The 144,179-nt window shown below is 32.0% G+C and overlaps 3 protein-coding genes and 1 long non-coding RNA gene across 8 annotated transcripts in view; 3 read left to right on the forward strand and 1 right to left on the reverse strand.

Moving 5' to 3' along the window:
- The first annotated feature begins 18,792 nt into the window (after nt 1-18,792).
- On the forward strand, nt 18,793-25,213 carry LOC134719198 (uncharacterized). Its single transcript, XR_010107540.1, has 3 exons — nt 18,793-18,975; nt 22,227-22,273; nt 23,360-25,213. It is a non-coding gene; the product is annotated as an uncharacterized LOC134719198 (long non-coding RNA).
- Nucleotides 25,214-34,638: 9,425 nt separating this feature from the next.
- On the forward strand, nt 34,639-89,738 carry LOC134719205 (cadherin EGF LAG seven-pass G-type receptor 2-like). 5 transcript variants are annotated; one of them, XM_063582235.1, is made up of 36 exons: nt 34,640-38,681; nt 45,966-46,306; nt 49,029-49,203; nt 49,677-49,799; nt 53,121-53,355; nt 56,063-56,267; nt 61,631-61,746; nt 62,386-62,630; nt 62,946-63,020; nt 63,849-64,027; nt 64,525-64,689; nt 64,964-65,077; nt 65,830-65,992; nt 67,696-67,961; nt 68,249-68,453; nt 68,787-68,888; nt 69,293-69,390; nt 69,600-69,809; nt 71,058-71,229; nt 73,467-73,613; nt 74,064-74,078; nt 75,660-75,771; nt 76,268-76,613; nt 76,963-77,169; nt 78,778-78,937; nt 79,452-79,518; nt 80,378-80,444; nt 81,258-81,337; nt 81,576-81,744; nt 82,166-82,258; nt 82,898-83,153; nt 84,370-84,546; nt 84,752-84,823; nt 86,358-86,531; nt 87,455-87,617; nt 88,790-89,738. In XM_063582235.1, exons 1-35 carry the CDS (start codon nt 35,102-35,104, stop codon nt 87,613-87,615), a joined length of 9,072 nt encoding a protein of 3,023 aa, XP_063438305.1. In that variant the 5' UTR covers nt 34,640-35,101; the 3' UTR covers nt 87,616-87,617; nt 88,790-89,738. The 5 variants fall into 5 exon arrangements, with proteins under 5 accessions (XP_063438285.1, XP_063438311.1, XP_063438291.1 ...); XM_063582228.1 differs by having other exon boundaries at nt 87,455-87,611; XM_063582215.1 differs by having other exon boundaries at nt 34,639-38,681; nt 86,358-89,738.
- Nucleotides 89,739-94,426: 4,688 nt separating this feature from the next.
- Nucleotides 94,427-108,329, reverse strand: LOC134719243 (mitochondrial-processing peptidase subunit beta-like). The gene is made up of 14 exons (XM_063582251.1): nt 108,222-108,329; nt 107,249-107,392; nt 104,539-104,625; nt 103,964-104,093; nt 102,688-102,779; nt 102,008-102,114; nt 101,340-101,419; nt 100,826-100,938; nt 99,262-99,500; nt 98,728-98,793; nt 97,881-98,000; nt 96,007-96,064; nt 95,372-95,447; nt 94,427-94,625 (listed from the first exon to the last, which is right to left on the reverse strand). The coding sequence occupies exons 1-14, from the start codon at nt 108,285-108,287 to the stop codon at nt 94,561-94,563; spliced, it is 1,443 nt and encodes a 480-aa protein (XP_063438321.1). The 5' UTR covers nt 108,288-108,329; the 3' UTR covers nt 94,427-94,560.
- A 25,385-nt stretch (nt 108,330-133,714) lies between these two features.
- LOC134719254 (ras-like GTP-binding protein RHO) overlaps nt 133,715-144,179 on the forward strand; it is a 12,823-nt gene continuing 2,358 nt past the window's right edge. The window contains exons 1-4 of the mRNA XM_063582260.1: nt 133,715-133,876; nt 135,671-135,843; nt 137,556-137,939; nt 144,179. The exon at nt 144,179 is cut by the window's right edge and continues 2,358 nt beyond it. Of these exons, the coding sequence (XP_063438330.1) occupies nt 133,834-133,876; nt 135,671-135,843; nt 137,556-137,939; nt 144,179 (601 nt within the window). The 5' untranslated portion in view covers nt 133,715-133,833. The remainder of the gene's footprint in view (nt 133,877-135,670; nt 135,844-137,555; nt 137,940-144,178) is intronic.

Here is a 144,179-nt window from a genome sequence, read left to right on the forward strand (position 1 = left end):
TGTCATAAAACTAAAGAGACATCAAAATTCCGTAAAAAATTAGAAAAATGATTTATTCAAATACAGATGAATAAATTGTCATTCAAGATAGCACGTTAAATAAGCGTGTTCGCCGTTGCTAAAGACGATTATGAGAACACTCAATCATCATAGCTTTACTACCATTTTCATTCATCTTAGTTTACAACGTAGTTGCCAAAATTTAATCTGACTGAAATTATCAACTTTTAAGGAATTATAACATTACTATCAGATTACACACTACTATCTATATCGCCAGACTAACAGGCACATTCATATTAAAACGGTTGGTAATGAGGTTTTATGGCACCAAATCAGAGAACAACTGTATGAGTCAAATTCATGTTACTATATTTAAATCAATATAGATGTGAATGAATTGAGAGGCATCAATTGTTTAATCTGCTTCGATGTTGTAGATTTAAACTACATGGATGAAAAATATACTAGCATTCCCCTCGTATCTAGTAGTTAAAGTCATGTTTAAGACAGATTAGTAATATTTGTAAAATTATTTTTAGGCATTGGGTATATATTTTTTCTGAAGCATTGTTTGAGATATATTAGTAAATCATGTTTGAGACATATTAGTAATATTTGTAAAATTATTTTTAGGCATTGGGTATATATTTTTTCTGAAGCATTGTTTGAGACATATTAGTAAAGTCATGTTTGAGACATATTAGTAATATTTGTAAAATTATTTTTGGGCAACGGGTATATATATTTTTTTGAAGTATTTTTTTTGGAAGTTTTGTTTGAGACATATAAGAAAATGCATGTTTGAGAATGTTTTTGGGGCATTGTGGTATACTTTAGTGACACAACAACACAAAGCATACACAAAATGAATAGGTCGAGATTAGTAAAGTAGTGATTAACTTTAGTAGATACTATAAAAGCGCTCCTATTGACACCAAATTCCCTCTATTGCCAGAAACATACTTCGATAAATAAAGGCAACAGTAGTATACCGGTGTTCAACAGTCATAGATCGATTAAAAGACAAACACACATGGTTTACAAACTAAAACCGATGGAAACACATCATCTATTAGGGGAAAACAAAGAGACAACAAAATCACTGAAGTGCAGCAAAAACAAACGCAAGCATACATAGAAACGGACTATTTGATGATATTTGCCATATTCCTGACTTGGTACAGGACATTTTTAAGAAATTCGGAAAAAAATAGGTGGGTTGAACATACTTGAATGGCTAGTCAAACCTCACCCTTTATGACAGTGTCAACAAACATCGTTATAATGACAACACTTCGTGACGAAAATACAGCACAGACACCTAATATAATAGTCAACACAGCGTGCAAATCGCAGAATAACAACGAACATATTCCATCAACAACAAACATCACAGGATATCAAAAACAGTGACGCACTATCGTAACTAACATAACAATGATGATGATAACGACCTGATGGAAAGGCAATTTTATAATTGTTTGGACTACAAACGATAAGACATAACAGATTATCCAACCCAAACCATAACAGAAACATAAAAAAGACACGTCGCATAGCAATGCAAATTCAAATGCACTAGGTATAACATTCATATAAAAAATATGACTATTTATATTGAAAGGTTATTTTATGATTATTTGGACAACAAACGATAAGCTTTAAAAAAAATTATAACCGAAACCATTATAGAAACATAAAAAAATAAATACATAATCATGAATGTTTGATGTACAAAATATGGAGACATGTCGGATAGCAATGCAAATTTACACACGGTATAACAATCGGGAATATGCCACATTTTGTACTTAGCAGACTGACGACATTATATAGATATTAAACCAATATCTAAGACGTGGTAAAAAAAAAGTCATTAGTTTAGAGACATACACAACGTAAAGATCAACCATTTCATGATGGTGTCCATAAAATTTACGGAATGTTATGTTTAATATTCCTCCTTATAACTCTGCTGGAGCAGTGTCTGCATAGAGACCACTCCTGCATATGAAGTCAGTATAGTGTGAACATGGACAAGCCTAACGTATCAACTGACACATGTTAACACCAACGGAACAGAGGATATGTTACTGATGAAAAATGGTAAATTGATAATTGGGAAGTTGAATTCATCCCTTTTAATAAATTTTAGGTTGAAGGCACCCATCTGTGTCAATATGGAGAAAAGGGTCAAGTATGAAGCAATCCTTCTTGTATCAGTGGAATCCTTAAATTCAAGTCCACTGGAATATATGAGATGCAAATACTGGCATATATATGGGTTACAAGTATTCAGTGATAAGACATCATCAATATATCGGAATTTAGAATCAAACTTTTGCAATGTGCTTTTTCTTTTTGTCTTTTAAAAGGTTCTAAATGAATTCTGTTTAATACGAGTACAAAAAGTCGATCTGAAGGAGTGCACATTTACTACCTATATTGGAATACTGACTATCTGTTGAAATATCAATCCTCCAAACTCAACAATTATATTGTCTATAAAAAAAGTCCAGCATTTTTAAAATACCATTTTCACGGTATTTTCTGATAGAATCAGTGTGGTTCTTCACAAAATAAGAATTATGAAGACCCCAAAAACAAGACATTTCTAACTACGATTCCAAATTTTATAGAAAAAGCTCTGTTTAATAAGATATTGAAGTCAATCTTTAAATTGAGCATAGGGAATAGCAGTGTAAAGCGTATAAAAATCAAAGGTCTTAATGTTGCTGCAAAATTGCAGAGATTGTGATATGAGATTTAGCAGTCGATCATTAGAATTTCGAGAACCAAAATCTGATTGACACCACTGGTTGAATATATCTCATCACAACATTTTTGAAGGCCATCTTCTACTGCAGTCAACATATTAGAAAGATGTATAGTCGGACATCTTGACAATCCAGTTAAGCATCGTTCTTTGTGTGAAATTTTGTACAGTTTTGGTGTCCAGTATAAAGATGATAGATTTTCTTCATTTTCTTTGATGTTGTGATTATCAGTTGAAAAAGGCATATTTTTTATTTTGTAAAATTTCATCCTTTGTAAATGAAATTAAAGAATATTTAGGATTACCAGTTTTACCACGCTCTTTTCTGAGACATGTACATTGCAAGTAATGTTTTATTACATACGAAGACAATAGTATTGGAGGCTTTATCTGCTGGAACAACTACATACTTGTCATGCAAAGAGGATACAGCATCCACAACCTCCGAGATCTTGAATGGGTTAGAAACCCTTGTGTTCATAGAACATTGTAGTTTCTGAATTCGCTTCTGAAAGCATGATCGAATAGATTTGATTCATTTAGACTAAGTGTCCAGTTTCTTTTTCGTCTGGTTTCCCATGTTCCTGTATAGTCCTCAGTTGCATCCATCAGTAACCAAAAGTTCTCTTTCCAATTGATTGGCTGGGGATTTCTGTATTTTGGTCAATTGTTTAACAACTCTTTCAGCTGTGCAATGGTAACGATGCCAAGGTCACCAGTAATATCATGACCAGCTGGACTTTCATTGTATTTTGAGGGTGCACATGAACAATCCGGGGGTTATATTTGAGGTTGAAAACATCTTAGTCAGAGGGCAACTATAAACAGATATTTAGAAATAAACATGGCGGTGTAAAATCAGGCATTTGTTGTTGCATAACATTTAAGCTTAACTACAATAGTTTACTATACATTGCAAAAATATACACAGACCAAAATTTAACCCGCTATTAGAACCAAAGAAAATATATGGGGCGATGTAACATCTGAATACATATCAAAGAAGGATTTTTATATGTCACACGATTTTCAATTCTGGTTGTCTAGTAATTAGTTATTGTGATTGTTTGCTATAACGGAATAACATTTAGAAGTTAATTTCATACCATTGATTCAAATTTCAAAAATCTTCTTTAAAGGTAGATTGCAATTAATTGCAGATGTATCAGATATTGAAATTTATACATACAGATAACGTGATACAGGCACATCATTTGAAGTAATCTGAAATTTAATATTTTTAAGATTCAAACATAGGTTATTGTCCGATCTATTATTTATATCAGTTTCGTTGCATACTCGATAAACACAAATCTTGGTTTTTATGCAATTACTTATTTTTCAACATCACCAATTTAGGATTAAATTCAAAATGCTTGGTATGACGACAAGCAACTACATAAAATATCATTTAAATCTGAAGTTAACTGTAGTATGGTGTTCATGGCACGGTTTAAATCAAGTGTAGCCATAAGGGAGACGAAGTGGCGGATCCAAATGGGGTCCGTAGGTTGGAACCAACCCTCCCCCTTTTTGTCCTGGGTTGGGACATCCCCCACCCCCCAATTTCAAATTGGCTGAATCCGCCCCTGAGACGGTTTCATATAATAAGTTCTTTTTCTTTCCGAATCCCTATTTTTTTCTATTGTATAGTTGTACTTTGCGCACTTTTGAAAATAAAATATTGTTTAAACTAAGTGTTGCCTCGAATAGTCGGAAATGTTATCTAGGATTGTTTCCGCAAAATGTACAGTAAGCAACATACGAAATACGAAAATATATTTCTTTTATGTAAAGAATGTTTTATCGATTTGTTCACATGAGTAAATACTAGTGTCGATCAAAGGTAAATAGATTTATGTTCTGAATTCACTCTGTTCAAACGAACATAAAGTATTTATGTGCTAAATCTCTCTAGATTTTTGTAAAGCATACATATCTGAGCACATTCAGATATGTACCTTTATACGATAAAGGCATAATAGAAAACTAAATACATATTTAGGTACTGTTAGGCGCAATGACCATCTCAATTTTAATAACTATAGATCCAGAGATCACAATATTTCTAATATCAAACACCATTAACAGATCATGATTTGAATACGGCAACTATGCATCTATGAAAACAAATCCCGGTTTATAAACATCACACAATCAACAATACCGGTAAAAGACAGCTATCAAACATCTACAAAATATATACAAAACATTAATTCTTTACATACAACTTCAATACATTAAAAACAGATTTCGTAATGAAAATTAAAAGAGGGACGAAAGACACCAAAGGGACAGTTAAACTTCAATACAAATGAAACGTACGATAACGGTCACTGCCCAAACCTCGATAGTTAAATCTCGTGCAAACTTTCATTATATACTGACCGCCAAAACCGGTTTACAACTATTGTGAAAACACAATAGAGTAAATTACATACTTCAAAAATCATACGCGAACCGCACATAAATATATGTACTGAACGACTTAAGAAACGCAACACTCATTTTGTTGATTTTTGTTTACCAAATCTTGTTTGATTCTCTTACAATTAATTTTCATGCTTATCATACTTCTTTCTTCTTACAAAAAATTAAAATCTGACTTACCTGTGGTTATTGAACATTCCGAATTTTTGAAGCCGCACGAATTTCTTAAAGCGAAATTTTGGACCCATGAAATATTGTTTCCGGGTTTTTTTTGCTTTGTAAAACAGTTCTTTCAATCCTTTGCCTCACTTCAGTTTAAAAATGTTGCATCTCAATTCTGCCAAGACCGAGATATAAAAACCTGAATTAGCCCTTAAGGGCATACGATACAGTTACAGGGAAGGTAATGACGTTGCTAACGTGATTTGTTATTTTCGCGACGTCAAACTGTGACACATCGGGAAAAGATGCATTTTTCGACTGATTTTTATCATTCAAACTGTTTTAATTTGAAAACGAGTTCATGGACCCTTATTTTTCAAAACGGCATTTTGTTTCATTTTGCAGGGAGATTATGTGACCCAAATTTTATAAAACTGTAAATAGAGGATTTTTTTTAATTGTGATAAACATGCAGTAAAAAAATACGTTTTTTCCTCAATTCATGAACATTTGATAAATATGAGTCATTTCTGAATTAAAAAATGCTATTTTTTTTAAGATATTTCTAAAATACAGAAATTACCAATTATTTAACAAAAAACAATTTGTTTTTATCTTTTAAAACAAAAAAGTTATGTCTTTCTTTCGAAAAAGACATTACGGACACACATCTGAATTTCGAGCAAATATACAAAATTTCTACCTCATTTTACGCAAAAAGTAGCACATGAAGGTATATTTTTTATTACATATTCGATTTAATCAGGTAAAAAATAGCCTATATGCAAATTTTCATGAACTTGTAAATACAGGATCAAAACTGTATCGTATGCCCTTAAGAATACTGCACACATGAAAACATAAACGTGCTGAAACCATACTGTATGACTTCAGAAACTCGTCTTACTGTCCTTTCGACAACGATAGTCATACAAGTGAACAAGATTTTTGTGCTGGCCATCAATGAACAGATCAACGTGTAGTTACAATGTTCAAAACGTCAACAGAATTTGATTTCGCAACGTCATTTGCCAGACATGTTTACGGCCGCAACGTCAACTACTAATCAAATTGCCGAGTGCCATTGAGTACAGATTCATGCCATAAATGTTTCCAATCAACTGAATTGCCAAAGAATCGACTGAAGGAAAACCTTTAAAGCCCTCAAGTTCCAACCGCATAATGTCCAAAACCAATTAATGGGTTGAACAAAAGCAAAATTAGAAGGTGTTAAACAGAACACAAAACATGTCAGACAGAATTTGTTGACCTTTCTGACGGTGACGCATTCATTCAAAAATAACTCAAAAATAATTTAGTGTTGCGTTTCTTTAGTCTGTCGGTATATTTGTAAACTTAGCTTGATAAAAATGTTGGTCTTGCACAGGGTGAGTCTCGCTCCCCTTTAAGACTAAATACAGAAGAATCCTTTTCCGGTAATAAAAGAACAGGCTTATAATGCATACTTCAGCGCGGTATATGAAACCATTGAAATGAAATATTTAAGTCGCATTTAGTTAATTGTTTTACCAACTTATATCTATATATTTGGAAAAGTTTTTAGCGATGGCAATACACAAAGGTGTCCTTGAACTATATACTGAATCTGGACATTGTTCTATACAAATAAATGTATATACCATAACACGAGCAAAGTTTACCAAAACTAAAAATGGTGAAAGCATATATTTCTATTCGGTCCAATGCATTTTAATGAAGCATGGAAGTAATATTAAATAATATGAATGAAGTAAATTTAAAATTTATTCATATAACGGTGCGAATGACAAACGAAACAACGAACAGTACTAAAACAGTGTAATTCGTATAGTCCCAAAAGGACGATAGCCAATACGAAGACAAGGAAACGCACGTGTAAACATCAGAAAACACTGTAAACTTAAGCTTGGTAATATGAACTGGTATCAAAAAATGGTACATTTAAATTTAGAAGCATTACCTTCAAAACATAGTTAGACATATAGAGTGACAGTTCGTGTACAAATAATATCCAATGTGTGTACAACACTACTGTATTATTGACATTTAATAGAACTGTTGAAAGAGATTTCAACTTTGGCATTTATCAGAATTTCCCTCTGTTCTTTGAGTTTCATTAAAACTTTTGTGCAAACTAAAAGCATCTTTTAGTATATATAAAAGTAGGAAGGGCTGAACACAGAAACAAGATGATGTAGATTATATTCAACAAAGACAAGTGACATTGTTAAAGCTATAAATTTAACATTTTTTCTGATATTTCTGGAGTTTTAGCAGCACAATCAATATTTATTTAACAAAGGCTTGTTAATTCAAACACCTGGTTTAAACAACGTCTTGCATGAGACCAACAGGTAAGGATTCATTTTAATAAATCCAACTGAATTTTCATTTGAAATTTTATAAATAGTTAAAAATATACAAATTTTGACTTTAATTATTATGAAGTATTAATGGTTCTGATTACAGGTGTTCAAATATATATTTACATTTAATTTGATGCGAAAAGGGTTGTCGTAGACAAAGTATAGATGTATTTCAGTATATCTTTCCTTTCATTTCTCTGGAATTACAGATACAACAAGAAATATGTTACAGTAAATAGGTGAAATTAGGAATTACAGGTAATCCCCAATGCACTTAGTAAATACAAGTAATTCCTGAAACGGCCCAGTTATTACCAGTAATTACTAATTTTAAAATGTATTTTTACACCTATTTACTGACTGCTATAACAATGTTGTACTATGGTCAGATGATCAAAAGTTATGGTAATACTAACTAGAGATCAGTTAGTACTCTTAAAATATTGAATGGTTGATTTGTATTAAAAATATCTTGAATAAATATGGACTTTCAAATATTTGGTTAAATCAGAGTCACTTTTTGACCTATTTCAGCAGACATGGAAATCAGAAATGGAAAATTCTACTAAAGCATTATGTACTTTTTAAAACAAACTTTGAGTTTAAAGAATAATTAGACATTGGTGAAAGCCTGTTTGAGTTATTGTCCGAAGTGTTGAACCCCCCCCCCCCCCCCTTTGTTTTATGAATAAAGCTTTGTAAATCCAAAACTTAAACTGAAATTAAAAAAAAAGGAAAGGGTGCTTACGTCAATAGATATAAACAATTCACTTAAGTTTCATGGAAATTGGTGAAAGTGTTTTTGAGTTATTGTCCGAAGTGTGCACTTGCGAGTGAATATATGGACCCCTAGCTGGAGATGGGTTATCGATGTATTAAGCTATTGAAATTGTAAGGGTTTTGCAGAACAAATAGTCTCGTCTACTTTTGCTGATATTCGCAGGCTCAACAAAAATGAGGAAAAAATATTAAAATTTTCCTCTAGATACTATCTTTTGACTAGAACTATGAGAAGCTTCTGTCAAAATTGGGTAAAAATCCAGGATGGTTTATAAAATCTAATGTTTTAAAAACTTTAACTGCATGCAGAGTGTATGTAATGTTAACTGGGAAAACAACTAGTCCATGTATCATTTTTATAAGTGATATAGTGGAGAGAAAAAAGGTTTTTTTTTAATAAATTTACTTTTGGATATTATCTTATGATCATAAACATTTAGCTTCTGTCCAAGTTTGGTAGAAATCCAGGATATTTGGCTAAAGTTATTTTAAAGTTTATACCACAGTCAATGATTGAGATTTAAGTTTAACAAAATTATGAAAATCAATTTTGGATTGATATCATTGTCTTACATGCATATACAGAGTTTCAAGACCTATAAAACAACAATTTTCCAGTTTCAATTCACAAACACTAAAGAGTATGCATTTTTCATGTGCCTTATATTCCTACATCCTTAAGTAAGCTCCCTTAAAATCCCTACCCCTTTACTTTCTTATTTGGTATCTTGAATTATGTTTTTAATTTCAAAACAAAAACATCAAGTTAGTAAATAGCTGTAAAAATGACAAAAAATATCAGTAATTACCAGTAATCCCTGAAACAACTAGTAAATACATGTAATTACTAAATTGGCTAGTAATTACAGGTATTTACTGAAATGTTTAGTAATTACGTGTAATTCCTAATTTCACCTATTTACTGTAACATATACACTCCCGCTTTACATAGGCGACGCCCATTTGATTTTTTTTTTAAATAGGGGTGAGAGGAGGGGGGATTGAAAATATATATAAATATAATTGGGTAGTAAGTACTACTGAACTGTGCTAATGTTGATAAACTGGTCTTTTTCGTTAACACGGGATAATTCGTCAAATTTCAAAAAAAGAACGCTCGCTAAGAGAAAATCTTTAGCCAGTCCAACCAAGTTCATTCCGATCATCTCCTGAATGTCGAGATTTTGGATGGGGATCTGTTCTTCTATTGAAGGGTTGTAACGTTTTATCAAAATGAGTGTCTCATTAAAAAAAATAGACTGAGTTTTCAATCAACTAGTCCATGGTTGTATCAAAAACTTTGAAATTTGAACGACACTGCGTCATTCTCTTTAAATCCATGGTGTTTGCATGCACTTTGGTCGGGTTGCTGTCTCTTTAAAATATGACGTTTCCATTCTCATTTTTTTATGACTTTATTCTTTCAACAGACATAATTCCTGCTTTTGGCAGGTGTATAAGACGCCTAATCTAAATAGATTTCGATTGTGAGTTTTACTGCCGAAGGTAAATTGTTCTTTTTGGGCACTCCGGATCATACACAAATAAGGCTGATCGCAACGATCGTAAACGTGCTGAAAGTAGCGTTAAACACATCAAACAGCAAACGTAAAAATATTTTCGTTTTTAAAATATAGCAGAAGTCCGTAAACACTCTTAAATGATCATTTTCAAAAGAATGCAGCTTATATATGAATGATTTATTCCATTTTATATGCTACAATATTTTTAAAAAAAAAATCTTTTCTGATAATTTCTGTGCTTAGAAAAAAATGGTTCCAAATTCATTTTCAGTAAGCCGATTCCTATAAATCAATATTTCCGTTTCAAATGCCAAAATAAGGTATAAGGTAAACCAACAACACATCTATACAACGAGCAACCACAACATATAAATACTATTTAAAAGAAAATTAGACCAAATCCAACCAAAACTTTCAAACAACAAAGCATCACTTAAATGGTCTAAACCTAAAATTTGACTCCCAAATCTTGAAACATCTAGTTCAACATTCGTAATTCACGTACTTGACAACGCAATTTTTTAAATAAACACAGAAATCCAATTCACACGATTCTGGTTGTTATGAATGAAAAGTGAAGATTTAATTCTTTTTTCAAACGATATTTCTATTTTCTGATTATAACACACGATTCGTTTGTGTTGCTGCACAGTTAAATGTATGATTTCGATGTCGGCATGCGCAGATCATGTGTTTTTATATGTTTGCACGAAATCAAATGTGTTGATGGAAAATTACATAAAACCCTAGTTAGGATAAACTGAAATTGGGGTAAATGTCAGAGAGACAACATCCCGACCAAGGAGCAGAAAATAGCCCAAGGTCACCAATGGTTCAATAGCACAAAGAACAAAAATCATTCACAAGGAGGGGGCTACAGCTGGTCCCTAAACAAAGATGTGTACTATAGTTCAGTGAAAATGGACGTCACACTAAACTCCGAAACATAGACATGAACTACAATTATTCAAATATATATACAAGACTAAGAAAGGCCAAACGAGTGTTATGAAAAGCAATGGAACCATAGAAGATTTACGTATTGTTAGAAAATTTATTTTCAGATGTATGTATACACAAACCAAAGTACACATAAAATATTTGCATAAATATGTTTGATTCTCAGTATGGTATTTTAACCCCTGACATTTTGCTATTTTATGTAGTGTCATTTGATTTGGTTGTTGATGTTAACCGATCAAAACCTTATTTGTACCTTAAGGATTTCGATAGCTTTTAAAATAGCTGATATTTTAGTAGTAAATATGCTATCCGGTATTAATTTGAATTTAAACTCTATCATAGTTAACAGTTTATCAAATAATTAACTGGTTGATAGGTTGCTTAATTCCGGCTCGAATTCTTAATAAAAAAAGACAAAAATAATTTAAAAAAAAAAAAATTATTTTTCGATTGAAAAAAAGTTTCAATGGAATTGACATAAAAAGCTATAACTATTTGTTAAGGATTTTTTTTTTTGTTAAAATTTTAATGAAAACACTTTTTGTACAGAAAGGAAGTAACAATTATAGTTTGTTTTCTTTGAAAATTAGAGGGAAATAATTACAAAACAAATTCTTGATTATGTATGTTATTGAATAAATTGTTTTATTTAAGTACAACGAAAATGTATCCTAAAGGACAATCAACACCCTAACACAAGACAAATATTCGATACCAAACTACATATAACTAAAACACATTTTTAGTGTGTGAACCACGTAAGAATAATCAATGAAAATATGATGCATCCATTCTTGAACACGATGAACCGTCTTATGTTGACTCTTATTAACCTTGGTTGTATTAGGCTATACCCAGTTTATTTTTTTCTATTGTTTATTTATGCTAACTTACGTTAGATTCGCGGAAAGATTTATTATTCGCATCATGATCTGCAAATGGTGTTTAACCATTTACCAAGGACTTAAACAAAGAGATGATTAGGGATTCAAAGTAATAAAATAGACGGACGGAAAGCAGAAACGACGAAGTACTCAAAATTTGTTCAGAAAGAACAGGTATGAAACATAAATTGACTCTTATCTTTATCTTTCTTTTGTACATGACAAATTCGTAAAACAAATATTATAATGCAATTTCTGTTGAACAACAAAATAAAACGAACCGTACTTTTGACCATGGAAGTATTATATTCATTTACTTCGATGGTTTGGCCGATTCCGTTATGACATTAGCGACTTCTTATCTGTTCGTTTGATATCTATCAACATTTATCCAGGAACTTTTGAAATATAAAAAATAGTTAAAATACGAAAAATGAAATTAAAATTTGTTTAAATATGCCAACTATTACAGCAAGAAGTTTATAAAAAATGCAATTCCTGCACTGTATATTAGCTTTAATAAACATGTGTCTTTGTTATCATGTCTTGTTTGCGCACTTGTGGTACCCGTGCAATCGAGGACGAGTAGTCCTAAGAGGACATTGCTTTCTAACACAAACGAAGCAAACGGATAAGCGCGCACATGTTTTGATCATTTCTTTCAAACAGATGTTTGCAAAGATTGCGCAAACTTTGACAAACTATGCAAACGATAAAAATGCGTCTGCAGTTTGTCGTTTGTCGTTTGTTAGTACAAACGCTACATTTGTTTCTTACCTCAACCCGATTAAACTTTGGCCGCATTACTTTCTAACCAAAATATTTTAAACGTTGTGCCGCGTTTGTTGCTGTTTCTAAACGTTACATAAGTAGAGACAAATACATCGTTTAACACGTCTTTAATGACCCTGTTTGAACTTTCAATAAAGCATGCACATGTTGTTGGTAATCATACATTTTTACAAACGAAGAAACAAATAATTAGTTTAATCAGGTTGAAGTTAGAAACATATGCGGCGTTTGTACTAACAAACGACAAACGACAAACTGCAGACGCATTTTTATCTTTTGCATAGTTTCATGAGTTTGTCAAAGTTTATGCAAACTTTGCAAACGTCTGTTTGAAAGAAGTGATCAAAACATGTGCGCGCTTAGCCGTTTGTATCGTTTGCGTTAGAAAGAAATGCACCCTATGTCACGGTGGGTATGGTTGTCCTGCGAGAGAACGTACTGTGCTGGTGATTCGGTCCTGACGGGTGCTGGTGGGTCCTGATTCTGTGCTGGTGGGTTTGTTTACATTGTATCAGAACAGCAATAAAACGACTGTTTTGTTGCTTAATTTGTCTCTGATGCGTCATAAGTACCATGCAAAGTATATTACAACAATATTATATTGCAAAAGTCGTGCAAGTTCGTTAAACTGAATTGTCCTGACGCGGTGCTGGTGATAAGAAAAACGGTCCTGGTTCTGTGCTCCTATGTCCTGGTTCTGTGCCTTTATATTTTAGTTAAAAGTGGCATATATTCAAGATCATTGATGCTATACTGTAATGACTAACTAACTGTTGCCTGCATTCTTGAAATTGACATTGTTGTGAATCCGTTTACTGTTATTATGCAAGAAAAAATACCCCTATTTTAAATTAACTGTAATCTTATTCATTGGCCTGTTAATGGAACCCTTTTTGCCTCCTTTTAAGATAAAGAAAATATGTTAACGATTTTCGGGATTACGATTATTTTGCAAGATCACCAAAATACGTTGTAATTTATACAATACTTATATAAAGTAGATGATGTGGTATGTTTGTTGTCAATGGACAAATTTCCATAAGAAACCAAAGGAAGTATGTGTCAATAACCATACGTCATCGTAATACCTTCAACAATAACCCATTACATAAAAATGTAAAAGGTTTTGCCTAAAAATGGAGAGCAAAAGTATAGAACAAAGGACTTTCTGAGCGTTTGAATCATGTGTCTTTAGTAGCTTTAAACACATTTTTTTGTGAACAATTAATTGAGTGCTGACTATAAGAATGACAATAGTATTGCGGGTTTGTTTGTTTGTTTTTTGGGGGGATGGGGATAAGAAAGAGCGAGGTTACAGTGAAAGTTTTAAGCTTGGAATGTTTTCCCGTAAGATTAAAAAGTTGTATTTTAAAAGAAAAATGAATCTTATAGCTATTAAGAATCACTTGCTGTATCTGTAAGATTTTTCAACATTACTTTTTTGTCTGAACGGTTATCAGTTTTTTTTTTTCGAAAGTTCGATAGAACACTAAAAAAATCACTATTTTATGAAAGGGCAGACTAGAATATGTCAGAGAATGAAGACGAGATAACCTAGAGAACACTAACAAAACTAAGATTTCTTAGCTTTTTCATTTCAAAATTCCAAAATAAATAAAGAATTACGGGGGAGGAAGTGAACAATGTGTCCTACTTTACTATATTTAAATATTTTTATGAATAAAAATCGAATGTGCCTTAATTATAATTGAAAATGAGTCAATAAAAAAAAATTACCTAACTAAAATACACTTTTATTTTAATATTGGTAATATCACTAAGCTTTTAAGTTTTGTGTGTCAAACACACCATCTCTGTAGTAATGACTCCTTACTAAGATATTTCACTTCATCCATCTTTTTTCTGCATTTTTTTATATTGTGAATTCTTAGTATTATTATATTGAAATGTAGCCTTAATTTATAATTAAAAAAACTGAATCTAAAGCCAAATATATCAAACATTTTTGTTTCCATCTATCCGTTTTCAGGACAGTAACAATCAACGTAAACACGCCTGGAAAGTAAAATGCTTACTCGGCTGTCTGTAATCGACCATTTTTAGACACCCTCCTAAAAAGCAAACCGGGGTGGGGGTTCAGAGATGCAAATTAAGTACTTAGATCAATATTTTATCTTTTCGTGTATGGTTTATGACCCCTTCCGTGGCCTGTCAATTACGAAATGTGCAAACTGCAAAAGTATCAAAACAGCACAGACAATGAATAATAGAGACATAATTTTGTACATATATCAAGGGGAAACTTCTTGCAAAGCATTATTATTTATAGTTCATTATTGTATTTAGTAGAAAAAGAGAATTTGGTGAAAATAAAATCACTATTTTTGTAGAAAATTCACAAACCTTTGTACAGAGATTTTTGTCATGTTTAGCATGGGATCAACGCAAGGGTACATTATCCTTAAAAATCTATTTAAAAGTATTTGAAACTAACGTTTGCTTTGTTAATTGTGCATTTCAAAATTCCCCAAGGGTTACTGGGAAATAGAAATATTGTCACTTGGTCTTCTCCCGACCGGCAGTAAAACGCTTGCCGAAGTGGGGCGTCCGTTTGGCTGTGCGGGATGTATCAAGTTCGCAGTCGCGTCCGGTCAGAATGGAGACGTTAAATCCGATGTATCGTGTAAAAAGAGTGTCACGCTCTTTGCACGTTAATAACCCTTGCAGCAACTCTTTGAGGGGTCCGTAGGTGGCCTGCTGCAAGGCAAAATGTCTGTTCCTATCCAATACATCCTCATTTTCCAGTGACAGTCCAAAATTCCACGACCATTGGCCTCTTTTATGACAAGAACTACCTATTGTATTTATTGTGAACTTGTTTTCGTCCTGAATATGCATGAAATATTTGCCACTGGACGTAAAGCAACCAACAATCAATCAATCAATAGCTTCATACTACCAATTGAGTTTAAAACAAGTATATAAGTTTAAAAAAGAAATTCTTAGATTAAACACCTACATTTAACTTTAAAAGGTCATAACAGTTTAAAACAATACAAATCTACACACACACACACACACAAACTGGCTTAATTTCAAATGGTTATCAACCTGAATCGCTATAAGAACATATAAGCTCACCTGTGTCGAGGGGTCGTGTGAGGTTCATGTATTGTTTTGGTGTCCGCAATACAAAACGATCTTTTCTGAAATTACTTGACCAAATGTTACCACATGATTTTTCAAGAGTGAATCTAGGAAAAACAATATTCATCAACAAACATGACCACTGTCTGTTAAAATGTATTCGAGTTTTTAGTAACAGCCGATTCCATTGAGTATGTAGGCAAACATAATATCTTTGGTTAGCTTGCTTGTGAGCTAAACCGTACCCTCCTTTCGAAGTAGCCTGGTCCTACAGATAGAAAGATGTGTCATTTGTCGGACTAGTATACTCTTAAAGTAGGGTAGTTTACATAACCTAACAATGACTTTTATGTTCATCAAGCAATATAACCGAAGATATTCCCTTTGTCTTCACACTCATTGAAACCGGCTTTAATATTGCAAAAGTTCAAGCAATTAGGGAAAAACTTTCCGAGTAAAAAAAATCAAAATGTCTATATACCTTACACATTTCAGAACATTCAGATCAGATAACGAAACTGGGTCCAGCAACATTTATAAGCAATTTAAGATTTTGACCCTCACAGTTTCCATTCACCTTCCATTCATGATCATTAAACTGAACTGTAAAACATTTCTTGGTACCTTCTTAATTCCTTTATAAGTCTTGTGTCAATATAATTATGACAATAACTGTTGTGAGCACAAGATTCACTGCACACTTTTAAAGTTCTGCTTCATCAAACAATAAAATGTGAACTTAAGTTTTGAGACTTTTTTAATCGACGCGATTGAGTCTTTGAGATTTTTGTATATGAGAACATGGTTTATCTTTTAGTTGAAAATGCGGCTTTGAAATAGCTTTCAGTACCTGCGGAGCGCTGATAACTTGTCTATGCGGCATGGGCTTTGATCATTGTTGAAGCATCAATGTAAGGGACATTAAATATCTTAATAAAACTATTCTTATTTTAGATACTATATATTGTACTCTGATATTGGACGAAAGATGTTTCCCTTTTATGTAATTATGTTATACAAGTTACGATCATTTGAAAACACATATTAAACTGCCAAATGGATTCACAAGAGCTAAAATAGGAGTAATAGATCATATTGACAACAATTATCTGCCCAATTTTATTGATTTGTAACATTTGTTTCAAATATGACCAACTTCTTATCCAAAATCACCAGCACCGTATCAGGACCCACCAGCACAATGACAGGACCCACCAGCACAGTATCAGGACATGAGTAAATTGAAAAAATGCTAAATTTTAATAGATTGCAATGTTTTTTTACAAAATAGTTTTGTCGTGTGGATTGCGGTATAGAAAGTGGACTCTATGAGCATTTTTGTTTTATTTTTTCAGATCGAGATTTTCTGAAATTGAGCATTTTTGTGTTACGCTTACTGAAACAGTTTAGAGGGTCAACTTTTCAATGGTTTACATATGAACCCATAAGAAACAAAATTGAAAAATCTCAACTGTTTTCTTCCATTTTGTATGAGTGAAAACGTCAAAAATCATCATTTTCGTCTTTGTTTACATTTTTTCATTGATCACCAGCACCCGTCAGGACCAAATCACCAGCACAGTACGTTCTCTCGCAGGACAACCATACCCACCGTGTATGTTATTGTATATTTTTCTACGTTTGTTAAAAGTCTGATTACCAACAATATGTGCATGCATTATTGAAAGTTCAAATAGGGTTAGATAAAGACTTATTAAACGATGTATTTGTTTCTACTTTTGTAGCGTTTAAAAAAACTACAACAAACGCGACACAACGTTTACAAAATTTTGGTGAGAAAGAAATGCGGACTAAACCATGCAGAAGATGAAGCCTTATATGCGGAGTTTCTTTATATAATTTGTAAAGAAAGAAATTTCTTTCTAACACAAACGATACAACGACTAAGCGCGCACATGTTTTGATAATTTGTTTCTAACATTACGTTGGCAAAATTTACACAAACTTTGACAAACTATGCAATCGCTAAAGATGCGTTTACAGTTTGTCGTCCGTCGTTTGTTAGTACCAACGCTTCTTTGTTTCTAACTTGAACTTGATTAAACGATATTTTTTTTCTACGTTTGTAAAAAATCTGTTGACCAACAACATGTGCATGCATAATTGAAAGTTAAAACAGGGTCAGTAAAGACTTATTAAACGTTGTATTTGTTTCAACTTTCAAAGCGTTTAGAAAACAATAACAAACGCCACACAACGTTTATAAAATTTTGGTTAGAAAGAAATGCAGCCTTTGTGTTACCAAACTTTAAATCAGTGGTTTTTAAAAGATTGTCCTAAACTGGGACATACCAGCGAAATTTTCAAAAAATCTAATGATAAATGATGGAAAAAAATATATATGTTTTAAAGCATTTATCCTGCTACTGAATAGCAATTTCTAAAAGCAACTTTTCAACGTTTCCACCTTTTGAATTCAGGATGAAGTCTACTTATATTTATAATATAGTGTTTTTTTTGTTGTTTTTTTGTACTTTTTTGTATTTTTTTTTCATTTAGTACCGCCCTCCAATATTTGAATATTTAGACATAATAATCATGATTATTTAGAAAATAATCAATGAAAGAACGGAATTGTTTGATAGCATCAGCAATGCAGACATTCAATAATATGGTAGATGAATTAAACTGATATTAATTAAAAATGATTTGAATAAGAATTAATTGTAACATTTCAAACGTTTGTTCCAGACCATAAGATATTGTGTTTCATCTTTCTTTCTTTCTTTTGTTTGTTTGTTTTTTGGTTCAATGCCATGCTACTCCGAAATAAGTTATCCAATGATCATATCCAACCTGTACCTAGTAAACCAAAACATGAACTTCCTCCCACCAACTTGAAGCCTTTGTTCATTGAGGGTTGTTCACACACCGATGATATATAACACTAAAAATACAAGGGTCAAGGTTCAATAGAGTTTGATGCCATCGTTTGACAATTGTTCTGTCAATGAATCTGTCATATAACAAGCTTTGTTTTGACAATTTTGTTATAGTTTTAAATATCATAATTGCACTAACACGTGCAAAACTTGCTCAGTTCGAAAGTACAACTGTACCATATCAACAATGCATTTTCACGGAAATTCCGAAATTCAACGATAAATTGATGGCAAAGTGAAATAATTGATTATTTTGGTTTTGTATACTCATTTCATACGTACAAGGTAAGATCTCAGCGCTAATGCAATCCTTAATGGTTCATGTTTTGGGTCTATTTATACCGAGTAATTTTAGAAAATATTTGAAAATGAAAATAAAAAAACAAACAAACAGCTTATTTGCAAAACTAGTCAACATTAAATAATTTGTTATGATCAAAGGAACATTTACAATATTTCCCGCTTATATAATTGCTAAAAATGTTGACTATTTAATTTTTGTCTTATATTCTATCTATTCTATTTTAGGATTTAAAATCTTCGCATGTTTTGAATAAATGATCACTTTTGTCGCCAATTTTAGCTTAAAATTTTCCGAGGCGAAATCCTACGTCCAAAAACCTAGGCCTATTAGCTGCCACGTCTTGCAGTGTATTTTTTAATTTTATGATAAGATGGTATTGAAGTGTGCAGTGTTTGTGACATAGAGAGTAAAAAAAAATACTGAACTCTGAGGGAAATTCAAAACGGAAAGTCCCTAATAAAATGGCCAGATCAAAAGCTCAAACACATCAAACGAATGGATAACAGCTGTCATATTCCTGACTTGGTACAGGCATTTTCTTATGTAGAGTTTCTTTTTCCCCTTTTCATTTTCTCTTATTTGTAGTTTTTTCATTATAGTCACGAGTGATTATTAGATTTAAGATACATAATAACGGGTCTTAAGGTTTGAAATCATCTGACTAAAAATAATTTATTTTAATTTCAATAATAATTTTTATCAATATTACTTGTTTAATGTTTTCCTATGTGAATAAAAGGGCGGCAAATTTATTCATTTTTAAAAAGAATTTCAACATAAAGTATGTTCTTATAAATTGTTTTTATTTCTATCCGAATTTAACGATGCACCATCTATAGTTATTTTCATTAAGCTGTATACAGTGTATGTAGTAACGCTTTGAGCGTTTCCTGGTGAAGATGAATCCAGGAAAGCACTTTATACGCATGCATTTTACAGAGTATTGAATTTACGTTCATTTTTTTTAATCAGTGTTTATTTTTAAATCTTGACCCCAAATAATCAAGCGAAGACATTTTGTAACTAGTATATGGGTTGTAGAGATCACTGTTAATCCCATTAGAAGTCACCCAACATGTCATCTAGTTTGTCATCTTCGCTAGCCAAGGGTTACGATCAACTGGGGAGAGGAATGAAGTTGCTCGTACAAACCATTGGCTAGCGAAGATGTTAGTTTGTGTTTCTTCATATTATTGCAGTGTTTGTATTTATACGAGGAACACGATGGTTTTCATATGTGGAACACGTGGAACAGATTCTGCTTACATTTCGTAGGCACCTGAGATCACCATTAATTTTTAGTGAAGTTTGTGTTACTCAATTTTTATTTTTCTCTGTTGTGTTTTGTATATACTGTTGTTTTTCTTTTTTGCCATGACGTTGTCAGTTTATTCTCGACTGATCAATTTATATATTCCTTTTGTCATGGAGTTGTCAGTGTATTCTCGAATGATCAATTTATATATTCCTTTTGTCGTGGAGTTGTCAGTTTATGCTCGACTGATCAATTTGTATATTCCTTTTGTCATGACGTTGTCAGATTGGTCTAGACTTATCAGTTTGAATGTCCCTTTGGTTTCTTTCGCTTCTCTCTTTTCGTTGTACACCATCAGTACATTTAAAAAAAATGTTATACAATTTTGGATCAACAAATTGTCCTTGGTTTCTGTCAATTATATTTGTTTTTTTTCCTTTCATGATAAAAAAGGCCATTTTTTTGGTTATTTTTTCGTTCGATTTTTTTCTTATTTTGTCATGCCGGTGCCTTTTATCTGAATAAATGATATTTATTTTACTAATTTTTGAGGACTGACCAATGACCTTATTACATATACTAGTAGTTGCTTAAATATGCCTACGTTTGGCTCTGTTTGATTTGATTGTTGGATAGCTGTCTAGTTGGCCACATCCTCCTTATTTTAAAATGAAAAATTGAAAAAAATAGGGTTTAGACATGCATTTTTTTTTTTTTATATCTGTTTATTTCATGTTTTGAAAAATATATCAACTGTATGTCTTCAATTTAGCATCATATTTACGATACTCATCTCCATTAAGATAAAAACAAAATGCAGATCAGTTTATTTGGTTTCATATTTTTGGTATCTTTATTTTAAGCATTACAACACTACACACTAGTCGATGTTGACGGTATACTATATTCGAGGGATATTACATTTAATTATATCCTTATCTCAGCTATAATTATACTGAATCATGAATCTTCTATTATTGTCTTTAAAATTATAGATTTTTTTTAAATTAAAAAAACATGGTACCCTTGGCCATGAAATGGAGTAGAATGTAAACCCTGGTATTATCCAGAAATTTTATAACACTAAACATAAACTAAAAAAACACATCAACTATTCCAACATCTCCACTCTTTCAGCTTTCCAATATCTTGATGTCAATAATTCACAAAAAAACACCGTTAACACCATATCTGGATAAATATGTTGACGGTATACTATATCGGGGACGTGAAAAACGAAGTATAAAAAATGAACAAGATAGTCGTTTAATATTTCACAAGATCATATGACCATTTAAAGGAGTTGCCCATGTCTTGTACTATATGTCTCTATTATTAACCAATGTAAATCTAAACCTTTAACATGAATTAAAATTTATAATGAATATTTACTGATACCAATGAATTAACAGGTACTGTGATTACAAACCATTGATGATTTGTGAGTTTTAATGTCCCTTTTGGTATCTTTATTTATCCTCTCTTTTTGGTATTTTTCGCGTCCATTTTTTTGGTATCTTTCTTTACCCTCTGGTAACTTTAGCCTCAATTTGGTATATTTCGTGTTCCTTTTTTGTATCTTTTGTGTCCGTCTGGTATCTTTAGGCTCTCTTTGATATTTTCGTGTCCCCTTTGTTTATTTTGTGTCCCTTTGGTATATTTTGTGTCCCATTGGTATATTTAGCCTCTCTTGTATCTTTCGTGTCCCTTTGGTATATTTTGTGTCCCATTGGTATATTTAGCCTCTCTTGTATCTTTCGTGTCCCTTTGGTATCTGTATCTTCTCTGGTATCTTTCATGTCCCTTTTGTATCTGTATTTGTATTTTTATCTAGTTAAAGCCGTTGAGTTTTCAACCTTTACATTGAACGTAGTGAATAATCAAAACTATAAAGAGCGAGTCTTATTCAAATGTGAAATAATGTATTTATAAACAAACAAGCTTATCATTGATATACTTATTTTTGGTTTATTTTAGAGAATGCATCGGGATGAGATGGCACGTGTACCTCTGCATAAATACAGGTAATTAGAGATAAAATGAGCCTAATAAGCTTGTTGGCAGTGTCGCATCCTATGCTCGTGAACTTTCATGCAACCGAATCTTTCTGCCAGTGAGGATATGCAAAACAGGTTGTATATCATTGTTGAATAAAGTTAATTGAAAATATAATGAGAAAAACTTAAAAAAATAAGACGGGATTTTCCATTTTCTTTGAGATTTTTCATTTAAGGTCTTTCTAAAAAAAATGATATATATTAAAAATTAACGAGGGACCCATTCGGTATTTCATTAGACTGTATGATCATAACATAATCTAGTTTTTGTCTTTTTCCCCCCTTTTTGGATTTACCAATATCTTTGTTATACTTTTTAATCTAAATTTTGAAATAGAGGAAACAAATCGATTGAAAAAAACTGTAAGCAGTCTTGTCATAACTGATCATAACTAGTAAAGTCTTTAAATTTTGTCTTATGCAGTCCTACGATCGTGGCCTAAGTAAGCCATAGATTTACCTTAATCGTTCTTGCTTCTAACATTTCGATTTCAGGTTTTTTTATAACGTTAAAATCACAAGTTAAAGAGAGGACTAATCTATAGAATAAATATTGCAAATGTTGTTTTTGTTTGTTTTTATTGTCGATATTGTCGTGGATGTGTAGAATAGTGTCAGTCGTTACAACGTCGATTTGAACAAATACAACCAAAGGCTATCGAATACAATTATCTCAAGCATCGTAAACCAAACAGCCAATGAAGGAATGTACCTGGACACATATTTTCTTGCACTTAATTCAAAATAGAGCATGGATAAAAGCAAGTAATAAATTGTATTGTGTGTTACTATAAACCAACTTATTTTCACGACTTTCGCGAGTAGAAAAATAATGCAAAAATAAATCGTCGCGAATATGTAAAACTTGGATCTTTCCTTGTTAAACTACGTCCATTGAATTAGAAAATCGCGAAATTGAATTGCCGCGAAGTGGACTAGAAAGGACAAAAACGCAAAATAAAGAATCCGTAAAAATAAGTTGATTAACAGCAGTAATGTTAGAACGCATTATTTATTATCACGTGTTGATTGTTTATCTTTTATGAGTTTTAGGTCAAAACATAAACTGATAGTTCTGTTCACCATTGTAAATCCGGTTGCTGGGTTCCTTCTATGGTACTTAAGACTACGATTACTACGAAAATGCTCAAATAGAACTGAAGTATTGAGAGTAGAGAGACAAATGTCAACTTTAAGCTTTTTCGGAACGATTACTACATTTTTTATGATGACTCTGATGTGTCTCTTCCTGGCTATAACTGTAAGAGCAGACCACAAAAGGCGCGTACCAAATCAACAACAGCCATTATTTACTCAGAGCGTACAGATGAGTGGAAGGATGCAAGCTCATATCGACAGTTTACCTGCTGCACGTGTGACGAAAACTAAAACCGAAAGTGTTCCACTGAAATCGGAAGCTGATGGAGATATGCATAATATATTAGAAGGAAAAACATGCGGAGTTAATATTACTAGTATTTTAGACCGTTGGTGTGAATTAAGACACAACACATCTACAATTTCTGTTCCATAGACATAATTTGTTTCTAATTAGTTGTAAAAATAAAGGTATTTTGTAGTAAGAAGTATTTGTCTAGCAATTACGACAAGTGTATTTTTTTTTATTTATGATGACTTCTTTTTCCTGATGGCGTCTTTCTATTTATAAAACATAAAAGCATATTGATATACAAATATTCTATAATCATATGAAAATACTTCAACCAAAATGCGTTACAGTAGGAACTTATTCAATGTGCGCCATTATTTTCAGATAGGTGGTTAATAGCAAAATGTTGCTTAATTCCTGTGTCCATATCCGTATACACTTCGTGAACTTTAAGGTTACGGATGGCTCCATTCTAATGCTGAGACAGTTTCACTTGTGGTTCGATTTTCGAGTTACCATAACCATTTTGTGATATTTGGTGAGAGAAATCACAATTTCGTCAAATGAAATTGTTAGGAGAAATTAATTTCTTTTTATGACAGACAGCTTTTATGTACATTGTATTTTCTGATCTTTTTAATTTTAAGGTTCCACTAAAGTCAAAATATAGGACACTTCATAAACATCTAAACTTTGCCTGTATTTTTCAACCTATAATGAATAAAGTCATAAACTATGAGAACATATGTTCATTTAAACATAATTTATATATACACATTGTGTAAATTGTAAATAAACTTGAAATTGTTATGTTGTGGCCAAACCGGTTCTTGGGGTGAACACTAAATTTTCAAAAAAATCTACAGGCCTGCAAGACGACTTAATTTGCTTAAAATTGGTATGGTGTTCTTTAACCCTGCTGACTGCCATTGGCGATTGCCAAATTAAATTGATCACAAGATCACAAGATGTAACAAAATGGATCTTGATATAAACAGAAAACAATTAACTTGTGGACACGATGTTATGCCACAAACATAAGGTGTCAATATTTTTTTTTGTACACCAGATCCGGATTTCGACAATAAATGTCTCTTCAGTGATGTTAGGGATCGACACGGTATTAGGAAGGCCATATAAATTGTACCCTCAGTTTTAGATAGACTCTTGAATTTTAAGAGTCAATATAGAATGAACGGATCATATAAACCGGAGAATATGATACAAGCCCAAACGAGTGTAAATTGAAAACTTCGTTCAAACATATGATTGCGTTGGATAAAAACCGCAATTTGTATACGTGTGCATGTAAAGCAAGTTCCATTGTACAGCACAAACAACATTTTCCAAAAGACCAATGTATATTGAGTTTGTTATTAGTATAAACACATATGGACATGCACAGTTCTGTAATCTGTCGATACTTGTATCTTGGCATTGTACTAAGTTATGTTTTCCTCTATTAATCACGTTTATATTAAATTATATCCATTGGGTGTTGGATGTGAACTGAATGATATATTAGTCTTACTAGATACAGGAATTTTATAAGTTGTAATTAGCTTTGAATTAACCGTTATCAGCTACGTGTACTCAAAGATCTGTGCATTGCCTCTTTTTTTGTTATATACATTTTTATATTGTTTGTTTTTTTCCTTGTTATCGATCTGATGAGTTAAGCGTTTTTCAACTGACTTTTAGTGTTTGTTCTTCTACCATGACTATTACACCTATGTCCAATGTAAGGTTGAGAGTTTGGTGCTAGAAAACATCTTTAAACCTGCCATGTTTTGTAAATGCCTGTCCCAAGTCAGCAGCTTGTAAATTAGTTATTTTCGGTTGTTACTGTATATCCGTGTTTTTTGGTTATTGTTTTGTACATGAATTAGGCCGTTATTTTTCAGGTTTTTTTTTACCTCTGTAATTTGGGGCTTTTCTAGATTACGTTGCGGTAAGCATATTGTTTATTGTTTAAGGCCATACGGAGACCTTAATTGTTAATCTGTGTGTCATTTCTTTTCTGTTGGAGAGTTCTCTGGTTGGCAAACATACTACATATTCTTATTTTTATATTCTAGTATTGCTTCAAACTATACTGTGTGACTCCCACCCAAACCCAAACCCCAAAGATAAGGAACGCAATGATTCAACAACACAGTTATAAACTATATTAATAAGTCTATTAAGCTTAGGAGACAAATTATCATGTCATTTCTGGTATTGGAAGCTTTTAAAATACGTCCACTTAAACAAGGACATAAAAAATCTGAAATCAACGAAATTATTTATCAAACTCAAAATATAGAGAGGGGGGAGGGAAAACTTGCTTATGTACACCGCCAAACAAAACGAGAGCAACCACTAGTAATGTTAACAAAATTCGACTTATATATACAGAAACCATAACATATAATAATGAAATACAGAAATCTTATTTCAAAATACCCTGAATGCGTGAACATGTTTATTCATCCGTCCATTGTTGCTTATTAACATAAAAACTTACAAAAGATTTATTATCTTAGCATAAGCTGATATTATAAGCTCGGCTTTTCACAATACAATACGATGCTATTTTTATCTTAAGACAACTGGCGTATGGTCCAATATAACATACGAAGTAAAACAAAAGGCATATACAACTTATAGAGTCGACAACTGATGAAGCCAGACTCCCCAAAACACGATAGAAGCACCGGGTTTAACTTTTTTGCTCATGGGTATGCTCGGATGTGTCTATTTAAAGCGTAAGGTTATCTCGAATGTGTTTATTTAAAACAATGCAAGCAGAGCTTCAAATTCAGTCGTTGATCATCTTGGTAAGTATACGCAGCAGTATCCTATTCAGTCGTTGTTGGTTTTGGTATATGTATAAGCAGCAGCTTCAACTTCAGTCGCTGTTCATCTTGGTAAGTATACGCAGCAGTATCCTATTCAGTCGTTGTTGGTTTTGGTATATAAGCAGCAGCTTCAAATTCAGTCGTTGATCATCTTGGTAAGTATACGCAGCAGTTTCCTATTCAGTCGTTGTTGGTTTTGGTATATAAGCAGCAGCTTCAACTTCAGTCGCTGTTCATCTTGGTATCTAAGCAGCAGCTTCCAATTCAGTCACTGTTTATCTTGGTATCTAAGCGACAGCTTTCAATTCAATCGATGTTCATCTTGGTATCTGACCAGCAGCTTCCAATTCAGTCGCTGTTCATCTTGGTATCTAAGCGGCAGCTTTCAATTCCGTCGCTGTTCATCTTGGTATCAAAGCGGCAGCTTCCAATTCAGTCGCTGTTCATCTTGGTATCAAAGCGGCAGCTTCACGTTCTGTCGTTGTCTATCTTGGTATCTAAGCAGTAGCTTCCAATTCAGTCGTTATTCATCTTGGTATCTAAGCAGCAGCTTCCAATTCAGTCGCTGTTCATCTTGGTATCTAAGCAGCAGCTTTCAATTCAGTCGCTGTTCATCTTGGTATCTAAGCGGCAGCTTTCAATTCTGTCGCTGTTCATCTTGGTATCTAAGCAGTAGCTTCCAATTCAGTCGCTGTTGATCTTGGTGTCTAAGCGGCAGCTTTCAATTCAGTCGTTATTCATCTTGGTATCAAAGCGGCAGCTTCTCATTCAATCGATGTTCATCTTGGTATCTAAGCAGCAGCTTTCAATTCTGTCGCTGTTCTTCTTGGTATCCAAGCGGCAGCTTTCAATTCAGTCGCTGTTCATCTTGGTATCTAAGCGGCAGCTTTCAATTCTGTCGCTATTGATCTTGGTATCTAAGCAGCAGCTTCCAATTCAGTTACTGTTCATCTTGGTATCTAAGCGGCAGCTTTCAATTCTGTCGCTGTTCATCTTGGTATCTAAGCAGTAGCTTCCAATTCAGTCGCTGTTGATCTTGGTGTCTAAGCGGCAGCTTTCAATTCAGTCGTTATTCATCTTGGTATCAAAGCAGCAGCTTCTAATTCAATCGATGTTCATCTTGGTATCTAAGCAGCAGCTTTCAATTATGTCGCTGTTCATCTTGGTATCTAAGTGGCAGCTTTCAATTCAGTCGCTGTTCATCTTGGTATCAAAGCAGCAGCTTTCAATTCAGTCGCTGTTCATCTTGGTATCAAAGCGGCAGTTTCCAATTCAGTCGCTGTTTATCTCGGTATCTAAGCAGCAGCTTTCAATTCAATCGATGTTCGTCTTGGTATCGGAGCAGCAGTTTCCAATTCAGTCGCTGTTCATCTTGGTATCTAAGCAGCAGCTTTCAATATCTTGGTATCTGAACAGAACCTTTCAATTCTGTCGCTGTTCATCTTGGTATCTAAGCAGCAGCTTTCAATTCAGTCGCTGTTCATCTTGGTATCAAAGCGGCAGCTTTCAATTCTGTCGCTGTTCATCTTGGTATCTAAGCAGTAGCTTCCAATTCAGTCGCTGTTGATCTTGGTGTCTAAGCGGCAGCTTTCAATTCAGTCGTTATTCATCTTGGTATCAAAGCGGCAGCTTCTAATTCAATCGATGTTCATCTTGGTATCTAAGCAGCAGCTTTCAATTATGTCGCTGTTCATCTTGGTATCTAAGCGGCAGCTTTCAATTATGTCGCTGTTCATCTTGGTATCAAAGCGGCAGCTTCCAATTCAGTCGCTGTTTATCTTGGTATCTAAGCGGCAGCTTTCAATTCAATCGATGTTCGTCTTGGTATCGGAGCAGCAGTTTCCAATTCAGTCGCTGTTCATCTTGGTATCTAAGCAGCAGCTTTCAATTCAGTCGCTGTTCATCTTGGTATCTGAGCAGCAGCTTCCAATTCAGTCGTTGTTCATCTTGGTATCTGAACAGAACCCTTCAATTCTGTCGCTGTTCATCTTGGTATCTAAGCAGCAGCTTTCAATTCAGTCGCTGTTCATCTTGGTATCAAAGCGGCAGCTTTCAATTCTGTCGCTGTTCATCTTGGTATCTAAGCAGTAGCTTCCAATTCAGTCGCTGTTGATCTTGGTGTCTAAGCGGCAGCTTTCAATTCAGTCGTTATTCATCTTGGTATCAAAGCGGCAGCTTCTAATTCAATCGATGTTCATTTTGGTATCTAAGCAGCAGCTTTCAATTCTGTCGCTGTTCATCTTGGTATCCAAGCGGCAGCTTTCAATTCAGTCGCTGTTCATCTTGGTATCTAAGCGGCAGCTTTCAATTCTGTCGCTATTGATCTTGGTATCTAAGCACTAGCTTCCAATTCAGTTACTGTTCATCTTGGTATCTAAGCGGCAGCTTTCAATTCTGTCGCTGTTCATCTTGGTATCTAAGCAGTAGCTTCCAATTCAGTCGCTGTTGATCTTGGTGTCTAAGCGGCAGCTTTCAATTCAGTCGTTATTCATCTTGGTATCAAAGCGGCAGCTTCTAATTCAATCGATGTTCATCTTGGTATCTAAGCAGCAGCTTTCAATTATGTCGCTGTTCATCTTGGTATCTAAGCGGCAGCTTTCAATTCAGTCGCTGTTCATCTTGGTATCAAAGCGGCAGCTTCCAATTCAGTCGCTGTTCATCTTGGTATCAAAGCGGCAGCTTCCCGTTCTGTCGTTGTCTATCTTGGTATCTAAGCAGTAGCTTCCAATTCAGTCGTTATTCATCTTGGTATCTAAGCAGCAGCTTTCAATTATGTCGCTGTTCATCTGGTATCTAAGTGGCAGCTTTCAATTCAATCGATGTTCGTCTTGGTATCGGAGCAGCAGTTTCCAATTCAGTCGCTGTTCATCTTGGTATCTAAGCAGCAGCTTTCAATTTAGTCGCTGTTCATCTTGGTATCTGAGCAGCAGCTTCCAATTCAGTCGTTGTTCATCTTGGTATCTGAACAGAACCTTTCAATTCTGTCGCTGTTCATCTTGGTATCTAAGCAGCAGCTTTCAATTCAGTCGCTGTTCATCTTGGTATCAAAGTGGCAGCTTTCAATTCTGTCGCTGTTCATCTTGGTATCTAAGCAGTAGCTTCCAATTCAGTCGCTGTTGATCTTGGTGTCTAAGCGGCAGCTTTCAATTCAGTCGTTATTCATCTTGGTATCAAAGCGGCAGCTTCTAATTCAATCGATGTTCATCTTGGTATCTAAGCAGCAGCTTTCAATTCAGTCGCTGTTCATCTTGGTATCTAAGCGGCAGCTTTCAATTCTGTCGCTATTGATCTTGGTATCTAAGCAGCAGCTTCCAATTCAGTTACTGTTCATCTTGGTATCTAAGCGGCAGCTTTCAATTCTGTCGCTGTTCATCTTGGTATCTAAGCAGTAGCTTCCAACTCAGTCGCTGTTGATCTTGGTGTCTAAGCGGCAGCTTTCAATTCAGTCGTTATTCATCTTGGTATCAAAGCGGCAGCTTCTAATTCAATCGATGTTCATCTTGGTATCTAAGCAGCAGCTTTCAATTATGTCGCTGTTCATCTTGGTATCTAAGCGGCAGCTTTCAATTCAGTCGCTGTTCATCTTGGTATCAAAGCGGCAGCTTCCAATTCAGTCGCTGTTCATCTTGGTATCAAAGCGGCAGCTTCCCGTTCTGTCGTTGTCTATCTTGGTATCTAAGCAGTAGCTTCCAATTCAGTCGTTATTCATCTTGGTATCTAAGCAGCAGCTTCCAATTCAGTCGCTGTTCATCTTGGTATCTAAGCAGCAGCTTTCAATTCAGTCGCTGTTCATCTTGGTATCTAAGCGGCAGCTTTCAATTCTGTCGCTGTTCATCTTGGTATCTAAGCAGTAGCTTCCAATTCAGTCGCTGTTGATCTTGGTATCTAAGCGGCAGCTTTCAATTCAGTCGTTATACATCTTGGTATCAAAGCGGCAGCTTCTAATTCAATCGATGTTCATCTTGGTATCTAAGCAGCAGCTTTCAATTATGTCGCTGTTCATCTTGGTATCTAAGTGGCAGCTTTCAATTCAATCGCTGTTCATCTTGGTATCAAAGCGGCAGCTTCCAATTCAGTCGCTGTTCATCTTGGTATCAAAGCGGCAGCTTCCCGTTCTGTCGTTGTCTATCTTGCTATCTAAGCAGTAGCTTCCAATTCAGTCGTTATTCATCTTGGTATCTAAGCAGCAGCTTCCAATTCAGTCACTGTTCATCTTAGTATCTAAGCAGTAGCTTCCAGTTCAGTCGTTGTCTATCTTGGTATTAAAGTAAGCAGATTCCAGTTCTGTCGCTATTCATCTTGGTAAGTAAGCAGTAGCTTCCAATTCAGTCACTGTTCATCTGGGTAAGTAGGCAGTTACTTTCTTTTCAATCGTCTTTCTTCTTCCTCTTCTTCCGTACTTTTCATTTTGGGATATGAAAGTATTACAATTTGTTATCGTAGTTGTGAATATTTTAAAAGTGTACACTTGAATACATCTACATTGCCAATGGGTGTTAAAACATACTTTATTTGCATCAAACAACGACAAAAGTTTTGGCTGCTTTGTCAGCTAGTGAAAATAAAAAATACTAGATTATTTGATTTGATATCGTTTTATAGTAGAAAAATGTTGTCCATGTGGTATAAAGTTATTTTTGCAATGTTTTATGCGACTATCAATAAGATTCGTTTATTTTTTAAAGAAGGAATCCAGAGATTTTTTTATCAGCTTTCGCTCTTGTAATCTAAGATTTGCAGTAAGGTAACAAGAAGTTGCTTTGAGTCGTGGACACTGTTAATGTTCCTGTAACAAGATATAGGAAGATGTGGTATGAGTGCCAATGAGACAACTCTCCATCCAAATAACAGTTAATAAAAATAAACCATTATATATATGTCAAAGTACGGCCTTAAATACGGAGCATTGGCTCACACCGAACAACAAGCTATAAAGGGCCCCAAATTAACAACATGGATATAATGAGCATAAACAAACAAACAAACAAATAATTTATTAAAGTCTCACTGTTTTAGCATAACTGTTTTCGAATTATCAGTCTCATAATATTTCTGATAGACTTTTTTTTGTAGATTTATGATGGGACAGGTAATTCAGTATTATCAAAGTGTTCAGGCACACATTTGAAAAAAATGTTTCTTGTTCTTGATGAATTCCTCTATATTAACATATTTGGCTTCAAAGAACTGACATTTGTAAACGACTGGGATATATACGTACGGGAAAAATTTATGGTAACAAAGTATCTGCTATTAAATTTGAATAAAAAAGAGGAGATAAGTTAAGAAACAATTAAATCCTTGACCCCTGGGACTGCAAAACTAGCATTTCAAAAGTATGTCAAATGTATTGATAAATGAACAGGTTGGATTGAAATATTTCATATTTTCATGGTGCCGGTTATAGCCGACCATATAAACGATATGGCTTGTCTCATTGTTGAAGGTCTAACGGTTGTCGATATTTGCTTACATCCACTTCCTTTGAACATTGACGGATAAAGTTGTCTCATAGACAATCATACCACGTCTCCTTATTCTCATAAAGCAGGGAAAACACAACTGTCAACAGAGATAGAATTGAGAAAGAAATGGGGAATGTGTCAATGCGACGACAACCCGACCATAGTGCAGACAACAGCCGAAGGCCACCAATGGGTCTTCAATGTAACGAGAAACTCCCGCACCCGGAGGCGTCCTTCAGTTGGCCCCTAAAAATATGTGTTTACTAGTGCAGTGATAATGGACGTCATACTAAACTCCGAAATATACACAAGAAACTAAAATTAAAATCATACAAGACTAACAAAGGTTTTATATTGAAACATATTAGACTTCTAGATCTCCTATACTAGATATATACGGGAGATGTTGATACATAAAAACGGAGAGTATCTCTTTTTCGTTATTAAAGTTAAAAGTTCTATTGACCCACGTGGTAGTTTTATTTGCAATTTAATGAAGCAGGGAGACCTATGCCTATTGTGTACGATTGGAGAGATATTAAAGCGGCATTGCAGATCTAAGACGGATTGTTCCGAAGTGATAATTATGTACACGGGATGGACTCGTTCTATTTCGACTAAATTCACCCCCGTTAACGGTCACCTATATAGGGCGTTTTCTTTTTAGTGTTTTCTATTGCTCGAGTATTTCTTCTTTGTTTGTTTTTAATAAATAGTCTTTTATAGTTAGATTTCAACGCAAAGTAAAATAATTCAATTCAATTCAAAGCTTTATTTATAGTCGGCATGTCACATAACAAACAAACATAAGCTCTCTGAGCTTTTATAACCGACAAATGCATACATGTACATTTACATAACAATCATACACAATACAAATATTAAAACATAAAAGACATAGAACATACATTTCATGCACATTTAGGCTGCACTATTTAAATACTATATTTTACACATGCATAAGCAATAAAAGCAAACATAAAAACTAAAGCACAGCATTCACAAATTATAAAAAGCTAAGCAAACATTCACAAGAAGCAGCACTATTATATTTCAAGCTGAAACATAAAATAAATAAAACTAAGCACATGCATTGCAATGGCATGAGTTGCCATTCCATGAGTTTACTATACTCTTGAATTGGGTAAAAGATGTTTCATTCCTAAGTGGTTTGGCAACACATTCCATAGTTTGGCAGCAGAATATCTGAAAGATTTCAAGCCATACCTTGTTGTTCTTACGTCAGGTATTTCAGCTAAATTTTGGTATCTGAAAGAATATTTTGTTTTTTTAATATTCATAGGGTCATGGAGGTACACTGGATTTTCATGATTGACTGTTCTAAAGACCTCTATTGCCATTGTTCTTAGGCGTCTTAATTTAAGTGATGGTTTTTTTGATTTAAATAATAAATAATAAACTCATCATTGATACCTATACTTGAATTGTTGGTAAATGGGAGACAACTCTTTCGTTCCTGAAACAAAATGATCATCTAGTACTAGAAATTGCATTTCAATTATTAGCATGACGACCTTTATAAGACTAGTTTGACACTGAATGACTGTAAAATAGTATCAACTATAGAGTCTGTTAAACGCATCATTATTCGTTGATGCTAATGATGGCGTATGCTATAGCCTATAGTTTTGGTTTTGGTTATTTGGAGAATTTGGTATTGATGGCAAAGGTCCTTTCTGTTATAGACTAGGGAATAATTTAAGAATTTAATACGTTTTATAAAAACTTGTCAATTCTTAAAATCTGCGTTTTGCCCACGAGATGTGTTTGTGTATTTATCGTTGGGAATCAATCACATTTATGTTTATCTCAATATCGAGTCACTTTATTGAAATGTCATCCCAACAAAACGTGTCCTGTTAGCAATCTATATGTGGGAGGCATTTTAACTGTCGTAAAAAAGAGTCCCCGCATATATATGGCTCTAAACAACCCCGAGTCTTTCAGAAACTTATATAAATTACAGAGGCTATAAATGCCATCATGTAATAAATGCCAATTTAAAAATAAAATTGGACCCTAATCATTATTGCCTAGGGACAGTCACATTAAATTTGAATTGGTTGCTTGCTTGCACATTAATTTTTATGTATCATGAAATGTTTTCGAAGTTACTTATATTTTTTTTCTTCAATTTACAGATACCAAATTCATAACCATTTGATAAATCTCATCGGACGAAAAATAAATATCTAGGTTTTTAAAAAAGAAAAACGGAAGGAAACATCTTGTCATTGATTTTTTATTTCAAAAATTATTATTCAGTATTATTATTTTATTTATCGAGGATTTTTATACTAGTAACCTTTCTAGTCTTTGCATTGTCTTGGTTATTCATGGTACTAATTAGTAACAAAGTCGTATAATAGTACGGCCAAGTTATTTCCATCAATTTGAAGACATGAAAAAAAAAGGAACGATTCAGTTCTCGGAAAGTGTACAAAGTTATAAATTATTTTATTTTGATGCTAGTTTTAATGAGATTCGCGTTAATCCAATTATCTGTTTCTCTTTATATAACTAAGCTAATTGGATTTACGGATTATAGTAATAAATGAATATTGAACACCTTTGTTTGATCACGTGATGACACTTTTCTATTGATAAGCTATTCCTTCCTGCGCCCAGGTAGAATAAACACATAATAAAAATCGGTTTATTACTTTGTTAATGGGAATGACATTTTGAACATGTAACCATCTCCTTCTGTGTTTAAAAATAATTAATATAAAAAGAGAACGCAATCGTTTCGATTAAAATATATCTCCGGGTAGGAGGTCAATTGAACAGCCGTCAATTTCTTTGATGTGTGTCTGCCAGCCATATTTTGTAGTGATTGGAACTGATCAGTGTATTTCTGTGACGAAATGGCGGTATTTATGATCAGTGACACATTTTATTGGGACAAGAAAATGTGAGAAGGTAACATTTCGAATGTAATATTCAACATCCAGATGATAATTCTAAACCAAATATTATTTTTCATTCACGCTTTTCATCGGACTTACCTGTAAATTATTAGACACGCTAAATGTGCATAGTGAAGTAACGGTCGAGACGCACCGGTAAATAATTCAGCATGGATGGCTTTTCCAATATCTTGAAGAAATGTGCATTGTACATATTTGTGAGTTTGATTTTAAACACATCTTGTATTTATTGTGCTCTTATTAAAGTATCAGATCATTTAATACCTGGAACAAAATTATTCGATTCACAACACGGGAAAGGATGGACTTACTCTATTTACAATGAAAATTTAAAAGATTTTTCAAATGACTTTCTTGTCATAAATTCAAAAACAGGTGCAGTTTATTTGAATAAACCTGTATATTGTGAACAATATGACAATCCAATGTATTATAGTATTTTATCCAAAAAGAGTTCATATTTAGATAATTCATCTAATATAACTAGAACTCCCTTGAAGTTAATATTGGAAGGACAAAAATGCAAAGTTCCAAATCACAGAAAATTTGGAAGACGGAAAGTTAGTGATGTTCATCACATTGAAATACAGAAAAAATTTAAAAAGTGCTTTACACAGTATCAAAATATATTAACGCTGATGGACTTAACTTCATTCAATCATCAAACTTGTAAAATATTGGATGTCAGTTTTGACAATTCGTCTTATTCATTCAACACAGATATTGGTGCTATTTTAACCACTAAGGAAATTTGCTTCAAATCTAGTAACATAACATTATTTGGAAATGTTCTCGTATCTTGTCAAAACAAATTGGAAATGGTTCCAATAAGCATTCTACTTCAAAATATGCAAGATTCAGACAACTTTGATATGATGTCTTTTGAAGAAATTGATATGAAATTTAATATTCATCGACGATTTCGCAGACAAACTCAAAATCAAGAGCCTTCATTTGCCCAACAACAATACATAGCGAATGTCAAAGAGGAACAGAATCCTGGAGTAACGGTTATATCAATAACAGCTACCGACCCCGATTCAGGAGACGCAGGAACTTTAACATACACAATGAGTGCTCAGTCAGACCAGAGAAGTGATGAAATGTTTGCAATCAATCCAATTACAGGAACTGTTAATACAACCAAAAGACTTGATAGAGAATCAATTCAGACTCATTATTTTAAAGTTGTGGCAACAGATAACGGCCAGCCTCAGAGAAATGCCTACACCTTGCTCATTGTTAAAGTAATAGATGTAAATGACCATAAACCTGCTTTTGATCAAAATGTATATTACCAGGATTTACCGGAAAATGTACAACTTGGAACAACGGTAATAACAATTCGGGCTACGGACGGAGACCAAGGAGACAACGCTGTCATCACATACAGAATCATAAATCCAACAGGCAATAATGATGCGTTTATGATAGATCCTTCATCTGGAAGTGTGACAACAAAACAAACCATAGACCGGGAAAAAATAGATGCTTACCAGTTGTTGATTCAGGCTATCGATAACGCTGATGTAACATCAAGAATGTCATCAACAGCCACGCTCAATATTAAAGTGATGGACGACAATGATAACAAACCTGTCTTCAATCAGTCGTCCTATACCGTAACCATTTCTGAAGATCACAACTATAGTAATGATCCAGTGATTGCTACTGTGCTTGCTACAGATATGGACTCTGGAGTGAATAAATTGATCACATATGACATCATAGGAGATACTGGAAATACTTTTAGTGTGAACAGAAATACTGGTCAACTATCACTGCTCCGGTCCCTTGATTATGAATCAAAAAAGGAATATGTTGTAAATATACGAGCAACAGATGGAGGTTCTCCTCCAGAAATAAGTACAGTTACTGTTACCATTGATGTGAAAGATGTTAATGACAATGATCCTGAATTTTACTCTGCACCTTATCAAGAATCTGTGTTGGAAAATGTAGCTATAAATTCTTCTGTTGTTTTTGTAGCAGCACATGATGCTGATTCTGGCGAAAACGGAGAAATTGAATACAGCATTATAAACATGCCTGTTAACTTTCCTTTTCGCATAAACCCAAAAAATGGCGAGATCATAGTGAAGTCTGCATTAGATCGAGAAGCAGTTGAAAATTATAATTTTGTTGTTATGGCTAAAGATAAAGGAAATCCACGACGCTCTGCAACAACAAATGTACAGATAACCATTCGAGATGTGAACGACAACAACCCAAAGTTTGCTAAGAAATTTTACAATGCAAGCGTTCCAGAAGATGCACCGATAACACATAGGATACTGAATGTGATGGCCACTGATGCAGACGCAGGTGAAAATGCTCTCATAACATATTCTATTTACAGTGGGGATAATCTAGGGATGTTTAGAATAAGCCCATCAAATGGAGAGGGATTAATAACATTAGCTGGAAAATTGGATTTTAAGGTCCAGGGTCAGTACATATTGACCATCCGAGCAACAGATTCTCAAGGACTGTTTGACACTGCAGAGGTTGTAATAAAAGTACTTGACACTAATCAGAATCGTCCAGAATTTCAGGGAACACCTTACACATTTCAGGTCGATGAAAATACACAAGTTGGTACCTCAGTATACAAGGTCTTAGCTTTAGATAAAGACAGTGGTGAAAATGCTAGAATTTCATATCAGCTTCATGATACAATAAACTTTGCTATAGAAGCCAATACTGGGGTTATAACCACTAGGGTCACCCTAGACCGTGAAGTAATGCAGGGTACAACATTTGTTGTCACAGCTAGCGATCATGGAATACCAGCTCTCACAGCTACAACAGATATTCAAGTACATATTGGAGACGTCAATGATAATGCACCAATATTTAACAAGAGGTCTTACATTGCTGCTGTTAGTGAAGATGTCACTGTCGGGACTCTAGTGGTTGAAATTTCAGCAAGTGACAAAGATATTGATCAAAATGCTAAGATTCTTTATACCTTCGATAATGGTAATAGTGGCAATGGAGATTTTGAAATCGATGGTGGATCTGGAAAAATAAGAACAGCCAAACTCTTAGATCGTGAAGTTGTTCCAGTTTATCATTTAAAAGCATATGCAAAAGATCTTGGTGTACCATCTCAATCCACTGCTGTAAATATAACCATTAATATCCAGGATGTCAACGATAATAGTCCAGACTTTGGCCAACAAGAGAAAGAAATATATGTTCCTGAAAATACTCCCATCAAAACTATAATTGATTATTTTTCTGCGAGTGACCCTGATGAAGGAGCTAATGCTATAGTTGAATATGAAATACAAAACACATTGGATTATAAATTCTTTGAATTGGATTATAAACATGGCGAGCAAGCTAAGCTGAAAAATTTAATAAAGTTTGATTATGAATCTAACCGAAAACGCTATCAAATTGAAGTACTCGCTACATCTACACCTTTTTTTAGCCGATTGAAGATTAATATCAATGTTCAGGATGTCAATGACAACAAACCAGTACTAAAAGACTTCTCCATTATCTTCAACAATTATAACGAAAAGTTCATAACTGGAGTTATTGGTCGTATACCAGCCTATGATCCAGATGAATCCGACCGAAATAAGTTAGTGTATAATTTCACAATGGGAAATGAAGCCAACTTTCTACATCTTAACAGTACATCTGGGGAGATAACTCTGGATGATCGTTTAAATTCTGATATTCCTAGGAATGGAACCCTTAAAGTCAAAGTTTCTGGTGAGTATTTATAAGTACTGTATTTACAATCATTTCAAGAATAGGGAAACTGCATTTTATGCTGTATTTGAATATATAAAAATTACACAGTTTAAACAATTAAATCAATTTTTCAGTTGATTTTGTAAATTGCAAGTGAACAGGGTCATTAAGCTGGTTTTTTTATGTTTCACTTTAGATGTTTAGTTTATATATGAGTCTGATGATGAAGTTTGTATGATTGTGGTGCAAGAAATTCACAACAAAAAAAACCTGACTATGATTTTCAAATCAGTATAATTATTTTGTATTTGCATGGTTGTCAAAAATTACAAGTTGGCACAACATTTTAGATCTCATATGGAAGTGTCATAGCCTTTTTAGTCAGAAGCAGACCATGTAATATTATGTAGCTTTATCAAATCTATCAACCGGTTGAACAAGTTATCTATAGTCAAGTGAGCCGTTAAGATTGTAAGCAAACAAATTTATCATTAAAAATTTGATTTCACAAACCATTGAGACAAGAAGATTTACACAAGAAATATTTAACAGGTTAAAAATTCAGGCTTATATTTAAATATTGACCCCAAGAACAATTTGGCAGGAAAACTGTTGACAGCTATATATAATGTAGATGACCCATTCAAAGATAGAGTACTTTATCAAAGTGTTTTTCAATAGTAGTGGGATGTGATGACAAGAAAATGATTAAAAGATTTGTCTATCAACTTTAATGTACATGTTGAGCAAGGTAGACAAACTTGCATTGGATGAATTTGAAAAAAATAACAATAAAATGCATGTTGTTTAAAAGAACAATTACCTTACTGTATTGTACTGCTTAATTTGTGATTAAATTAGTCATTATATTAGGATACAATACAATGTATGCTATTTACTGCTCAAAATTATCTGCACATTAATTACCTACATGCACTGACATTAAATTATTGATATTGAAGGAAAAGTATATATTTGGTCAATTTTAAACTACCCACCTATACATAAAGTTTATTTACAGTAATGTTTGGAAAAATATTTTTATATCAATTAACAGATACATTAATTGTTTGAGACTTTTTTGATTTTGTTGACATAAATAATTTCAATGTGTACCTCCTATAAATTCAATATGCATGTAAAATTTTATATACTTAATGGCCTTTATAATTAGTTGATTTTAAAGATTAATATAAGAAAAGCATACAGTCATATGGCATTTACTTTGTTTACATTTTTGAATGGTGGGTTTTAATTGTATTCCAATCTTGAGAAATAATTGTTTACCTATATTGTAGTTCAAATGACCGTGACAACCCTTTTGTTATATTAATTAGGATAGTAATAAAATTAAAAGTCATGTCTTTGTCTGACCTGGAGCCACACAGATTTAGATACAAATATTAAACAATTGACAGCTCATTTTGACATGTTTTAATGTGGCTATACATCTACACTATCTAGTTAAAGCCTTCAGCAAATTTTGTAATAATTTAATTTTCTTACTTAGTATATGTCTGCTAATTGATTTTTTGTAATAAATTTAACCTTATTAAGTGAGTTATGTCAGAATGTTAATATATAGTTTTATTTGCCTGTTAGTAATAAATTGGCAGACAGACTTGGCTTTAATTAAAAAAAATTAGTATTGCATTAAATTGGAAGTCAAATTATGGCATTTTATTATTTTATTTGCAGGAACAAAACAAATAAATACGGACAATAATTTAAAGAGAAAAGTCATTTTCTGAAATGCACTTACAGCATATGCATGTACAGTACATTACGTAAAAAAAGCCGATAATATATTTTAATCAAGACATAAATTTCCCAATGCATGTACATGTGCATGCCATTTGGACATGGTAAAAATGATTTCCCCTGTGTGTGTACACTCATATTTAGGTGACCATATGATGTGTTTATATTGATTTAAAACCTAATAAGACCTAGAAACTGATACATGAATCAAGTATTAGTGGATAATACTACAATTTATATCCTTAAAATGCTCAAGAAAATTGATCGACCGCTGTTAGCCTACATAAGGATCAACAATTTTGTGAGATTCTTGTGGTGTCATGATTCATATTACAATCAAAGGAAATTGATTTTGAAGATCAACCAAATTGTAATATTAAATCCCTGTGATAATGTTAATTTTTGTAGGTTCGGTGTAGAATTTATATTTAACTCTGAACTTTTATCTAAATGATTGATAAACTATCTATGTCAATTGTTTCCTTTTGTTGATCTTCTTAGGTTAAGCAGAAATACATAATCTAAGCAAGTTTCTTGATAGTCAGTCAGACCCAATTCCATTGTCAAGCAAAACTGAATGCTACATTGTATACATGTACATAGTGCATTTAGATTTCTTTTTGAGGCAAAAAATGTCTGTCAGAAAAAAAATCATTATTCTAAACCTCAAATGTTAAAAGAAACGTTCAAAACTTCTTCCTGAATTTGAACCAAAACTGAAGTTACTTAAAGTTTCATTTGTGAAAAGTTTCAATGAGGCATATTTTTTTCTGAAATGTGATCACAATTGTAGCATAGTACTTGTTTAGACAAAGACAAGACAAGACAAAATATTTTATTTCCTCAGACACGAACGTGTACAAGAGGTCAAAACATAATAAAGTATACATATAAAAGACAGATACATGTATGTAAACATTATATCAAAGCAACTTGAATAACACTGCTACATGTATTTAATTCTAATCCCCCTCATGTCTCTTTAGGTGTATGTTCCTGGTCTCTTTCTGATATTTGTGATAATTAGGTACATATACACATAAAAATGAAGCTTACATTTTCAATTTGAAATTTGAATTAGCAGTGTCTAGCTCTTTTCAAGGAAATCAAATTGTGTCCTAACTCAAGATTCAAGATTTTAAATTAAGGTATTAAATTTTATTAAAAACTTGTTATGATTGGAAGAACCCATTGAATTGTTAAAAGTTTCAAAATTTGCTTAACTTTGTTTAATTTGAACAATAAAAATCAAATAGGTATTCATTCAGTAGAAATGTAATACTATTGAAACTTAAATTTAAAGAGATTGCTGGCATTTTATTGAAATTAGCTGATGGTGATATTGTTAGATTCTATATCAGATATTGTTTTGGTTGTATTGAAAATTCAAGTCTGCTGTACATTTTTCCAGCACATGTCATACTTATTTAGATCATAAAATAAATAGCCCATAGGCCACTACTGTCATACCTTGTATTGTGCATTCGCATATTGGGAGTCTTTTGTGATCAAAATTGTGGACAAAAGTTTAAATTGCCATTTTTGAAATTTTCACAAGTATTTCAGTGGTTTTATCATGTTTATTATGCTCTAACGAACAAAATCTTTTGTCATAATTCAAATATTTTACTAGTCTGTGTATTTAAATCTTTGTGAATGCAAAGTTATCAATGTATGATAAATAGAAATAAAATTTGTTTCTTCAGACTAAATCTATACGAATATTTACACCTGTTAATGTGAAACTCATCTGACTTGTAGTTTGTTCCTTAAAAAATCAAAAGCCTAGACGTTACGCGCGATGTTCGTACATGTAAGCGTAACATAACGTCGCGAATATTTCGTATCGTTCAAACCAAAACTTCGACTGAAATGTTGGTTTAAAGCATGAGCGACATTCTTGTAAGACTCCGCAAAATCGACAACGCGTTTTAACTACTTATCGAAAATTGATGAACTTTAGTTTTTTTTTAAATTAAGAAAAACAACATTTTGAAAAATAATAAAATTCTAACATTATAAGAGCTCTAATAAGCAAACAATTTACGTAAATTTGAGTTGAGTTCATTTTTACGTCAAAAAATGGCGGTGCGACAACCTTGTAAGCCTTTGAAAAATCGCTCATAAATTACCATATATCATTTTTCAGGATATTTGTTTTTAAATTCATAAAATTAAGCAAAAAAAACATTGATGTAGTAAATACAAATACTAACCTTTTTCCTTTTTAGATAAATGTTTTTGATTCTCAAATCTGGAATACCAATTTTGTTTCTCCCATGGGACAGATTTGCCCTTGTAGTATGGAACACTTTATTTTTTCTATGACGTCATCAAAACGTCATTAAAAATGCATAAAAAATGAAGGAACCTCTTCGTTAAATGATGGAAAAAAACGTTTTTCAAAATATTAAATAGTTTAGAAGAAAATCACAGTTTAGTGGTTACAATAAATGAAATATGTTACGCGGGACAGCCTAAAAATAGCCGTTTTTCGAAACTGAAGCTTGTCGCATGCAACATAAAACATAGTTTCAACAAATATTTTTCTTTTTTATTTAAAAAAAAAATTTTTGTTCAAAATTCGTACAATAGCAATGAATATGATATCACAAATTAAAATATTTTGGACTTGCATTATGTCAACTACACCGATTTTCCAATGAGGTACGAACATCGCGCGTAACGTCAAAACCATTTCAATTATTTCCATTTGATAGGACTATACACAAAAGACTAATATTTCATTTTTATGTATTCGATAGTAATATGAAACTTGTGCATAAAATTTAATTAAAAGTTTTGATATTGATACATTTGGATACTTGTATGTAATAAGAACAAGAAGTTGTTCAAATTTCTGTTGATACTACATGTACATGTATTGCACACTATTTTATAAAGGAATTTAAGAGATTTTTAATATATAAAAGTTTATTAATCTTAAATATCAAAGATATACATGTACAATGTATATGAACATTAAGTTTGTTTTGGCCCTTTCTTTAAAAGCAAATTGACTGAAGGATTGGTTCATTTTAAGTACTGTTATAAGGTTCACCCTTTAATATTAAGCTTAAAAGTTCATGATTTACAAAAACCATCTGGTATTATAAAGATTCTTGTAATCCTTTGAATTAATCTTAAAGAAGAAGTTTACAAACATGTACAGGATATAATACAAGATATTGGATTTTTTTCAAAGACCTATGAATATTATTTTTTTAAGGTTTAATAACACAGATAAAAATAATGGTGATTTTTATTTTATAAAAAATGTAGATGTACTTGAAATTCAGGTTGTAGATTACCTTTTTACAATGATTTGGCAATATATAGAAATGGTCTAGACTTGATTTTACAACCATTTTGGTAATATTAGTTCTTTCTTTTGAGGATATGATTTATAGAATGCTTACATATACAATGTATATGAAGAATACATTGTATATAAGGAGATGTAATAACATTGCCAATGAGACAACTATCAACCAAAGTCTGAACTTAATAAAGTGGCGAATAAAAAGCAACTACTGACACTTTACTGTGTTGAACAAAGAACAAAACCTTCAATATCGAATAGTGAATTAATGAAGCTATAAAAAGCACCAAACATTGACTCGTAGAGTTGTTATGAAACATGATGATGTACTTTTCATTTCACTACATGTGTGTATCAATAATAAAAGGTGTTAGTAAATACACAGTATTGGTTTCTCAGCTATAGCTACCTTCAATGGTTGTAGAGGTGAAATTTGGGGGACCTTCATCAACTATTTCATAACGCTTTTGAATCCATTTGAACATTGAAGAAGTGATTATGGTATAAAGAATTGGAACAATGCTTCCAGGAAATATCTGATACTCTTGATAAAATTTTCAATCTCAAGGAAATATTTAGCCCTGGTGTCTTGAGATTCCGTCCTCTTGTAATCTGGGGGTGATAGTTTTTTTTTTTTTAATGATTCTGCAATATTTAATCTAGATGATAATATTTAATGTCAGTTTGCACTTAAAAGATTTTTAATTTTATAAATAGCACTGCTACAGCTTGATCTGTAACATTTAAATATTGTATTCATCTATTTATCAGATGTAGACCTATACAAATATCTTTCATAAACCTTAAGAATGTAGAAATAAAATATGTGAAATTTTAGATTGGTACAAAGGAAAATATCAAACATCAAGTTTCAGGCATTGCTTTTCATTTTCTATAATTATTAAATGCTCATTTACAGTTCTTACACTGTCACATTTTAATAGCTAATGCATTTTTCAAATGTATTTATCCTGTAAAGGAATCAAATCCTTTCATAAATCAACAGGAAATAAATTATAAAAAAAAAGAAGAGAGTTTTAACCTGAAAATAAGCAGTCAGTTGGTCAGGAATATTAAATAATTGTGTTATTTTGACATAGAATTTAATTTTTTATCAGTGAAATATAGTTATAGTTGTCATTTTGATATTTTTCTCATTGGGTTTTAATGCAATCTTCGTCCTGAAGGGGCTACGTTTCTGCCACTGTCCAATTGGCATGCCCTTTATTTCCTTTGCCGCAGTGTAAATTTCCCACCATATATCAGAGTGGACCAACCTATTACAAAAACAATTGAATTGTACTGTGCTAAATATGCATTACCGTAAGCCACGAGACATTAAACTAGCAACAATCAACTCCTTCATTCTGGAAAGTAAATGGAGAATGTGTATTATTCATAGAACTTGCCTTACTCATTGAATTCATATTCTCCCTTTAAATTATATTTATAATTTTATAGGCTATTATTTGCCATAAGTTGTTTTTTCCTGAAATAAGCTTGTGTGACTTGTGTCCCATTCAAAGGTCAGGTCAAGTGTCAAGACATCCCACAGTGGTCATTGAAAAGGCAGATTTCTAAAAGCAGGTGTGACATATTGTCAAAAATATCTGAAAGTTTTAATCTTTTTCACCCATTGAATGTCCCTGGATTTTAATGTGTTTAGGTCTTATACATGTATCACCTGGTTGTAAGATTTAGCACTAGACAAAGTCAATAGAGCTGATAGTGTAACAACTTAAACAAGTCAACACAATAAAACATATTATGACAGGATCAAAGGGGCAAAAATTGTAAACAAGTATATGTAAATAGGTCTATCGCCTTTTATAAACATTTATAGTAGCATACAGTCTTCTCCATGATACAGTACATTGCTTCTCTAAACATGTCTTATACACATAAATAAAGTATTAGATGATTTTCCAATGGAATTATATACACTAGAATGGATATTTTCCATTTCACATGAAGAAATAACATTTGTTTTAAGATATTTAGAGTTATTTGTATATTTCCTCATCTCTCTAATTTTAATGGCAAATTAGAGTTTTTACCCCAATTGTATGGTCCACTGAACATAGAAAGTGATAATGCAAGTGGGGCATCCATGTACTAGGGACACATTCTTGTTTTATACTGTAATTGTTAACTCATTCTTAAATCACTTTTATGCATGTGCAGCAAATGTTCTTAATACAAATCCTATATATTTTTAGATGGACTCAATGAGGCAAAAGCAACCTGTTATTTGTATGTTAGATATGTTTCCATGGAGATGCTCCAGAATAGTGTAACTATAAGACTCAGCAATGTGACAATAGCAGCATTCATGTCGCCTTTGTATGATTTCTTCGTTGATGCTTTGGCTAACATTTTAAAGACAGAGGATAGATTTCTATATGTTATAAATATTGAGAATGATACAGATGTTAAAAATCAGGTGTTGAATGTTAGTGTGTCTGTTAAAAAGAACGATGGATCCTTCTACAATGCTGAATACATACAAGAACAAATCTATATCCACAGAGTAGTACTTGCTGAACTCTCTACATTAGAGGTAAGTAAAGACTTGCTCAGGCTAATATTTACACCCTCCAAAACTTTTGTACACTATTGTGTTGGGTTAAGTAGCTGTACAGAAGTGGGAACTTTTGTGTACGAAGTTCAGATTTAGAGTTTGTAGGACTTAGTAGTTGATACATACTTCTGATTTTCTCTGATATGCTGCTCATGTAGTAGATATATTGAAGATGTGGTATGAGTGCTAATGAGACAATTCTCCATCCAAGTCACAATTTGTAAAAAGAAAAAGAAAAAGAAAACCCATTATAGGTCAAAGCACCTTTTTCAATACAGTCTTGGCTCACACTGAACAGTAAGCTGTAAAGGCCCCCCCAAAAAAAAATATAGTGTAAAACCATTCAAACTGGAAAACCAACGGTCTAATCTATATAAAAAAAACAGAAACGAGAAACACTTATGAACCATATCAACAAAAGACAACTACTGATTAGTAGGTCTGATCGTTCCTGAATTCAAGTTGTTTGAGAAACAAAATACTTCTACTTCACTTATGCCACTGTAGCATTAACATGAATTTGTAAAAAATACTTTTTCAAATCTATTTCTTACATATTTCTACCTTTTTATTCAATCATTCATTGACTTGTCATTTAGTTAATCCTAACTTCTTATTGAAATTATTTATGAGCAGTTGAATTGCAATTATTTGTCAACAGTTTATTGAAAAAAGAAATGATTAGTCAGACCAATTAAAAATGAATGTCAGGTTTCAATACAAATAAATTTGTCGAAACCGTTAATTACAGCATTCTTTATATGGGAATTATATGGGAGTAAATTTTATAAACTTGGTAGGTAATGTCACTATTAAATTGCATGTTGTTTGTTGATAAAATTGTCAAGTAATTACCAGGTAGCCACTCTACCTGTAAGTGTTTAGATACCAGGACAGTTATATACCTGTCTATATAGTCATAAAATCAAAGGGCCAGCTGAGCTAAGTAACTAGAGGACTAATACATTGTTGTCTCATTTCAGAAACCTTTGAATTGATTTGATTGGGATTTAAGAAGTCTTAAAAGATATAGGAAGATGTGGTGTGAGGGCCAATGAGACAACTCTCCATTCAAATAACAATTTATAAAAGTAAACCATTTAAGGTCAATGTACGGTCTTTAACATGGAGCCTTGGCTCACACCGAACAAAAAGCTATAAAGGGCCCCAAAATTACTAGTGTAAAACCATTCAAACGGGAAAACCAACAGTCTAATCTATATATAAAACTGTTTTTGCATTAATTAAAATTTGGGTCAACATCAATGTATGAGACCTTTGATAAAAAATATCAGTGTTTGTCTGGTCTCAAGTAATAGTGTCTTAAGTTTGATAGGTAATACAAAAATTATTAAATGGAACTAATTTTAAAGAATTATGATAATTTCAAATAATTAGACTTTGTTGATATTGATTCAAATAACTTTCAGTTTAAACCAACTAAAACATGTAACAAATAAAAAAAAAAACATGATCCCATATATTTAAGGATATGCATTAGAAATAGTTTTAGACAACAACACTTTATAAGGAATAAAAAACGGATTAAACTGTCAATCAATATGATGCAATTTAGTTACTATGGTTTTTTGCCACATCACTAATTCTGCAACTTAAGGATTTTCCGAGTTATTTTCTCAAGGCAGTTTCTTACAATGGCTCGATGATGAGTTGTTGTCGTCATTTGATGTTCATTATTGTGTATCAACTGGTTTATCAAATAAAAACAAATTGTTTATCACAAAATTTAACAGTAAATGTCATATTGAAAGAATCTTCCATGCAATTAGGAAGCTGTCCTACAAATGTATGATAATTTAGGATGTCCCTCAAATGGCTTGATTCAAAAAAAGCTTCTGACAACATTGTAAAGAAATATTGTCCCTGACAAATATTGACCTAAGATCTATCTAGCTGCTTGAGTAACATATAAATAAGGCTTCAGGAGCTTTCACAAACTAGACAATCAATATTTTTTTATTTCAAAATAGTATTAAAGAATCAAGAATTAATGGTAGTTTAAAGTTTATGAACATGGAGAGGTAGATATGTAAATTGAAAAGTTTTTTTGTTGTTGAGTATTGACTCAGGTTTATGACTTATCTTTAGATAGGTATTTAAATTAAATGAAATAAATCAGATGGATTTATCAGAAATTATTTCTAGTTTATGTTTGGTAAAGCCATAAAATATCTAAACACACTACTTTTCAAAAGATGTTGTGAGAAATCAAATACATTTATACCCCAAAGTTTTTGTACTAGGTAATACATTCAAGTTCTAGTTTATGACACCTATATCCTGTTTTATACATATAATGTACATATATCTTGCAATATACCATTACAGCTTGAGTTTATTTTGAAAATTACATAGACAAAATATTCACTTTATACTTACCATACCCCTGCTTGTCTCTTTCAAAAGAGGCCATTTGATTTCAGCTTTTTTGTCAGCAAAATTCTATCTTTCTGACATTCTACACTAAAATGATCTGAGAAATATTTAACAACCCTAAGTTTGCGTTGACTCTGTATTAGATTTATGATATATATCATGTCATAAAATTCCCAATCATTACAATTCTCATTGATAGTGTTAATCTCTGAAATTTATTTCCTTAAAAATATGAGTGTTTTAATTTATTTTACATTATATGTTTTTCTTTTGTTTATATCATACAATTCTTGTTTTTCTTCAGGTTCTACCATTTGATGATAATGAGTGCTTGGTAGAGATGTGTCCCTACTTTGACAACTGTATATCTAGTCTATCCTATGGAAGTGCAGAACCTTTCATTAGTTCCGATATGATGTTGTTTAGGCCTATACGACCAGGAAATGGATATAAATGTGTTTGTCCTTTAGGGTTTGCAGGTAAGCTCAAATCAAGACTTTCAACATCTAATAGAGAATTCTGAAAGTAGATCATTTTGAACTTCCACAACACTTTGATGGCCTTGATGTAACTCGGAGTTGAATTACATCATCAATCTCCAGAGCAGTGTTCATATCCGTTCCATACATTCTCTGCAATATTGCACTTACTATGCAAGTAGTGTTACGAAGTATTGAAAGGATCTCTGCACCAGAGATTGTAACAGCATATTAGTACTGTTCTTATGCTTTGCTATATAATGGGTGCATGAAGGGATTTTTGTCAAGAATTTATACACCATACCCTTCCTTTTAATTTCATAATCTGTAAATATAATATAAAGTAAAAACTATACTTATTTTGCCTCATATACAACAGCAAATTACATGATTTTGAATTAATTGTCATCAGAATATTATTAACTGTTCACTATAAGTATGCTTGTGTTAAGTTATCTTTATTTTCATCGTAGGTAACAGCTCAGCTTTCTGTAGTTTGGAAGTAGACTTGTGTTACAGCAATCCATGTAGAAACAATGGCCAGTGTATAAGGAAAGAAGGAGGCTTCACATGCAAATGTGCTCAGAACTTTGCAGGTAAAAATAATAAAAAGATTTTTGAAAGGTCCATCTATTTATGGGGCCTACAATAGGGACATGGCAGTCACAAATAGGAAAAACTAACACATGTTTTGCTATAATTGGTATGGGGACCTTCGGCAACTGGATCCAATGTGGGTTTCATCCATAGTTTCAGAAATTTAGATGATTAGGTGTTTGTATGAAACTCCAAAAACAGGCTTATAAACCTGACAGAAATATTTTTTCAGAAAATTCTGAAAATATATAAATGGTTAAACAAATCATAATAAAATATTATCTATGGTAAATTTGCCACATTAGATCTTTAAAATATTAAACATTCTATTAACTTTGTAAGGATTTAAGATCTACCAGTTTCAATGTTGAGGTGTTGAAATGCCTGTTTATTGTAACTGTATTGGTAATATATACTTCCATGCTGTAATAAAATATCCCAAGTGCATATTAACTTGACTCTTGCATTATGGGAGCTCAGAGATAATAATTATGTAAATTAAAGTTTACAAAGCATAGAACTTCATTAGAAAAAGGTCTTTCATATGAGCACATCAATTTCGTTTTATGATCGATTTAATCATTTTATTATTTTAATTACCAATACTCCATATTGTATTTGAGCATTCATATAGACTGTCATTCATAGTAAAATTCCAGATAAATTTTAAAAGAGTCGGACTATTGGTTTTATTTTTTCTAGTATTTGTTAAAAACAGTTGATTTTGTATTAGAAAATGAGGCTTTATGTAGTGAATTGATTTTACTAAGTTGTCTGTAAAATACTTATCACCCAATCATATCTATTGTCAGGGGAGATTTATGATCTAGTCTGATACAGAGTCTTCTTGATCCTGTAAGACTCAATGTTTCACTATTGATATTCTTGGTGTAGAGTAATTCCATTACAATTGTAGATTGATTTTTGTGACATAATTATTTCCATTGCATAACATGTACTACTCAAAACATCTGTAACTTGGTTGATCATTAGGCTAGTTGGAGGAGAAGGGGGGGGGGGGGGGGGGGGGGGTTCTATTTCTATGTATGAAATGATTGGCATCTCCCTTCACACTTTTAGCTGAGGAATTATGTTTTTCTAAACAAGGAAAGCATCAAATACTAAATCATTATAAATCATGTCATCCATAATTTTTTTATGCCCCCGCTGTAGCAGAGGGGGCATTAAGTTTTACTCTGGTCTGTTTGTACTTATGTACGTCTCTCTGTCCGTACATACCAAAGCTGGTTTCCGTTCTCTAACTTAAGTTATGTTATGAAAATGCTTCCCATATTTTGTGGTAATCACTCATGCAAATATAAATACAGTAAGAATTTGAATGTCAAAAATCTGCAGCTGATCCATTTAAAGACAGTCCAAGGAAAGAAAACCTTTTGACACCATAACAATGTTGATTCATGCTGTGCTTAAGAATACCTATAACACTTATATGCAGAACAGTGTCAATATTCAATGTTATAAATCTCTAAATTTATGTCACAGATATAAGCTATCAGTATGCATATCCTGACTGAAACACTATAATCCTGTTGATTCATTTGCACATTTTTTACAAAAGAAGCGTTGAATATTTATGTTATTTGGGTGTTTGGGTTTTCAGTAATCTGTCTTGTACACAAAGGACTAGAATATTTTTTCCCTGTATAATTACTTAACACAATATCATATGATATTATAGTCCTATTCACATTGTTACTATTATCCATTGTTCAATTTTCTATGTGCCATTTATCACACTGCTATTTCAATACATCACCAAACATAACATAAAATGAAGGAAATTTGGTACATTCAAACAATGAGTAGAGAATTTAGGTAATCAGAGATGAGCCCAGGTTACTTTAAGATTGCGGTTGATAATATTTAAGCCTTTTGGTACATATCAGTAAAAAAATCCTATATTATGGCAGGTACTTTGGGACATGTAAATACAGCGATTGTGGTTACTCAGGCTCACTTATCTAAATTTCTATAAAAGAATTATGAGTAAAGTCTATAAATTGTAAGGGTTATTCAAGGTCAAACAAGGCTATTTAGGTGTGGACTAGTTTTTGTTGTGGTTGCACCCCTTTAGTAAAAAAAGATATGGAGCCCTAAAAAAAGAGAGTTTTCAGAATTTTTTTTGACTAAATGGATGGGTATCTTCAGTGTCTCTTTCAAATTTGGTTGTATTTAATAAATTTCAATTTGTAATCTCAATTATCCCTATTTGCATCATTTTTGATTAAAATACAAAGGATATTTTCTTAGCTTCCAAAATATTTTCACTGTGATATTCATGAATGGTCTCTTAAATGTATGAATGTGTTTGGCTATGGTTGGCAGATTAGAAAGTGATTGTTTCTCTCGTGTCTTTATAAATGAAAAGCAAACTGTGGGGAACTTTTTTGTTATGGTGTGAAAATATTAAATGACATTTTGTTTACAAGCACATTGTCAAATATTTGGAACAATACAACAAGTATATTTCAATAATTTCCATGTTTTGTAGGTAATGCCTCATGTCATGGGAAAATCAAATACATCTATCAAAATATACTTCTCTCCAGCAAACTAAAATATATAAATTTTATATAATGTGAAATTAAGATGGGTAATATTATTTCCATATTATTGGCACTGTTCCTTAAGTTTTATCATACAACAATAATATCTACCAAATTATAGATGGGTTGCAAAGTGTTACATATTTTAATCTATTAATAATTGATATGATGTACAAAACAATAGACAGAATATAGTGTTACTGTTATTGTCATTTAGCATATATATTGATATTTTGATGGGATACAATTCCTCATCTTTATATTTTCAAGAAAAGCTTCCTTCCGTTGCATGAATTATAACTGATTCTATGTAATTCAAGATATAAAGAATAAATTATTCAACTGTTTTTGGCTGATACCTTACGATTAAAGCATCCCCATTGCTTACTTGATAGCTAACACACAGAACAGCAGATGCAGCTTTGATTCCGATGAGGTTCCCATGCACTCTTGAAATCTGGACGAAGCATGCACTCTTATTCCAGTGGTTTAAGATCTGGAAATGTCATCAAATTCCTGGAAAACCCTTGAAAATCTTACATTATAATTATAGCAGGTTTTGAAATTCAAGTTGTTTCCGCCTCACATTTCTGGTTATTTTACGTGTAGACCCTTTCAAGCATTATGCCTATGATTTCAGTACTAAATTACTGAAAATGACTCGAGTCTATAGAGGATCAATAGTAACTTCCTAGCATTATGAAAATGTTTAAAAACTATTGACTAACTTACAGAATATTTTTTCTTTTTCAGGAAAATTTTGCGAGATCAATACCAAAGAAAAATTTGATGTAACAAATTGTCCAAATGACTTGTGTCAGAACTCTTTCCCTTGTGTACCTCTCATCAATGGTGGATTTAGATGTGATGGCTGCCAACAAATACATTACAATGAATTCTGTCAACTGACAACTCGGAGGTTCACCAAAGGATCTTATCTGACATTTCCATCTTTGAAATCCAGGAACCGATTTAACATAGAATTAAGGTAATAAGGGGAATTAAATATTTCTGCCGATTTCATCTGTAAGAAAAGATTACGCCTGGAATGGAGTATTGAATTATTGAATAGGTGGGTCTTGCCAAAGATTATGAATGATAAGACTAATTGGATTAGTCTTTTATTCTCCTGAAACCTCCTAATAAGTATTGAGTTATCAGTAAGTTCATATTGGATGGTCATTGTTCCAGGGCAATCAGTATCTCTAACTGGAATCAAATGGTCATTCTCTTCTTGATTGGAAAGCAGAAAATTGAGGATGTCAAGTAATTATTAGAATCTCTAGGGAGAAAATTTATAAGTAGAACACTTTTTGTGACTGGCTTCATTGAACAATCATTACTTCTTGTAAGATTACAGTTTTCTTAAGTGTTTTGATCACATACAAATGTGAATTCATCATTATTCGTTGGATACCAATTTTTCTTTGGTTTTAAGGGAACAGGTGAACCACGAATTCAAATGTTCAACAAATAACATATTTTCAATAGGCTTTATATGCAGAGATTGGCAAAACCCTGAAATCAAATATGCATGAAAATGCAAGTTTCCAGCAATCCACGAAAATTGATACCCACGAAAATAAATGAATCCACTCTTCCTATGTCATAATGATCATTATATAACATGAAAGGGTTTGTTATAAACACCTATAATGGTTTACTTTTATAAGTTGTTATTTGGATGGGGAGTTGTCTCATTGGCAATCATCTTCTGAAATCTACATAAATTCATTTAACTAAAACTTTCTTAATGTAAATTGTAACTTTTATCACATTGTTATTCAGTATCAACATAAGAATTTCAGATTTATGAAATGATTGCATTCTATTTCTGTAAACAGATGGTTAGTGCATGTAGAAATACATTTTGTCTTGCAGCATCGTATCATTATAACATCAATATACAGTTCTGGATGTCATATAACTGAAGAAATAAATTTGTTTTGATATAATAAAAAAAACCAACATAAATGTCTAGATTTTATTCAGGATATGTATTTTAATTATGTTATTGTCAATGATTGTGTAATCCAAAATTTTTGTTAGTCTGACATTGATTATAGTTTTAAGAAACCAGAATTTCAAAAGTCTGTTCTATAGATGAGTCATGAAATAAGGGTAAAAAACTGAAAGTTTTTCTGAACAAAGGAAAAGTTCACCTTTTTCAGTGATTCTTTATATTGTTTTGGTAAATATTTTGCCATCTAGTGACAAAGCATTGTCAGCTAAATAAATTGTTTTGATAAGAAGAGTTTAAATGGATAGATTTAAGTTGAAAGATATTTTCTAAATTGTTCACTCAGACCCTTTTGTAATATGACAATGGAATGAGAAACTGTGAAATTACAGTGAAAATTAACTTATTATTTTTCACTTTTTGATGACCCAGGAATCTAATGGAACAATCAAGGCTTCAATTAGATCATTTTCTTTTAAATCTTTTTGGCAAGAGACGTGTGAAATAGCTCTATCTTCTTTTAAGAAAGGTTAAATAGCAATTGTTCACTTGTTATATATCGTCTTTCTTAATTTAATAGTCCTATTCCTTCAACTTTTTGGTGATTTATTTTCAATTGTAGGTATATGGCATACAACATGTTAAACTAACTTTCTTGTTATTTGACCATGGATTTTACAATAATTTTACTAGTTCTAGACATGGAATTAAGACTATTTTTGCTTTGAAATGTTTATTTTGAGTAAACAAATGAGTATATCCTAAGCTTTATACCCACTCACTGGCCAGACTCAAACAAGTTTTAAACTGTTTGATCAACATTTCAAGTTAGAATAAGAATGTAAGTTATACTAAGTTTCAACAAGACTTGGACCTGTGTGTTGTAGCTTTAAATATAAAGTAAACATGAATATTTAGAGATTATTTTTGGGGGACCGATTTCAATGCACAATTTGCGAGGGGGATGAATCTGAACATCAGTCAATTAGTGTGTTCTTTACACCATGATTGTAGATGGAAACGATTACCACGTCAGATATTTTCACACATTTTATGATGTAATCTTGAATACGGGAATATTTATTTGCATGTTAACAATAAACAGGTAAAACAAAAAAAGTGGATGAAATTATTAATAACTAGGAAACCAAGGTACAATAAATATTTCAAATGACCATTGAGGATATAATTGCAATATATAAATTGCAATTTTGTGAGGAAAGAAAGTTAAATTATTGATTATTCTTGTGGGAATTTAGTATGAACTTTGTAAGCCATTATGAATTTTATTGTTTTATTGCCTATCACTGTGATTAATATGGGAAGTTTTCCCAATATGTCAATATTGTATTTAGTCTCAAATATTGTAACAGTGTTTTTTAACATCAAAATGATGTTAAATTATATCTTGAAACCTGACAGCAAAATGACATTTTATTTATTGAATATGAATCACATCATGCTTCATTTGCTGTCTTCTTTATGAAACAATAAAGTAATTAAAAAATGGAACAATGCTATTACTGGAAAAGAGGGATAATTTTGTATGATGAAAGCATGAAAACCATGGAAATATTTGTCCTTGCAATAATATTTATTGTAAAAAGATTAACAAGAATTAAATCACTATATTTGACAATTGCTTTTGTAATATTACATAAATTATTTTTGTTCCCAGTATTGCTCCATATTTTTTTTTAAAGTTTATAAATGTAATCCTCTTGTTTGTTTTCAGATTTGCTACACAAGCTAAGAATGCCTTGCTCTTTTACAATGGACGCTTCAATGAAAAGCATGACTACATTGCTCTGGAGATAATTGATGAACAAGTCCAGTTCTCTTTCTCACTTGGCAATAATACAATCATAGTTAATACTAACGTCCAAGGTGGTGTCAGTAATGGTCAATGGACATGGGTCAGTGTGGACTACTTAAACAGAGTAAGTACCAAACAGGTGGTTCATTTCAGATATGTTAAGCAAGTTCTGATGTGATAAAGTTGTCTGGACAGGCATTCACACATCTTATTATTTCACCAGTATTCTAACTTTGAAATATTACTGAATATCAATCTTCAGCAAACTTGTGACTTTGTATGCATAGGGAATTGAAGTTTTGATGTCAAATTGTATGTGTGAAGGTATTATCTATTCTGTTACTAACACGACCTAGCTATACTTCAATTTTGAATTTTTTGTCATTTCTAAAACTTTATAGCAGTATTGATTTAGTCTTCCACCAAACATATAAATATCAGTGTATATATTTTATCAACATTCATCACAGATTCTCTAAATCTGTCTTAGAAGTTTTTCCTAGTGGTATGTATTTCATATTTACTTCAGTGGTTATCATCAATAATAAAAACACTTTGTAAGAAGTAAAAGTTTTTTTATAACCACATGCTAAGATACTGATAACATCAAGTGTTGTTCATTACATGGCATTAAAATCATGACATTATTGCTAATGAAATGTACTTTGTGTTTCTTTGTAAAAATGTGAAAATATGCACCTATTATGTAATCGCTTTTGGCAATGACTCTGTACATATTATAATTGAATTTGGTATATTTTTAGTTGTATGTAAATTTCATAACAAACAGAAATTGATTGGTATGCATGTAAAGTTATTAGGTCCAACAATTTTTGTACATAATGACATTGTTAATGACGACATCACTATAGTTCCACAGGAAGTCAATATTGAAAAAATGATCAGACCAAGAGATTAAGTGTAGATTACGAAAAACTTCATTATAAACATGGTTTAGCCTGATGTCAAACGACAATGGTGATTTATAATGAATTATAGTGGAAAACAGCAAAACAGAATGGACCTTAAGTGGAAACTTATACAAAATATCCAATGAAAGTCTGCTAGCTTAATTAATTTACTTCTAATTGATGTATGATATCCAAGTTTTTTATGGAAAGATTCAATTTAATATTGATTTGTTCTTAGTGGACACATATTGATTTAGCCATTAAGTTACCAAAGGTTATGTTGAGGAATGATGGGAAAACATCAGAGTACTTTTGTATCTCAAATATAGATATGAATAATTAAATGCCTAGAGTAAAAAACAATAGTCTGTAGGGAAAACGGTCAATAAGTAAAAATAGTATCCTTGGATATAATATGAAAACAAATATTTCCAATAAAATGCAGCTTTTTATGATCTGATAATTTAACGATAGTTGGACAGATTGCATTTTGGAATAACTTCATATCATCTGTGATGGAAAATCCAGTATGATAATGCAACTGTGAGACAACGGAAAGCAGAATTATTTGGGATATACTTACCTTAATTGAACACTTCCAAGTATTGATTGAGTTTCATAGTACTCAAAACTTCAGTTTTTTGTCCAAACACTTGTCTTTAATTTGGATTATAATTATTTTGTGTTTAACCCATGTCTCTATTTTACCAATGTTGGTAAGCTATCTATATACCCAGGCGCGGATCCAGAGGGAGGGTTCCGGGGTTGGAACCCCCCTTTTTTTGGACGATCAATGCATTTGAATGGGGACATGTAGTTGGAACACCCCCTTTGTCCTGGTTAGTAACCCCTCCTTTTTTAAATGGCTGATTCTGCCCCTGATATACCTCATTTTTGTCAGAAATACCTTACAAAAATAAAAAAAATAAAATGAATTGAAAAAGAATTGAAATAAAATGAAGTGGTATGTATTTCTTTTGCCTTTTGAAAGCAACCTAATGTGAATCAGTATCTGATCAAAAATGTGTTCACTCAAAACATACGGTATATACAATGTGAGAGTAAGACTTGATACCAGGTCATTATTTATAAGTTTTACGCTATTAAGGTGGACTGAATTGTCAATTTTCCAATGACGGGGCTACTAGTTTTTGTGATTATGAATCCTTCTATAGAATTCCATTTTACTAGCCAGATGAGTCTGTAGAGTATGATTCACATTCAATTAAAATTCATTCTGTATAATTATTGGAAATTCACAAAGCAACTTTCTTCAACACACACTTTTAAACAGACCAGTGCAATTGATCCTTCTTGCTTGTTTATAATTAAGTGTCATCGAAAAATTCTCTGTATTTACTTTTTGAAATTCTATAATATAGATAGGTCACCATGAGGTTTTATGTCTATCTATATTTGTTTTATATGATAAATATTTTTAATTATTTGAAATGATTTCTTGTGAATAAGAACACATTAGCTGTGTAGAGGTCTGAGAAGATATTCAGCTATTTGAGATGAACTTAAGAATTACATACTTTTGTCTCCCAAAATTATTTAATTATCAAATAATAAGTTAAATTTTGAAAATCAATGATACAGAAAGAAATTTCTTTGCCAAAGAATAATAAATTTGCTGATAACATACTCTTCTTCAATCTCAAGAGAAATGATTTATCAGATTATTACTAAAAAGTGAATTGGCACATTGGTAAAAAAAAATATGAAAACAGCTGCATTGATTATATCATTAGATATTATGTAATTGATGTACAAGCAATGTTTTGTTGGTTTTACCTCAGTGATGATGATGCTTTATAAAAACACATTTCAATAAACAAATTGAAAAACTTAATGAAGTGTTTCAATGGATTATTTAAATGAAGTCAATTATTTTTTTCTTTATTTGGAATACTGGTATTTAATTCTTTTATGAAATTACACAAATAAAAACTAGGTAGAAATTCCTTGTGCAAAATGATTTTATAAGCTTTAATTTGTGTACAAAACTATTCAAAATAAATTTTGTTTGGTGATATGTTCATCTTTGAAGTAGGACAAGTACCTTAAGAGTTGACAACAAAAGACCTAAAAGACTTGAATTTGAATGTCTTCATTTATACACCAAATTTGTACAAGTAATTGTGTTTTACAACAAACATCTCCATTGATTATTACGACTTGGAAGGATGACCTGTTTATGTTTATTTCAAAAGGCCATTTTGATTTTACATAAGAAGGCTGTTTTAATATTTGTGCTGAATGTGAAAAGCGTCATAGATTTTGAATGAGTACCGATGTGTCACATTAAAAAGAATAATTATAATAATTGACATATACTATGGGACTTTAAATTCCGTGGTTAACTGATGGTGTTGCATTCTAAGCAACAATCAAGAGAAAAAAGGGCATGCTTTCATAACTAAATAAAATGAATTTAAATACCTTAAAAGGCTGCCAAGATTGTAAAACTGTATTTACCGTTTTACAAGTTATTTATCACGAAAACATATTTACATTTACATAGTAGTTTCAACATACATAATTAACTATTGAAGCGGTCATGTCATCTAAACACATTAGAATTAGACATATCTTTTATGGATAGGGTTACTTGCTAAACCGTTGTAATCATAGGGTTTTACCTGCAATCAATAGTCACAGGTAGAAACCAGGTAATTGACGGGTTGTAAATGTGTCTCTTTAGGGGTATAGAAAACGTCTTATTGTATTCCTAACTTATGATCACCAGAACTTAGGAGGGTACTGTTTGGGGAACCTGTCATAGTAATGCGATTAATAATAACTAATTTTAATATTTATGATATTAGATTATGAATATAAAGATTTGTGCATATATTAAGATTGAAAGGGGAATTGTTGTCCATCCTTGGTCATTAATTGGTCAGTGAAGCTTTAAGTACACCTACTAGGTTTCCACATTTCTTAAGAAAAGACCCAACATTCAATTCACATTAAATTCAAAATCTCAAAGAGTTCAATTTCTGAATTGATGGGAGACTTTTAAAATATTTATAAATTCTAAGTGGACAATTATAGTAACATGTAGGTGGTCATGGAGTCGAATCATTCTGCTGTGTTATAGGGAATGTTGAATGTCAGAAATTCACAGCTTCAGTGATATCCCAATTTCGCCAAAAGTCGCTATATTTTTTAGTGAAGTTTCTAAGAACACAGGCAGTTGACATTGGTCTATTTAAATTCCTGTAGACCCCCATTGTCTATGCTAACTTTGTACAATAGCTCACGCTTAAGAAATTCAGGTGTGGGATACATGATCTTAAATGTTAGAATACCATGATGAGGATTTAACTTCAAATTTATATATTTCATTTCATGCCTACTTAGGTTCAGAGCAGGTAGATAGAAATACGTTGTACCAGTCGCACTGTTAGAGAACCTATAATATTATATGACCTGTACTTAGAACCAATTTATTTGGCATTAAATTTCACTTTTGTATTGAGTAGGAGACATGGGTATTGTTGTCATAAACAAGGGTATTGTAATGTAGATTTCTGAATAGATGATATATGTTCATGTCATTTTCATTTGCTCTTATATTTCATCGATTTATTTTAAATTATTTTTAATTGAACAAATTAAGATATCAATCTTATCTGTTTTAAAGATTTAAGTATAGGTACAAGTTCCTAATTATTGCAATTAGCTTGTTGATTTGGGACTAATGACTGATTTTCTTAATTACAAGAATTTCTTTTTAAATAAGATTAATTTCTTTCTATCAATCTCTTTGTTAAGTTAAACCTTTTAAAGTTTTTAAAAATCGCTATAAACAAGATTACAAGCAATTATATATTTTTGAAGGTAACTGTCACCAAATCTGCTCCGAACTTTTGATACTAAAAGGAAATCATTTAAAAATGGAAAAGTTGTAGGAAAACATTTTTCTTCCTTAAATGGCTCTCTAGTTAATTATATTTTGCGCTGATTATTCTTTTTGGTACACCCAATCCAGACCTTCATAGTTAAGCAGTAAACTAATCAATGTCTGATGCAGCCAATCTTGTTTAACAGTTCAATATCTATTCATATTCTGTAGACTGGTCTTTAATTTCCTATAAGCTCTGTAGGTTTGATTATACATTGAAGTACAGAGTAGACAGTGGTCGTATATTTCCTATAAGCTCTGTAGGTTTGATTATACATTGAAGTACAGAGTAGACAGTGGTCTTATATTTCCTATAAGCTCTGTAGGTTTGATTATACATTGAAGTACAGAGTAGACAGTGGTCTTATATTTCCTATAAGCTCTGTAGGTTTGATTATACATTGAAGTACAGAGGAAGTTGTGATGTTTCTGAATTATGATCAAATAATTACTTGGTTCTGAATTATGATCGAATAATTACTTGGCTAGACAAGAAAACCTGTAATATGAAGTTTTGACATATTATTTCTAACATGCTTTTGTGATGTTAAATCATTGTTAAATCAGTGGCTTTGCAGTAAGCCAATGACATCTTATATCTAAAAAAAAAATAGATTATTGAATTAAAAAAGAATGTTGATGTTTGATATTTCTTCTTTTCAGACTGCTACATTAACAGTAGGTGAAGATTGTGATACAGCAATAACTGTCAAATTTGGACATAGATTATCATCAACATATAGATGTGCTGCAGAAGGAAAATCACTACTCCCTTCCTTGTACGTTTTACATATTGATATTAAAAAAACAACTGACTGTTATGCTGTTGGAATATTTTAGAGACAATTTCATGTTTTTGCTGGTTAATATTGACCCTTCATTGCACCAGAATGACCAGAGTTTACTTGTTTATATTATGTTTACTTTTGAAGGTTTTTTGTATAGGGAATATTTTATGCACATTTTACATGATGGCATAAATGGCAAAAATTTACACTTTTCAGTATTTTAAATCAGTGTAAAATGAATGAAAAATAATGGAAGTAAAACAGACCACAACGGAATAAACTACAGCACGAAAAAATAGAATCACTAACAGTGTACATGTAATACATACAAGCATGGTCCAGATAGTCTCGACTTAGTACAGGCTCAAATCTGGTGGGTAGATCCAGTTTTACATTCATAAATCATCCCCTTTAAATGTACTCTTTACTAAAGGAGGTGGAGAAGGTTGTCACAGCTGCTGGTTAGATACTACTGTGAAGAAAACAAACTATTTAAATAAACAGCATTGTTCTTACTTTAACAATTATTGCCATTCATAAAAGGATAGCATATACCAAGTGATTTGTTGAATTCTATTTATAAATTATAACTATATAAAATCTTTCATCTACTTTATTTTTTGATTACAGATGTGACAACCCATCTGAAAGTTGTTTTAGACTGTTTGATCTGACTGGTCCCCTGCAGATTGGTGGCTTACCCAAGTTACCAGCACAGTTCCAGATACAAACCAAAGATTTTGATGGATGTATTAAAGACTTCCACTTAGACAATGCACTACTAGATTTGAACCAATCAGTAGCTAGTGTTGGTACATCTCCTGGATGTGATGCTAAGAAACACTTTTGTATTGGAGATCCTTGCAAAAATGGAGGTTTGTATACCTGATTTGAGAAAAATGAAGTTTATAAAATATGAGGTAGAAGTACATGAGACTACAGTCTCTAATAATATCAGTAAATGGATTAATTTCGTTAAGCAACACTTTATCTACACAGGTAGATCAAGACATCATTTCATTATAAGGTCATAGGTTGAAAGAACTGATTAAATTTGGAATTGTAGGAATTTGAGAAAAAAATTACCTCTTTGCTGTGAAATTTGTTGAACTTTACTAGTAAATAAGTCAATTAATATTGTAGCAATTCGGATAAAAAAATATATTAATTTTGATTGCTTTAATTTTCAGGAACTTGTTATGAAGGATGGGGGACATATATTTGTCAATGTGGACCAAACAAAAAAGGCAAAGACTGCACTGTTGGTAGGTGGTTGATGTTTTTGTTATGTATGGGAAAATAAATCTATTAGATTATTCATCTAGAAGGGTTAGATCCACAGGTTTTAAACAAATTTCTTAGTAGAATTTGAAGAAATTATCCAAGTTATTGATTTTGTATTAGGGTCAGACAATCAATTTTATTTATATTTTGTAAAGTCTGACATTATTTATTAATACAGTCACATACCAGTCTTGTTATAATTTTAAACATTAATTTATTATTTTATATCTTTTACATGTGTTTTCAGACAGTGAGTAGAAAATTTGCAGTCATTTTAAATATAACTTATTTGGAAGATGGATTTTTATATTTTTACCTTGGTGAACCCTATTTCTGGTGTCCTGCTTATGTTAAGATTATCATTAATCAATTACAAATCCTACTGTGGTTTGGTGACTTTTATATCTTCACCCAGTTTGGTGATAGATTATGTATTCCTTTTTTTCTGCGACAAAATGATTTTTTTAAGGTCTTGTTAAGTACAATTATAAACATTTTATATGGCTATTTGGTGCATGAACTTCCTCAAACCTTGGTACATTTCGACTGCTTCCACAAATTACACTTATCTTTGAGTAATTTTTTTCAGCATTTTATCTAAAAACACAGCTGATGCCATAGTCCTGTTTTTGGATTTTTCAGTTGCAGTTTTTAAATTATATTCATGAAGTTGAGAAAATTTCATAAAGCAATTAGTATTTCCTTAATATACAAATATTTTCTACATTCAAAATATTTTTTCCATCATACATACTTGCCATTTGAAACATGTTCTGAGATTTATTTTAAGCATTTATATATATTTTCAGATATATCTGAGGGACCAAGGCGACTAGAAGGATCTGGTTACTTGTCTTACCAACCCTCTTCATTACCAAGCCCTACTATTTACTTGGACTGGCATAATGGTATATCTTTCCGTACACGTAGTACTAATGGTGTGCTGATGCATATAGTGATAACTGGTGGAATATCTGTTCTCATGCAGGTAGGTTTAATGTAGGGTTATATTTGTGTATTCAATTTCAGTTCTTTGATGATATTTACTTGGAACGGGTAAGAGATAAATTTATGTAACTTTAAAGAAGACAAAACAATTTTATTTTTCTAAGCATGAGGAATTTTGTCAGAATCTTTAAAAGTTTCAAAATTTTTATGGTGGATGGAATAGATTTAACCATGTAAAGTTAAACAACTTTTATTTTTAGGATTTTGTTGCAAATACATGGAGCAAGTCTAAATGCCAAGTCTCATACCGTTCACATTGGTATGAAATCTACATATTACAATGTCTCTGAAGATTGGTATATTGTAATGCGTTGATTTGCTTACTTTACTATACTCACACACTTGTGTAACTATGTTTTAATGTATGCATCAAAGTAGATGTAAAAGATTGCAGAGAGAGAAATAATGAAGACATGTTTTAAATTTTTGTAACTAATTTAACTATGAATTTTAAAATATTTGTATTTGTAATTTCAGTTGGAAGATGGCTACATCCACTATAATTATACAGACAGTAATGTCAATGTTGGATTTGTGTTTGATCATGTGAAGGTCAATGATGGTACCTGGCATTATTTTGAAGTTCGCTGGCTGAAAGTTTCATCAGAACTGATACAGATCTTGGACTATGGCCATTGGACAGTAAGTTTTAGAACATACTTTAATAAATGAGGAGATAGTTGTTTTTTAACATTGTAAAGGTATTGGATTTCAATAGCATTCAAGTTTGAATTATTGAGGGTACCCGTAATGTGTTGCCATCTCTTCTTACCGTTTTCATCTCTCTGTAATCAACTTCCATATTTTTAACCATTAATTTAAGTTTCTTCATGGATAGTAGTTGTTTATAATTTCTCACATTCACTATCATACCACATCACCTTATTTTAATAATAATGTATGTATTTCTTTGCAGAAAACTTTCACAATCCAGCCTACCATAGCAGGTAAACAGATCCAGCAAGTGATTGTAGGTGGCCAGAGACAGGGAACTGGACCAGTCATCAACCAGTTTACAGGCTGTGTTCAGGTAAATATTTATAGCTGTTAGTGTAATAAGATATCATCATATGGATTTGTGATATAAATTCATTAAAAATTAATTGAGAAACTGCTACAACTAGCAGAGGGGGCATTAAGTTTTACCCTAGTCTGTCTGTACATATGTCTATCCCTCCCTACGTCCCATAATTAATATTAGTTCTCTAACTTTAGTATGCCTCAACCAAATGTTATGAAACTTATACACAATGCTTATATCCACAAAACACAGATCAATTTTAAATTTGGGAGGCATAACTTTTACAGTTCTTGATTTATGTCCTTTTATAAAGTTACATACAAGCAGGGGCATCATCTGTGTCCCATGGACATTTATTTTTCTTCTTATGATCTATATTTTTACATTATTTGGTGCTGTTCATAAGATGATGATATAGAAAAACTTGAATATACACATACTGTGAATTCAGATATTCAAATTTAGTGTGTCAGTTTTGCAGAGTTGCATCCTTCTGTTGATTCATTTGTCCTGTATCAGGTTAAATATTGAAATACAGAGATATTGTATGATTGCTAGTGAGACTTAAGACAAAAGGCCGAACAGTTTTGATTTATGTTGGATAACAGTAAAGCTGTTGTCCGATCAACATGAAGCTATATACACATTTTAATTATTACAATAACTTTCAAGAATAATTGCTAAATAACCCTTCCTTGAACATTATGTGAAAGTTGTCATAGCTACTAGATAAAAAGTAAATAATATGTTTGTATTTGTAGAATGCCCTGGTAGGAAACAATGGTTATACAGGTCTGACTAAACCTGATGTACACCAAGCACGTGAAGGATGCGCTGTCGACAATCCATGTTCCAATAACCCCTGTAGTAATGGAGCCACATGTGTAAATGAGTGGGAACAGTATTCTTGTAAATGTCCACCAGGTAAGGTTCATTTATTGGTTGTAAGTTGGAAATTGAAATTTGTCTTCTTTTCACTAAAAATAAATAGTTCAGTAATACACTTAGTAAGTTGGAAATATTAATGAAATATGACATGTTATTTCTGAGTTGGCATATCATGGATTTAAATGTAAACTTTTTACATACAATTAAAAAAATTGTTAAGTTACAAATATGACTAGAGTAATACTGTAGGTATGTTTGATACTCAACCCAATCTCTGAAAAAACAAGGTTATAAAAACCCTAATTATACACAACCCAATCTCTAAAAAAACAAGGTTATATAAACCCTAACTATACACAACCTAATCTCTGAAAAACCAAGGTTATAAAAACCCTTATTATACTCAAACCAATCTCAGAAAACCCAAGGTTATAAAAACCCTAATTATACACAACCCAATCTCTGAAAAAAACAAGGTTATAAAAACCCTAATTATACACAACCCAATCTCTGAAAAACCAAGGTTATAAAAACCCTAATTATACACAACCCAATCTCTGAAAACCAAGGTTATAAAAACCCTAATTATACACAACCCATTCTCTGAAAACCCAAGGTTATAAAAACCCTAATTATACACAACCCAATCTCTGAAAAACCAAGGTTATAAAAACTGTAATTATACACAACCCAATCTCTGAAAACCAAGGTTATAAAAACCCTAATTATACACAACCCAATCTCTGAAAAACCAAGGTTATAAAAACCTAATTATACACAACCCAATCTCTGAAAAACCAAGATTATAAAAACCCTAATTATACACAACCCAATCTCTGAAAACCCAAGGTTATAAAAACCCTAATTATACACAACCCATTCTCTGAAAACCCAAGGTTATAAAAACCCTAATTATACACAACCCAATCTCTGAAAACCCAAGGTTATAAAAACCCTAATTATACACAACCCAATCTCTGAAAACCCAAGGTTATAAAAACCCTAATTATACACAACCCATTCTCTGAAAAACCAAGGTTATAAAAACCCTAATTATACACAACCCAATCTCTGAAAAACCAAGGTTATAAAAACCCTTATTATACACAACCCAATCTCTGAAAAACCAAGGTTATAAAAACCCTAATTATACACAACTGAAAACAATATGTTAACTACTAATTTAATGCTATTTTTTAACATGTGCAGCTCAGTGTTGTCCCCATGGCCTTTTAGCATCATGGTAATGTGATGCTATAATCTTAAATGTAATGCTATCTGAAGTGGGTTTTATATAGATTATGCTATGGATGTGATGCTATAATTTTTAGAAACATGATGGTATTTCTATTTCCCCTGTTTACCAGGATGCTAAATGAAATATCTGGGGAGAACACTGTGCTTTTGTCAAGTAAATATGACAGTCATCCAATTGTACAATTGTGTATAGCTATTAAACATGTATAAAACCAAATCAACTGTGTGTGTTGTAAAACATAAGAGTTTTGAGAAATGCTGTGCAAGTCAATTCATTTTAACTTTAGTCCTAGAAAAGATGATGAGGTACATTCAATTTGGTTTCATTTCTAAAAACATGGCACATTTGTTTAACTAAGACCTATAGAAATGTATGGAAAATAGAAATGTATGAAAATGGCTAATTGCAAACACCAGCCTTGCAGACAAACATATTTTTGCATTATAAGATATATAGCTGATTATTGATTTACTTATTTTAGGTACAATTGGACCAAATTGCCAGGATATCTGCCAGAACTACAATCCTTGTGAGAACTTTGCATTCTGTAGAAGTCCTTCACCAAATTTGTATGGGTACCATTGTGAATGTGGTGAAAAACTGAGTGGCCAGTATTGTGATGAAGTAATCTTACAGCCATGTCCAGACAACTGGTATGGCTTTCCAATCTGTGGACCATGTAATTGTCCCGAGGACAAAGGATTCTCTGGTCACTGTGGCACTACCAAGAGAGAGTGTCGATGCAAGGTGAGGAAACAACACTTTTGAGGAAGTTATTTTAAGTATGCTTTATTCTCATTTGTCATAAATGAATTTCATCACAACATTAGTAATGAACAGTGTAAATTTGGGCGTGATATAATGTCAATCAGTAGGTCTCAAATATTGATTCAGTCAATTTTGATGAAATATATATTATTGTTTTAATATTTTTCCGTTTTTAAGACTTGATTGAGAATAGTAGAAAAGATGAGTAAAGTATCATACATTGTGTTTTATAAAGATTTATAAACAGGCTTGTAATATTTTTTCAGTCTAACCATTATCACCCAGTTGGCAGTGATAGATGTTTGCCGTGTGACTGTTACATGAAGGGTGTCGTTAATCCCATCAATGACACATGCCATCCTGTGACAGGCCAATGTCCTTGTATGGAGTCTGTGGTTGGTCGACAGTGTAATCAGTGTGAAAGTCCTTATGCTGGTATTACTTTACAAGAAAAAGAAAAAGGCTGTAAAGGTAATAATATTACAATTTACCAAATAATTCAATTAATTTGTTGCGGAAATGTAAAACTTGGATCTTTATTACTACATCAAGTAAATTAGAAGATCTCAAAATTGATTAGCAGTGATGTGGACTAGAAAGGGTAAAACACAAAATAAAGTATCCCTAAAAAGAAACTTGTTTACAGTAATTGAGTTCTACCTAAGGAAATGTATTAGTTTTATCTTGAACACTTTCATCCAAGAATTCATAAAAAAGGAATTATCCCCTAGAAAAAAGAAATTATATTTATAATAGGCTGATGATAAGTTGACAATATTTTGTAATGTTTAATTTATCTTTCAGTGATGTTTGATGTCTGTCCCAGAAACTATATAGGAAATGTATGGTGGGACGGTACACAGTATGGTTATGTCAGAATCAGAGACTGTCCACATGGAGGCAAAGGTTAGTAACATTAATACATTGTGTGGATCTTGGAAGGAATGACATTTTAGGTTGTAACATATTGTATTTTACAGGCTAGCTCTTAGGATGTGAACTGGATTTTTGCAATTTGATAAATTTATCACATGAGAATAAAGGTTTAATATAGTAAAGACTTTAAAGAACAAAGTAGAATAAAGCACAAAATAATTCTGCAACTATTCATATATTGAAAAAACTGCATATATTTATATTGTGTGATATCAGCCAATAATTTATGAAGTTAACTTGAAATGCTAAAAATATTAAACCATTTAGTTATTTTGCCAAAACCATAGCTATATAACTATAATAAATGATAAGCAGAACTACTGTTCTGATCACACCTTGGAAATACATTATATAGTATACATATTTTTTGTTAGGTGATGCTAAAAGAAACTGCAGCCATGAGACAAGACTTTGGGACGAACCAGACTTTACTAACTGTACCAGTTCAGGCTTAACAAAATTATTGGAACAGGTTGGTTTTAAGATCATTGTTTAAATTTTCATCTGGTTTAGCTAACCAAGGAGAACATATTCATGAATATTCTTCAATTTGCTAATATATTCTTATATCTGTTATTTGTTTACACGATAAAATTATCATTAAACCTAAAGGGAATGGTTTGGTTAAAACACAAAAATTCAAACTAAACCATTCATCGATTTTATAATTATTTGTTTCAGATTAGACTAATAGAAGAAGGAAAGTTGAAACTGAATCCATTTGTAGCCAAGACCACCATGAAAACTTTAGCTGAATCATTACAAGCTGCACAAATATTGTTTGGTCAGGATCTAGATATTACTTATAGAATTATAATGACTTTATTGGACTATGAACTTAAGCAGACGGGAATGAATCTTACATCAGAACAAGATGGCAAATATGTTCAGGTATATTATAAGGATAATCTTGCATTAACGTATTCCCAACATCCTGGTCATGGCACCAAAATGTTGGAAATACGTGAAATTAAGTAAGAAAGTGTTGCATGTTCTAATATGTGTAATCGATCTTGAGAATGCCCAAGTTTACAAGTGACACTTTACAAAGTCTTCAATTACAAAATAAAAAAATAAGTGCCATTCCTGCTGTAATTACAACAATGGTAAAAGGTGGATGATGTTAGAAATTTAACAAATTGTTTAAGAAACTATGCCTACTCAATGAATCTTTTGTTGTCACAATAGATATAGGAAGATGTGGTGTGAGTGCCAATGAGACAACTCTCCATCCAAATAACAATTTAAAAATTAAACCATTATAGGTTATTACAACATTATAGGTTATTACAACATTACTTCAGGAATAATTTTTTTGTCAGTCAAGTTTTTCTTTTAAACTGTTGACGTGAGAAGGAAATACTCCAAGGATTCAAGTTCATTTGCAAAATATCTAACACAAGGTTTGCGATAAAGGTCATTTATTCAGAAACCTTAAAAACATAATACAACGGAATGTTATGAACAATTATGTAATAAACCAAAACTGAATTAATGACAATAATTTGCAAAGGTGGGGAATAATAACGCCATCCTCAATGAATAAATTACAAAATGTATAAACAAACAAATATTGTACAATAAAAGATTGAAATCATCAGCATATGAAATTCAAAATTTTTAATTTAAAAAATAATACCTATAAATATAAATCTGTTAAAGAATCAAGGGAGTAGGTGGGTGGGAAATTAAAAATCTTCACTTTTCTTGAGAAAACTAAAATGGCGTCCTCTAGCATTCAGTGCAATTGCCAGAATGCTTGCTAATCTAAACAGATGTGAAGAGATAACAAGCGCCTAACCCTCATTGGTCAATTAAATATCATTGAACAATCATATTAGTAATTAATCTTGACCCTGATCCTGAGATGACCCCACTGATCTTTGCCTGTAATCAAAAACTTAATCAACCCCATGCAAATTTACAGTTTCATATTACTCTTGATAATAATTTCCTGACAATTTTTTTTTATGTAATGTTGTTAAACAGAATTTAACTTATTTTTGTAGATTGATTATAAGATTTACCTTTTATATATAATAAAAAAAACTAGAAATAAAAACAATTCAAATATTGAAAAACAGAATTTTAAATGAATATTCTACTGTTTAAAACCTAAATCTGATTGTTTTATTTCAGAATTTACTTGATGCTTTGAGCGTTATTTTGGATCCCCAATACAGTGAGGATTGGAAAAGACTACAAACATCAGATGTTCTCCTTCAGAAATTAGAAACTTACACTGAAAAGTTACTAACTACTTTAGATGAGCTACATAAAATACCATATAGTGTTGTATCTGCACGAGTTGGTGAGTTGTTCTTACTCTAGACTCTAGGTTAACTTTAACTTTGGTAAATCAATAGATAAGTTGATATTTGAGGAAAGTTCTACCTGTCAGTAGAATACATAGGCATAGATTGTATGATTCAAATCTTACAGATTAAAAAAAATACTATTACAGTGTTTTGAATTCTGTACTTTTTATGGCCCTGCTAGTGCTATCTAAGAATCATGTATTAACCCCAAATTTACAAGTATTCAGTTAAAATTTGAACTTATTTTGTGAGTAAGAATATAAGATCATTATAATGTAGATTAGTCAACACATAATACTAATATTCTTGAGTCCCACATGGCAAAATTTCATTGTATCTCCATTTGTCTGTTGGTTTAACATGTATATGTTTTCTATCTCTTGTGATAGCCTTCTCAAACTGTAGGTCATATATGGTATTAACCTTTTCAGAGTAGTCATGCCTTCTCAAACTGTAGGTCATATCTGGAATTAACCTTTTCAGAGTAGTCATGCCTTCTCAAACTGTAGGTCATATCTGGTATGAACCTTTTCAGAGTAGTCATGCCTTTTCAAACTGCAGGTCATATCTGGTATGAACCTTTTCAGAGTAGTCATGCCTTCTCAAACTGTAGGTCATATCTGGTATAAACCTTTTCAGAGTAGTCATGCCTTCTCAAACTGTAGGTCATATCTGGTATGAACCTTTTCAGAGTAGTCATGCCTTCTCAAACTGTAGGTCATATCTGGTATGAACCTTTTCAGAGTAGTCATGCCTTCTCAAACTGTAGGTCATATCTGGTATGAACCTTTTCAGAGTAGTCATGCCTTTTCAAACTGCAGGTCATATCTGGTATGAACCTTTTCAGAGTAGTCATGCCTTCTCAAACTGTAGGTCATATCTGGTATAAACCTTTTCAGAGTAGTCATGCCTTCTCAAACTGTAGGTCATATCTGGTATGAACCTTTTCAGAGTAGTCATGCCTTCTCAAACTGTAGGTCATATCTGGTATGAACCTTTTCAGAGTAGTCATGCCTTCTCAAACTGTAGGTCATATCTGGTATGAACCTTTTCAGAGTAGTCATGCCTTCTCAAACTGTAGGTCATATCTGGTATGAACCTTTTCAGAGTCATGCCTTCTCAAACTGTAGGTCATATCTGGTATGAACCTTTTCAGAGTTGTCATGCCTTCTCAAACTGTAGGTCATATCTGGTATGAACCTTTTCAGAGTAGTCATGCCTTTTCAAACTGTAGGTCATATCTGGTATGAACCTTTTCAGAGTAGTCATGCCTTTTCAAACTGTAGGTCATATCTGGTATGAACCTTTTCAGAGTAGTCATGCCTTCTCAAACTGTAGGTCATATCTGGTATGAACCTTTTCAGAGTAGTCATGCCTTCTCAAACTGTAGGTCATATCTGGTATAAACCTTTTCAGAGTAGTCATGCCTTCTCAAAACTGTAGGTCATATCTGGTATGAACCTTTTCAGAGTAGACATGCCTTTTCAAACTGTAGGTCATATCTGGTATGAACCTTTTCAGAGTAGTCATGCCTTCTCAAACTGTAGGTCATATCTGGTATGAACCTTTTCAGAGTCATGCCTTCTCAAACTGTAGGTCATATCTGGTATGAACCTTTTCAGAGTTGTCATGCCTTCTCAAACTGTAGGTCATATCTGGTATGAACCTTTTTAGAGTAGTCATGCCTTTTCAAACTGTAGGTCATATCTGGTATGAACCTTTTCAGAGTAGTCATGCCTTTTCAAACTGTAGGTCATATCTGGTATGAACCTTTTCAGAGTAGTCATGCCTTCTCAAACTGTAGGTCATATCTGGTATGAACCTTTTCAGAGTAGTCATGCCTTTTCAAAGTGTAGGTCATATCTGGTATGAACCTTATCAGAGTAGTCATGCCTTCTCAAACTGTAGGTCATATCTGGTATGAACCTTTTCAGAGTAGTCATGCCTTCTCAAACTGCAGGTCATATCTGGTATGAACCTTTTCAGAGTAGTCATGCCTTCTCAAACTGTAGGTCATATCTGGTATGAACCTTTCCAGAGTAGTCATATTGCTGCACCCACAGAAGACTCTACCTCATTGTCTTATCTTGAGATTTTTAAAACTTGTAAAAAGTACTTATATTTGTTGCAAAATTTATTTTAATTCATTTATTTATTGACATGCATAGTTCATGATTTAAACATGTGTTATTTTTTCTTCCACAAATTCTGACTAATGTTTTTTTTCCAGTGCTAATGATGGATACTGTGAATAAAAGTAACTTCAGCTCATTAGAAATCCCTAAGTTTGATAATATTGTACAGAAGTCAACTTATGATGATGAAACACATGTAGATCTACCTAGTGCTGTCCTGTTTTCAGAACAGTCTGTTACAGGTTAGTAAACATTGAACATTTAGGATCTTACTTGCATTTTGAATGAGATCATGTGTTATATATAATATGTACAGAATATGTTTAGTTTGAATATGATGAAATATTTATGCAGCTGAGTTATATTATTTTGAAATTATGATTATTTTTAGTGTTACTTGCAGCAATTTTCACTGGGATTAAAGCTTTATGTATATCAAATGCATCAAATATTTTTTGAGTTTAGTGAATGAATTGGTTTCATTTAATTGTATCACAGCACCTATTTTTACAAGCATGAATTGATATTAAGTGGGGATTTGGAAATGTTGAATGTCAATGTTGTTGAATGATAACTAATTTTAGAGGTAGATCTAAGGTGGACATTATGGAAGACATTGAAGCCTTAGATCTACCATTTTAGTAAATACTTGATGTGGCATGTTGTATTAACTGTGAATTGTGTGTTTTTAGCTGAGGAGAATCCTGGTAAGATATGTGTACTGTGTAGTTCTAACAATGTATTAATAGATACCCTTTGCCAAATGGAATGTAGCAACATGTAGTTTACCTAGGATAATTATTTTGGCGGATAACTAAAGTTCATAAGTTTTTAAAGGCAAATAAAAAATTTAAGTATTTATTAAAATGCTAACACATGCTAGTTTGTTATTGCAAAATTCAAAAAAATAAAGACCTTATTGGGGACGACATCAAAAGATCGATGTAGGATAAAAAACTAAATCAAATAGTTTGGGGGAGGGGGGTTAAATTTCTACAAGTTTTGTATATCCCAAATTGATTTTTTACATATATCCCTATTGGTAAATCAATTTTTCCCAAATAAAGATAAGAGGGGGGTGGGGTCAGTGAAAAAACTATGTGAATTAAGTTTTTTTATCCTGCAATGAACTTTTGATGTCGTCCCTTAATACTCTGAAGGTAAGTATGCAAAAAAATCATTCCACATCTGTAATATCAAATAGCCTTACTTGTTCATGCAACTACTGATCACCCATTGAGATTATTTTTAGGAAAATTTCTGTTACGCAGTTATTAATTTGTAGTTTAGACATATATTTTACAAACATAAAATTAATAGCAATCCAGTTAGAAGTACTCCAATTGAGAACCTGAAAAAACTAAAAACATGCATTTTAAAATATTAACTCTGGACTATAAATACCAGCCCTGCATTTTATTAAGTATTTCTTTAGTTTTAAGTTTTGATCCTTTTGTTTATTAGTTAACTTGTATATACTCATGTTGCTTCATCTCCCATAACTTCCAAGACCATGGATGTAGTAATACATAACTAGATATTAAACCTTAGCTTATAGTGAAGCTAGTTGCTTCTTTTAGAAATCTGGTGATTATACATGGACGATTTAACATGGTATCATATATAAATGTGCCTAATAGCTCGTATTTAGTACCTTGGATTCTTGAAATTAAATCTAATATCAAATATGAAAATTGTACCACATTTGAGCAGCTTCAAAACATTCTTCTTCTGTAACAACTTTCTAAAGTAGTGTAACATTTTTTGCATAAAGACCTAAAAACATTCAAATTTATGAAACTCATTTTTAAAACCTTGGAAATTTCTGCTGCTATTAAAATTTTGATAAAATAATGACACAGAATTATTTTAAAAAAAAAGCACAGTCCTTGTTTGGTAGCTTTTATTATTTTAGATGAGAGAAATTAACAGCTTTATTATAACACATCAGATTCTTATTTTAACTAGAACTGTTTTAATGTGCTTGATTTTCATAAGCTTACAGATGGCTTGCTTACCTTCTTATTATTGATTTGCTTTTTGATTTATTTTTTTATAATGTATATACATTTACATATTATGAATTAGTATTTGCTGACTTTAATGGAAAGGAGATGATAATGCTATCCCAAAAGGAATGAATATGTTTTTACTTTTTTCCCTTTATAAAATTAATATTATTAAGAGCCAAACATCTTCCTGTTCACCAACAGTTTGCAGTGGTCATTAAAAAAGTTATCATTAACATATTGATATTTTGTATGAGATAATATGATTTTATTTTTCAGCTTTGTTATCTCAGATATTTGAGAACAGACATGTGCCACAGTCTCATATAGCTTTTGTAATGTATAAAACCCTGGGGAACCTATTACCCAACAGATACCAGGAGGATGTCAGGTAAACCAATTTAACTTATGCAAAGGAGTAGGTCCAGTAAGACCCCTTTTTGGCCCCAAAATATGACAGTTTTACAAAATTGTTAAAATGTAAATTTTTAGTTATTTATTGGATAGTAGAATGGTTCTGCTACATTAAAAAGTGGTCAAAATCTTTCGTCAGATGAAACTGAAATTTGAGGCCAAAATCGGTCCTTACTGGACCTACTCCTTTATTGGGTTGTCCTAATTTCAAGTTCAAACACATAAATCCACTAGTTTTTTATTTCTCTGTTCCTAGAACAATAACTCATATGAATGAAAACACTATAACAGCCAAATTTTTCTGAACCTCTTTTAAAAGGTCACCTCTCTTTGAGCAATCACTTTAAACATTTTTAATGAGTGACTGCTTAATACAGGTTTGACATTTATTTTTTTACACTAGATATAGGAAGATGTGCAAAAACATAGTTTACTTATTCACCCAGTTTATATTCATTTATTTACCCTTACAGAATTGTCAGTGATAGACCAGTCAACTTAAATGGTCCATTAGTTACAATTAAGATACGGGATCAAGGGCAGATTCATAGTGGTGGTTTAAAACAACCTATCAAACTCACTTTCAAACAAGCTGCCAATAACAATCGTACAGATCCTCAGTGTGTTTTCTGGCAGTTTAATGGAGGGGGTCAGTGGTCAAACCAGGGTTGCACTGTAGAAAGCAGATATGAACTTGATGTCAAAGAGGTAAATCCAGAAGACCCTACAGATGTCAAGGTTATCAAACAGATGTATGTAGTCTGCTCCTGTAATCACATGACCAGTTTTGGATTAATGATGGATGAAGCTGAAAAAGAGGTTTGTTTATAATGAGAAAAAAGTATATGTTAGTTTTTTGTTTAGTTTTATGAATAAGAAAATTTCTATGCTCTTTATGTCTAAAAGTGTTTAAATTTTTTTTTGAGCCAACAATTGCAAAACAAATATTTATCTAGCTTTCAATACAGTTTGAAATATGTACTTATATTAGAATATTGGTGTATACATGCTGTTTGTGTTTATTTTAGTTTGTAGCTTACAGTATGTATAAATCAAAAATCTAACAGTTGCTGATGATATAGCAATACTTCAAGGAATAAATACCAAGGAAAGTGAACATTCATATTATATGTTCTTGTGTAATTATATCTGCTTGTTTTGATTTCAGTATGTAGCAGAAGGGGCCGTGTCATTAGAAGTGGTGTGTTTTATTGGTGTTGGACTGTCCATGCTCGCTCTCTTAGTGACATTTATCATTCTTGTGTCCTTCAAACATATTCAGTGTAATTCTAACACCATCCTGATCAACCTAGTGTTTGTTATCTTTCTGGCAGAACTGGCATTTGTTGTTGGAGTGTATAGAGTAGAAACTAAGGTAACTATAATTTTTTATTTTAAAATATTTTCTAATGATTTTAGTAATATCCATTTTCTTGATTTTCTATTGTTCATGTTACATCTTTTAAGCTGAAAAATATTTGAAATGTTGTCAAGTTTTATTTTTCCTGTACTTCAATTTTCAGTTGTTGTAGTGTTTAAGATTGAATATCATAAAGTTAAAAGCAGTATTTGTTTGAGTTTCCTTGATAATTTATGGATTAGGTTTAGTAATTTAGGTGAAACAATATCTGACGAATTCCATACCTGCCAACTTTTGCAAATGCCCATGGGGGTTTTAACGCGCGACAACAATTTCAAAGTTTAAAATTCTTTGCGACGACTATTTTGTGCGCGTGTTTTGTAGTCTAGAAAAAGTGTCATATTTGCATGATTTGTAAGATGAGCTTACATCCCTTTTTTTTTAAGTTTATTTGCATGATTCTAGTTATTATATCAGCAGAAAATATGAACATGTAGCTGTAAGACCAGGAATTATTTTCATGTGTAAGGATACTAAATAGTTGTTGACTTTTCCAATTCAAAATTATACACAAAGAAGGACCTTTATCAGGTTTGGAACAACACATAGGGATCCCCCCTCAATGTTAGGACATTAAAATCCACTTTTTAAGTACAAATGAGCACACATTCATATGCATATTATTTGAAGAAACTTTTCCCAAAGAACTATACATCTTATGATTTATCTGGTATTATATGATCAACACATGTCCAAGAATTTTGATATGTTCTTGGCCTTATATCTTCTTTATTATTCAAAATAATAGGACTCTTCATTTAGAAAAGCTGTTCCAAATATAATGTCAGAATTTCCCATTTTAAAGTAAATAAATCTACATTTTTCTATTTTATTTTCTACAAGAGTGACCCCTTGACTAAGGGTAGTCCCTCATTTAAGGAATTCTTCATGTTGATGTGGGTGTGTGTGTGTGGGGGGGGGGGGGGTGTCCATGTGAAAAATAATGAATAGTACATTATACTTTAAATGATTGAATACATAAATGAAATTATGTTACAGCAAGTGTATAATGTAATGTCAATAAATTAGTGAATAAACTACTATTTATTATATTCATGATAGTATTCCATAATTGAAGTTTGTCAATCAGCCATGCTTTTATTCTTATTCTGTGTAAGAACCTCCTTGCAGTTGAAAAATCATTTGCCATGTTCACGTTTTTACATCAACAAACAGTGGAATACAACACAAGTTCAATATCTAGCATGTTAAAACAATCTTGAGAGAAAACGTTTTTGATTGGCTGATTAATTTGATCATGAGAAACACACAATTTGATTGGCTGAACACGATTTTCCTCCATTGGACACAGTTCAAAATCGGGAACAACAATATTTTTCGTGTAGATTTTCACCAAATCGTGTTTTAAAGGGTTTTTCAGGAACACGATCGTGCAATCGTGACAAAGGGTCAAAATCGTGTAGTACACGCCTAAATCGTGAGAGTTGGCAGGTATGGAATTCAAAATGCATTTTGTGTAGGAATAAATACTTATATCTTAATTCTGATATTGAAATAACGTACATGTATTATTAATCCAAACTTGTTATACAATATTTTTAGCTACATGTATGGTGTAAACTGGTAGCTATAGCTCTTCACTTCTTCCACCTATCAGCATTTTCCTGGCTGTTTGTTGAGATGCTCCACCTTTACAGAAGACTTGTAGAGATTAGAGAAATTAATTATGGTGCAATGAAATTTTACTATCTTATTGGTTATGGTGAGTGTCTAGTCTTTATAGATATTATTCATTTCTTTATATTGAATATGATATTTATAGATAATTGTTGATCATCTCAACAAGATTGATTTTCTCGCTTGAGCCTGTGTTTGTGCCAGTACGGCAAAAATGAGAAAAGCAATTGAGTTGAGATGACCAATGGTAATGTGTTCATCGCTATTTTACCTTTGATGACTTGGTAATTTTATTTACAACGGCATGTGCACCCTTAGTTTCTAGCGATTATTTTCCATATCACTCGACTCTGCTGAGAAAGAAATTTATCAGTCAGTAAGATCAAAGGAAATTTTCATAAAATAGCGATAATAAGTTTTACATTCATTGTATTTTCGTGATTATTGTTGGGATTGGATATATGAATTTTAGAAAAATTTGCAATTAAAGTTCAAATAGTTTTAATGTCATATTGAACTTTTAATTCTTTTTATTTTCAGATTTTCTAACTTGATCTCATATTTTCTAATCCATATCATTTATTAAAATAATTTTTCAGTTGTACCAGGAATTGTGGTTGGATTTTCTGTTGGGTTATACACTGATGCTTATGGTACATCTCAATTGTAAGTGTTACTAGATCCTAAGCAATATATATTTTTATAGGAAATTACAAAAAATATTCGTTCTGAATACATAAAATGGGATAATCATTTAATCTTGTATCTTTTAAGTAAGAATATATTTTCCAAAAATGTTCTTCCCAAAATTTTTTTTTTGGCTAGTTGGCAAAAAACAAAATACTGCATCTATATAATAATGAGGAATAAATTATTTAAAAATTATCAAATTAGTCCATATTCTTTTTGTGTGTATATATATTAATATAATTTGGAAAAGAATTCAAAAGATTTGAGCCTCACATTGGATATCACTTATTCCATTTCATATCTGGGATTGCATTGAAATATATGATTATTTTGTGAATATTTTTGATTACTGTGAATATATATGATTACTTTGAAAATATATGATTACATTGAATATCTATATGATTACAATGAATATCTATATGATTACTTTGAAAATATATGATTACATTGAATATCTAAATGATTACATTGAATATTTATATGATTACATTGAATATCTCTTATTACATTGAATATCTGCAATAAGTTTGTCTACTGTTTTTTTCTGAACATTTCATCACAAAGGCTAAACATGATGATCCTATATTCTTTCATCAGCACTGCCAATAGTTAGGTACAGTTTGTTGTTATTTTTTTTTAGCTGGAATAACTTTGTCAAATCTTCATTAGCCAAAAGAATCTTGTTGGTAAAGAAGTAGCACCTTTTTTATTTTTAATAAATGGACATAGTTTTTACACTGGTGTATTAATTGCAAGCAAGACAATTATTTTTACTTTAATATATTATTATATGTAGCATGACCTTTCATAGAGGTTTATTTATTATTATCAGCTGTTGGTTAGACATCACACAGCCATTTATATGGACATTTGCTGGACCTGTCATGGTTGGTGCACTGGTAAGTATATACAATACCTTGTAATAAACACAATAGACCTCTTTCGAGTTCATCCGTCACCGGAAAAAACTCGTCAATTATACACGCCTTTATCACCGTCATTTGTGCTTTTAGGGGCGTCGTCACTTCCGTTCCAATGTTGAGCGAGTGGTTGGAAAACTATAATTTTATATTGTACGAATAATTCGGCAAATTGAATTCTAAAAATTAACAATCAGCCTTGCTGTCATTAGGGAATTGTCATTAAGTACCTACAGAACAACCATTATTTCTAGTTAATCCTGCACAATGACGATCACTAAGACGCTTGATGAACGTAAATAGTGCAGGGATACAGGCGACCCCCTCTATCTGGTAAATGACGTCATAAAGGCGCGTATAATTGACGAGTTTTTTCCGGTGACAGATGAACTCGAAAGTGGTCTATTAGGTGTTCATCAGTTTATTTTAAAAAAACTTTATATTTATATTATTTGAAGGTTAAAGAGTATGGGTTTTGCACCAGACAAGAAAAACAAAATGATATTTTTTTCCTAGAAGATCTTCAGATTGCATACATTTATTGTTTTTTTTCACCAGACTATGGATAAGTGGAAACTTTATTAAGACAATTGATGCTTCAAGTTGCTACAATTTTAAGAGCAATAAAATTTTATTTCTGTAAAGCAAAAATATCATCCATTAATTTGTCAACCATAGAATAACTATCAGATTGTTATTATGTTTATTTTAAGATAAAGTTGGGATTGTTTTATTTCAAGAAGGTTTCAAATACAATGTAATAAAAATAAGTTTGGATTGATTTTTTTCCAGAGCTGTATTGTTGTTACCATCTTGGGATTCCATGCAACTACAAGAGAAAAGGTTCATGTCTCAAACATTTCATCACACAGGTAAGTGCAAATTTAACATCAAAATTACTTGTTTTATATCGTGTGAAAACAAAATTAATTACAAATTAGATTCACAAACAATTATATTCAATAAAATGTCATTTAAAAATTTCAAAATTTGGTAGTAATCTGCATTCAACAAAGCTACCATATTGAGTATGTATATTTTTCATGTAAATTAACCTCTTGACCTCCCTTGTTTAAAATCAATTGAGAATATTTGTTGGTATCTTTTCAGATGTAGAATATTATGTGGAGTATTTCTGCTATTGTTACTAGGATTAAACTGGATAATAGGACTTCTGTCTGTTAACTATGATTCTACTGCCCTATACTATGTCTATGCTGTAGTTGTAATGGCTCAGGGATTGTTCATGCTCTTAGCATATGTTATAGGTGACACAAAGGTAAATATCTGTACAAATTACAGTCAAGTATCCTAAACCTGTGCATCTTTATCTCTTTATTGCATCTAATTTAAAGTCGAACCTTCGAGGATATGCACACTTGTAGTGTTTGTACATTTATAAACGACTTCTAATTTTGTACTGCTAAACTAATCTACAGCAATTGTTACATAATCTGCATGTACTTATTTAAGAAAAAGCTTACTCTTCATGTAAATATGGAAAATGCATAAAAAAAATATTTTGCCAGATTTCAAAATTAGCCATCAAATTAACTTTCCCAACATAAACTTTATTCTAATTTCTACCCAGAGAAATGTGTAATTGATTTACAGTTAAAATGGTCATGTTTACGATATTGCTATTGTATAAGAGAATTTATATTATCTGTTTTATTTCATTTGTATATGATTGATTACAGGTGAGAGCTCAAGTAAGAAGACAGTGGCTCAAATGTCAAGGTAGAAATATCAAGTCAGAAGAAAATCTCGTTGGAAAAGGTGTTCCTGTCTCTGTAAGTTAAATGAAAATCTTTTTTCTTATTATTTTTCTATTATTATGAATAAGAAATTTGGTATGAGGTGCCAAATTACCAATGACACAATTCTCCATCCAAGTGACAATGTATAAAGGATTAACAATTATAGGTCAAAGTTTGGCCTTCAACTCAGAGCTTTTTGGCTTACACATTAGCTACTGTAAATTCAGAAATTATTGCGTGCATTTATTATTGCGATTTTGTCAGTTTCAACTTAAATGCGATTTTAATTTTTACGATTTTGGGAAAAGTCATGCTTAATTTAGTTAAAATATTACAAAATGCGAGTTTTAATTATTGCGTTTATAACTCTGTCGCATTATTCGCAATAATAAAAACCTCGCAATAATTTCTGAATTTACAGTATAAAGGATCCCAAATTGACTTGTGTAAAACAATTCAAACGTGAAAACCAACTTCTTATATAAAAAACAGGAAAATGAGGAACACTTATGAACCACACCAACAAACAACAACCACTGAACATCAGGCTTCACACTTCACCATTTTGCTTTAGAAAGTATTTTGCTTTACATATTGTTCATTTAAAATAGGTACTATCATATTTTTTTTATTTCATTAGTTTAAAATCAGAATTCTATTTTTATTTTCCAGCGGTCAGCTTTAGCCTACAGAAATGAAGCATCATATGAGGGCACTATAAATAGAACAAGTGTTGGTATAACAGCCTCCTCCACAACAAGTCGCTCAACGAGTAAGAATAGTGGAGGTTTATATAAAGGTGAAGATTACCTCTGTAGTACTACCTCCACTTCAGGACACATCCCTGGGTCATTGTATCCCAACAAAAAAACAGCATTGACACCATATGCTTATGATCCAAAGGCTTACATGCAGAAAAGATCGAAGGGTGAGACGTTGGTGATGGGTGATGTGTCAATGTTAACATTGGTGTGGTGCTGGCTTTTATTTAATTTCCTCCCACCTTTGAATGTCAGAATTAAACCAGAATTGGTTTCTCTTCTTCATATTGTTTTTTTTCTTGATTATCTCCTTTTCAGTTTTCCGTCCTTATGTTGTGTTGTACTAAATCCATCAATTTTCATTTAATTTTCTCATTATATTTCTTTTGTCTTTTTTCCGAACATTATCTTGTGTAATATATAACATGTTTAACAAACTCTAATAATTTTAACACAATATTTGTAATGATTGTATTTGTGTTAAAAATGTACATATATAAACTTAGCAGCTAGATATTATAGAAATACTTCCAAAATATCAAAATTATTCCAAAGATGTTTTGTAAATGCTATTTATTAAGGAAGTATGTTATAATATAAATTGATATTTTTGTGTTTTAAAGATAGAACATTTTGATGCCAGTATTGAGTGGCATTTTATGTGTGGTTTATTAGAAAACTTGTGACATTGATGTTAGAGAACATTAGTGTAATAAAAATTATCCAAGTATTAGTTTTACACAGTGAAAACAATTTATTAGTGAAATAAATATAAACAAAATGATACATTACAAAAGTTCAAACTCTGACTATTAAAAGCTTGATATACAGTGTAAACACCTGTTCTTTTTATCGTAGAGGGGCATTATGTTTTCTGGTCTGGGAGTCCGTTTGTCTTTCTGTCCTTCGTTTGTTCAGGTTAAAGTTTTTGATGAAGTTGAAGTCCAATCAACTTGAAACTTAGTACACATGTTCCTTGGGTATCCTTCTAATTAAAATGCCAAATTAAATTTTTTATCCCAATTTCACAGTCCACTGAATATAGAAAATGATAATGCGAGTGGGGCATCCTTGTACTATGGACACATTCTTGTTTAAAGATTATGTTTGACCTTCAGATGTACTTACCCTATTTGTGTTGATTGATTGCTGTCTCAATGGCTTATACCCAAAACAAATATTTTATTAGTATCATGATTAAAAATTGATGAAATTAACTGTAAGAAAGACTCAAGATAAATTAATTGAGTAATATTATATGTATATCCTTTTACAGGAAAAAAAGTAAAGATTTATTCTGTTTGATTCTTGTACTTTCAATTTGCTTAACCACATTTGAATATTTCACAACATAAAAATAACATGACTATAATGATTTTGTAGAACAAGAAATTGATGAAAATGGGAGAGTAAAACATCCTAATGATTCCGATTCTGACAGTGATGCATCGGAAGGAAACATTAGTTTAGAGTTAGCATCCAGTCATTCATCGGATGAAGATGACGATGATGATAACATTACCTCGTGGGAAAAACAAATGTCCAAAAATAAAACTGTTGGTAAGTATAATTACTTTTAGCCTGTTGTTACTTGTAAATAGATATTATTGTTCATGCAGTTTTTGGAGAACTTGATGTTCTATCCTAGTAGATTTTGTTTAAGTTTTGATTCTGTGATGTTTATTTGTAAAATCTTTTATCATTTCACTGCTTTCAAGCATCAAAGTTTATTTTTATTTAATGAAACTTGTGTTAAAATTTTCAGAAGATGCAAAAGAACAAATAAGGAAAAAGAAAAGAGAGAAAGAAGATGCAGATAAACAACTACCAGTAACAGGTAACTTTTATACATACTAATTTAAGATTTAAAAATACAGTTTCATAGACAAATTGTGAAAATATGAGAGGCAAAGAATATTTATATGAAAATATATCAAAAACTAAAATGAATGTATTTTTAGCTCACCTGGCCAAAAAGGCCAAGTGAGCTTTTTTCATCACTTGGCGTCTGTCGTCGTCCGTCGTCTGTCGTCGTTAACTTTTACAAAAATCTTCTCCTCTGAAACTACTGGGCCAAATTAAATCAAACTTGGCCACAATCATCATTGATGTATCTAGTTTAAAGTTTGTGTTTTTTTACCCGGCCAACCAACCAAGATGGCCGCCATGGCTAAAAATAGAACATAGGGGTAAAATTACAGTTTTTGGTTCATATTTCTAAAACCAAAGCATTTAGAGCAAATCTTCTGAAATGAAATTGTTTATCAGGTCAAGATCTATCTGCCCTGAAATTTTTCAGATGAATCAGACAACCCATTGTTGGGTTGCTGCCCCTAAATTGGTAATTTTAAGGAAATTTTACTGTTTTTGGTTATTATCTTGAATATTATTATAGATGGAGATAAACTGTAAACAGCAATAATGTTCAGCAAAGTAAGATTTACAAATAAGTCAACATGACCAAAATGGTCAGTTGACCCCTTTAGGAGTTATTGCCCTTTTTAGTCAATTTTTAACCATTTTTTGTAAATCTCCATGATCTTTTACAAAAATCTTCTCCTCTGAAACTACTGGGCCAAATTAAATCAAACTTGGCCACAATCATCATTTATGTATCTAGTTTTAAATTTGTGTTTTTTTACCCGGCTTACCAACCAAGATGGCCGCCATGGCTAAAAATAGAACATAGGGGTAAAATGCGGTTTTTGGCTTAAAACTCAAAAACCAAAGCATTTAGAGCAAATCTGACTGAGTTAAATTGTTTATCAGGTCAAGATCTATCTGCCCTGAAATATTAAGATGAATGGGACAACTAGTTGTTGATTTGCTGCCCCTGAATTGGTAATTTTAAGGAAATTTTGCTGTTTTTTTGATATTATCTTGAATATTATTATGGATAGAAATAAACTGTAAACAGCAATAATGAACAACAATTTAAGACTCAAAAATAAGTCAAAATGACCAAAATGGTCAAATGCCCCCCTAAGAAGTTATTGTCCTTTATAATCAATTTTTAACAATTTTCATAAAATTTTTACAAAGATTTTCCACTGAAACAACACGGACAAGTTCATTATAGATAGAGATAGTTGTAAGCAGCAAGAATGTTCAGTAAAGTAAGATGTACAAACACATCACAATCACCTAAACACAATTTTGTCATGAACTGTCTGCTTCCTTTGTTTAATTCACATAATTACCAAGGTGAGCGACACAGGCTCTTTAGAGCCTCTAGTTTTTCTTTTCTATTGCCAGATTAATTATGATTGCATTCATATCATACCTTTTATTCCAATTGCTGGTTACAGATTGTTTTAATGACTTTGTAAATAATAGTTATCAAGTTTATAAATATTCAATTTATTTTCCAGATAATGAACAGATGTTTAATAATAACCCACAGTTTAACCATTGGCCTGGAGATCCACATCTGGCCAATCACCAGATCAACGAGTCAGACTTCCGTCCAGCTGACCCGTATAGTATACAACACACGATGTCGAGTGTTCCACCAGATGTGACCTTACATGCTCAGGAATTCCAAGGTAGTGGAGACTACTTAGCTAGTAGCCATTATACCAGTAGTGACTTTGCTAGTACAAGCAATGATTATTCTAGTTTGTATACAGGCAGTCATGATCAACCCAGCAGCACAGTACAAAGTAGCAATGACTATGAAAGCATTAAGGACTATCAGCCTCCCAAAAAAATAGGCTCCATACGAATGGGGGTATTTTCTAGATAAAATTAAGATTAGGATAGATATTCATGAAAAGAACCCACATCAAAATGGTTTACTATAAACAAGTGAAATGGTAGAAAGTCTCAAAAATCAAATCTTTATTCAGAAGTATAGGGCATTTGATACAAATGATAATCATTAAATAATGGCATGTATTATGATAGCCATGGTAAGGGATTTCTTATCTTCTCTTGATAATCCCATGACAAAAGCATTATTTAAAACAATCATACTTCATTATCATGCAAGTTCTCTCACACAAAAAGTGCTTTGATTTATGTTTATATTTTTTTACCACTTATAAATGCATGACAGAATATATTGGCCTTAAACTTTCAAAATACATTCCTTATAGGTAGGCTGTAAATATTGCCAGTATTCCTCATACATTGCACAATAAGTGTCTTTGTTGTCTGTTGATCAGTGTATATATATTATTTATTTTGTTGAAATTCTACATGTGATATATTCTGTTGCTTTTTTCCATTGAATAGTTTAAATGTTTATGCTTTTGCATTCTTTTTTTGTTGTAAATATATTGATAAATGTTGTAATTTATATTATATGTGTATATATAAGTATCTTATGTAAAATTATTCCTGACGAAAAGGTAAAGTAAGGAGGAGGATTTATAAAATCTAAGTTAGTTCATGAAGAGTAAATTTAAAAAAGAAAAAAAAATATTTGACATAGTTTTAACACCATTGTTTGCCTTTATGAATTTAGGTCACAGGGACTATATTATACCTCCAACTAGAACGGACAGTTTATTGAATGACTCTAGCAGTATTAGTAAAGTATCGTCTGTCATGGGCAATCTGCCATCAGAACGAGTCAAAGTTCAAGTGCTAACTCACAATGGCAGTATATCATCTGACTCTGAGTAAGTGTAAGTGGAATATCAAATTTTCCCAAACCAAATTCTTGGGTTTTGTATAATGTCAAAATTTACTTGATGGCAAAATTGTAAGAGGAACAAAAGATATTGAAATGGTTGAATATGAATTCGATAAACAAATAAAAAAGATCCAGATATTGCACTGATTTATGCTAAATAGTCTATAAGATTCAGAAATTCATTAATTAAAATTTTGATTTAATTTCCAATAAGGAGAGTGTTGTCAACAACAAGATTAATACATGTCATTTCAGTTTGATATTGTATGGGAAATTTCTATCAGAGAACAGAAATGTGATGCACTAATAGTTTCTGAATCTTTAGACCGTATTATCTGAAAGTATCATATGATAATGGCGATTTTAAAGTTTTGAATAAGGATCAATAAAACATCAATATGCTTCAGATATTGCTAATAAGTATGATATTTTCAGATTTATTTATTTGCTTTCCTGAAACACACTTGTATTTGCATGCTATTATCCAATTCCTGTTTAATGCATTTGCTGTTGTTCAACCTTGAATGTTCACCATGGTCTGAAGTCACACAGAACTTTACACACAATTGTTACACTGTCACTCACAAGTATTAGAAGGCAACAGTGATGAATTTACTTGGTTTTTATTTTGATACAAATTTGCATGACATATTTTGTTCTTAATTATTAAATGGTAGCAAACATAAGACAGTCCTTAAAATTGATTTACAGGTGTTTTTATTTTTTGATTAATGAAATACTTGCTCACAAAAAATCACATTTTGTGTCTCCATAAATTTCTCATTGCTGATCTTTCGAGCAACGAATAAACAAACAAGTTAAATGATATTCTTGTAAGGAAGCAGTTAGCTTCAAATTTCATCTATGTTGAAGTTGAACATAAGTCAGTCTTAATGATCATTTTAAACATTTTGTTGTAGTAAATATCTGATTGCAAAAAAAAAGGTTTCAAAAGAATGTTGAATATATTTTGGAAAATATCTATAGATATGGAAAATCATTCTAGTATTTTTATCAAAAGATTATATACATTAAAATATGAATAAAACCTCTGTCTGTTTTATTTGTCTGCTACCATATCAATTTTTATTTAAAACTTTTTTGCATGATAGCATGAATGCATGATGTTTTGTTTCGTAACTTTTTGTTCTGTTTATTTTGTAGATGCAGCAATGAGACCACAGTATAACAGTTAATAGAGACTAAATGCCAAATCAAGTGTCATAAACATTGATCTCAATGATAATTCATTCCCATTTAAAATGAAATCTCATGTAATTCATTCCATTTTAATGCTCATTTAGATAGAAATCCAGTTTTAATTGTTAGATTCTTTTTCTTTGCTCTATACTGCCTTTGTGAGAGCGGCAACATAAATGGTGCTCCCAATCATTTATTTTCCCGGTAATACATATCATTCATCTAAATACATAATCAATTTTACAAATATGAAATGTGATAGAATTGTTTTTTAAATTTTTTTTTGTTATACAAACCTGTGAGATAGCTTGACAGGTTAATCATTGAAATCCAAAGATAAAAATCCAGAATTAATGTGCTATGTTTTTTTCAATGATCTCTTTATATAATTTATACTTACAATGGTGTAATACAGTAAGAGTATTGTAACTCTTTCATATAAACTATCAATGCTCGCCGACAAAAGGAACAATTAAGATATTTTTGCATAGGACATTTTTTCCTTCCACCTTGCATTTATGCAAACAAAATAACGTTAGTTGTTCATCCTTTAAATTGACATTCTTACATCCATTTAATTAATCGTATTTGTTTAAATGATCCAAACTTAATATCTTGTGTTGTTGTTTTATATTGTACTCGATATCCACTGGCAATAAATAACAAGTGGATAATTGGAAGTCTGTGATTTATATATATTATAGGTTGTGTATAAGTGTAATGTATGTGTATATTGGAATATATGTGAATGAATGATGTGAAAGAAAAAAAAATTGAGTGATATTTTTGAATGTGATATTTAATGTGAAATGTAAATTTTTATATATATGATTTTTGCTTTGTATAAGGAGTTGTCTTTATATGAGCTGCCTTTTATACAAAATACTTCAAAAGTAATAAAAATAATAATATGTGTATGTGTCTTCTTTTTCCTTGATGACCAGTAAGGCTAACTTGAAGTTTAAGAGGAATTTATGAAGATACAATGGCTAAATTGAGTTAGCTTCTTTCAGCATTGCCGACTTCCAAATAGTTAAATTACAGATTCCTAACTTGAGAAAAACAAGAGTGCACACACTGAAATGTCTCGCCTTCTATACTAATCATTGATATTATGTTGATAGTACTAAGTATAAAGCTTTATTAAAAACTGTCACATGAACTTAACATTAACCATGAAAACTAAACGAAGACCAATGAACCATGAAAATGAGGTCAAGGTCAGATCAACCATGCCAGGCAGACATGTACAGCTAACAATGCTTACATATAACAAATATAGTTGACCTATTTCTTATAGTTTAAGAAAAATAGACCAAAACACAAAAACTAAACACTGTGCAATGAACCGTGAAAATGAGGTCACGGTCAAATAAAACCTGTCTGACTGATATAAAGATCATAAAATATTTCCATACACCAGATATAGTTGACCTACGGCATATAGTATTAGATAGAAAGACCAAAACTCAAAAACTTAACTTTGTCCACTGAACCATGAAAATGAGGTCAAGGTCACATGACATCTGCCCGCTAGACATGTACACCTTACAATCATTCCATACAACAAATATAGTAGACATGTTGCATTTAGTATGAGAAAAACACACCAAAACACAAAATCTTAACTATAACCACTGAACCATGGAAATGAGGTCAAGGTCAGATGACACCTGCCAGTTGGACATGTACACCTTACAGTCCTTCCATTCACGGAATATACAAGCCCTATTGCTTATAGTATCTGAGATATGGACTTGACCACCAAAACTTAACCTTGTTCACTGATCTATGAAATGAGGTCGAGGTCAACTGAAAACTGGCTAACAGACATGAGGACCTTGCAAGGTACCCACATATCAAATATAGTTATCCTATTACTTATAATAAGAGAGAATTCAACATTACAAAAAATCTGAACTTTTTTTTCAAGTGGTCACTGAACCATGAAAATGAGGTCAAGGACATCGGACATGTGACAGATGGAAACTTCGTAACATAAGGCATCCATATACAAAGTATGAAGCATCCAAGTCTTCCACCTTCTAAAATATAAAGCTTTTAAGAAGTGAGCTAAAGCCGCCAGATCACTATCCCTATGTCGAGCTTTCTGCAACAAAATTTGCAGGCTCGACAAAAATGGCAACCACTGAATTGCACTTCTGACTTGGAACAGGCACATACATACAGAATGTGACTGGGTTATGTTAGCAGGATCCCACCCCTCCACTAAGTGCATGACAGAATAACATACAGGTCAAATGAACCCTTGAATCATTTCATACATCAAATATGTTTGAGCTATTGCTGACGAGTTTATGAATTTATCTTAAAAAAGATACCTATCAAACAACATAACAAAACCTGGACCAAAGAACCATATAACAGGTCAAGGTCGTTACAAGAAACGTAACAGACAGACAAGTTCACCTTACAATCAAATATAGTTAATCAACTGTTTATAATATCTGAGAAACAGAAATTATAATATTAACTAAAAATTCGTAAGGGTTCCGCGGAACCCAGTGTCTCGCCTACTTTTGCTGTAACTCCCAGGCTCAACAAAAATGAGGAAAACAATCAATACTACTGATACTATCTTTTGATTGTAAGATGCTTCTGTCCAAGTTTGGTATACATTTCAGGATAGTTTATGAATCGAATAAATGTTTTAAAAACTTAAAGTGCAGACTGTATTTTATGTTAACTGGATTTATTTTTTTACAAAATTTACTTCTGGATACTATCTAATAATCATAAACAAGCTTCTGTCCAAGTTTGGTACAAACCCATGATAGTTAAAGAAAGTTATTAAAATTTTAAAAACTTTAACCAAAGAGTGAATGTAATGTTTCCCCGCAGAAAAAACTAAGTCCATTTATAAGCAAAAAACTGAAAAAAAGGAATTTTATTTTTGCAAACTTTACCTGTATACTATCTTATGATCATAAACAAGCTTCTGTCCAAGTTTGGTAGAAATCCAGTATAGTTTAAGAAAGATATTCAAATTTTAAAAACTTTAACCACAGAGTGAATGTAATGTTTCCCCGCAGAAAAACTAAGTCCATTTATAAGTAAAAAACAGAAAAAATGGAATTTTATTTTTGAAAAATTTACTTCTGGATACTATCTTATGATCATAAACAAGCTTCTGTCCAAGTTTGGTAGAAATCCAGTACAGTTTAAGAAAGTTATTATATTTTCAAAAACTTTAACCACAGAGTGAATATTTGTGGACGCCGCCGACGACGACGCCGACGCCGACGGAATGTAGGATCGCTTAGTCTCGCTTTTTCGACTAAAGTCGAAGGCTCGACAAAAACATTGATTGCAGTTAGGTGATCAAGTGAACTATGTTTTGAAACATATGTAGACTTTGGAAAGAAACTAGTGTTATTAAGCAGTCACTGAAAATAAGGATGGATACAACATATACATGGTCAAATCTTAAACAAAAATCAGCATGCATAATATGAACTACTGTGGATTCGTTAATATTCGTTGGATACCAATTTTCATGGATTTCGTGCGTACAGGGGAACAACAAATTGAAATGTTCAACAAAATACAAGTTTTCTACAGAAAAGTATGCAAATTTTTCCAAAACCACAATCAAATATCCACGAATATGCAAGTTTTCACCAATCCCATAAATAAATGAATCCACAGTAATAAAGTATCCTAGTTATACACTTTTTGAAATAAAAAGCTTCATTCAAGTAAACCTTTTGCAGGATAAGTATCCCTTCATCTCCGATTCTGCAACAATAGTTACAGGCAGGAGAACAGATGACAGGTCCTTCAATGATGTCAGTGTGAAAAAACTGCTGAATTTCATTTTCAAAAGTTTTTGTCTTGGTTTTTCCAGTTTCTCTTGCCATTACATTAAACATTTGTATATCACAGCTCAGTCTTTGTAGACACCACACTTTTGTCTCATTAAAATGATTCTTGCTGGTGCATTTAGCTCACTTTTTGCAATTATTTTAAGACTAAATTCAACCATACAATATTTTTAATGTAACACAATTACGCATTTTTAATACTTCATTTAATCACTTATTATTCTTTAACACATCTTCTTCATGGTAAACTCATTTCCCTCTAATAACACCTTAAAAAGTAATTATCATAAATAAGTTTATAATTATGTACACTCAACTAATAATGCATTCTGCATTAATGACTATAAAGTGCACATCTTATGTTGTGGCTTTGTATTAATATAGGGTATATAACAATTATGTTACAAATTTCATATAAAACTCAAATGTGAATTTTGATAAGACTTTAAGGTGTTCATGTTGTGCTATTGAGACAAGATGACATATTTCTAATTTGTGTGATGGTCAAATCAAACAAAGATTTCGAATTCATTTATATTTGATAGATGAACAACAAATTAAGGCCAAAAAATGACAAATTGACCAATTGACATACTGGTTAATTATATTACACTAGTCAGTTTGGGGGCCCTTTATAGCTAACTATTCAGTGTGAGCCAAGGCTCTGTGTTGAGGAGGACTGTACTTTGACCTATCATCGATTTTGGCGAGTCTGGAACTGTAGTTGCTGAAAGTTTGACTAAGGATAGTGATCTGGAGGTGGTTGCTTCAACTAACTTCTTAAAAGCTTTATATTTTAGGTGCAAGACCTGGATATTGATACTTTGCATATAGATGCCTTATGTTACGAAGTTTCCATCTGTCACATGTTCATTGAACTTTACCTAATTTTCATGGTTCAGCAACTGCTTGAAAAAAAGTTAAGATTTTTTGGTAATGTTAATTTCTCTTATTATGAGTAATAGGATAACTATATTTGATATGTGTGAACCTTGCAAGTGCCTGTTACAGTTTTCACTTTACCTCAACCACATTACATGGATCAGTTAACAAGGTTAGGTTTTGGTGGTCAAGTCCATTTCTCAAATACTATAAGCAAAATGTCTAGTATATTTGGTGTAGGGAAGGATTGTAAGGTGTACATGTCCAACTGGTAGGTGTCATCTGACCTTGATCTCATTTTCATGGTTCAGTGGTTATAAGTTTTTGTGTTTTGGTCTGATTTTCTTATACTGATAGCAATATGTCTACTATATTTGGTGTATGATTGTAACCTGTATATGTCTGCCCCACATGGTTCATCATACCTTGACCTCATTTGCATGGTTCATTGGTTAATGTTTAGTTTTCTTTGTTAAGTCTGTTTCTTCGAAACGATAAGCAATAGGTCAACTGTATTTATTGTATTGAATGATTGTTAGGAGTACATGTATTTCTCGTTTGGATTATTTTATATGACCTTGACCTCATTTTCTTGGATCATGTTAAGTTTATGTGATAGTTGTAGCAAAGCTTTATATTTATGACTCTCAACATAATATCAATGGTTAGTAAAAAAGGCGAGACATTTTAGCATGTGCACTCTTGTTCTTTTACAAATTGTGACTTAGATGGAGAGGTGTCTCATTGGCACTCATACCACATCTTCTTATATCTAAAACTATCATAACCTCTGCAATTTTCTTTAGTAGGGTGTTTGGTTATAGGGAAACTTGTATTTTTCTGAAAATCATGGAGTTAATACAAAAAATCAATAAACATTTAAATGACTTTATAACAATTTCACATCACATATGAGTTCTCCATGTCAGATTTAAAATAAATAGTTCTTGTCTCCACAAACTACTTTAATGGCTGCTCAAGAATTCCAAAGCACTTCAATGTCATAAATTATACTTGTAGTGAATACATTTCAGATCGTAATCGGGAGTAGATAGGTAATGCTTCCACTGGACCTGTCAAATAGTAATGTATTATTAAATATACAGACTTAACAATACAATATCACCACAATATTCTACCATGTAACTTCTACATTAAATAATTCTTTTGAATTTTATAATAATTTTTCTCTACTGAACTTTTTATCTTGTAATGCATCACCTGTCATGAAAGAAGGTTGATTCTCATACTTCAGAAAAAATATACAGGAAGAATTGTTTCTTAGTATTGAACCTCATGAAGTTGTGCTTTCTAACAACAAGAAATAATAATCATAAAATGAGTGACTAATGCACATGCTTATTTTCTCAAAATTATCCCTGAATATTATAATCAAAACATAGCAGAATCAGCTATATCCAATGTTTCAAATAAGCATTCCCCCAGCTATGATGCTATGTTACACTTATTTGACTTGTGACATATGTCACATATATTATGACATTTGAAGATACATGGAGGTACATACACTATCCACCAAATAAATAGACCATAAAGAATATTTCTGAGAGAGATAGACTGATTGATGAGTATGGAGGTAGTGCAATTTTCATCTTAAACTGTGTTCAGTACATTTATGTCAAGATCCTGGTCTTATCAATTCTGTTCTGACCTTTTTTTTGTAGTGTTGATATCTTGGCTTTTAATAAAACTAATATACACTACAGCATGGCATTGTCTTACATAAAAAGATAAAACTTTTTTGACCAAGGTATCCCTCCATTGTAGAGTGTGGCTTCTATAAATAAGTGATACCTACCTACTGCAGCTACTGCTGGACACTTGTCATATAAATATTTGGTACACACACTCTTCAATACTCTAGTATCAACAGCCTATAAAATAAAAATATAATCATTAGTACTGGAAAAGATCTTTGGATTACATTGTTTACATCTTTAATTTTAAATTAAGACAACAATCCATTATGAATCTGTATTACTACAAAATAATAGCATTTAAGGATTTATAGGCAAAGGGTTAAAAACAAATAACACAAAGAACTGGAAACTGTGAATATAATAGGGAAATGGAAAAATGTATGGTTATCAAAATAGAAATTATTAACTGCTTATCAACTAAATGAACCAAGGAAAACTTCAGTTACATCATCATTTTTTCTTGATTAATGAACTTGAGCAATACATGATAGATGTGTGTAAATGAAATTCATTGTCATTACTGAGTATTATTTGCTGCGAGATTCTTTGTGATTTTCATGCTATAAACATTTTAGGTACCTAAAATTCATACTACTGGGGTTTTCTTCATTTCATTAGAATGTGACTGAATCTATGTGACCTTTTCTTGGGGTTTTTTCTGCAGTTTTTATCAGAATTAGCCTAATGTATATACATACCCTGTTCATTCTTTTTGCATTATTTAGTTACTTACATCAATTCTAGCTTCTATTTCACTAAATGGTATTCTTCTGCCATAACATAACATTTGTCTGAAAATTATAAAAAATAGACAAACAATCTTTGAACAGTTGCTAACTTTTAATAAAATATCACAAATCAAAACATACAAAAAATCAAAGAATGTGTTCCTAAGACATGGATGTGTGACCAAGGATCCGGAATTTTTTTCCACCTAATTTCGGTCATTTTCATACAACTTAAAAGTTGATGCCCCTGTTAAAAAAATGATTGTCAAAATCACATTACTGCATGAGACTTATTATGAGTATGCTCATACTCGATCGTCATGTTCGTAGCATCAACAAACTTGTTTCACTGTTGCATCGCATTTACTTCATGATTTGTTCTACCAAAGGCAACAGTTTAAAAATAAAATGATTTTAATGATTCAAAACGATAATATTCTCAGTTATCGCTTACGTTTCCTTTGATTCTGAAGTCAAAATTCAAACCGGATGTACTGTGACAATACTAAAATGAACAATTCCGGACTCATTTCCGGGATTAGTTTTGTTTATCCAAATCACAGGAAATCATCTGCTTTTTAATATTTTACCTTAAATAGTGTAAGAATATTTATTAAAATAGTTGCACTAGCTTTATTTAGGATGAAATTATTTTAAATTTACAATTGTGTAAATCTGTGGAAGAGAATTTCAAGCAGGCGTATAACATAGTAAACAAAGCACGTGTGTTAGAAGTAAAAAAAAATAAATTTCGACATAAATTAAACCAAGTTTTAATTTAATTTAAAATCATAATTGACAATTGTCTGACCTGTTGAGTAATTAAATAATGAAGCCAGTTGGTATGAAATTTTTATTTCTTTATAATAATAGTTTGGAGCTTGTGATTAATTGCCAGGTGTGAATTAAAAACACAGGTAAAGAGATTAGCAATCATTAACCAATAGCTCCCAGAGGCATTAATATAGTTATTAGGAGGGCCCTCAGGATTATAACACTTAATTGAAGTGGCAGTTTAATTACAAGAAGTCGATAACAAAACAAAAATATGTTCAAAATGGCGATTTTGAAAGTCGATCTCAACAAAATGACCGAAATTATTACGGTTGAAAAATAAAATTTGACCTAAATCCCAATTAAAAGTTTAGGACATTATAGTTTCAGTTTAGGACATGACTGGCAAATATGACCGTTTCCGGACCCTTGAGTGTGACCCTGAACAATACTTAAAAGAAATAGAACCAAAGCCATGTATGGATTTTTTTTATAATAATGCCATGTAATTCTCTATTTGACACATATTTATACTATGAAATTAGCAAGTAAACTAGATGTGTCAAAGTGACAGGAATGGCCTCGTCCAAAAAAGTAGTGAAATCTGCAATTTCAATACAAACACATGTGGACACAAACGTGATGGTAGTCTCACACATCAAAAATCAGTTCAAAATCTGGAGGCATATAGAAAAAACAACTTTATAACTGTGATTTTCAATAATTTATCAAAGTCTCAAAGCCTGTATATTCGGAAAAGATTAGTGGAGCGGAACGAAATGTAAACTTGATCTGTAACTCATCATGGTTAACTCACATACCAAAAATCAGCCCAATATCCACAGGTGTTTAGAAAAAAACTCTGTATAATGGTTTTGTTTCGGAATGACAGATTGACGGAATTTTGGACAAGGGTAAAACTATATGGCACCGCCAACTTCGTTGTGAGGCCATAAAGATACAATAAAAAAACTTGAATGATGAGGACGACGCCAACGTCATACCAATATTATATTATAATATTGCGGTCATGTAAAAAGGTAAGAATAAGGGAAAATTATAGAAACAACCCTTCTTCCAAAAGTATGATCTTATCTCACATTACCTTCCAATATCTTCACAAGCTGGTGTAGAACCATCTAATTGTAATAACATATTAGTTTTCAATAATCTTTTTGCTCTTTCTAATTCTACTGGGCTAATTTTCCTTCTACACAATCTCATCCTGATGAAAAAGAAAATGATAAAATACATGTACACGTAATTCAATATCTCTCTCATCTACAATTTAAGAAATTTCTATGTGAACTGTTATTATTGTCATTATTTCCGAATGTTTTATTACTGAAGCACACATTTCAATTGATACACCTCACTTTTACTATCAAATGGACCCAACCAACTTAGTCATTGTTCCGAAATTCCTGATAACTTTTTTTAAAACAGAGCTTAACTTTTAAGAACCTTATTTTTGCAACAAAGCTGTAACTATATCCTTCCATCCTTGTTGTTTTTACCTATTTTTTCTGAGGATTCTGGTATTGGTGGGATATGCGGTCAATTGTACTGTCCAATTTATTTCGAAATTCCTGTTATTCTTTTAATTATTACATGTATTATTATTATACATAAAGAAAGAAATAATAGTTTTTTTCTTACATTTTCAAAAAATAAGCAGAAACGAAGTCTCAATAGATTTATGAGCACTGATTTTTTTTTAAACCTGAGGTATTTTTTAATTTACACTCAAATCCATGTAATGGTGTACTGACTTTACAACACCTACACAGGTAAAATCATATTTGGCTTATATCTTTTTCTATTGATATTGATATTTTAAAGTTAATGAATCTTTAAAATATGCTGATTTACCAGATCTAGGTACAATTAAATATTATAAACCAGATAACATGTAAATCAACATTAATTTTAGTATCTACAAAGACCCATACCATTCTCTCTGGACAGCAGTCATCATACCCTCTACTTGTTCTCTGGCACAAACAAAGTACATTCCCCTGAAATAGAAAATCAATTCATCACAAGTATATATGTGGCTCAGTCTTTGAATAGTTATCTGGAATATTTGTCAGCAGCATTATAATTGTAATATGTATAACTTTTTAATTGCAATTTTGCAATCCACCCTGCAAATGAAAATAGGGACTGATAAACTACTTTTCCTTGTAAATTTGTAATTATAGTGCTGTTTGGTTTAATAAAAGTTAGTCAGCTTGGTAATTAAATCATACTGAATTTTCATAAAATTAAAAAAAAATCATACACACAAAGACTTGGATTTCATCAAAAAACCAATGGTGTACTTTATGTGTTCCAATTTTGTTCTAGTAATTTTCTAACCATTTCATAGTTCTATCCAAAATAAACAGCTTCTTAACGTCCCATCAGAAAATGTACTCTCTTTCTGCAAAGCTTTAGAACTCAAATTAACAATTGACATGTCCTTAACAATAAGATCATCTTACCATAGTCCTGTATCTGTGTAGCATGTATTGAAGGATTGGAAACTATGACAAAGGTTCATGGATGCACTTTGTGATGCCAGCTGGCTAGCCATATTGGCTCCAGCTCCAAAGGATCTATCCCAGCTACCAATTAAAGTATTAGCAACCATCAATGCAATGTTATCTGGATTAGTCCAACCACATCCTTCAACAGCTATTGCTACATGAGCTAAAGGCATGGTATCATCTCTGACACGGACCTGTCAAAAACATTCATTGTTATTTGTGTAATACTGTAAATTTAGAAATTATTGCCTGCATTTATTATTGCGATTTTGTCATTTTAGACTTTAAATGGGATTTGAATTTTTACGATGTTTAAAAAATCCTGTTTAATTCATATTAAATATTTCATAAACTGTTATCACAGAGATATGTCTTGCCTTTTTGTAATTTTGGCAATGAATTGTGCCAATTAATGCTAATACAATTGCAAACCAAATATCAATGACCTACCACAAATGGATCCCCATAAATTGACCTAATCACAAACTAATACATGTAATGTAAGCAAACCAATCAAAGTCAATAGACCATGACTGAGGGCGCGGAGCCAATGGCAATGAGATCTGACAATGCTAATACATCTGCATACAAATTATCATTTATGTAACACAAGTGGATCTCCATAAACTGACCTAATCACAAAGTAATACATGTAAAGTAAGCAAACCATTCAAAGTCAATAGACCATGACTGAGGGGGCGGAGTCAAAAAATCTCCATGGCAATGAGATGTGGCAATGGTAATACATCTGCATACCAATTATCATTGACGTACCACAAGTGGATCTCCATAAACTGACCTAATCACTAACTAATACATGTAAAGTAAGCAAACCATTCAAAGTCAATAGAACATGACTGAGGGGGCGGAGCCAAATAATCTCCATGGTAATGAGATGTGGCAATGGTAATACATCTGCATACCAATTATCATTGACGTACCACAAGTGGATCTCCGTAAACTGAGCTAATCACAAACTAATACATTTAAAGTAAGCAAACCATTCAAAGTCAATAGACCATGACTGAGGGGGCGGAGCCAAACAATCTCCATGGTAATGAGATGTGGCAATGGTAATACATCTGCATACCAATTATCATTGACATACCACTAGTGGTTCCCCATAAAACTGAGCTAATCACAAACTAATACATTGTTGACGCCGACGCCGGAAACAGCATACTTATGTCTCGCTTTTTGACTCTGTCAAGGCGAGACAAAAATGAGAGTTTAAATTATTGCGTTTACAACTCTTTCGCATTTTTCGCAATAATAAAAACCTCGTTATAATTTCTGAATTTATAGTATCTAAAGGCAATTGTTTCAGGCATATCCAGGGAAAATACAAATTCAACAAAAAGAGATTTCAAGGATGAAGGAACGGAATCATGAAATAAAAATAGTAACACTTAACACTTTAAGATGAGACTTATGGATTTTAAATAAATCTGAGGCCTTTAATTTAAATTATTTTATTCATAGTATGATTGATTGATTAGTGTTTATCTATATCTCTTACTTCACTTCCTGTGAATCGACAGGTTTCTGTGGTAGGGATTTTTCCTTCATAACCAGCACCTAGATTACCAAAATACTGCTGGGCAGTTTTAACCAACTCGTCATGGTCAACACCTACACAATAAATAAATAATTATTATATCAAACAAGCTCATATAGATATAAGATTGATAAAAAAACAGCAATTACTTCTTTTGTGTCATTTTAAAACTATTGACCATAACTTTTGCTATAAAAAATAAATGAAGAAAAGTTCAAGTAAATCAGAACTTACTATTAATTATTTGTATTTGAACTGTTAGCTCAATTCAAAATTCTTGAAGTGTTAATGTTCCAGACCGTATGAGTTTTTGGACCGTACTCGTCTTCAAAGTGGATCTTATTCAATTAAAACGTCAATTTAATATCATTGTTCTGTGAAATAAAGAAACAGGAGACAAGGAGACAAAATCATAAAATAACATTTTGAAGAAGACAATTAAGTTCAAATACTTTATGATAAAATAAATATATACCTCCAGCTCCAGCCAGAACTATTCTTGGACCTTTGTAATGATTTCCAATGTACTCTAGTAAGTCGTTTCTGTTGATGGTCCTGTTTGGGGAATATAATAGAAATTAAATAATCATATCTTGTTTCATGCACTTCATAAAATATCTACAAATATACAATAGGTCTAATAAAGACTGACTGATTGATTGATAAGTTAATGCTAGTGTCAGCACTCTTGCCTATTACATGGTGAAAAGTTTTTATTGGAGGAATCTAGAGCACCAAGAGAGAATACCAACCTATAGCAGGCAAATTGGCAAGCATAGTCAATATGGACCTGTGTAGAAGGCAACCTATAGCAGGCAAATTGGCAAGCATAGTCAATAGGGACATGTGTAGAAGGCAACCTATAGCAGGCAAATTGGCAAGCATAGTCAATAGGGACCTGTGTAGAAGGCAACTGCCATTAGCAGGTCTTTAACTCAGAACCTCTGTGTTACCAAAAACGAAAGGTAAAGGTAAACATATGTAAGCTTAGCGCTTCAGAAATTAAATTTAACTGTCTTGAGAAGAAATAATGTAACACACTTGTTGCAGTGGTTGAATCTATTTGTATCAAACAGTGAGACTGAACAGAGTGTGAGACACACTTTCAAACTCAACTGATAGCATGATAAAAGAGTGACTCACATGATATTTTCTGTTGGTCCTAGAATAGTTCTTCCTAATGGTGTACCTTGATAGGCTACAGCATGGAGATGATCAAACACAACTTCTTGGAGATTGGTTTCTACTTCCTATAATTAAAAATCTTAAAGTTGAACTTTAAATCAGTTAAATATTGAGTACACAATGGTTTTATGTAGGCTTCATTGTAAACACCTAAGAATGCAAATGTTGTCCTGCAAAGCATATCCAAACCAGGAACTTAACATATTTGAAAAACAGGTATTAGGTGTCTGACAGATGTAATAAGAGCTCACACATTACAGTTCATTCCTGCTATGCTGTGGACTTTATGAAGTCATTCAAATTCTGTTAAGTTACATGTAAACGAGAAATCTATGGCTATCCAGAGGCGGATTTAGAGGGGCAGGGGGCCCAGGCTCCCCCTTTTCTGGGAAAAGTTCTGTTGCTTATATAGGGAATCACTGAAGCATGATCGGAGCAGGCCCCCTCTCAGGCAGTCAATGGGTCCCCACTTACGAAAATTTCTGGATCTGCCACTGCTAGCAGGAAAGACAGATTCTGTCTGACAGAACACTTTTGAACTTGGTAGTAATTCTGTTCAAAAGAACTGGAAGAATTGTAAGGTGTATCTTTCTATCTCCTGTTCTAATGTACTGTTTGTAAGATACTAGACTACATACCTGCATTTCTCTAAGAATAACTCCACGTTCTCTTTCTATCTCCTGTTCTCCTAATGTACTGTTTTGTAGGATATCAGACAATATATCAACAGCTGTAACAAATAACAAAATATCATTATAAAACATGTGAGATTGTAAATGTTGGAATAAACTAGACATCAGAGATTGGAGCCATCTCTGTGGGCCCCGCTGTAAATAATGTGTTGTAAATAATTTGAATGGAAAAGCTTTAAACTTTTTAAGTTACTACAGTCTTGTTATGTGCTGAGAGTGATTTTATTCTATGTTTTTTAGTTAAATTGTTATATATTTGGCCTTGGAAGTTGTACATACATTATGACATACCCTCTAGTTTTGGTTAATATAAAATGTTGTGTAGAAACTTTGAAATCAACAGCTTACAAGATATAGAGGTGACACAATTTTTACCATGTAACATGGGGTTGTCAACTAAAACCAAAGATTTTGAACTTGACCTTTGACCTAGTAAATTGTACCTACTCTGGTGTTGGTTAATTCACATGTCAAGTATAAACTTTGAAATCTTAGTTCTCAAATCTCAAGATATAAAGCAGACATGATCTTTACCAGTTGTCATGGAGTTGTCAACTTACTGAAACCAAAGTTTTTGACCACGACCTTTGACCTAGGAAGTTGTTTATGTTGGTTAATCAACATGTCAAGTATAAAGAATGAAATTATAACAGGTCTCTAAATATAGAGCAGACAGATGGATGGTCAGACTGAGCACTGTAGGGCCACCCACAAGACGGGGCCCTAATGAAGCTATTCAGCACTATGCTGGTTATTATAACTTAACTTTCATCAGAACTTTTCATAGCAATGTTTGGTCAAGGTGGGACATAGAGAGTCTCATCAAAAAACCTAAATTGTATCCTTTTTTATGGTCTATCAATGGCAGCTTCAAACTTGACTTTACTCCTAGTGACCTCAAACTTAAAATAAAACTGTTTTTCCCTAGTTGGGTAAAGATATGATTAATAGTTCAAAAAGTAATTTTTCCTGGAAAGAAATTTTATTCCATTTCAGTTGACTTACTGGCATGACAGGCACTGTGACACACAGGTCAAAAAATTACATGGATCATGTATTCTTCCTTTATGCAATTTTATACTAAATTTTAGTTTACCATTTGTTGCCATGACCTTTCATATAAATATGTGAGAGAGAGTGTATAACATAAAAATTACTCATCACTTTATATTTGAATAACATACCATCTTTATACCTATTTAACTTCTTCACTCATACAAACCTTTATTTACATCTTTTGAAAATGATTTAGCATAATACACAGTCTGTTCCCTTGAGGTATAGGCATTTAAATGTGCACCCATATTTTCTACTTCAAGCTCTAAATCTGTCTGTGATCTTTTCTGTGTTCCCTGATATAAATAAAATACATAAATGGATGAAGAATCTTTATTGAGAAACGTCATATACCCCAATGTGCATCCAATATAATAAATTACATCAATAGTCAATTATATGGTCTTATCTCTGACTGACAATCTTTGTCAAGGTAATTTATACAAATTTGAGGATGTGATAAACAAATAGGCCCTTTGCCTATGACAAATTTTCCAAGTCCAGTTATGTTTTTTTTTCTTTTTGAGTTGGCTATATGATGTCTTTTAGTGTTACTTTTGTATTTAAACGTTTAATCTACTTGCAACGTTTGTCAGGAAATCCAGCAGGCATGAAAGGTTTGTTTGTAGATAAGCATCTGTTCCATTTGAATTTGTTTTTGTATCCTGTTCTGTAATAAGACTGCAGGATTCATGTCACAGGTTGACCCAAAGTTAGCACTGTAACTTCTGTAAAACTTACCTTGAATGCCATGTGTTCAAGAAAATGAGCTGTTCCATTGTTCTTTGCATTTTCAAACCTACTCCCAGCATCAATCCACAGTCCAACCTAAAATTGTTTAAAAAAAGGTAAAAAGCTTCAAACTGTTTTCTATTTATAATAAAATATATGCTAATTTAAAAAAATAATAATAATAAAACCCGTCTTCTCTTTCTTCACAGACCATCACATGTCCCGGAACATGTGCAACATCCTCAGATTTTTCTCTCAATGTCATATCAAAAGATTTATAAACCATTGCCTTGGAATCAAACAAAATCTAAAGTTTACATTGCTGAAAAATGGAACCAATTTTACCAATCGCACATTTGAGTAATTGATTGAGTAACATTCATCAAGAATGCCTGAGCTGAAAGATAAGAGAGCAATAGTTAAAATCATGATGATACAACGTCATGATGTAGTAGTATGGTTTTAGTTCTGACTAATTTTTCTGAATATTGATTCATAAATATAAGATTGATTAATAGGTGGTGTTTAAAATGTATAATGTCACTTTCAACACACTTGGATTTATCATGGCTCAAAATTTATAGGTTGAGGAAGCTAAAAAGTACCTGGATAGCATAAACCAGATGCTCCGCAGGGCGTAGCTTTATACGACCGCAGAGGTTGAACCCTGAACGGTTGGGGCAAGTATGGACACAACATTCAAGCTGGATTCCGCTCTAAATTTGGATTGTGATTAAATAGTTGACACAGCATAGGTTTCTGACACAGAATGAATGTATTCAAATGAACTTAAAATTTTTTGTTTTCTCTTAGAGCAATTCACTATGCTGTTGAATATTAATCCTCTCAAAAACATGTTTGAAGAAATTATTTATGAAATTTCAAATGAGAAAAATTTAACCCAATTTTTTATTCACATCCCCCTTTCCCTTATTCCAAAACTAATTTCAATTAAAATATTCTAATGGAGTTTGCAACAATTACTACTCATTTAAATACATGATGTAAAAAAACTGCTTGTTATCACTGAATGGTAAAGATTATTTAAATTTATCAGTTGGTAGTAAAAAGTGAATATACATTGTATATTGTATATAACAAAGATTTAAGTTGATTCTGGACAAAGAAAGATAACTCCAATTAAAAAAAATTCTTGCAGATATTTCTTGCTTACTATACTGGACAAAGAAAGATAACTCTTAATTAAAAAAAAATTTGCTATTTCACAATATTGTGAAATTAGATATTTCTTGCCATTGCACAAAACTGTGCAATTGAAAAGACTTGCTATTGCACAATACTTAATATAATAATTTTAGATCCTGATTTGGACCAACTTGAAAACTGGGCCCATAATCAAAAATCTAAGTACATGTTTAGATTCAGCATATCAAAGAGGCCCAAGAATTTAATTTTTGTTAAAATCAAACTTAGTTTAATTTTGGACCCTTTGCACTTTAATTTAGACCAATTTTAAAACTGGACCAAAAATTAAGAATCTACATACACAGTTAGATTTGGCATATCAAAGAAACCCAATTATTCAATTTTTGATGAAATCAAACAATGTTTAATTTTGGACCCCGATTTGGGCCAACTTGAAAACTGGGCCAATAATCAAAAATCTAAGTACATTTTTAGATTCAGCATATCAAAGAACCCCAAGGTTTCAATTTTTGTTAAAATCAAACTAAGTTTAATTTTGGACCCTTTGGACCTTAATGTAGACCAATTTGAAAACGGGACCAAAAATTAAGAATCTACATACACAGTTAGATTCGGCATATTAAAGAACCCCAATTATTCAATTTTGATGAAATCAAACAAAGTTTAATTTTGGACCCTTTGGGCCCCTTTTTCCTTAACTGTTGGGACCAAAACTTCCAAAATCAATACCAACCTTCCTTTTATAGTCATTAACCTTGTGTTTAAATTTCATAGATTTCTATTTACTTATACTAACGCTATGGTGCGAAAACCAAGAAAAATGCTTATTTGGGTCCCTTTTTGGCCCCTAATTCCTAAACTGTTGGGACCGAAACTCCCAAAATCAATACCAACCTTCCTTTTGCGGTCATTAACATTGTGTTTAAATTTCATTGATTTCTATTTACTTTAACTAAAGTTATTGTGCGAAAACCAAGAATAATGCTTATTTGGGCCCTTTTTTGGCCCCTAATTCCTAAACTGTTGAAAATAAAACTCCCAAAATCAATCCCAACCTTTATTTTATGGTTATAAACCTTGTGTCAAAATTTCATAGATTTCTATTAACTTAAACTAAAGTTATAGTGCGAAAACCAAGAAAATGCTTATTTGGGCCCTTTTTGGCCCCTAATTCCTAAAATGTTGAGACCAAAACTCCCAAAATCAATACCAGCCTTCCTTTTATGGTCATAAACCTTGTGTTAAAATTTCATAGATTTCTATTTACTTTTACTAAAGTTAGAGTGCGAAAACTAAAAGTATTCGGACGACGACGCCAACGTGATAGCAATATACGACGAAAATTTTGAAAAATTTGCGGTCGTATAAAAATTGTTGAAAAGAAAAATGGCAATCCAAGTAATGTAAGATTTAAGTACAACATATTTTCCCAAATTAAAGAGAAGTTTAAAATTGGACGATCTTAGTATTGACAGGATAGTGGTAACTGTAGATGAACCTCTTAAAACAGTATTCAGTAGGCCAACGAAGCCCAGTAGAATAAAGAACTTACAGTACAAGTAGGTATCCCAGAGTCCTCTGTTGCCACTCTTACACCATTATCTAAAGTTGTAACTCTGGTTTCTGGTAAATTTTCAATAGTACTTTCATATGTTGCTGCTTTTGCTGATTGACATCTTACTACTCTTGTCCCAGTCTGCACAAATAGAACAATACATTAAGGTTGTACAAATCTGGTCATTTGTCAATGTAATACTAATTTTCTATATACACTGAGTTGTAACTATTAAGGTCATGATTTTGTGTATTCAGTTATACAATATATGTGTACATGTAATTTAGTAACTACCAGTAGGATTATCCACTGTCATGATTTTGTGTATTCTGTTTAACAATATATGTGTAATTTAGTCAATATCAGTATGATTATCAACTGTCATGGTGTATCAATTTATATAAAACTGTGCCAGTATGTGGTCAAATAAGACAGCATTTGATTGGAATTTATAAATCCAGTTCATATACATCTGATTGCAACTGTTTGAAAATACTAGCATCTTTTAAACAAATTTTGATTTTAATACAATGGAAGTACATGCAAGTGTATATATCTAACATAAATCAGATGTTGGCATGACATTTTCTTTTTTAACATTCTTAATACCTCTATACATACACATGATACAGCATACAGGTATAAACACAAAATATATAGAGGGTTTATAAATTTCCCAAACTGTATTACGTACTTTTTACAATGTAATGCACCCGTCTGGTTTTGGGAAGATATCTCAATCCCGCATACAGAAATGTTAGAAAGGAATCTGTTGAAAAACAAATTACTTATGACACTATAAATGTTAATTTGTGTGTAATGCTTTCATGTTTTTGACCTTCAAGGATCTAAGCACTTTGTTTACTTTCAGAACATAATTTCATGTATGTAACTGTTGATTTAGTGGTGTGTGTTGTGTGCTGTGCCTTCAGTATTTTGATTTTGTTGTCAGTTAATATAAAATATAGACCTTGAAAGGCTGCAACAAGAGCTTTGTAGGTCGGCTTGCGACAATTTTGAACACCCGAGCAGCCATGTTAAAACTTGGAGGAAGTGGATTCGAGGCATGCGTACAAAGCTTCTGTGTATTGGAAAAGAAAGAAAAGCAACACGTGAACATTAAATTGAATATCTTTCCGTGAAATTATTTATCTGTTTTTTGCATAAAATTGACGATAATCTGAGCAAGGATTTGTATAGTTCTATACAAATCCTTGGTCTGAGACTTATATAAATATTTAACTGTATATTAGTCTCAGCGTCAGATCAGTGTTATAATTGTTCTGTAATATCTCCATTAGGTGGGGAACTGTACATAGCGGTGGAGGATCCACATTTTTTGGGGAAAAGGGTTGGACTAACGAACACAATAGGGGGTGCTCGCCCCAGTCGCGCTTCCCTTTATAGACAACCAAATGTTTAACACGAAATGGGCCCGTACCCCCTTGGCCCCCTGCATCCGCCTATGACTGCGGACTGGAGAGTTTTCAGTATTTTTAATTTACTGGCTGATATCGTGCTTAGATCGTCAAAACCCGATACAGACACTATAGTTGACTTTATTAGTTCTTTTGAGGTGTTCTTTATTGCTACTTTTCATACTCAATGCTGAATTGTATAGGGTTGTACCAGAGATCCATTACTAGTAATGGACTTCTGGTTGTACTAGTATAGCAGAAGCGACCAATTCTTATTCACATTTAAATAACGAGTGTTATAACAAGCCAAGTTTTCAGTGTCACGTCAAAACCGCATTTGACATTTGTATTTTAATATTTAAAAAAAATATTTGCGCCTATCAGGCTTAGTCAGGAACCACATTATTTTTTTTGTTCATTTTTTGTTCATTTCGGAGTTTAGAGTGGCGTTCATTTCGATGAACTTCAGAAGTAAGATCAGACATTAACAGCAATGCAAGCGACTGCATTGCTTACCAGCATTTTAATCAGCCTGGTCATTCAATCCGCTAAGAGCTCATTAGAGCTTATATGTTATCTTGTTTGAATACTTTGCCGACTCTTAATAAACCTTATTTGTAATTATCCTTTTTTGTGAAAGTTCGCAACATCGAAAAGACATACCACAGGACAAAAAGAAGACTACTGAATTCGACAATTGGGAACGACACCATATGATTGCATTGGCAACATTTATCATTATAGGTATATATTCATTATATCTCGTCCTTCGTGTAGCTTGGTGAATATGTTGAACATTTTCAACTCTACTCCGCGACGTAGATGCAGTCATGGTTCACCACCTTCTCTCCGTGATGGATGACATAATGTAACTATAAATAACCTGCTGTCATTTTTACACAAATCCGTTAGGTATTGATTCGCCACATTCACACGGAGCTTTATTCATGACCCCTTTCAAAACTTCATTCTCTGTACAACTAATGTTTGAAAATCACTGTTACAAACCCAATTCAAGCCAACACAAACTTACAGCTATAATCTTGGATAGTGCAACCCAGTCACAGACTTTATAAACAAGTCCGCATTTGCAAAGACGTGTAGGATAAAAGATACTTTCTTAAAAAATACCCTTGCCGACAAAGGCCAGGATGCCATCAACTTGGCTAATAACCTTTATCTTAAATCAATTCATTCGAAAACAACTCCCTATTATAGTTCAAAGGGCAGTCTGTACATATCATTTGTTATAATACCTATACCAAACCAATTGCAAATAGAATTTTTGATTGCAAACACGTATTGCAGGATCTCATTATTGACGACTTCAAGTAAAAATACGAAATATATCAGTAGTTTACCGGTGTTCAAATGTCATAAATCGGTTTAAAACAAATCCAGGTTACCTAAAACGAGAGAAACACATCGGCATTAAGAGGAAAACAAAGGAATAACAGAAACACTGCAGGACAATAGAAAATGAACGGCAACATACGTAGAAATGAACTATTTGATAATATCTGCCATTGTCCTGACTTGCTACAGAACGTTTCAAGAAAAAATGGTGGGTTGAACCTGGTTTTGTGCCTAGCAAATTCTACCGCTTAAATTTACATGCATATGTACAAATGTATAAAAAAATATCTCTTAAATGACAATAATACGTGACAGAAATACAGCACAAACGCACCCAAGAACACCCATCACAGAGAAACACACAAACAAAAGTATAAAAGTAGACACAACATGCAAACCGCAGAACAATAAAGAACATCTTCCATCACAATACCAGATACCAGTCCTAAATATTTCTATGACAATGGTGGTATTGAAATACTATTTTATAATTATTTTGACTACAAGCGATAAGACATGACACATTATTGAACTGTACTGAAACAAAAACATCAAAAATAAATAGATGAATGTTGGATGTACAAAATACTAAGACACGTCATATAGCAAAGCATATATACTCGGTCATATAACCTCCTTGGTATAACTGTCATATTCAGAAATAGGTCACGTTCGCTACTTAGTAGACAGACGACACAAATGTTAATCCACAATGTAAGACGTGGTAAAAATGATATTTGTTAGTTTTGACACAGACTTATCATATAGATTAACAAATTCGTAAAATTTACGGAGTGTCATTCTTAGGCTTTCCTTCTCATATATATAACTTTGTTGGAGCAGTTTCAGCACACGGAACACACTGCTGTATACAAAGTAAGTATGGTGTGATCATGCACGAGCATACCGTATCAATTAAGATATGTATAAACACCATAAGATAGAACAGGGCGAATGTAACTGTTGAGAAAAAATGGATAATTTATAAATGGGAAGTTACTCACTCGTCCCGCAGTGTTGGATCAAGGGGGCAGTGGGGCTGCGGACCCCCTTTTTTGAACGATCAATGCATTTGAATGGGAACACATAGAGGTCGAACTCTGAACAATTGGAGTCAGTTTGGACACAATATTTAAGCTTGATACATCTCTAAATTTGGACTGGGATTAAATATTTGACACAGCGTAGGTTTCTGACACAGAATGAATGGGATCTAATGAACTTGACAAAATCTAAATAAACTCGAGCTTATGGTGTAATATGCAAAATCTAAAAACATGGATTGATTCGGCATATCAAAGAATACCAAGAATTCTATTGTTGATGAAATCAAACAAAGTTTAATTTTGGACCTTTTGACCTCAATGTGAACCAATTTGATAACATGGTCCAAAAATCAAAAATCAAAATACATGTTTAAATTCAGCATATCAAAGAACCCCATATTTTCCATTTTTGTTGAAATCAAACAAAAATTAATTTTGGACCCCAATTTGGACCAACATTAAAACTGGCCTCATAATAAAAAAAAAACTAAACTTATGTTTAGATTCAGCATATCAAAGAACCTCAAAAATTCATTTTTTGTTAACATCAAACAAAATTCAATGTTTCACCGTTTCGACCTTAATGTAGACCAATTTGAAAACGGGACCCAAAATTTAAAAAAAAAGGCACGTTTAGATTCGGCATATCGTAAACCCCCAATATTTCAATTTTTTATGAAATGGCAAACAAAGTTTAAATTTGGACCCTTTGAACCTCATGTGGACCAATTTAAAAACGGGGACTTTCCAAACACGATAAGATTCAGCATATTAATGAACCCCAAAAATTCAAGAATTCTAAACAGTTTTGGATATTACCCCCAAAATAATTCCGAACCTTCCTTTTTTTTGTATGGAACCTTGTGATACAATTTCAGAAAGATCCATGCACTTTAAAACACACAAGTTATTGTCTGGAAACTAGGAAAAAAAAACTTATTTTGACCCCTTTTGGACCCTTGTTCTTAAACTGTTGGGACCATTACCCCAAAATCAATTTAAACTTTTTTTAGTTTAAAACCTTGTGTTTAAACTGCATAGTGTAAACAATAATTTTATTATGAATAATACAATTATAATTATGAACACATTCACAATTAGGATTCAGAAACAAGAAACAAGTGCTTATATTTATCCATCTCCAACATAAATTAAATACATTATACACAAACAATTCAAAACTACATGCTCTGTAACATGCATAATAAAAATATTGATAATGTCAGTTGAGTAAATTGCATAGAGATCTATTCACTTAAAGTAAAGTTATTGTCCGGAAACTAATAAGTGTCTTCGGACGACGCTGACAACGACGACGACGACGACGTGATACCAATATACGAACGCCTCTCTTCTCTATACATTGAAATTGGGTTTTTACGCAGTATGAACACAAACAAACAATAAAAAGTGGATTTTCAACAAAGCAGGCAGACATGTTGAACAGAAATTCACATTCCAGAATATAAACCTAGAATGTGTTTTAAAATATAATTGTACTTTATATTTAAGCTCACCTGGTTTGTTTTTATATAATTAATCATGATTAAGATGAACTGTAAGAAATCTTTAAAAGCTTATCATATTAAACTGCAGGAAATTTTTATGCCTCACCTATGATAGTTTCTATAGGGTAATTGTGGTTTTCGGTCTGTGCGTTCGTCCATCCGTTCGTTCGTTCATCCGTCTGTTCCACTTCAGATTAAAGTTTTTGGTTGAGGTAGCATTTGGTGTAGTTTAAGCCCAATCAACTTGAAGCTCAGTCAACATGTTCCCTATGATATTTGATAAAACTTAGATTTCGAATCTTATTACCAATCAAATCTATTTATTTTTTATTTTTTACGGACTACTGTACTAACTTACTATTAACGTGTGTAATTATAATCTAGTCTGTCAGATTATTAATATATTTTGAAAGCTAAATAGTTGTTATACGGATAAGTATGGCACGCCTGAACCACTTTTATTAATTAATCTTAGATTATCTCAGATAAATTAGGTTTATCTGAGATAATCCCGGTTTATCTCAGATAAACTTAGATTATCTCAGCTTAATTCAAATTCGAAAAAATCCTAGTTTATCTCAGATAATACAGAAAATTCATTATCTGGAGAAAATCCCGGTTTATTTGAAAATATTAAGAAAAGCTAGGTTTATCTGAACGATTTTCAGATAATCCTAATTTATCTCCAGATAATTGATTATCTGAATTTCAGATAATTCATTATCTCATTTTCCAGATAATTTAGTTTTAAATATACCAAAGAATAATGTAACGAGTGTTCTGATTGGACGACAATCGTTTGCCAGATTATTTTTAAAAAATACCGTCAGATAATTCATTATCTCATTTTCCAGATAATTAAGGTTTATTACGGATTCTAAATATACCAAAGAACAATGTAACGAGTGTTATAATTGGACTACAATCGTTTGCAAGATTTTTTATGAAAAATAGTTTTTATACCGTCCTTTTTTAGAAGAGGGGCAACGTTCTGCACACGGCACGCAATTAACAAACTACTTATGGTGTGGACATCATCGTTATTGACACCTGGACAAGCGAAATTTGTTGAATAAATTAAAAAAAAACACTGTGAAATACAGAAGGGCTGATTAGATACAATATACATCATATACTTTAAACATACTTAATAAACACATTTGTTAGCTGTTTTGACGCTAACTGACTGTTTATTACTGACGGCTAATTTCGACATCGCCGATAATAATTGAACTCTCATATTCATTTAATCAGTCGATTTTAATCTTTTGATAATGACGACGGTTTTGTGTATTGAACCAACATGAAGTGTTTTTTCGTTCCACAAAATTTCTTCGAGTTTGGATAGTTTTACTTGTGATATGGAATTTATCTTTCGCAAAACGTAAATATCTTGACTTTAGTATACAGATTTGTGTAAAATTTGAATATTTTGGAGGTGTCTAATGCACATTTTATAAGAACTTATTAATATTTTCTTTGTTCATTGAGACCTTGGCTCGAATATACCCAGGGGCGAAACTTTACGGATAAAACAGTTCACAACGCCTTGAATGAAGTTGGACTTTGTACCTATGTGAAATGTGTAAAATCAACTAACTGTATAGTAAATTTGACCTATGACCTCTGTAAAAATGTCTCTAAACGAAACCGGTAAACTTATAGAGGAAACCCGCAAAATAATTGAGACTGGACAAGATGGCCCTAATAATATGGATCTACTTAATATGATCCTGCAAGTTGTAACTAACATTGATTCAAGAGTTCAAGGAATGGAAACGAAACTTGACAAACGTATAGATGACCTTCACCAATCTATGCTGTCAGTGTCCGCAAGAGTTAGAACTTTGGAAACTAAGACAAGTGAAATCAACGTTCAGCTTGCTGATTGTCAGGCGAGTTGTCAAGGCGTAAGCAACCTTTTTGATGACATTCAAACTCGATCCGAACAAATTTTGAGAAAAGTTATTCACCACAATGGAAGAATTACTCATCTAGAACAAAGTCCCAAAGAACAACTAGAGCTTCCTCTCAATGAAATTAACAAACTTAAAGATTCGATCTTAGATCTACAATGTAGGTCAATGAAAAACAATTTGATTTTTAAAGGTTTAGCCTTTGCAAAATATGAAAATTGTGAACAAAAGTTGCAGAACTTCTTGTACGAAGAACTTGATATACAACACCCTATTGAGTTTGGAAATGTCCATAGATTTGGAAAGAGAAGCCTAAATAGAGCACGACCAATCATAGCTCGGTTTCTGTATCATCGTGACCTAGAACACGTTCTTAAAAATGCGAACAAGTTACGAGGTAAACCTTTCGGAATACAGGAACAGTTCCCTGCTGAAATAGAAGAAGAACGAAAAAGGCTTTATCCTATTATGAAATTGGCAAAACAGGACGGAAAACTTGTCAAAATGTTTCGAGACAAGTTATATATCGATGGGAAACTGTTTATTCCAAGATCAAATACAGAAAACCCCACTCCGCAAAACCAAGAACCAGTACCAACAGAAATACAGCGCGAAGGTAGCGGAGAGAACACTGGATACAGGGACGTTCTGATGACTCCATCCAATGATACACAGAATGGACGATACAAACGACAGCGTGCAGGGTCTAGTCCTGAGACACCTCATTAGAAATGCCAAGGAGAATATACATTTATCAGTGTAGACGAATCAGAAAAAGACAATGATCCATCTGTTAATAACATTAATATAAATAACCATAATAATGATACATGTCAAACAAAAGATAATAATGTTTTGGATATTATAGGTCTAAATTGTTGTGGAATTAAGAAGAGATTAAAATATGAAGAATTTGAAAAACTAATAAGAAAAAATGACATAATTTGTTTAGTAGAAACCAAAACTGATGATATTGACACAATTAAGTTAACAGGATATGAATTTCATATGAAAAATAGAAAAGCTATAGCTAAAACTCGATCTGGGGGTATCATTCTTGGCTACAAAAAAGAAATAGCAAGTAAAATAAAACCTTTATCTACACATTGTAAATACGTGCTTTGGTTTAAAGTCTCATCTGACCTCCTAAATTTAGATCAAGATATTGTTATAGGTATAGTATATATACCCCCTGAATATACTGCATTTTCTTCACATGATGCATTTAGTCAACTTGAGGACGAGTATACAAATTTCTCAAAAAATTACAAATTCGTTGCCTTAATTGGAGACTTAAACGGACGAACGGCCAACGACGATGATTTTTTACATTCAAAAGAAACGCATGGAAACAATGCGGCGAATTTTGTAGAAAACGATGTTTTAACGCTTGACTTATTGAATATACCACGAAAAAGAAATAGTTTAGACCCTATTAGTAACAGGTACGGAAACAAAATTTTAGATTTTTGCAAAGGAAATAACTTGTTTATTGTAAATGGTAGAATAGGTGAAGACAGAATGACAGGACAGTTAACATGTAAAAATGCTAGCATTGTAGATTATTGTATAAGTTCTACAAGTTTATTGAAATATTTTAGAAATTTTTGTGTACTTGATTTTAGTCATTTTTATTCAGATGTTCATTGTGCACTAGCAATTTCATTGTCGGGGTTATCCCTGAAAAATGTAGAGGAAACGGGGGAGAATCGTAATCGTCAAATATTTTCTGAAAAAATTAAGAAATGGGATAATGAAAAATGTCATGAATTTAAAGATCAGATTGAACAAGGCAAAGTTGAAGAATTAAAGATACTATTAGACGAAGTAGAAAGTGGACATCTAGATTTTAGTAAAAAGTACTCGTCAGTTGATAAAACAAAAATCAATACCTTACTTGACCATTTATGTTCAATATTCTGTAACCTGCGAAATCCACATTCGGGACATGTAAATTTTCGAATTCTAAGAAAAAAGGTAAAAAGAAACTTGGAAAATTGAAAAAAGAATGGTTTAATGACGACTGTCACTTTGAGAGACAAAATTTCAGAAAACGTAAAAGAAAATTCAAAACATGTAGAACAGATCATAATTTTCAAGACTTGAAACAAGCTGAAAAAAGATATAAAAAAGTTATGGATCAAGCTATTCTTGATCACAAAAGAAATTTGTCAAAGAAAATTAAAAATTTTAAATCAAATAATTCACAAGAATTCTGGAAACTATTAAAAAGTGGGAAAAACCGGGAGCAACCCGACATTCCCATGAAAAAAAAACTTTTTGAATTTTTTAAATCTTTAAACGAGGAACCAAATGACAAGCAAGACATTAACATACCATACATTGACCCTTACGATATTAATCGTCTGAACGAAAGTATAAATAAAAACATTTCAAAAGACGAGATTAAAAAATGTATTAAAAAACTAAAAAACAATAAAGCCGCGGGAGAAGATTTGATTGTAAATGAATATATCAAGTCAACAGAAACTATATTTTTAGATATTTACGAACAACTATTTAATATCATTTTTGTAACAGGTGTTGTCCCAGATGGTTGGCTGATTGGAAATATTAAACCGTTTTTCAAAAACAAAGGTGACAAAATGGACCCAAAAAATTATAGACCAATTACAATTTTAAGCTGCCTCGGGAAACTCTTAACTGCAATTTTGAGTGAGCGATTAACTAAGTTCTCAGACGAATTTCTTATCTTGAACGAAAATCAATGTGGATTTCGTAAGGGCTATTCAACAATCGATAATTATAGGTTAGACAATACTTGGTCATGTTTTATGAAGATTTGAGCCCAAGGCGAAGCCGAGGGCTTAAATCTTCATAAAACATGACCAAGTATTGTCTGACCAATTTAGAACATATTCACACTTTCGAGTGACCTTACAAAATTAGCCTTTCCCATTGTAATATTCTAACCTTAAAAAGAGTTCACATTTTATAATGAACAAACACATAGGTAATCATCATTTCAATGGATAGAATGAAATAGCACTGACATAGTTTGTGAGGACCAAATGGATTAATTGTTTTCTTCTGTTTCAGGTAAAATTTTATACTAATATATCTTGAGATTTTTTTATTTTAAAAAGCAACACAATGTTATATAAATCCCCTTTTTGAATTTTGATTTTTTTCATATATATAAAACTCTGTATAAGCATTTAGATTCAGACCATTCAACGTTAAATGCTTACTTTTTTATTGATAACTTTATATGTATCGTGTTTCTCCGTAAAAAAAAAATCCTTTGCTTTTAATATATATTAGCAGTCGAAATTGTTTTCTTGAAAGAAAAAATATATCCCTCAAATGCCCGGTTTATAATAAATAAATATTATTTTACCTAGATCCTTACCCCCATTGTTTTTATTTATTCTATATATGTGTACCATTAGAACATTTATGAAAATTTGCAAAATTCATCATAATTTGTTTTAATCTTTGCTCTTTCATCTTAAATCAGTAGGCTTTTTCCAAGGGAAAATGCCTCAGGTGATTGTACACTTCATTAGTGCAGTTATTAAGAGTTCACTTTCATAATTAACTGACAATGAAAAGTCATTCATGTATAGCATTTCATAGTGCATAGAAAACCATGTACTATGAAAATTAGAGGACGAAAAACTGACATTTCATTGGACGAGAAGGGGTGAGTATGTTCTAATTTGTTTATAATTTTTAACTTTTTTGAAATTCTAAAAAACAAAAAGAAAAAAATGTTTTGCGCTTTTATTGATTTTGAAAAAGCTTTCGATAAAGTTTGGCGGGATGGACTATGGTACAAGTTGCTAGTGAATAATATGAATGGTAACATGTATAATATAATTGTAAATATGTATAACGGTACAAAGTCTTGTATTTCTTATAATGATTGTAAGTCAGAATTTTTCCCGTGTAGTAACGGGGTACGCCAAGGGGAAAATTTATCACCATTTCTTTTCGCCTTATTTATGAACGACCTCGAGTCATATTTATCAAACTGTAACTTAGATGGTCTCCAAACGATAACTAACGAAATTGAAATCAAACTTAATACATATTTGAAATTATTTGTAATTTTGTATGCTGATGATACTGTGCTAATGGCAGAATCAGCTGCAGATCTTCAAAAGCAACTTGACTCATTTCAAGATTACTGTACTTTATGGAAACTGAAAGTAAATGCAGATAAAAGTAAAATCATGATATTTTCTAAAGGAACACTTCCAAGAAACCTACATTTCAATTTGAAGGGAACAGAATTAGAAATAGTGAATAGTATTAATTATCTAGGAATAGACTTAGCTAGAAGTGGGAATTTTAAGAAAGCGAAACAGTCCATAGCTAATAAAGCTACGAAGGCTTTCTACGAGGTTCTAAAATTAGGCAGAAACCACGGGCTTTCAATCAAAACGCAACTAGAATTATTCGATAAGATGATAAAGCCTATTTTATTATATGGGTGCGAAGTATGGGGTTTTAGCAATAATGAAATAATCGAAAAAGTCCACCTAAAATTTTGCAAATTGCTTTTACATTTAAAATCTTCTACACCATCGTATATGATATATGGCGAACTTGGAAGATATCCTCTAGAAATTGACATAAAAAATAGAATGATATCATTCTGGTGTAAAATTCTTTCTGGAAAGGAGTCAAAATTGTCAAAAGTTGTCTATAACTTATGTTTTCAATTGTCATTTGTAAATGGAGATAAATGTTTATGGTTAGATAACATAAAAAATATTTTGAATGAATGTGGCTTAACATATATTTGGAATTCACAAACTTTTATTAATTTGAATTGGCTACGTCTTACAGTTAGTAGAAACCTTAAAGATCAATTTGAACAGAATTGGCACTTACTGTTAGAAGAATCACCAAAAGCTATAAATTACAAAGTATTTAAAGATAGTTTTAGCTCTGAAGCTTATTTAGATATTTTAGATAACAAAAATCTAGTAGAATTTTGCAGATTTAGAACGACTAATCATAAATTACCCATTGAAGCTGGTAGATGGCTAAACACCAGCAGACAAAATAGAAACTGTACTCTGTGTAAAAACAATGAACTCGGGGATGAATTTCACTTTATTTTGGAATGCAAATTTTTTGAACAGGAGAGGAAAAATTACATTGAAAAGTATAGCTACACAAAGCCAAATATTTTAAAATATAAATTATTAATGTCATCAAAAAAGAAGGTTAAGTTGAGTAAACTCTGCAAATTTATCAAAATTATAAATAAATCTGTGTGAACTCCTGGCTTTATCTAGTGTGACGCCACCCTATTAATTATTTTTGTAACATGTCTTTTACTAAATGTATTTATTGAATATTGTATATATTGTAAATATTGTACATAATATTGTGTATTTCTCTATACCTTGTCAAAATGATGGTTTATTGAGAATAAAGATATATATAAAGATATATGTAAAATAATTAAATTTAACTATTTCGTCATGTGTCAGTAAACAAATAGAGATGAAAATCAAGTAATCCAATACACAAATAATGCACGATTCAATAATGGAAAAACAATTATTTCATCATGGTTATTGATATGACATACTTTTCATTTTGCTTTCAAAATAATTAAATACACAAATCAGAGTTTAAACCTTAAAGCCAGATTTAAATTGTAGGATATAAACAATACATGTACATTGTCGGAAATACTAAATGTTTGCTTACTCGCTAAGAAACAGGAGAAACCCTCTTCATTCTGTTTTTAAATCTGGATCCAAATAGGGAAAATTCACATGTAAATGTAATTACGGGTGACATGCATGATTGTCAAACCTATGCCTGTTATATGGGAAATAAATATACAACCTCCCCCAATAAATGTTGACATAACAGGAAAAAAGTAATAAAAGTTTCTTTTAAGACTGCTCAAAACAAAACAAAAAATAACTCATGCACGAAAAAGATATTTTGAAAGATTAACATTCCTAAGGTTTCTGTTTTATATTTTTCTCTTATCTTTTATTCTAAATTAAATTATCACTTCTGGCTGAAACTAAAAAAAGAGTTATAAGCGAGTAATGGATAAGAGCATTCGTAAACATAGAAAGCAAATTAGACACAAGATAGAAAACTTAAAATCGATTAACCCGAAAGAATACTGGAAGATTTTGAACGGTGGTAAAAGGGGAAACAATCCATATGTACATATTTATATTTTGTTTGATTATTTTAAGAATTTAAATATAGGAAATTCTGAAGATGAAGAGATTGTTTTAGAAAATCAGAACAATGTAAAAGATTTAAATGTTATATTAAATTCACCTTTTACAGAAGTTGCAATTAGATATATTCTTTGAATAAAAATATTGCAGTACCTGGAAATTAAAAGTTTACACAAGTAAAACTAAGATAATATTTTTTTCTGGTGGTAGATTACCCAAAAATATTAACTTTATATATGACGGAAATGCATTGGAGATGGTCAATGAATTGACATATCTTGAGTTGAATTTTTCAAGAACAGGTAGCTTTATGAGTGCTAAGAAGATTTTAGTTGAAAAGCAAATACAGCAATGTATGAAGTATTGAAAAATGGGAGGTTGCACAACTTGTCAGTGAAATCACAATATGATCTTTTTGACAGATGACACGGTGCTGTTGGCCGAAACAGCACAGGATCTGCAGACGCAACTCAATGCCTTTCATGACTATTGTAGGGTTTGGAAACTGAAAGTAAACGTTGACAAAACTAAAACCCTAGTATTTGGTTTAGGACGTTTGCCAAAAAATCTCCAATTTACTTATAATGGCATAAACATTGAGTTAGTAAAGCAGTTCAACTATTTGGGTATTGTGTTTACTAAAACAGGAAACTTTAATATGACTAAAAAATATTTATCCGATAAGGCCTTAAAAGCCATGTACGAAGTCCTGAAAATAGGAAGGATGTATCAGCTTTCTGTTAAATGTCAGCTTGACCTTTTTGACAAAATGATCAAGCCCATTCTATTGTATGGGTGCGAAGTATGGGGCTTTGGTAATAATGATATCCTGGAAAAGATTCATTTAAAATTTTGTAAAATTCTTTTAAACTTGAAATCCTCAACGCCAAATTATATGGTTTACGGGGAACTAGGTCGTCATCCGATCGAAATAGATATTAAAGTTCGAACAGTACTATTCTAGGCAAATTTGATATCCGGTAAACAAGCAAAGTTTTCCTTCATATTATATCAACTTTCTCGTCATATGAACGATCACCATAATAACCAGATAAAATGGATCCTGTTTATACAAAAAATATTTCAAGATTGTGGTTTCTCATACATATGGGAGTCACAAAATTTCGTTAATAAAAAATGGTTAAAAACTGTTATAAAGCAGAGATTGCTAGATCAATATATTCAGAACTGGAATTCCCTCATTCAAAATTCACCAAAAGGTATAAACTACAAAATTTTTAAGAAAAACTTGGAATTCGAAGTATATTTTAAAATTTTGGACTTCAAAGACGCTTGTGTTTTTTGTCGATTTAGAACGACTAATACTAAGCTGCCGATTGAAACAGGAAGATGGCAAAACGTGATCAGAGAAAACCGCTTTTGCAGTCTATGTAACAATCGACAAATAGGTGACGAATATCATTTTATATTTGAATGCAATTTTTTCCATCAAAAACGAAAAGAGTTTTTAACTGCATATTTTACAAAACGGCAAAATACAGTTAAATTCTCTGAACTTATGTCAAGTACAAAAAAAACAGTTCTGAAGAAGCTTTGTTCTTTTATAAAAAATATAAATACTAGTGTTTGTACTCCTGGCTTGTAACTTTTGTAACCTCTCTCGCTTGTTTTGTACATATTGTAAATATTTATTGTTGTATTTGTTATCTCTGTACCGATGTAATGCATTGGCTTTATGAGAATAAAAAAAAGATATATATATATATAAGATAAAATTGTGAAGCCAATTCTCCTGTATGAGTGTGAGATTTGGGGTTTCAGTAATACTGATATTATAGAAAAAGTGCATCTAAAATTTTGTAACCTATTATTAAACCTTAAGAAGTCGACACCCAATTTTATGATTTATGGTGAACTTGGTATTTATCCCATGTCTTTATATATACAGCTGCGTATGGTTAATTTTTGGTCAAAAATGGCTAACGGGGATGATAACAGTAGGTCAGGTTGGTTGAAACACATTAAAAATATATTAGATAAATGTGGATACAGCAATATTTGGTTGTCACAAGGAAATTTTAATTCTAAGTGGTTGGGTATTAGTTTAAAACAAAAGTTATTTGATCAGTTTCAACAGAAATGGAGAGCTGATATTGACTGTTCGCCAAAACGTTTGGCCTAAAAATTGTATTAACAAAATTTTGAATTTGAGGAATATCTGAATATTTTAAATGATAAAGATAGAATTACATATTGTAGATTTCGTACGGGTAACCATAACTTACCCATCGAAACTGGTAGATGGAATAAGATTGAGCGAAACCTTAGATATTGTAACTAGTGTCATTGTAACGAGATTGGTGATGAATTTCATTACACTTTGCAGTGTAGTTCTTTGGCAAATTTTCAAGCACAATATTTGGATACTTTTTCTTACACAGATGTAACATACTAAAATTTAAAAACTATTTCAGTTAAAAATTAAAAATAAGTTGAAAAAGCGGTGCAAATTTATCAGGATTATAACTTTTCAAGTGAGTCTTCCTGGTTAATCACCACTCTTCTTTACTATACTGTTTATTATATATTATTTGTTATTTTCATCTCATCTTGTCATGTGTGTTTGTGTTATGATATATGACTTTTGATGAACTTCTTTGTACCATTGTATCTTTATGGTGTTTAAGAAATAAAGAATCTTGACTCAAAAACTAGCATATTTTAACACACAAGACACAAAATCACAATCCAGTGATATGAATTTTATTTCTTGAATTAGATCCTTCTCACAGGAAATATCCTTCTATAATAATTAATTCAGAGCTCTTCAAAATTGACGAAGAACATATAGAAAAGAAAGAAAAGAAATCTAAAATGTGTTCGTCAATCCGTGTACAAAGAAAGAATGGAACTTCATCCAGTTCAACCAAAAATCCATCTGAATTTCACAGACCTCTTGATGATATTGGTATTTTCTCTGTGTTGTAACAAACAAAGATGTTTCAGCATATTTTGTACATAATTAAAATAACTCTACCAAGTTGTAAAATGCTGGTCCTAAGCATGAAAAATGGAGGAGACAATTCAATTATTTAGTCGATTTATAAGTAAAAATAAATGATTTCATAAAATTGGCAAGACAAGATAAATTCATCAAACTTGTAAGACAAGGCGAACGTATGACAGAAAGTCATAGGACAAAAAGTCACAATTCAGTTTTGAGATTACTTTTGAACAAGAACACATTTATTTTGAAAATATTTTTTCACAATTTTCTTGATGTTTTATGTTTCAAGCAACTTTGTAATAAAAATCTTCTCAATAAATATCAATAACGATCAAGTAATTGTTATGAAAATAAAATGTCAAAAGTGACTTGGAACCTAAATGGCTTCATTTTGCCAATATAAATATTCTTTGCATGATTAAAATTTAATTCATCTTCAATTATCAAGGTTTATGACCTTTTTTCTTAACTTAAAAAGGATTATATGTAATAAAAACTTAAAGAAAATATTTCAAAATATATTTGAACAATTGTCAAAAAAATATTTGTGACTTTTTGTCCTATCAAATTTGTGACTTTATGTCCTGTGACTTTCTGTCCGTTTACCGACAAGACAAGATAATTTATTAAAACTGAGGCACTCGTTACAAAATTAAAAGTCAAGATTCTTATAAGAAAAAAATCTCACTTTCACTTTGTTTCTTTTTAAGGTAAATAAATATCATGTTTTTTTAAAATTTCATTCTACAAGTTTTAATTATTTATTTTTTCCAGACAGTCAATTGACATGACAATAGTAAACTAAGGAAGTTGATAATCCTCTGAGACTCTGTTTGAATGTATTTAAAACGAATGTAGAAAGTCACAGGACAAAAAGTCTGAATATCTATCGACACTCTGTGCATTTATCACCACTCTGTATATTTATCACCACTCTGTATGTCTATCACCACTGTGTATATATATCCCCCCTCTGAATATCTATCACACTCTGTATATATATCACCTATCTGTACATCTATAATCACTCTGCATATCTATCAACAATGTGTACACCTATTACCACTCTGTATATCTACCTCTGATCTAAATATAATCAATAATCACAATTTTGTCTATAATCAATCACTCTCTATATCTATCACCCCTCTGTACACCTATCACCACTCTGTATATCTATTACCACTCTGTATATAAATATCACCACTCTGTATATCTACTACCACTCTGTATATCTTACACCACTCTGTATATCTATTACGAATCTGTATAATATCACCACTCTGTATATATCTACTACCACTGATCTGAAAAGCTATCACAACTTTGTCTATTATCAACCAACCTGTAAATCTATTACCACTCTGTACATCTATTACCCCTCTGAATATCTAACACCACTCTATATGTGTATCACCAATGTGTATATCTATCACCTCTCTGAATATCTATCACCCCTCTGAATATCTATCAGCCCTCCAAATATCTATCACCACTCTGTACATTTATCATCACTCTGTATATCTATCACCTCTCTGAACACCTTTCACCACTCTGTATATCTATCGACCCTCTGAATATCCAACACAAATCTGAATATCTATCATCACTCTGTATATCTATCACCACTGTGTATATCTATCACCCCCTCTGAATATCTATTTCCCATCTAAATATCTATTACCACTCTGTTAATCTATCACCACTATGTATATCTATCACCACTCTATATGTTTATCACCAATGTGTATATCTATCACACCTCTGAATATCTATCACCACTCTGTACATATATCACCACTCTGTATAGCTATAACGACTGTGTAAATTTATCATCTTCTGAATAACGTACACCACTCTGTATATATATTACCACTCTGTATATATATCACCACTCTGTATATATCTACTACCACTCTGTACATCTATCACCACTCTGTATAAATATCGACACTCTTGAGTATCTATCACCCCTCTGAATATCTAACACTTATCTGTATATCTATTACCACTCTGTATATCTATCACCAATCTGAATATCTATTACCACTCTGTACATATATCACCACTCTGTATATCTATTACCACGCTGTATGTCTATCAACACTGTGTATATCTTTTATCCCTCTGAATATTTATCAACCCTCTGAATAACTATCACCCCTCTGAATATCTATCACCACTATGTACACCTATCACCAATCTGTATATCTATCGACCCTCTGAATATCTATCACCACAGTGAATATCTAACACCACTCTGTATACTTATCACCACTATGTATATCCATCAGCATTCTCTATATCTGTCACCACTTTGTATATATATATCATCACTCTTTATATCTATAACCACTCTGTATATCTATCACATCTCTGTATATCTTATTCCACTCTGTACATCTATCAACACTCTGTACATCTATCACCACGTTGTAGGTATATCAGCACTCTTTATATCTATCACCACTCTGTATATCTACCAACAGTCTGTTTATCTATCTCTGATCTGAATAGCTATCTTACTTTGTCTATTATCAACCACCCTGTATATCTATCACCCCTCTGAATATCTATCACCTCTCTGAATATCTATCACCACTCTGTATATCTATCACCACTCTGAATATTTAACACCACTCGTTATATCTATCACCACTTTGTATATCTATCACCAATCTGAATATCTATCAACACTATGTGCATCCATCATCAGTCCACTGTGTATATCTATCACCACTGTGTTTATCTGTCACACCTCTGAATATCTATCACCCCTCTGAATAACTATCACCCCTCTGAATATCTATCACCACTCTGTGTATATATTACCACTCTGTACATCTATCATCACTTTGTATATCTATCACCACTCTGTACACACATCTCCGCTCTGTATATCTATCGACCCTCTAAATATATATCACCCCTCGGAATACCACCACTCTGTATATCTACCTCTGATCTGAATATTAATCACAACTTTGTCTATTATCAACCACCCTGTATATCTATCACCACTCTGTACACATATCACCACTGTGTATATTCATCACCCCTCTGAATATCTATCACCCCTCTGAATACCAACACTCTGTATATCTACCTCTGATCTGAATAGCTATTACAACTTTGTCTAATATCAACCACCCTTTAAATCTATCAACACTCTGTACATCTATTAACCCTCTGAATATCTAACACCACTCTGTATATCTATCACCAATCTGTAAATCTATCACCACTCTGTATATCTATCACCACTCTATATGTGTATCACCAATGTATATATCTATCACCCCTCTGAATATCTTTCAGTACTCTGTATATCTATTACCACTCTGTATATATATATCACCACTCTGTATATATCTACTACCACTCTGTACATCTATCACCACTTTGTATATCTATCGAAACTCTGAGTATCTATCACCCCTCTGAATATCTAACACTTATTTGTATATCTATCACCACTCTGTATATCTATCACCAATCTGAATATCTATCCCCACTCTGTACATATATCACCACTCTATATATCTATCACCACTCTGTATGACTATTACGACTGTGTATATCTATCATCCCTCTGAATATCTATCAACCCTCTGAAAAACTATCACCCCTCTGAATATCTATCACTCCTCTGAATATCTATCACCACTCTGTATATATATCACCACTCTGTATATCTATCATCACTTTGTATATCTATCGCCACTCTGTACACATATCACTACTCTGTATATCGATCGACCCTCTGAATATCTATCACCCCTCTGAATACCTACACTCTGTATATCTACCTCTGATCTGAATATCTGAATATCAATCACAACTTTGTCTATTATCAACCACCCTGTATATTTATCACCACTCTGTACACCTATCACCACTCTGTATGTCTATCACCAATGTGTATATCTATCACCCCTCTGAATACCAACACTCTGTATATCTACCTCTGATCTGAAAAGCTATCACAACTTTGTCTATTATCAACCAACCTGTAAATCTATCACCACTCTGTACATCTATTACCCTCTGAATATCTAACACCACTCTGTATATCTATCACCAATCTGAATATATATTACCACTCTGTAAATCTATCACCACTCTGTATATCTATCACCACTCTATATGTGTATCACCAATGTGTATATATATCACCCCTCTGAATATCTATCACCCCTCTGCATATCTATCAGCCCTCCGAATATCTATCACAGCTCTGTACATTTATCATCACTCTGTATATCTATCACCTCTCTGAACACCTTTCACCACTCTGTATATCTATCGACCCTCTGAATATCTATCACCCCTCTGAATATCCAACACAAATCTGAATATCTATCATCACTCTGTATATCTTTCACCACTCTGTATATCTATCACCACTGTGTATATCTATCACCCCCTCTGAATATCTATTTCCCATCTAAATATCTATTACCACTCTGTTAATCTATCACCACTCTGTATATATATCAACACTCTATATGTTTATCACCAATGTGTATATCTATCACACCTCTGAATATCTATCACCCCTCTGAATATCTATCACCACTCTGTATATATATCACCACCCTGTACATTTATCTTCACTCTGTATACCTATCATCTCTCTTTACACCTTTCACCACTCTGTATATCTATCGACCCTCTGAATATATATCACCCCTCTGAATATCCAACACCACTCTGAATATCTATCATCACTCTGTATATCTATCACCACTATGTATGTATATCACCACTGTGTATATCTATCACCCCCTCTGAATATCTATCACCCATCTAAATATCTATCACCACTCTGTATATATATCACCACTCTGTACACATATCACCATTTTGTACATCTATCATCACTCTGTATATATATCACATCTCTGTACACATATCACCACTCTGTATATCTATCACCACTCTATATATCTATCACCTATCTGAATATATATCACCACTCTGTACATCTATCACCTCTCTGTACACCTTTCACCACTCTGTATATCTATCGACCCTCTGAATATCTATCACCACTCTGTGTATCTATCACCAATCTGAATATCTATCACCACTCTGTACATCTATCACCACTGTGTATATCTATCCCCACTCTGTATGTCTATCACCACTGTGTATATCTATTACCCCTCTGAATATCTATCACCTCTCTGAATATCTATCACCACTCTGTATATCTTTCATCACTCGGTATATCTATCACCACTGTGTATATCTATCACCACTCTGTACACCTATCACCATCAACGTATATCACTAGTCTACACTGATGCGGTATTCCCCCTACTTAAACGAGGATGAAAATCAAATTTCAGTTGCACAGTTTAACATGCTATACTAAATAGGGCGTATTGCATTTCCGCTAATTGTTTTAAGTCCCAATACTACGTTTCCGCAAATTTAAAGTATACGTTTCCGCAATTTGTATTTATTACTTTTCCGGAAATTTACCTGGTAATTTATAAATATTTGAATACAATTATATAAGATAAATATTTTATGTAATATTTTTATTTAGAAAGGGTTCAGATCTTATATCTTAAATATAATTTTAGGAATGCAGTGCAAAACAACAAATGTAGCCTGTTTAACTGAGACAAACAGAATCCCTTTGTACTTTAAAATTCAGATTTCAGCTATACAATTTCTAAACCACATTGTAAACTCGCCTAACACTTTAGTCCATAAAATATATAATAACATAGAAAAACAAGTAAATGTGTTAACATTGTAAAAGACTGGTTAAATAAATTAGGTTTTGGTCATCTCACTTTTGATACCTTTAATTTAAAATATCACATAAATAGTATCCAACAAAGAATATATGACCAGGCTTATCAAATTATGAATTGTTCTATCAATAAATGTGAAAATTTAAATTTCTTTTGTCATACTAATAGAATTAGAAAAAGGCCCCCATATATTGATATATGTAAATTCAAAACTGACCGATCAGTTCTCAGTAAATTTAGACTAAGTGCCCATTCCCTAGCAATTGAAAGATTGAAAGAAGTAAACGCATTTGCTTATCCTGTGACAGACAAGAAATTGAGGATGAATACCAATTCTTCTCAATCTGTCCATGCTATACATTATTGAGGGATACCTATATACAAAATATTAATAAAAATCTTAATTTCAATTTTATAAATAACATTGAAGCATTTGACCGTACTTTTAAATAGCAGTCTACCAGTCATTATAAAAATCACCATAAAGTATATTAATGATTGTTTTTTTTTAGAACATCTGTATAACTTGTATTTCTTTTAATATGCAACCTAATTTTTGTTTGTGTTCTTTTTTTTAATTGATCATGGACATTAATAATGTGTTAACTGTTGATATTTATAGCCTTTTTCTTCTTCACTGTCACTCTAATATAATTATAATCAATTTAACTATTGTAAGTTTATTGTCTTAATTTTGTATGGCATAATGCCATAACCATTTAATGTAAATGTGTTTGCAATACGTTCAGGTATTTCACATCCAAAATTTTATGGAAATATTCTTTATAAAGCACAAAAATGTCAGTATTCTCCTCAGAAACTAACAAAACCTTTAAATAGACTTATTAAAAGGGGATATAGTTACTATACTGTTGTCAGGTCATTAAAGATTGCATATTTTGGCGTTAACATTGATTCACTGATCGGGTCTTTGCATCGGAACTAAACACATTTCTTTCTAAAAAAAACAGTCGTTGGCATGACACGGGTTATGTTCTTCTCATATATTTTATGATAGTATGATACTAAACCCCTAACGGGAGGGATTGTACCTGATATTCATATGATGAAGACATAATCTTTCAATCAGTTTAATTGAGGTCTGGAGCTGGTATGTCAGTTAACTGCTAGTAGTCTGTTGTTATTTATGTATTATTGTCATTTTATTCATTTTCTTTTGTTACATCTTTTGACATCGGACTAGGACTTCTCTTGAACTGAATTTTAATGTGCGTATTGTTATTCTTTTACTTTTCTACATTGGCTAGAGGTATAGGGGGAGGGTTGAGATCTCATAAACATGTTTAACCCCGCCGCAATTTTGCGCCTGTCCCAAGTCAGGAGCCTCTGGCCTTTGTTAGTCTTGTATGATTTTAAATTTTAGTTTCTTGTGTATAATTCGGAGTTTAGTATGACGTCCATTATCACTGTACTATTATGCATATTTTAGGGGCCAGCTGAAGGACACCTACTGGTGCGGGAATTCTCGCTACATTGAAGACCCATTGGTTACCTTCGGCTGTTGTTTGCTCTATGGTCGGGTGGTTGTCGCTTTGACATATTCACCATTTCCTTTCTCCATTTTATTGTGCAATAAAATATTGTCTATTGTCTATATAATATATGACTAGTTGACTCTGGTCTTACGGTTATAAAACTTTCGAGCAAGATTTTTGTACTCAGACTCGAAAATCAACCAATCAAATTGCTGGATTTTATGTTTCGAGCATGATTTTTGTGCTCCGAGCACTGAGCAAAGTTTTATGCCTTCAAGGCCTGGTAAGGATTTTCGTAAATGGCTATCACATTTCTTTGGTTTGGCTTAATTGCCAATGACATGATTAAAGCATGATTTTTTGAATTGATAGCCGATTCTCCATCTGACGGTAGATGGATCATGCATAAAGTTTGCGGATTACATCTTGGAGTTTTATACAGATATCATTTCGAGATTTCCACAAACCATTTGGGCATCACCTCCTGACCCCGGCCAAAAGAGAACAACGAATGGTGCCGAGTCTTTTCATGCCCACCCGAAAGAGCAGAGTGACTCAAGCCATCCTATCATTTGTGTTTGTGTCGATGAGTTATGAGTCAGTTATCGGAAATGCAAACAACATCTTGCATTAAGATGTGAACTCTAACTGTGTAAAAGTACCCCTTCGGAAATATGAAAAGGAGAAGATGGACTTCTTCTTGAACAAAATACAAAACTTGTAAACGGTGAATGTACTACTGTGGACTTTGTACGACGTTTTGGTTACAAATATTCTACCAGAACTGATAAAAAGCCTCTGAATTATTCTTTGTGTTATTTTGTCCTTCGGGACATTTTATTGGACACGGAAAAATGACGATGTTTTTAAATTCAGACCGCAGTAAGATAATGGTGATTGCAGATAGTTTCTTTAGATCATGTATATTTTATCTGATATTATTAAAATCCATTTTCGTCCGTTATATCCTATGAAAATGAAGACAGAAAGTTATTTTGCGGGTTGAGCAGCTAATTGGGACATTTTTTCTCTTTTTTATTTAAACACTTCTGACGATATTCCTACCCTTACAGTTAAAAACGTTTGCTACTTCGTTTAACTTTAAATGTATACAATACAGTTGTAAAATTTTAAACCATTCTTCTTACTTATGAATCTGCACTGGGATTTCAAAGACGCACATAAAACAAAATTGTAACAACGGACACCCTTGAAATGACGTTATAGGCATCGAAATGAGCAAAGTTTTTCATTAAAAAATAGACAAATCAAATAATCTATGTTATTGATTTCTATGGTACATTTCCTTTCGAATGATATGCATAACAGGGATATTTATTGTATAAGGATAAGTGCTTGAATTTGAATAACCCGCCTTCAAACCCGTATTTCGAAAGTGACACCAATATCGTGCGCAACGTCAATTTTTGCCAATTTGCGGGAACGTAAAACGCCAGCTAACTACAGAAAATTTAATCCGGGTATAATTTTCACTCTTATTTTTCAACCCAAATTCTAATTAAAAAAAAACTTTGTTCATGATTACCTTTGATCTCATCTATCCAACTTTTTTTTACCTGTACTACATATATTTTTTTAAAAGTTGGATAAATGAGAATGAACCGATCAAGCACCCGTATAAACAGATAAACAGCGTTTGTTTAATCGTTAACATTGCACTGGGCAGTCGCACGTGTCGTAAATAACAAACCAATAAACAATATAATAAAGTTGTAAGGTAATAAATATTTCAGGTATTGGGCATTTGCCATCATCATGATTAGATTATCTAATTGTCAAAAACACTTAAAATTTTAAATTTCAATTTACTAAACACAAAATGTAAGTACTAAAATGTATATTTAAGCAATAAAATGTATGATACCATATTTCACTGTTTTAATAGAGAAAATTACGTAAAGAAAATGGAGCGTGGTATCTTTTTTAATTAAGATTAAAACTTTCTAAAAGGAAACTCTTTAGGACTTCTAAATGGTGTATTTCAACTGTGCTTAACTTATTTCAACATTAAAGTTATTTGTCCTAGTTGATTGTGCGGATGTCAGATTTATGTAACACATTTCTTTATCTTTATAAGGAAAAATACGGATATTACGTTCAAATTCTCTTAAAAGAAACGTTCAAGACAACTTCCCTCTGATCTTCATTAATATCGAAATACTTGTAATACATGTACATCCTGAATAAATCAATTGTTATTTTTTATAAAATTTAGAAAAAAAATAAACGTTCTAAAACTTTTCCCGTAAGAGCCTTATCTTTCATTATTCTGTCTGAATAGATGCTCCATTGTCTCTATACCTTATCCCTTATGACCATGAAATTTTCTTCCAAAATGTGTCGTGACTTTCTATTGGCTTCTTTTTTCAGATAATCAATTTTCTCAGAATATTCAGATAATCCCGGATTTTCTCAGATAATCCCGGTTTATCTCAGATAAACTAAGATTATCTCAGCTTAATTCAAATTCGAAAAAAATCTAGTTTATCTGAGAAAATATAGAAAATTCATTATCTGGAGAAAATCCCGGTTTATCTGAAAATTCTGAGATAAACCGGCATTATCTGGAAAAATCGAGATAATCCCGGTTTATCTGAGCTTAATGTAAAAAATTGAGATAATCTTAGTTTATCTGAGAAAATCCTGGTTTATCTGAGATAATTTAGGATTATCTATAAAAGTGGTTCAGGCGTGCCATAGATAAGGGCTATATTTACTTATAGTATATCAACCAATGAAAACTGTCCATTTTGTGTTTCTAATTTTAACTTTGTTGAGTTCTATAAAACAAGTAAAGGCATAAACTTGACAGTAATGCAATTTCGTATCAGATATTAAGTGGGACTTAAAGAAAAGGGACATAAGAAGAAACATTCATTTATTATTACTAAATGCGTCTTTTTGATAGTTGTTTTGGAAAAAACGAAGAAAAAGGTATGTCTGACAGATCGATACTTATTTTTTTAATTTCTACACTTGTTCCCCTATAAATTAAACAAACAGTTAGAAACTTAATCAGATTAATATGGTATGTCTGATAAAAAAGAATAAAGAAATATGATTAATTTTGAAATAAATATTGTGCTATTTATTCAAATATGTTAAAAATAACAATTCTTCTGTCAATGCAACGTTTTCGTCTGCATTTTCTCGCCCCACCTCTTTTTGTCTCATTTCATTTTGTAACTAACCTAACCACACAAATGACTAAGACGAAATATTACCCATAGTGCAAGATTCGAAAATCACCTGTTCCCATAATGCACCTGCATTGTTCGGATCGCCCTGTATGAATATTTGAGGTGTGGTCAATGTTAAAATAACGAAAATTTGGTTATATATACCCGTCTTAAGCCACCTTTAATAGTCTCGAAGGTAAGATAAATGTCCATTTTGTTCGATGAAAAAATAAGATAGTTAGTATACCTTATAAAATCTGACAATTTTGCATTTTAATGAAGAGGCGGCAGTCTACTTCCCTATTTGGTAGCGATCGAAATTTTGGAGCCAGATTAACGACAGTTTTAATATTTAGATGTACGAAATTGTATTCTAATGTTTTACAGAGCTAGTAAATGGTCGCTTGTGTAAATTCATAGTAGAGACAAAGAAATAATTGGTATTCGGCTTTGGCTGGGGTTAATTTATAATCGCCATTTTAGTTTTGATGACATCATCGATAGCCTGACATTTATCTGCATAATTTCAGAAGAATCGCACTGAATGTAAACGAACACAATTTGTTTTGAAATAATTGTTTTTGTTCTTGAATCGTTACCCATATTATGAAATTTTAATCATTGTCTACACTTTGGTAAACTTCGATCCAGGAAAACTATAAATGAATCATCTTATAATTTCTTTACAACATTTCATGATTTGAGATTTTCTTTGAAAAGAATTATACCATGTATACTTTGTATCCTTGAAACTTTTAGTCTTGAATATTGCAGTATTGATTACAATTGAATATTCTGGTAAGCATTGATACAATTTGATTGATAAAAGATCAACGTTATTTGATGGTGTAAATTTGGAAAACACCCACTTCAGGCACTTGTTATTGATAGCTGGCTTAACAGGATCATTGCCAACAAACCAACACCAGATGGAAAAAAAATTGTTTGTGGCACATTTTAACGATTCATTTAATGATCCTGTAGCTTTGAAAAGGACAGGATAATACTACCTGAGCTTGTAGAGTGCACTCAGCACATATGGCAACACTTAAAGCCACCTTAGTGTGTACTAAAATTTTAGGACACCTTATTTTTAGCTTTAAAAACGGTCAACTTGGGGCTTTATGTTTTTCGTTCAGTATGTCTGTCTGTCCTGCCTCCATTTATAAGTTTTTTTTGTCAATGAAGTTTTTGATGTAGTTGATTTCAGATCAACATGAAACTTACAAAAAAATGTAGTTCACATGCATATGTACCCTATGAAATGATCTTTCTAATCTGAACTAAACATGGTGAAAACATGGTATTTACTAAGAAATTGTAACTATTTATAAAACCTGTTCTAATTAATCTTCCAACATAATACCTTTTAAAAAATACACACATTACAATATAAATTGGAAAGATGGTGCACTGGCCATGGACCTTATTTGTTTTAAAGCATGCATTCAGTTGCATAAACTTTTTATTAGTAATGATGTTTCAATGCACTTCAAATCAATGTAGTATTTTGCCTGATTAGTAGATTATCAAAATATTTCTTTTTCAGACTTTTATGCATCAGGAATGGCTGCTATACGCAAGAAATTGGTTATAGTTGGTGATGGTGCTTGTGGTAAAACTTGTTTACTTATTGTGTTCAGCAAAGACCAATTCCCAGAAGTATATGTACCAACTGTATTTGAGAATTATGTAGCAGATATTGAAGTTGATGGAAAACAGGTTTGTGGTTTAGTCTTAAGTGTAAAATGCTTTGATCATTTGTTTTCTTCATTTATCATGGGACAGCATGAGTAACCTGCATATGTCTGAATTCTTACAATATGCAGCTTTGTATATTTTATTTTGACTGGATAAAAATACCTCTAAATAGCTTTACACCCTTTAAAAGTTCAAACAAGAGCATGATTGCCAGTATCCATTTATTTATTATTATTATTATACACAAACAAATTTAACCACTTATGTCTTAAGTAATAGTCACAACTCTGAAAAGCAAAAAAAAATCACAGTATAGAGTTCACCGACATTAAGAATTGAAACATGTCCATTTTCGAAAAGAAGTTATGTATACTCTGCAATAAAAAAAAAGAAGAGATTTAATTTGAACGTTTTCTTTAAAGAATATTAAATTATTTGACATAATTTTGAGTATAAGTCAAATCAATTAACCAGTAACCCCTCAACAAAACTTAAAAAAATACCTCCAATAGGACAACCTAGATTTCAAAGATCAATAGGGATGTCAAGCTCTGGAGATCTGTCCTTTGAACTAAATCTAGTCTATTTGAAAGCCTTTTATATTTGTTAATATCGTGTTGGTTAAAGGTAATATTTTTTTCCTTGAGAAAATCAACAGATGTGTTAAATGCATCTAGAAATACTCTCTATACTCGTATCATTTGACGTGAAGGTTGATTTCAAATCATATTACTAACATATATTTATTATTTATATACAAAAAAGATAATATACAAATGAATGTTTACAAAGTACATTTTCAATACAATTTTGTTTCAAATGTACATGTATCTTAACCATAACAAGAGTGAACTTTGATGAACTTTTTTTTTCAACACATCATACATAGATTTTCACCCCTATTTTCTATACTCGTAGAACTTATGTATGTTTCCTCTTTGATCTTGGAGATATACTTTTTCACTGTATAACAATAAAACAACTTTCTATGTATATTATTCACACATCTTTAAACCCTCTCCCAGTATGATTAGAACACATCAATATATTAAATTTGACACCATGAACACATTGCTATTTGCACACACACAATAAAGCTTTTCCCCTGTTAATTATTGTTGTAGCCATGATTTATACAATTTCATTTATTGGTATGGCTTTTTAAGTTTAAGCATTTAGTACTTTCTCAGTCGAAGATTTGGTTAACTGCATCTTCTTCATTTTCCGCTGTTCAATGATTCATTATATTACTGACAAAAATGTGCGTATGTAGTGATGTGAAATCACTAAATTTTCGGCAAAGTATCATTTGTTGTTTCGCGAAAATTTGCATCGATTTTGGAATTAGTGAAGCTGACAACTCCCTCAAGCCAAATAAATGGTGAGTTGATTTTCAAATGTCAGCATGAAATTGTTATTTTTGACCTGCATGATTTTTTACTTTGAAAAAAGACCTGTATATCGGAATGGATTTTCATTGTTATAGTTACCTCCCCCCACTACTTGCATTACACACTATTTTTTGTTCTCTTCTAACACAGCACTTATATCAATATTGCTTTTCAGTAGTCTTTGCACTTACTTTGTTTTTGTATTATTTGCATGATTATTTATGTGTTTTTGTTAGTGTTGGATTGTCTTTGTTGTTATCAGTAGTTTTTTTGTTCAGTAGCAGCATGTTAATAAACACTGCTCTAAAAATTTGGCTAAATATTATTTTGTTTCAATTTTAGGTTGAACTTGCATTGTGGGATACAGCTGGACAGGAAGATTATGACAGACTCCGCCCACTCTCCTACCCAGATACAGATGTCATTCTTATGTGCTTCTCTATAGATAGTCCTGACAGCTTAGAAAATATACCAGAAAAATGGACTCCTGAAGTTAAACACTTCTGCCCAACTGTACCTATAATTCTAGTAGGAAACAAAAAGGACACTAGAAATGATGAAAATACCAAAAGAGAATTGAAGAAAATGAAACAAGAACCAGTCAAAACTGCAGAGGGTCAAGCTATGGCAGAAAACATACATGCATTTGCATATTTAGAATGTTCTGCCAAAACAAAGGAGGGAGTAAGAGAGGTGTTTGAAACTGCCACCCGAGCAGCCCTGCAAGTCAAGAAATCTAAACGCAGGAAGTGCAAAATATTCTAGACTTAAAACATCAAATAACCCTGAAGCTCAGTGCAAACCCCGAGAGAAACCTTAAATAGGGATATTATTTATTTGAGTATGACTGTTTTCATTGTTTTGTATGAACAAGCCAAATTTCAGTAATTCCATTTCTTTGAAGTGTAATAAATAATGTTAAGTTATATTTTGTATATTTGAGATTAATTTCATGCATTCCTTCAATATGTGAAAACATTCCTTGTTCTTACACACTAACACATTAAACATATGAACATTCTCATTGTGTGGAAAGTGACTGCAGTAGCTTGACAAACTATGGATGTCAGATGCTTCTTTCTTTGCCTTAGAAGCTTTTATATATGATTACTTATCATTTCTAGATTCTATATATTTTATGCATGATCTTTGTAAATATAAATGCAGATGTAGATTTGTCTATTAAATGTTTGGTATATTTTTATCTTCTTTGTCCAATAAGTTCTAGTCCAGAATTTTGAGAAAAGGTGTATAATTGAATAAATTTATATAATTATTCATTATACATTTAACAGTATTATGTGTTGCTATAGATTATAAACTAGATAACATTGTAAACTTTACACTTCTCTCATAGAAAAATAAAGCAAAAACAAGTAATCACTTTAAATTAGACCAAATACAGATATATGTGTGGTTCCAATTATTTTTTGGGAAAATTTGAAGGTTAAAAAGACTTGTTATGTTTTAAGTCCATTTTTTTTTCTTTTGACTCAAGAGCAGTGGGTGTATTGAGATACCCTTATGATGTAGTCTGTATGTCCCAAATTCTTTGTTTTCTTCTCTTTTAAACTTAAGTTTGCCTAATGCCACATACCACATACTATGATTGTGTACAAATTTGGGTAGCGTCATTCTTGCCGTTCTTGAGATATGTCCCTTTATAATGTCATTTGCAAGCAGGGGGCACCAGCTGTGTCCTATGCACACATTCCCACTTTATTTCTGTTAATATATTGTAGCATTTTTAGCCTAAATAGATACATTAAATGGAAATTCAGATCAGGGGGAATTAACCATTTTGAATTAGGTAACTGGAACCACACATAAATAATAATTTGGCTTTGCTAAGATGCAAAAATATGCAATTTCAAAATTATCAAATTAGGCACACAGTTTAAACGAAATCTCTTCTCCATATATTTTATCCTAAACAGCAGTTGTGTTGACCAGATAAGATGCAATTAGCGTTGAAAAGAGTTGTGATCAATAGGACATATACATGTATCATGTATATATACATGTATATTAAATGTAACAAAAATGTACATAATGATAACGATTAGACAGATCTAAAAATAATATGACCAAGACAAATAAGCCAATTGAGACAAAAACAAACCTAAAATAAAACACAACAAAAGATAAAAACCATTCAAAGATGATAATGTACTCTATATAAGGAAGTACATGTAGTAAAGGTGTGAGTCAGTTTTATCAATGATTTTGAATAAAAATTGTTTGTAGACAAAACAAATTTCCTTAGACTTAAAAATGAGGAAGTTTATCACATGATTATCAGCTTACAAAGAAAAATATAAAATCATAATGTACTGAGGTTCATACATTGTAACTGTACAGGTAAATTGTGGAATGATTATGTTACTCTTTTGGACACACCATGGATTTACATCTCAATTGTCTTTAATAACAGAAAGAAATTTATTTTAAAGAAAAAGTCAATTAAAATTTTGCATTGATCTTATCTGACTGGAAAAGTTTTAAAAAAAAATGTTCTTTTGAAATAGCAGTGTTCTCCCCAGACATTTCATTTATCATCCAGGTTAATACTTGTATGGAAATTTGAAAAACCATCTCATTTCAAAATATCATAGCATCTCATCCATAACATAATCTATAAGAAAACCAATTGAAGAAACATTACCATTTACCATAATGCTAAAAAGCTGAGAGAAAACAGAATAGCCTTTGTCATGTGTCGACCAAACCTTGTCGAATATTACAAACTAGAACACCAAAAGAGGATACATGTAGCTGTTTACTAAGTAATGCATTTCTTACAAAAATCACATTTATTATATCAAGAATATGAGTTTTTTTATAAATCACGTACATATCAACCCAATAACAATGTAAACCCTAGTTTGAATTTAAGTGAAGTCACTTTAACTGTTCTACAGTTGTGCCCCTTTACAAATGGAGAAATTGTTGAATTTTTTGTTTAACTTCGTTATGTTAGCCTTATCCAAAGGTTATGAAACTTATACACAATACTTTTAGCTTCAAAATACAGAATAAAGTTTGTTTTTTGGGGGTGTCACTTAAGTTTACCTCAACCAAATGTTATGAAACTCAAAACTCAATTTTTATTACCACAAAACTCAAACATTACTTTAACCGCTATTATATGACCATCAAATTCTTGGTTGTATATTGATATCACAACGCCATCTTTCACTGTCATCTGAAGAAATGGTTTCCGAATAGTAACTAGAATAAGTAAATACAAATCAATAAAATTTTAACACAATGTTAATATCCACTAAAGGATGGTTGGGATTGATTTTAAGGGTAATTGTCCCAACTGTTTAGGGATAAGGGGCACAAATAAGCCTTTTCCTTGGGTTTCTCACAATAACGTAAGTATTAGTGAATTGATATTTATGCAATATAAACTCGATGTATATGACCACAAACGGAAGATTAGAATTGATTTTGGGGAGTTTTGGTCCCAACAGTTAAGGAATTGGGGCGTTTGATTTCATTAAAAATTGATTTAGTGGCATTATTTGATCTGCCAAATCTAACCCTGTATTTAGATTCTTAATTTTTGGTCCAGTTTTCAAATTGGTCAAAATTAAGGTTCAAAGGGTCCAAAATTAAACTTGTTGTTTGATTTTACAAAATTAATTCTTGGGGTTCTTTGATATGTCATACAGTTAACTACTGACCCCCATACAGACCATAGAGGGTGAATAAATTCATAGGGGATTCGGCCTCCAGCCTCACCCCTCTGAATTTTACTTACCCTCTATGGATCCGTAGGGGGTCAGTAGCGAACCATATAACTTATAATCTGACATGTGTATTTAGGATTTTGCTGTATACACGGGTCATAATCACAGGTTTGACACTACTAAATTCAATCATTGTCACATTGTTCCCTATTGTTGTATTTTAATCCGTATGACTTTCTGAGATGAAAATATGAATACTAAAAACCTTGACTTAATATAAGGTGTATATGTACAGTTTTCAATTTGTTAGCCAGCATGATGTAAAACAGGGAATCAAATAATTCAATTTTATTTATAACTAATATAGAACAATGCTGTTAATTAAAAAATACTCCATTCCAGGCCCTTTTGTTTTCCAAATAGTTAATATTCAAACCAATAATTGATAAGTTTCTGGTCGACTGGTTCAAACAGAAAAGTTTTGAAAGCAGAGAAAACTGTGCATCTTATAATCGGCATGACTTTATCAGATGACAAAACCAATATTAAACTAGATTTGCCATTGCAAGCAATAGCGGAGGATGTCACCCCGTTCTAGACTTTGTCACAGTAGCAGCAACCAGTTTGAGTGTACCAAAGTCACATGGCACGTATAGTATACATGCCTTTGACACCCCCCCCCCCTCCCCCTTTTCTCTTCTCGTAGACTAAGAGTGATGTCTATATATAGTTGGGGAACTCTTTAAAATCTTAAATTAGACACACGCGCGAAGAAGAAAGGTGGTGTCACGTGATACTGAAGTATATTATCGTGGAGTTAGTACATTACTATTCTTTTTAGAGGGGACCTTGGACAGACAACATGTGTATATATTGACGGAGTGGCATACTAAATGTTCATTTTATTCTTCAATATCTCGCGTATCACACGATACATGTATTTTATCTTGTACAATTTAATTACACGCTTATCGATTGATTTCAGCTAATGTGTATATTTTTGCAGGTGTTCGATTAACGGATGTGTACTTTAATGCAAGTGCAGAAATGTCAATTATGTGTACTCTTCGTGTTTCTCTCTCTCTCTCTCTCTCTCAGTGGCGATTTTCTCTTCAGAGCACGATTTTTGTATAGAATAGAAAGACATAGTTGTATACTTTAATTCAGTCACGGACCATTGATATCAGGAGTGGTTCTAGTAGTGGTAATAAAAGAAGTAGATACTTTGGGGGGAAAAGAAAGGATATAACCATACATGTACAAAATACTGGGGTTGTGAATTTTGTCGCTCAATATTTGCATGTTTATATGTTAAATAGAATCTTATTAAAAGTGAAGACCAAGGTAAAAATAATGGATTGTTGCTAAGAGTTGAACATGTTCATGGTCATTTATGAGAAATATTCCACGACTAAACCAATTGCATCTGTTAAACTGTTGTAATGATAATTTAGAACCCTAGATTCAATAGTTTCCAGGGCCATGGTGGCTGTGTGGTTTATTTCAACTATTGTATCAATAGCCTGTCTACACTGAGGGTGATAGTTTGAACCCTCATGAGCCTGTTGGCTTTGCATCGAATCCTAATTGAGAAGGATGGACAGTTTTCCTGGTCAAAGGCTGTGTTCTATCTAGGCACTCTGGCTTCCTCCACTTATGAATACTGCCTGCTACATTTACAATATAACCAAAAAGTCATATTGAACACCAACAATCAACAAATAATTTCAAGGTGAAAGGCAGGAAATGTTGCTAGCTAGCTAGATTAGCTGCATCAAAGCACGTTTCCTTCTCATCAAAAAAAAAAAATGGAATATATACAAACTAAATAACATACTGAAGATAAGCAAAAATATTTCATGTGAAATTCTACATCAATGCATACTCAAAATCCTTTGTTTGGCAGGGAACAACCTTTAATAATACAGTTTTTTAGTGAGACAGAAATGATATGATAATTAAAGTGTTAGGTACTTTGAACCAGATCTTCAACCTTTGTATAAGTCTTGGTATCGGGTTTGAAAGTTGGTGCTTAACAAATCTTCAATTGAAATTGTCCCCTAAAACTAACAGAGACTTCTTGCACTAAAAGAGGAAAGGGATTACTTAGTTACACCTGTTTGTATAAAAAGAAGATATGGTATGTGGTATGAGCTGGTATAATTGCCAATGAGGCAATTCTCCACAGGAGAGCATGAGCAAATGACAAAGAGATTAACAGCTATAGCCACGGCCTTAAACTAAGAGCAAAGCCTATACCACAGAGTCAGCTTTAAAAGGCCCCTAAATCACAAATAAAAAAACCAATTCAAAGACAAAACTAATGACCTATTAAATGAACAAAATTTTTAACAAAAAACAAACAGCAACAGGCTCATAACTTGGGTCAGGCACATACATACAGAATATGGCTGTCAGGGTTGAACATGTTAGCAGGATCCCAACCATCTTCTAACCAGGGAGTGTGGTGTTACAGAAGTAACTGACCACTAGTTAAAAGTCAATAACAGCTAATAGAAAGAAATCATGGTTCTAAGACCAAATGACATGTTACGATGATGACATGTATGTTCCTTTCAATAGTATTATGGTATACAACAATTGCAATGTATCAAGGAGAGAAAAAAAGAAATCTGCTTAGGATGAACTTCAATTTTAGAAGGATTTAAAAGACAAACATGCTTGACAACAACCAGACAAACCTATAAATCCTTACTTTTAAGTAAATAGGACTAGTAAAGTAGCTCAAACATGTGTTTTGTTGATTGATAGCTATATATATAGATTGACAAAGAAAAGTGTACAATAAATATGTTGAAATATTAACTGAGAAAGCATTGCCTCAACCATATGGTGTACAACTGATACACATTTGAATGCTTATTACCACAAAAAAAGAACAAATTTGAATTTGTGTGTTGTCACTTTTACCTTTCTCGAGTTTTACCTAAATTTTCTATTGATATAACAGATTTGGATGCTCATTCTCTTTAGATACTACAGATTTGCATACAAATTCTCTTTAAGCTACTACAGGTATTGCATGCCAATTCTCTTATGAACTATCACAGATATTCTAATGAAGAAATCTCTAGTATTAATAGAAATCAATGCTATGTATGGTTTAGGAAATATTTATTGAGCTTAAAAAGGTCGATTTGCTTTTACATGGAATATGAGTTATCTGACATTTTATGGTTGTATGATTAAATTGTACGGCAGCATGAAATAAAAGCAGTATTTATGTATTATCCATTTGTTTTGTAGG

The sequence above is a fragment of the Mytilus trossulus genome, chromosome 1, assembly GCF_036588685.1.
Source record: "Mytilus trossulus isolate FHL-02 chromosome 1, PNRI_Mtr1.1.1.hap1, whole genome shotgun sequence".
In the NCBI taxonomy this organism is placed as follows: domain Eukaryota; kingdom Metazoa; phylum Mollusca; class Bivalvia; order Mytilida; family Mytilidae; genus Mytilus; species Mytilus trossulus.

Bases quoted from the DNA above. Each gene is read 5' to 3' on its own strand.
- LOC134719205 (XM_063582215.1), top strand. From the start codon at position 35,102: ATGGATGGCTTTTCCAATATCTTGAAGAAATGTGCATTGTACATATTT. The intron at 62,631-62,945 runs GTTTGTATACCT...TTTAATTTTCAG, and splicing joins AGATCCTTGCAAAAATGGAG to GAACTTGTTATGAAGGATGG. The intron at 65,078-65,829 runs GTAAATATTTAT...TTGTATTTGTAG, and splicing joins AGTTTACAGGCTGTGTTCAG to AATGCCCTGGTAGGAAACAA.
- LOC134719243 (XM_063582251.1), bottom strand. From the start codon at position 108,287: ATGGCTGCTCGGGTGTTCAAAATTGTCGCAAGCCGACCTACAAAGCTC. The intron at 104,094-104,538 runs GTAAGTTTTACA...TATTTATATCAG, and splicing joins TTGAACACATGGCATTCAAG to GGAACACAGAAAAGATCACA. The intron at 102,115-102,687 runs GTATGTAGTCTA...TTTTAATTATAG, and splicing joins TTATTCTTAGAGAAATGCAG to GAAGTAGAAACCAATCTCCA.